This window comes from Eurosta solidaginis, chromosome 3 (assembly GCF_040869045.1).
Source record: "Eurosta solidaginis isolate ZX-2024a chromosome 3, ASM4086904v1, whole genome shotgun sequence".
Classification (NCBI taxonomy): Eukaryota; Metazoa; Arthropoda; class Insecta; order Diptera; family Tephritidae; genus Eurosta; species Eurosta solidaginis.
In genome coordinates, this window is record NC_090321.1 from 161743195 (window position 1) to 161868539 (window position 125345).

A 125345-nucleotide genomic window follows, 5' to 3' on the forward strand; every position below is an offset into this window, starting at 1 on the left:
GAAAATATTTAAATCTGTAGTTTATGTACCTAAATTATCAGAGCGCCTTGCAAAATCTGACTGCTATAATAGTGAGGAAATAAAAATAGCCCACAAGCCAATCAACACATTAAAATCCATTTTCAATCGTACGAAGTCGCTAATACCAGAAACAGAAAAAAGTGACGTTATATACAAAATACCTTGTAGAGGTAATGATAAAGAATTATGTAACGAAATATATGTGGGTACTACGAAATCAAAATTGAAAACACGTCTCCCACAACACAAAACTGATTTTAAAAGTTGTAATCATACAAATAACCACAAAACAGCAATCATGGCGCACTGTGCAAGAGAGGCGCATACTCCGCACTTCAACGACGCTGCAGTTATCCAAAAAGAGAAACAATGGAAAAAGAGATATACATTGGAAATTTTACATATAGTGAATACACCGACGGACATACGTATGAACTACAAAACAGATATTGATAACACAGCGCAAGCATACAGACACTTGTTAACAAAAAAGAAACAGTTTAATACTCCTCGTTATACAGTACGAATGTGAAATAATGGAGGTATCAAGTGTTTTGATTAAAATATAAAATTATTGTTTGTTACATTAAATGTTTTTATGTTTGTTGTTAGTTCGGCCTTGAAGACGATTACCGATGTGTAATCTAAATATATTGGCACAAAATATAAACACCGTGTTTTTATTTGTTGTTGTTGTAGCGATTAGGTTACTCCCCGAAGGCTTTGGGGAGTGTTATCGATGTGATGGTCCTTTGTCGGATACAGATCCGATACGCTCCGGTAACACAGCACCATTAAGGTGCTGCCCCGACCATCTCGGGAACGATTAAATGGCCACATTAAACCTTCAGGCCATCCCTCCCTCCCCACCCCCAAGTTCCATGAGGAGCTTGGGGTCGCCAGAGCCTCGTCTGTTAGTGAAACGGGATTCGCCGCTCGAAGGTGAGGTTGACAATTAGGTTGGAGAAGCTATATATTGCGCTACACAACCCCTTGAATCCCATTTATAAGACCTCGAGCCAGCAAGTAAAAAGGTAAAAAAGGTATAGTATTAAAATTGGCGAATTACAAGTCAACTTACTCAAATTGTGAATTGCCTACTCGCGATTTGATGGCTTAGTTCTTCTCTTTTGTTTTCTATATCATTAATTAATTTATTTAAGTTTCCCTTAACTTTGTATGCAAACAATCGCATACAATAAAATTTGTATTTATGCTCACCAAAAAGACTGAAAAACTATTCCTTCCTTAAGAGTTATAGTTAATAATTTACAACTATTATAAATAATCTAATATATTATAAAAATGTGTCACGTACACGTTGCTTTGGTTCCAGATGGTGGCCCTAGCTAGCTCAGTACGTTTGGCAGGCCGTGGTTCTCAACCCGCCATCTTGGAACCGGACGCACACATATATTTACTTACTTCCGTTCACCTCTTCGGGTTCACTTACCCACCGCACAACAGGAATCCCACCCAACCTTGGACCGCTCGCATCGTGCAACCTACTCTGCGGTCACCCTAATGCCATGCTCCATACTCCTACTTACCTCCTCATCATTCCATCCTTACATCCCGCCCCAAAAGAAATTAGCCAGCCATATTACTTCTCTTTTCACTTCAATAACGCATTTTTAATAAACATAACCTTAAAATCTATACACGAATGAAATAAAATCTTATACAAAAAATCAAGCTTCGTTTATATTCAATAATATTTTTCTTCAAACACCTTATTTTATATATATACATATATGTAAATTTTAATTTAACACATATGGGTTCCTTCGCAAAAAAAAAATGTATATCCTTATGCAAACATATAAAAGTAAAAATAAACGTATTACAAACAGTATTTATGAACGCGTAAACAGGCCTATAAATATTATAAACCTAAAAAGAATCAAAATGCGCACATGAATTCCGTATAAAAAAGCTGTATGACAAATGTTCAAATATATTTCTGGGTCTTTCTGTCGCCAAAATCACCAAACTCTTATCTACTCAAGTGGAGTTATATAAAAAAAAAGAGTTTTAAAACACACCCTAATGCCTGCCTAAAAGAGCTCTTTTATGTGGGGATTGGGGGGCTTATTGGTGCAGGGTTTATACCCTCTGCAAAAAAAAGGTAAGACAAAAAAAACAGCTTAATTAATCGTTCTGGTATATTTTGTGACTCATAGACGCCTTACAATTTTATAAATTTTGGTTTAATCGAATATTACGTTTAAGACTAAAACGGAAAAGATTTATAGTGACTCGGATATATGTCCATGCACATCAATGTAAAATTCATATTTCATACAGTTTAAAATTTGGGATAAAAAAAAAACAATTCTTAGACTACCCTGACTCGTTTGTTAATTTCTATCTACCATAAAAAGCTTTTGTTGTTATGGTGAATTTTTTTGGCTACCAACACAACAGAATTTAACAAAATTCTGGTGCATGGCAGAGGAATTTAACGAATTCTGGTGCGTGGCAGAGGAATTTAACAGATTTGTAATTTTCCAGAGGAATAACAGAATTCTTGTGTTTGGCAGAGGAATTTAACAGAATTCTGGTGCGTGGCAGAAGAATTCAACAGAATTCTGGTGCATGGCAGAGGAATTTAACAGAATTCTGGTGCGTGGCAGGGGAATTTAACAGCATTCTGGTGCGTGGCAGAGGAATTTAACAGCATTCTTGTTTTGGCATTGCATGTTGCTGTGCTCTGTGCGTGGTGATCGATGGTGAACTTTTTTGCTGAATGCTATAATGAGGTAGGTCGCTCCAACGTTAGGGTAAATGGCTAGGTGAATAAACAAATCCAATTGGACGCAGCTTTCCGAGATGCAATAAAAGGATTTATTGGTGATGAAATTGCAATACCAAAAATGTGATGAGATGCAATTACGATTTACTTGATGAAAATGTTGTATGGATCTGATAAATTGGAGATTGAATGTGTAGCCAATGCTATCGAATTTGTAGGAAATTGTTGAATTTGTAAAAAATTGATATCGAATTTGTAGACATTCGTGATTTGTAAAAATTGTGATTCGCAAAAAATGTGATTCCCTGGCGCTTTAAAAAGGCTTCACTGGCCACCTCCGGTTCCCACTACGAGAATGGAATCTCAATTAGCGCCAATTAACTTCTTTCATTAAGGCTCCAAAAACCCTTTTGGCGTTAACGCGCCTATGTCACACATACATTCATATTATATTACCCTCATACCTACTCGCAATATAAAATGAGTATCCACAAAAATTTAGTATTTTAATCAAAAAAAAAAAGCAAAAAGATAGTAATTTTTAGAATTTGGGATTACGCAAAAAAAAAAAACAATGATTGAGTGGGAATCTTCACCCAGGAAAATCCGTGCCTGCGGATTTATTGAAGAGGCTGGTGACCGAAGTCGAAATTGAGGTCGCGTGAACCCCAAACGGCGCGAAAGTCTATATGATAAAAAAAAATCTTTGTACTTTAAAAACTCACCAGGTGAACAAATATTCCACATCCTTATGCAGCAAATAAATCCTGTCCTGGGGGGTTGGATTTTGTGTCGCCCTTCTCCTTACCGATTATCGACCGAAACCGCGCTTAGAATTGAAGGCAATTTGCCTTATATCAAAAATCTCTAGAGTTATTATTTTCGGCACTACACTGACCCTTTCTGGGTCTCCGCGCACAGGGAATTTAAAAAAACTTAAACACACACAAAATTTCACGGGTACCTTCCTTTCAGAAAAGCGGCGCGCGCACTTTAGCTCGATATGCTGCTATATTTTACTTTGCTTTTGTTCACCTTCAGTTACCCCCTTTTATACTATCCGAACCGCTGAAAAGAACCGTTTCCATTTGCCGTTTCCCACGGTCTTTCTTTTGTCTACCGCAACCATGACCACCCTATATCTATCCCTGTCCTTATTCTCACCATATCATGCATGCCCATCCGGCAACCTTACCAACAAAGCTTTTTTCGTCATTGTGAATTTACGTGAGTTCACAATGGTGTTTTTGGACATTTTCATTTGACGTTTCTCGTGTTTACATTTTTGGTAAACACGATTTCTATAATTTTCATTATGTTAAAATGCTGGTGTGCTACCAAAAAAAATATCGAGAGAGGTTTCCACGACGCGTATTAATCTCGAGAACACTGCCACGAAGGCGAAAAAAATGAAAATTGTATCTCTGTCCGGAGATATTTGCAGTGGAAGTTGGTGATTTTCATGTGATTGTTGTTATGTTGTGTACCCAACAAAAAAACTGTGAACATAAGTGTTTTGCGTGGATATAGTTTTGGTCTCCAAACCGATGTTGGACCCACCCAGGGTACTGTTTATAAGCGCGGCCGAAGGCTGCTAACGTAGAAAGGTGTTCTGCGCAACCATTCTGTGGATACCACCCCCGGTTTAGGATGGAGACCCGCTGGTAACTTTTCGGTTTTTTTGTTCATATATTTTGAACGAGCAAAAAAAATTTATTTCAATATTGCTGTTTTAACAGCGTACTCCACCCTAACATATGAGGCTCTATACATCCGAGTGTGAGTGTAGCCCAACGCGGGGACGACCCACGACCTGACAAATGTTGAATAAAAGAAATGTTAATGGATTTGAATTAAGGAAATGTTTTATTTATATAGCAGTATAATCCAAATAAAAAAACGGTAATAATACTAGTGAAAAGGCGGTCATATTAACGTAAAAGTACTTTAATAATACTCGTAAAATTACAGGTATATAACTTAAAAAACGACTGTCATAACATGAATGTAAGAACAGTAAAGCACTATAGTTTGTTTACATTTCGATAACCTAATACCGCATATGTGTGAGCAGTATGGACAATCACATAAATAGGTACGACGGAATGGACTGGTCACAAAAGGGCCCGACGCCCTGTAAAAATGCTACTTAACGATTTACGTGTTCCATCGACACAGATACCCTGCAAAAATTGTTAGATTACGTGTTCCATTTTCTTCATGTTGGAGTACTCTAACAATACTACTTTGCAATGTGTTTGCGGACCACCATCAGCCGATCACTGCTCGTTTTTTAACGACCGTGATCACAACACGATGACGATCGAATAGAGTTGCCAGAAATAAAATATTGCATACAAATAACTGATAATAAAATTTTACCATGGAAACTCTGATAAAATGCAACAGCGCACTGGTTTTATGTATACCTTGCAAAAATTGTTGGATTACGTGTTCTATTTTCTTCATGTTGGAGAACTCTAACAATACTCCTTTGCAATGCGTTTGCGGACCACCATCAGCCGATCATTGCTCGTTTTTTAACGACAGTGTTCACGACACGATGACGATCGAACAGAGTTGCCAAAAGTAAAATATTGCATGCAAATAACTAATAATAAAATTTTACTTTGGCAACTCTGATAAAATGCAACAGCGCACTGGTTTTATGTATACATACTAAAGTATGTATAGAGAAATATTAGTTTCTTTATTCACGCAAATGCTAAATAACATTTTTTATTTATTTATTTATTTATTTATTTATTTAAAGTCGACGCAAACACAAAGCGGTCGACTAATTATTGTAATAGACAGATATACATATATGTAAAATACAGAGCCATTCTTAAAATTAAAAAATTCAAAAAAGGTACATAGAAAATTTGTATGTTATAAACATTTGACATCGCATTGTATAAGAAAAAATAAAATTAAAATATCAGGCTAAACATAAGAGTATAGCAGTATGTAAAGCAGCAAACGAACATTCAAAGCCAATGCAGTTATACAAATCATTGTACCGCGAGCACCAATGGCGCAGGGGACTGTTTCTAGCAAAATTTTGCCGGCATAGAGGTAAATGAAAAGGCACAAAATGCCTGGACGCCCTAGCAGGAACCGCAAAATTTAGTTGACTGATTAGGTCAGGGGGAGTCAATCACACCAATGATGAGCTTGTGAATGAACATAACGCCAAGTAATACTCTACGATTCTCTAGAGATGGCAAATTAATTAGAAGAAGTCTATTCCTGTATGGTGGAAGATGAGTACTTGATTCCCAGTTGAGACCTCGTAATGCAAAAATTAAAAACCGTCTCTGGACCGACTCAATCCGATCAACATGGATTTGATAGATCGGAGACCAGACACATGAACAGTACTCGAGAATAGGACGTACCAGCGACGTATAAAGGATCTTTGTGAAATAAGGGTCATCAAACTCTTTAGCCCAACGTTTGATAAAACCTAATACACCAGTTGCTTTGTTTATAGCGGTTGAAATATGTGTGGTAAAACTTAATTTCGAATCAAAAATAACTCCTAGATCAGTATCAATAGATATCCGCTCCAAGGGGTCGCCGTTAAGTGTATAAGATGATAGGACCGGCTTCACACGGTGAAAAGTCATTTGCTTACATTTAGAGTAATTCAAAAAAAGTAAATTTGCAGTACACCAGCTTTGAAATGAGTCCAGATCGGCCTGAAGCTGATTAAAACAGAACAAGTTCGAAGGCAGATATGTGTAACAAAGTTTTACATCATCTGCATACATAAAAACTCTAGAATGTAATATAACCTTTGGTAAGTCGTTAATGAACAGGTTAAAGAGTAATGGACCCAAATGGCTACCCTGGGGCACGCCAGAAGTTACATCAAACGACTTTGAAAGATTGTTGTTAAAGAAAACTCGCTGAGTCCTATTTTCAAGATAACTTGAAATCCAACTTAATAAAGGCGCTGGAAAACCCAGAAGATCAAGTTTGGTAACTTAGAGCTCGTGATTAACAGAGTCAAATGCTTTACTAAAGTCGGTGTAAATTACATCTGTTTGTTTGCAAACTAAAAAACCATTCATAACAAAAGACGTAAATTCAAGCAAGTTGGTAGTAGTTGATCTCCGATGAACAAAACCATGTTGACAAGGTGATATTAAAGAGCTACACAAGTATTGAAGCTGGTATGTAATTATCTGCTCAAAAGTTTTAGGGATAGCTGAGAGCTTAGCTATGCCTCTGTAGTTCTCAATATTAGACCTACTACCTTTTTTATGCAAAGGTATAATAAACGATTGTTTCCAAATAGATGGGAATGATGCGGATTCCAGAGACAGTTTAAATAATTTAAAGATAGGCTCTGATAAGCTGACAGCACAGTACTTAAGTACACAACTAGGAACACCATCCGGACCCGGCGAAGATATCGGTTTCAATGCAAGAAGTTTATTAAGAACAGTATCTTTATCAATAAATGGGTTTAAAATATTATTAGAACTTTCCAAGCAATATGGGTAAAGATTAGACTGGACACATTGGGATGAATAGGTTGATTTAAAGAATTCAGCAAATAAATCAGCGATTTCGTGATCAGAATTTGCGTTTTTGTACCCATAAATAAAAGTAGATGGGAAACCAGAAATTTTCCTTTTGGAATTAACAAATCTGTAGAAACGTTTCGGATTATTAGTAAATTGGAATTTGCAACATGATAAGTAACCTTTATAACACTGCTGGTTAAGACGATGAAAATTGGAGCGCGCCACTAAATATTTAGATAAATCAATAGCTTTACCAGATCTTTTGAAACGCTTATAGAGTCTAGATTTAATATTATCAAGTCTTAATAGTTGCTTTGAGAACCAAGGTGGTTTACCCGTGGTGGTACTGGAGTAACGAAGGGGGACACAGCTTTCAAACAAAGCATCAAGAGAACTATAAAACAAGGAAGTCGCTGTTTCAACGTCTGTACACGCATAAAGACTCGACCAGTCATGGGCAGAGATCAAATTATTGAGCTCACTAAAATTCGTCTTTGAAAAACATCTCGACCGGGGTCGTGAATTGGGCTTAGAAACATCGAGCATCACAGGTTGAACAACATCCAGTACTATCTCAAGCGTAGGATGAAGAGGGTCTTCAGGAAGGGATAATGGGGGAGTTCGGGTTAGAGTAATACCCGCAGAGTCATCTGTAAAAACTAAGTCTAAGATTTTCCTTTTGGAATTTAAAACATTATTAATTTGGAGAAGAGATGTATCTAGCAGGCTGTTTAAAAACTCGTGCTGAGTAGTGGGAGTCATGAAATTTGAGTCGATGGTATTGATCCAATTTACTGATGATAAATTGAAATCACCAAAAACTACTAGGCGGTCTTTGTCTCGCAATTGCGAGTACAAACTGCAAATAACAGTGCTATGACATGTATAAACGTGTATATCCGATCGTGGCGGTATATACGAGCAGCAGATAAACAAACTAAAATTGTGCAAGGCAAGCTTTACTGCTATAAATTCAATGTCATTTGTGGTGTCCAATAGCAGCAACTCAGATGGAAGCGTCGAGTCAACAGCAATAAGGACACCACCTGCTCTAGATTCACGATCACGCCGATAAACTACATATTTACGTGAAAAGAGTTCAGAGTTAAAATTGTCAGCTTTTAACCAGGTTTCAGTAAAAGCTATAACTTGAGAAGTAAAAATAAAACTATTCAGATAAAAGGTACTTAATTTCGATCTTAGGCCACGAACATTTTGGTACGTGATGGTTATTTTTTCACTGTTTCCGCAGGGATTTTTGAGTTTTTTGAAGCTCCTGCGGCGTTAGGTTTTTTTGTAAACAAATGCACAACTGAATGTTCCGGCCAGAATGTATGTTCAAGAACTCTATCAAAATAAGCGTCTGGCACTGATATTTTAAATGATGAAATATCCCTATCATATCTAAAATTAAATTTATAAACACCTATTTTAATAGGTTGTGAAAGGTCTAGCTTATCTTCTATATACTTAATAATATCATTTTCCATAAGCGAAGAATGAAGACGAGATACAAAAATTGTCCTGCGAGGCGGCACGGCAGTCACCTGCCTCGGTTGCGCATTGTCAACATTTGGCAAACGCACAGCGGCGGAGGTAGAATCACCACCAGTGTAGGTGGAGCTGGAAGCAGCATTGTCATTATTAATGGTTGTTATATCATTAACAGCAGTAATTTGAACTTGAGCCAAGGGTGTAGGTTTAGCATTCGTGTTTACCTTATCAGCGGCTATGTGTTCAGCAGCAGCGTGGGCATGTGCAGTTTTTGCAGTTTTATTGGTAACGTCTTTAGCATTAAGGTTAACAGAAATGTTATTAGCAGTCGAAGGCTTAACATTGGTATTTACAGCATAAGAGGTACTTGAGGTGTCGACGGCATCATTATTAGTCTGTGGGACGACAGTATGTACTTTATCGGCGGCGGTGAAATTGTTTGAATTAGCGGCGCCAGAATTTTCAACAGTAGACAGCCTGGCGTCACTGCAGACAGCGGACGGTGACAAAACAATTGACGAAAACGAAGGTGGGATAGGCACAGAGAGGGGTGTAGGTGTGAGCATAGCCGATGCATTATCAGCTATATGTAGCTGTGAACCTTCTAGAGGAGTGTTTAGAGGGGGACCCGTACACTGCGAATGCGAGCCAGAAGGCACCGGCGAGAAAGTGCATAGATCCATTGCATATGTAAGCATAGCATCGTTGTTGTGTTTTGGGGGCAAAGTACACGAACTCACTGCAGCTTTGAGCGCACCGATTTCGGCACCCAACACACCAATGCTATCACGATTGTTCTTATTGTTTTTATTCTTATTTTTAGCACTGCGCTTATTTGAACTTGCTCTTTCCTTCGCTTTGTCTTTGTTGCTGCTTTTTTCATCCTCCATGTTAACAGCTTGGTTACAACAAATTAAGTTTTTTATGCCATCTATTTGGGTAGACAAATCCCTGAATTTTACTTCAAAAGCAGTCATTATGGCTTCTAGCCCCAGTTTTTGAGAGGCTAGGACGGAGTCAAATGCCTTCGAAACTTTAATAGGCGCATTTACACACTCCGCACACATGTAGCGTATATGATAATTTGATTTTATTAGTCTAACGTCATATTCAGTGATGGCGCCCTCACAGCACGCGCGATGGAAGCGCTTTTTACAAAAGCCATTACACGGCACACATGTATTGTCAGTACGACCAAAACCCTTATCACATTTTCCGCAAAAGTCATCCATAATTAAGTTGAGATCAAAAACTCGAGAACAAAATACCAAAACAAAAACGAAAACAAAGCGAGCAAGTAGATTCAATAATGAACGTCTGGTCACCTTTATATAAACTGATGGTCAGATGTCTTCACACACAGGTGGCGCAGTTGACCGCTTGGCAAGTGTCAGGTTAGTTAGTAATGGCGCAAAGTGTATTTACTTGTTCTATGCACTAATTGTTGTTGCATGCAATTAAATTTATAAGTGCATTAGTTATTGTTGGTGCACTGCAATTTAATTTTAGATTCACAACTATCCACTTTTACAAGAAATACGCCAGAGAGCAAAAAAAACGTCCATTAACTTTCAATCAATAGAAAGGATATAACCATGTATTTAGCAATTCTCACAATTGTTTGACACTTTAAACCAATTAATTAAATTTTCAAAAGGACGAGCAAAGAAACTTTCGACTTGCTTAGCCAGAGTTGCCAGATTTTTGAATATTTTTAGTATAAAATATAAAAGTTGTATTGCCCTCTTCATTAAATTCATTTTAAATTAAATTCACTTCGATAATTCTTTCCGACACAATTCCTCTTTAGTACTTTGGCATATGATCCTCTGTGGGTGCTCCATGGAGTACTACAGTGAAAGTACTTTGGAAAGTACTCTCACGTATGTACTCTATGGAATACTCACAAACAAAGCGAGAGTGGGATCACCTACTCCTCTCCTAGGACATCGCAATGTTAATTGGAGCACATTTTTTGTATGAATACAGATTAGATTTGGAGCAGTCCTATACTCCCAAAGGAGTATTCCTTACATTATTTATAGAGTACTCGCGTTTTTTGAAGGGAATTCTTTCCGACACAATTCCTCTTTACTACTTTGGCATATGATCCTCTGTGGGTGCTCCAGGGAGTACTACAGTGAAAGTACTCTCACGTAAGTACTCTATAGAATACTCACAAACAAAGCGAGGGTGGATCACCTACTCCTCTCCTAGGACATCGCAATGTTAATTGGAGCACATTTTTTCTATGAATACAGATTAGTTTTGGAACAATCCTTTACTCCTAAAGGAGTATTCCTTACACTATTTACGCGGGTAGCGTTTTTTGAAGGGTATTAGTCATTTTACTGGCCAATTTACGGGTAAATTTTTGGTGGGATGTTATTGCATTTGTATGTTAAATTCTTATCGGTATCTGGATCGCTGTTCATTGGATCGCGAGGATTGTAAACTTCTGTTGACAGAGGAAAGGTTTTCCAGCTGACTTGGCAACCATCATGTTTCAATTATGTGCAGGTTGGCTCATCTCATCAGCTGATTTTATTTATGTCATTGCATGGTCGAAGGGATTGTCAAAAGGAGATGGCAAACTCAAAAAAAAACCAACCCATTGGCAACATTTTACTTACACATACAAAAACTGCTAAGTTTAATGTTTCCATTCCATACCATTCGCACCAACACCAATACACAGATTTTGACAATTTGAACAGAGATATTTTGTTGCTTTACAGATGAGCCAACCTGTATATAGTTGAACCATGGCAACCATAGATATGTAATTACGAAAAGAAGCGATAATAGAATGTAAACTGAGGAGACAAAGAAAGTGCAAAAATTGTATGTCGCGAAAGCAACAAAAGTCTTTTGGGAAGAAAGTTATCTTGAAAACAACGCAATAAAATGTGGTAAAATATATAACAATTTTAAATTGCAGAAGTCTGATTGAAGCTCATTAGAATTATGTAAATAACTTTCGAAAAAATATAAAATATCGCAGCTGAATTCCTTTGTACAAAGTGTTGCGTCAAAAAGCAAATATTTATACAATCGAAATCTCAGCTGCACAAAACCAAGTGATTTCATTGATATAGCAAATATCTAAAAAAAAAATACTTGGAAATGTTTACAAGCTACTACGGCGTTCTGAACTAATAATTGCGGAAAAAATCTAAAAGTAATTATAACCACCTCCGCATTTTTATATTTATCGCAAAGGCTACTCAACAACAAGAGCAATTGTAAATTTATTGACATTCTCTTTACAAATTTCCATATATGACCTCTGATTTGTCGATATTTACAGTCATGAAAAGCGTTAGTAAAAGATAAACAGAAATAGTTGAACAACAACAACTTGGGATAATACAAAAATGTAAGTAAATTTAATCTTTTATATTAACTTGCTTCATATTGGTACAAAAAATGTATTCATCTGTACATAAATATTTGCATATGTACGAATGTTTATAGAATTTCAATCTCAAAACAGTAAATACCAAAAATAATATTGGGAACAGCCTATTACCGGCCGCCTTCGATTTAGAGCATTTGCTTACAAATTGTGTACGAAGATGGCCGGTTGCATCATGACCGTTTGTGTGTATCTTTTGGGCTTTTGTAGTAATTACTTTTTCTATTTTTTTTTTTGAAAGTTTGCCAGCATTATTTATGCTTTTATGTAGTCAACACCATATTTTGTGTAGTCACTTGTTGGTCGAGTGGTTATTGTACCAATGCTATTGGACAAGACCTCTGGCATTCATACAAGCCAAGATGGTAGGTATCATGACCATTTATAACAAATATGTACTGTTTAATGGCTACGAATGCCCACATTTACTTGGAAAAGCTACATATATGGATTGGCAAAAAATTTTTACGTCAGCTTCGGCTCGCTTCATACCAACTGGTCGAATATCTACCGAAAATTGGCAAAACAAGACCATCAATGGCAATGTCCTTACACATATTTTAAACCATTCACCTTTCGAGATTGTGATGGCTGTGAAATAGACAAGAGCGATTGCAATATCTCGGAAATAAGCTAATTAAATCGATTTCAGAAGCGAAATATCTAAATGAAGAGGTGCAAGAGAGTGGTTTCCTTTACAAAGTTTTATTTAATATCTACTTATCTAAAAACACCATTGCCACCAGGAGTTACCACAGTTTCCTACTGAGACGACTGCACAATATCCATTTCAAAGGGTTGTCACCGCAATTTATAGCTTCTCCAACCAAACTGTCAACCTCACCAACCCAGCAGATAAGAAGCTTTAAAATATACCCGCGGCAGGTATGTTTGTCGTAAGAGCGACTTAAATACCAGAAGGATTCAAGGGGCTGTGTAGCGCAACCCTATATGACCCCAGAGAGTTAGGGGGTCATAATATTCCCGCGGTAGGTATGCCTGTCGTAAGAGGCGACTAAAATACCAGATTCAAGGGGCTGTGTAGCGCAACCCTTCAGGTTGCCAGCGCAATATATAGCTTCTCCAAACCCAATTGTCAACCTCACCTATCTGCAGCGAATCCCATTTCACTAACAGACGAGGCTCTGGTGACCCCAAGCTCCTCATGGAACTTGGGGTGGGGAGGGAGGGGATGGCGCTTCCCAAGGCAGTCGGTTCTATGTACCGGAGCGACTCGGGATTTTTCCCGACCAAGGACTGTCATTTCAGTGTGACCCCATTTAATTTGTTTCGTCCCTCTCACAAATTGTCATCCTCCCAGCAGCTCCTTGCAGCAGGACTGCTACATATTCTCTTACTCCGGGAAGGTATCGAACCCAATCCGGGTCCGTCTCCTGACCCCGGTCATGAGAAATGGTTTTGCTGCATTTGCCAGAAAAGAATCTTTTTAGGACGGTCATACTCTGTTCAGTGTGTCTCGTGCAAGAGATGGTTGCATCGGACAGGTTGTTCTGGGCTTGATCCCAAACCCCGACGTCCACGTAACTTTTATAAATCTTTTGTGGCTCCTTGCTGCTCACGCCCAAGGGCGTCCCGTAGTCTACGCCTAAGCGTATCCCCACTACCTTCCAGCAGCTTCGCTGCTCAGCAAGCCACAACAAGTACCCGCTGCTGCTCGCGCCCCACGGCGCCAACAACTCAAACAGCTGATACCACTCATAACTACTACCTTCGTAGTAGAGCTGGTTGCAATGCTGAGCATCAGCCCCTGCCCCCGTCTTCTTCTCCCCCCTCTTTTCTGGCAGCAATCGTGCAGGTCAGGGAAACAGACTCTTAGTCACTGCCTCCGTTTGCACCGTCTGCCAGCACAGAATATATAGGTTTGCGACATCCGCTCAATGCAGCTCCTGCCTTGGGTGGTGCCACTTTCCTAGATGTTCTGGTCTCCGCGACGGCAACCCCCCGACGGGTTTCATCGCGCCATGTTGCCAGGTCGCAAACCCAAATCATCCGGGTACCCCAATGCTTGCCCAAGGGCGCCCAGTCCCAAGGCCACAACAGCAACTGCGTCCTGGCCTTCCACAACCTAGGCGTAGTCACCCCTCACTTACCCCTAGAATGGCGGCGTCACCCCTCATGCACTTCAGAATTCTGCAGTTCAACTGTAATGGACTAACTGGGAAGATTACGGAGATAGTCGATTTCATGAAGCGGCACAACATCCGCATTGCTGCGATTCAAGAGACTAAACTCACAGCAAGATCTGCATTGCAGACCTGCTCTGGTTATAATGTCCACAGGAAAGACCGCGAGAGCGGAAACGGAGGCGGCCTCGCGTTTATTATACACCACTCTGTGCAATATCATATATTTGATCCTGGCATCGACCGCAGTGACAATGTCTTAGAACGTCAAGGCCTATCTGTCCGGTCAGGCGATGCAAATCTAGAAATCATCAAAATCTACATCCCTCCTGTCACCTGTTGCCCCAGTGGATACCGCCCTAATATCGAGGCCTTACTCACTGGCAACAATCGCATTATCTTAGGCGATTTCAATGCCCATCACAACCTATGGCATTCAAACTTGCGGGCGGACAGTAGGGGTGAGATGTTGGCGGACCAAATAGACGAAACGACGTTCTGCACAATAAACGGAGACGCCCCCACACGTATGGTAGGAAGCTGTCATAGCTCGCCAGATATCTCAATCGTGAGCGCAGAACTCGTAAACTGCGTCAACTGGCAGCCGATGGTAACATTGGCATCCGACCACCTGCCCATACTTATTTCGTTCGAGCGTACCGCCGACTTCATCGTCACCGAAAAACGCACTTTCATAAACTTTAAAAAAGGAAAGTGGGAAGAATATAAATCTGCAACAGACAGCAGCTTTGCTGCCCTCCCTATCCCGACTGATGCCCGCCAAGGGGAGCGTGCCTTCCGTAAGGTCATTGAATCCGCCTCGGCACATTTCATTCCCGCCGGGAGAATTCCCGAAATCCGGCCCCACTTCCCGGCGGAGGCCGCGAGCTTAGCGAGGGAACGCGACCTTATAAGACAGCTTGATCCAGGCGACCCCCAAATAAGGGATATAAACCAACGCATCAGATTGCTTGTGGACGAACACAAGCGGGCGAAATGGGAAGAGCACCTAAGAGGTTGTAATCTCTCTACCGGTGTAGGTAAACTTTGGTCCACCGTAAAGTCCCTATCGAATCCGACTAAGCACAAAGACAAAGTTTCCATCGCCTTTGGCGATAAGGTGCTGTCGGATGCGAAAAAATGCGCGAGCGCTTTATGCCGACAATATATAATGCATCCTACGGTCGACAAAGATAGACGGAGAGCCAATAGACACGCACATAAACACAAACTCAGCGCGTCACCAATTACCATCACCGCTAGAGAGGTTGAAGACGCCATTGGTCGCGCTAAACCATCCAAAGCAGTGGGCCCAGACGGCATAGCCATGCCGATGCTTAAAAACCTAGGGAAAGAGGGTTTCAAATATTTAGCGCATGTCTTCAACCTGTCTCTTTCCACCTTTGTCATACCCGAGAAATGGAAAATGGCCAAGGTGGTCCCGCTACTAAAACCTGGGAAACCAGCTAACGTAGGTGAGTCATATCGTCCGATATCTCTCCTATCGCCAGTGGCAAAGACGCTTGAAGCCATTTTGCTCCCTTATTTCCAAGCACATTTGCAGCTAGCCCCTCATCAGCATGGCTTCAGAAAACTCCATAGCACTACCTCCGCGCTAAATGTCATTAGCACCCAGATAAATTGCGGTTTGAATCAATATCCCCACCATAGAACAGTACTCGTAGCGTTAGACCTATCAAAAGCTTTTGATACGGTCAACCATGGCTCGTTACTGCAAGACGTGGAAGGGTCCACCCTTCCCCCATGTCTTAAAAGGTGGACCGCAAATTATCTGGGTGGTCGGCAGGCATCGGTGCAATTCAGAAACGAAACATCAAAACAAAGGAGAATTAAACAAGGGGTGCCACAGGGTGGTGTCCTATCCCCGCTTTTGTTTAATTTCTACATATCTAAGCTACCTTCACCACCGGAAGGAGTCACAATCGTTTCCTACGCCGATGACTGCACAATAATGGCCACAGGCCCAGGCCCAAAGATCGATGAGCTATGCAATAAAATAAACGGCTATCTCCCTGATCTCTCCAGTTTTTTCGCCTAGCGAAACCTGGCATTGTCTCCGACTAAATCTTCCGCGACCTTATTTACAACATGGACGCCCCAAATGTCGACCATATTGAACATCCACGTCGATGGCACTACGCTACCGACTGTCCTACACCCCAAAATCTTGGGTGTGACGTTTGATCAGGATCTACATTTTGGTGCGCACGCAACCGCAATTGTTCCAAGAATTCAGAGCCGTAATAAAATCCTCAAATCCCTTGCTGGCAGTACCTGGGGAAAAGTTAAAGAAACGCTCCTGACCACATACAAAGCAATTAGCCAGCCGATTACGTGCTACGCGTCACCCATATGGTCGCCAAGCCTAAAAACCACCCACTGGAAGAAACTACAGGCCTGCCAAAATACTGCTCTCAGAATCGCCACGGGCTGTCTTCTTATGTCCCCAGAACACCATCTGCATAATGAGGCGAGAATACTCCCCATCAGGGAGAGAAATGAGATGCTGACCAAACAGTTTCTGTTGAATACCCAGAAACCTGGGCATCCCAACAGACATCTGATTGACGAACCAGCACCGCCTAGGGGCCTAAGGAGTCATCTCCGTAAGCATTTTGAGGAAATACGGCACCTGAGAACCCAGCCGTATGAAGCGGAAAAACACAAGCAGGTCCTTGGTGAACTCCATAGACAGGCGTCGGACCTTTATGTCGGGAATTGCCCGGTGAATCCAGTACTTGAAGAAAAATATCCAGAACTCGCAGAAGAGGAACGCATACTCCCCAGGGAAACGCGTGTCACTCTTGCTCAACTTCGTTCTGGATACTGTAACAGGTTAAACTCTTACCTATCCAGAATCAACCCCGACATACAAAATGTATGCCCTGCTTGCAATGTGTCCCCACATGACACCAACCATCTCTTTAATTGTAATGTGGAACCAACGCCTCTAACACCCCTTTCCTTATGGTCCACTCCTGTTGAAACGGCAAGTTTCCTTGGACTCCCGTTAGAGGATATTGATGACAATTTGTGATCGGTCGCGGCTATTAGGTGGGGCGAGCATTGCTACAACAACAACAACAGGGAGGGGATGGCCTACCATTACATCGATAACACTCCCCAAAGCATTTGGGGAGCAACCTCTATCGCTACAACAACAACAACAACAACAACAACAACAAAATCAAGGATTGCTCCCGGTCCCGAGAAATGGTTTTGCTGCGTTTGCTGGAAAAGAATCTTTTTTGTCAGTGTGTCACGTGCTAGGGATGGTAGCATCGGACAGGTTGTTCTGGGCTAGATCCCAAAACCCGACGTCCTCGTAACTTTTATAAATTTTTTTTGTGTGGCCGTGCCACCTTTTGCACCGTTTGCAAGCACAGAATATATATATTTGCGCCATCCGCCCAATGCCGCTCCTGCCTTGGACGGTGCCACTTTCCTAGATGGGGGCTCCACGACGGCAAACCACCGACGGGCTTCATTGCGCCATGTTACCTGGCCGCAAACCCAAACACAGCGGGCACCTCAGTGCTTACCCAGGGACTTCCAGTCCCAGGACCACAACAGCAAATACGTCCTAGCCTCTTACAACTAGGGCGTAGTCACCCCTCACTTACTCCTAGAGTGACGACGTCTCCCCCGCTGCACATCAGAGTTCTGCAGTTAAACTGTAATAGATTAACTGAGAGGATAATGTAGATAGTCGATTTCATGGAGCGGCACAACACCCGCATTGCTGCGATTCAAGAGACTAAACTCACAGCAAGATCTGCTCATTGGCATCCGACCACCTACCAATTCTTATTTCGCTCGAGCGTACCGTCGACTTCATAGTCACCGAAAAATGCACTTTCATAAACTTAAAAAAGGGAAAGTGGGATTATTTCCGCCGGAAGAATTCCCGAAATACGGCCTCATTTTCTGGCGGAGGCCGCAAATTTAGCGAGAGAACGTTACCTTATAAGACAGCTCGATCCCAGCATCAGATTGCTTGTGGATGAACACAAGCGGGCGAAATGTGAGGAGCATCAAAGTAGCTGTAACCTCCCTGCCGGTGTGGGTAAGCTTTGGTTCACCGTAAAGTCCCTATCGAATCCGTCTAAGCACAATGACAAATGAAGCCATTTTGCTCACCTATTTCAAAGCAAATTTGCGAGAGCGGAAAAGGAGGCGGCCGCGCGTTTATCATACACTACTCTATGCAATATCATATATTTGATCCCGACATCGGCCGCAGGGACAGTGTCTTAGAACGTCAAGGCTTATCTGTCCTGTCAGGCGTTGCAAACCTAGATATCATCAACATCTACATCCCTCCTGCCACCTGTTGCCCCGGTGGATACCGCCCTAACATCAGCGCCTTACTCACTGGCAATAATCGCATTATCTTAGGCGATTTCAATGCCCATCACGATCTACGGCATTCAAACTTGCGGGCGGACAATATGGGTGAGATGCTGGCGGATCAAAGAGAAGAAACGACGTTCTGTACAATAAACGGAGACACCCCACGCGTATGGTAGGAAGCTGTCACAATTCCCGGATATGTCAATCGTGAGCGCAGAACTCGTAAACTGCGTCAACTGGCAGCCGATGATAACATTGGCATCCGACCACCTGCCTATACTTATTTCTCTCGAGCGTACCGCCTACTTCATCATCACAGAAAAACGCACTTTCATAAACTTTAAAAAAGGAAAGTGGGACGAATACAAATCCTTTACAGACAACCGCTTTGCTGCCCTCCCTATCCCGACTGATGCCCACCAAGGGGAGCGTGCTTTCCGCAAGCGCATTGAATCCGCCTCGGCTCGTTTCATTCCCGCCGGTAGAATTCCTGAAATTCGGCCCCACTTCCGGCCGGAGGCCGCAAATTTAGCGAGAGCACGTGACCTTATAAGACAGCACGATCCCGGCGACCCCCAAATAAGGGACATAAACCAACGCATAAGACTGCTTGTGGATGAACACAAGCGGGCGAAATGGGAGGAGCACCTAAGCTGTTGTAATCTCTCTGCCGGTGTAGGTAAACTTTGGTCCACCGTAAAGTCCCTATCGAATCCGTCTAGGCACAATGACAAAGTTTCCATCGCCTTTGGCGATAAAGTGCTGTCGGATGCGAAAAAATGCGCGAGCGCTTTCTGCCTACAATATATAATGCATTCTACGGTCGACAAAGATAGACGGAGGGCGAACAGACACGCACATAAACATAAATTCAGCGCGTCACCAATTACCATCACCGCCAAAGAGGTTGTGGATGCCATCGGTCAAGCTAAACCATCCAAAGCAGTGGGCCCAGACGGCATAGCCATGCCGATGCTTAAAAGCCTAGGGAAAGAGGGTTTCAAATATTTAGCACATGTCTTCAACCTGTCTCTTTCCACTTTTGTCATACCCGATAAATGGAAAACGGCCTAGGTGGTCCCGCTATTAGAGCCTGGGAAACCAGCTAACATAGGAGAGTCATATCGCCCGATATCTCTCCTATCGCCAGTAGCCAAGACGCTTGAAGCCATTTTGCTCCCCTACTTCAAAGCCAATTTGCAGCTAGCCTGTCATCAGCATGGCTTCAGAAAACTCCATAGCACCAACACCGTGCTAAATGCCATCAGCACCCAGATAAATTGCGGTTTAAATCAAAACCCCCACCATAGAACAGTACTCGTTGCGCTTGATCTATCAAAAGCTTTTGATACCATAGCACGTTACTGCAAGACCTGGAAGGGTCCCCTTCCCCCATGTCTTAAAAGGTGGACCGCAAATTATCTGGGTGGTCGGCAGGCATCGATTTTGATGACCAAATATTGACATCAAATTTGACCCACACAACATTGTAACAGCAAAATAAAGCTGAGCGAAACAGCCACACACACAACATTATAACCACAACATAAGGCCGAGCGAAGCCAGCAACATGCAACATTAGCACCGCAACATGAAGCTGAACGAAGCCAGTAACACGAGCACACAATAAACACGGTATACAACACGCAATCAAACACACGAATACAACACGCAATAGACTAGGTCATACCAACTTCAACCGCAACATCAAACAACAATATACCCAAACCATGCGACGACAACAACTACAGCTTCTACCGACACACGACCGATCGTAACAACACGGTCGCAACACGTTGGCGAGCAAACCCAAATCATCAACACATTTATTACGAGTATGCAATTCTATAATAGCAACGACCACAGCAAGAAAGAGTTAAGCTGCAGACATTGGTGCTTTATCGGTAACCGTATCGGTAACCTTATAACAGCTGATTCGACCAACCGTATGGGAATCAATGCAATCGATTATTGGTGCCGCTAAGGTCGTAACCGTATCGTAGCCAACCAGATGGTGTTTGGTTTACCGTCGTAACGATAAACAGCTGATTACGTTAGGGATACGACTACAGCGATACGACATACGGCACCAATGACTCCCGCGTTAGTCAGCACGGAGCCGTGGTGGTGAACAGTTCTAAGCTAAACAGTGATAGCTTAGGATAGTTAGGGTTTTACCAGTGCGAGACATCACCACCCGACGTAGACGCAGACTGAGCGGTGCGTGAGAGTGTGGTTTTTCCCTCGCTCAATTAACGCTCAAGGCTGCGCTCCGCCGATTCATCACCGTCGACCGTGAGGCGACCCGTAAGGCGCTACAGAACTGCGACGCCAGCGTCAATGCACCGTCAACGAGCGACTTTCATTAATTAAGAGTCCTTCTTTAATAATTAATATATCCTTCTCCAGTATATTAAAGTTCTTTATTTTAATTTCTTTCTTTTACATTCGCCTTTATGTATTCAAATTTCTTAAAAACTAACTAATTTCAATGACATTTTCAAATCATATTTTTTCTATCTTCCCAACGTATGTGTTCAAAATTTAAATTATTGAAACAATTAAAGTTTATAGGAAACCAGTACATAAATAGTAAAAGAACAATACAAAACAGAAGACTTAAACAACGAACTTAATAATATAAACATGTATATATAACTCGCCCTCTTCATATAATTCGAGTCCCTTCGAATTTCAATTCAAGATTCTCAAACAAATTATTTTTAAGTTAACAAAAATAACAAACGGAAATTATTACTCTGCAAATTGCCTCAAAGGTCTTTTAATCTGAGAAAAATCTATTTTATTAAAATTTTTGTGTTTGCCAAATTTTTTTGCTATTTTTTGTCTGATTGCCTTCGGATTTCTAACATAAATATTGCCTGTATCGAAATTTGGTATATTCTCTTTCTTTTTATTAATTTTGTTTATAACATATTTCTTTTTTTGGCTCATTTCATAAGCGATTTTATTGTAATCAATATCTGATCTATTTAAAAAATCGATTGGTTTTATTTTAGTTGTACTATGGATCGTATTGTTACTATTTCTTCAATATCGTCTGAATTTCTCAAAATCCTAATATGCTCTAGCAGAGTTGAATGAAATCTTTCAACATCTGAATTACCTGTATGCGAATTTGGCGTAGTAAAATGCACTTCAATATGCTTTTTTCCTCAAAACATTTTATTTAAGGCGTTATTAAATTGGTTATCCATTATTAAAAGTTTTGGAGCGCCTAGTATTGCTATTCTTTCCTCTAATTTATCGTTAACAGTACACATATTCTTATCAAAAAGTTTATGAACTGAAGCTAATTTCGTAAATCTATCGATTGAAGTAAAAAAATACGTTTTACAAACTTGAAAAATATCTATATGTGCAATTTCGTTTGGGCCATTTGGAGTCAATGTATGATTAATTTTTTTTTTTTGAAAGGTTGACGGTCGTATTTATTTTCAAAACAAATAATACAACTATTAATATATTTATTAATAATTTTTTTTAAATTTGGATAAAAATATTTTAATTTAATTTCCTCAAAATTTTCAGAAATTCCCCTATGATTGCTTTCATTATGGATACGTTCTATTATTTCAAAAATATCTTCCTTATTACAAACATCGATTGCCAATTTATTACACTTTGTGAATTAAATTTTTTTTTATTGGAAAATGATTTAATTAACATTTCCTTTATAACATTGTACTCACAATCATCTAACCCAGAATATATGCCTACTGTTTCTTATTTCAAATAACGCCGAAGCAAATCATTTAAAAAATGTGTTTTATGTATATCCTGCTGAGAAATATAAATAATTTTATATTTCCCAAAGATTGTTTTAAAATCTTTTGTCTTTCTTTTTACAATTCGTATTTGCATTAAATACTTATTAATAATAGAATCCGAAATTAAAAATTGTTCATTTAAATCATCAGCTATTTCTAAAGAGTTTTCAAATAAAGATTCTATTCCGAAATCCTTAGTATCCTCAATGTTATTTTTCTGTGGTATACGACTTAAAAAATCAGCCACCTTATTTTCTCTACCTTTTAAATATTCAATTTCGAATTCATATTCACTCAACAATATTTTCCATCTTATTATACGTGAGTTTGGTTCTTTTAAAGAAAGCAACCATTTCTACCATATAAATAAGGCCTAAAATATTTAACTGACCAAACAATAGCAAGTAATTCCTTTTCTATTTTGCTATAATTTCGCTCATGTCCATTTAATGACCTACTTGCAAAACAAATTGGTCTACCACTTTGACTAAGCACTGCACCAATAGCTGAATTACTGGCATCTGTCGTAAGAACAAATTTTTTAGAAAAATTTGGAAATGATAAAATAGGAGGTGACACTAATATTTTTTTAAATTTATTAAACGCTTGTATATAATCTATATTATTAATATCAATCTTTGACCCTTTTTTCAAACAATTTGTAATAGGAGTTGCTATTAAGGAGTAGTTTTTAATACACTTTCTATAATATCCAGTTAGTCCCAGAAGAGACTTTATCTCTTTAGCAGTTGCTGGTATATCCAACTTATTTAATGCAGAAATTTTATCTGGATTGGGTCTTATACCTTGATCAGTAATTCTATGACCTAGAAAATCCGTTTCTTTTGATAAGAATTTGCATTTGTCAAATTGAATCTTCAAATTATGTTCTTTAAGACACTTACAAATTTTTGCCAAATTTTCAAAATGTTCTTCTATTGAAGTGGAAAAAACCAAAATATCATCCATGTAAAGTACACAAATCTTATTTACAAATTCACTCAAAACCAAATTCATCATTCTTTGAAATGTTGCTGGCGCGCGTTTTTCAAACCAAAGGGCATTCTCAAATATTCAAAATGACCCATTGGACTAGAAAAAGCAGGATTTTCAATATCAGCCTCATTCATAAGAATTTTATGAAATCCCTTTGCAAGATCAATAGTTGAAAAATATTGAGCTCTACCAAGTTTCTCAAACAATGACTCTATATGCGGAATAGGAAATTTATCATTAACTGTAACTTCGTTTAATTTTCTAAAATCTACAACAATTCTCCATTTCTGTTGCTTTGAATTATCAATTTTTTTTAGCAACTATCCAAAGTGGAAAATTGTACGGAGATTTACTATGTCTTATTATTCCATCTTTTAACATATTTTTAATTTGCATATTAATTTCTTTTTCTAATGCATATGGATACCTATAATTTTTACAATATCTTGGCTTATGGGCAATTGAATGATTTCACGATTAACATAATTAGTCGCTGATAATTTTTGACCTTCCTGATAAAATAAATTTTTTTTGTTCTAAAAAAGTCTTTAATTTATTCTTTTCATTCTCATTTAAGTCCTCACCTATTAAGCCATTTATATTTAAATCATTTTTTTCTATAAAATATACATCACTAAATTCTAAACCGTCTAATTCATCATCATAAAGAGGAATTTCTGAATTATTAACAACAAGCTTATTTTCCAAAAATTTTATTTGAGCTCCAATTGGACTAAAACATTTATTCCCAAAACACAGTCAAAATTTTTATTATTAATATTTACTAATTTTATTGACATTGTTTCATTTAATTTGTTAAATTCCAACGGCACTTTCGTAACAACTTCCTCAGTTATTAAACTTGCCCCTAACAATGTATTAAGCATTACAGGCTTTTATAATTTTCTCCTACTCCGGAATTTATTAAACATTCTGAAATCTCCTAAAGTTGTTGATGCACCACTATCAATTAAACATCTTACTTTGATATTATTTATCGTCAAAACAACTATTGGTAATTTGGACGTTGTTGAGGCCGTAAACGAAAATTTGGTACAGTGTCTAGAGAATCAACTTCCATTGGCTCTAAATGATTTTGACCATTAAATTTTATATATCCACTATTATTATTTTCATAACGACCATTCTGTCTAAAATAATTTCTATTAGGATTTTGATTGTTATTAAACTGCTGAAATTTGGGGGAATTTGAATTATTTAAACTATTACCATTAAATTGTTTATTATTTTTTTCTACATAAGAATTTCCTTGAAATTTCCTCATGTTAGATTGTTCAGGATTAAGAGATTTAATATTAATTTTGATTTCTTTAATTAAATTATTCTCTATATAATATCTATATGCCTGATCAATATTCTGTATATTATTTTGTAATAGAAGGGTTTTAATAAATATTGGAAGAAAAGTTATATATACATCAAAAAATATTCTTTCATTATTTATAGGAGTATACAAAACATCAATATTTCCTTATAAATAAAACTTCGAATTCATCAAATGTAAAATTTTCCTTAAACCAACATGCAGCTCTTCAATATTTGTAGCATTCACATTCATCGCTTCATTTCGCAGATGTATAAAAGATTTCTTGACTCCAAATTCCTCACGTAGCCTTTGAAGCGTTTGTTCCCACGTTGGATTAACCATACATTCAACTGCACGTAAAGCTTTACTCTGAAGACGATTTGCAAATACACATTGAATAGTTATTATATGCTCTTCGGGTGTTAACGATAGCACAGTCGCTACATCTCTCAAAAAGTTATTTAGACTATACTCACTCTCTCCATTGAACACAGGAAAACTTCGTGCTTCCCTCAAGCTTCGGCTAATGTTAATGCCATTTTTTTTGGATATATTTTGTTTTAGTATTTGATTTTATAAATTTATTTATGTATATATCTTATCCGTATATTTAATAACACGGATAATGAAATATAATTCCAAAACTGTCTATTTTTTTTAAATATTTAAATTTGTCCAAATTAAAAATGAGCCTCTTTAGAAGATTATGTATTTTACGAGCACGTTTTTCACTTAGTCTTTGTTGTTTTTTTTTAGGCTTTTGGAAATAAGTATATTGTTATATACACAAACTGTAACACCAAATAAACTGCACATATATTTTCTAGTGATTTCCTCTGTCTTAATCTTCCAATAAGGATATACCGTCAATTTTTTATATGTATCATATATTATTATTTTTTATTATTTGTTTTTTTTGTATGTATCATATATTATTATTTTTTATCTCAAATGTATGCTCGTTTATCGAACAAATCCCATCCTCGTCGCCGCTTTCATTAATTAAGAGTCCTTCTTTAATAATTAATATATCCTTCTCCAGTATATTGAAGTTCTTTATTTTAATTTCTTTCTTTTATATCCGCCTTCATGTATTCAAGTTTCTTAAAAACTAACTAATTTCAATGACATTTTCAAATCATATTTTTTCTATCTTCCCAACGTATGTGTTCAAAATTAAAATTATTGAAACAATTAAAGTTTATAGGAAACCAGTACATAAATAGTAAAAGAACAATACAAAACAGAAGACTTAAAAAACGAACGTAATAATATAGACATGTATATATAAATAGCGCCCCAGTAAGCTGACTAAATACCAACCGTGACGCCAGCGTCAACGCGTCACCACCGAGCGTCCTCAGTGACCGCTTACTCTTTCATTTCGAGCGCCCCAGTGGCCGCATGCACATAATCATCGAGCGTCTTCAGCGGCGAAATAATAACCGCGGCGCCAAAGTCAACACATCAGAAATAACAGCCAACGTAGGCGTCCAATAACCACGCGCTAACGGGACCTGGTGGACCGTTAGCCAATACAAACAATTATACAAATAGGAAAATACTTAAAACAGAGATAACAACAACATAAGCCAGCACGCCAGCAGGCATACCAACGGGACTTGGGTGGACCGTTGCCCACCAGGCCACGCCGACACCGAATACCAATAGCATTGAATGAAAATTGAGTTCAAATGAAGTTTTAGAGATATAATTTAGCTGTAAATGAATGAAGTTCAATAAAGTAATAAAGTACGACTTGGAAAAGGGCCCCACAGTATAAATTTATTATGAGGAACCCTGGACACGGCGAGTATACCCCAGCAATTTATTAAGAAGCACCGGTGCACAGGGAAAGCTAAGTTACAATTGGCGCCCGAGCAGAGACCTTTCAAGTCGTATAACTAACTATTCAGAGGGAAAAATCCCCCAAAAAAATTGTTTGTCACAAGATGAGTGAGCCACTCGACACAACGTGGCTGGATAACGTCGCCAAAACTGTCTATTTTTTTTAAATATTTAAATTTGTCCAAATTAAAAATGAGCCTCTTTAGAAGATTATGTATTTTACGAGCACGTTTTTCACTTAGTCTTTGTTGTTTTTTTTTAGGCTTTTGGAAATAAGTATATTGTTATATACACAAACTGTAACACCAAATAAACTGCACATATATTTTCTAGTGATTTCCTCTGTCTTAATCTTCCAATAAGGATATACCGTCAATTTTTTATATGTATCATATATTATTATTTTTTATTATTTGTTTTTTTTTGTATGTATCATATATTATTATTTTTTATCTCAAATGTATGCTCGTTTATCGAACAAATCCCATCCTCGTCGCCGCTTTCATTAATTAAGAGTCCTTCTTTAATAATTAATATATCCTTCTCCAGTATATTGAAGTTCTTTATTTTAATTTCTTTCTTTTATATCCGCCTTCATGTATTCAAGTTTCTTAAAAACTAACTAATTTCAATGACATTTTCAAATCATATTTTTTCTATCTTCCCAACGTATGTGTTCAAAATTAAAATTATTGAAACAATTAAAGTTTATAGGAAACCAGTACATAAATAGTAAAAGAACAATACAAAACAGAAGACTTAAAAAACGAACGTAATAATATAGACATGTATATATAAATAGCGCCCCAGTAAGCTGACTAAATACCAACCGTGACGCCAGCGTCAACGCGTCACCACCGAGCGTCCTCAGTGACCGCTTACTCTTTCATTTCGAGCGCCCCAGTGGCCGCATGCACATAATCATCGAGCGTCTTCAGCGGCGAAATAATAACCGCGGCGCCAACGTCAACGCATCAGAAATAACAGCCAACGTAGGCGTCCAATAACCACGCGCTAACGGGACCTGGTGGACCGTTAGCCAATACAAACAATTATACAAATAGGAAAATACTTAAAACAGAGATAACAACAACATAAGCCAGCACGCCAGCAGGCATACCAACGGGACTTGGGTGGACCGTTGCCCACCAGGCCACGCCGACACCGAATACCAATAGCATTGAATGAAAATTGAGTTCAAATGAAGTTTTAGAGATATAATTTAGCTGTAAATGAATGAAGTTCAATAAAGTAATAAAGTACGACTTGGAAAAGGGCCCCACAGTATAAATTTATTATGAGGAACCCTGGACACGGCGAGTATACCCCAGCAATTTATTAAGAAGCACCGGTGCACAGGGAAAGCTAAGTTACAATTGGCGCCCGAGCAGAGACCTTTCAAGTCGTATAACTAACTATTCAGAGGGAAAAATCCCCCAAAAAAATTGTTTGTCACAAGATGAGTGAGCCACTCGACACAACGTGGCTGGATAACGTCGCCAAAGAGCAGCTGGTGGCCATAGCCAAAGAGCTAGACATTGAATACACAGGCACAACGCGGGAGATCCGAAAACGGATAGTTCTAGCAATTTCCAAGGCACTGACCGACTCCGAGATATACGCAAAATTTATAGCCATGGAGGCTACACACAGGGCCGCGGAAACCAATTTGGAAAACGAGAATGGGCCAAAGGCACCAATCCCACCGAATCCAAGCGGAACAGGAGCTAGAGGTCCCACCAAGACATCGGAGCCGACTCAATTCACATTCCCCATACAGAACCTACAACTAGCACCCCAGTATCAACCAGTGGCAAACGCCGTAAACCCCAAGGATGTGATAACCCAAGCTAATCAGGCATCGGCCCTGGTAATTGCGACCGTCATCGCCCAAGTAAGGAAGTGGTCAGTGAAATACGATGGTGGTCGAGATCCCCTAGCATTCATAGAGCGGCTAGAGGAATTGGCAGAAGTATACATGGTAAGTGCAGACCTCCTCCCGAGAACTATGCCAGAGTTACTTTGCAACCCCGCCCTCCAGTGGTATCGCAACAATAACGAACACTGTACCAACTGGGCGGCCTTGAAGCGGGATTTCCTCAGATTATTCTTACCGGCCAGATATTTCGAGCGTCTAGAAGATGACATACGACAGCGAAAACAACACGCACGGGAGAAATACAAGGATTACGTGCTGGCGATACAAAACTTGATACGGCACGCCGGTTACAGTAAGGAGCAACGGCTAGAAAGGATATTTCGAAACAGCCACCCGGATTACCTCCTGTATATTCGCCGACGAGATTTCACCAGTTAGGGGAACTTCTCACCCTCGCGGAAGACTACGAGGGCATCCACGACGGCCACCGATGGACGTCAGAAGCACCACGACGTGACATGGCGAGACAAGTCGTAAGCGAGAAAGCAAGTATCGTAAGATCACCTCATCAGCAGCCACCACAAGAGATTCCAAACATACAGCATCACTCCCCACCCAGAACGCCGAACAACGTATGCAGAAGGTATGGCCAAGAAGGGCACTACACTGAAAAATGCCGAAATGGGAGAAAGTTATTCTGTTGGGAGTGCGGTCAGCCTGATGTACGAAAAATAGAATGCTGCCGTCGACGAACCGTCAGGAAACGAGAAAGGGATACACCAAGGACAAGGCGCGGTGAATCTACAAGACCCAGCGCCGAAACACCAGTAACCATGCGCCAGTAGCGTGGCCGTCTCTACGCCCTAGTCCAACTTGGCGGACAACGAGCAGAAGCCGTGATCGAAACCAGGGCCTCACGAAGTTTCATATCAACCGTTGCAGCAGAACGCATGATAAGCTCAGGAGGCGGGGAAAGGGTAGCCGCAGCCCTCCAAATAACCATGGCCGACGGTACTAGCAGCCAAATCTTCGATGCCATACGGACGGAAGTACGCCTCGGCGAATCGTCACACCACACCGTGTTACACGTTATGCCTGGTGCCACTGATGACATCATAATCGGCCTAGATACGCTAGGGGGCATGGGAGCTATGTATTATCGCACCACAAGTGGCGAACGGTAGAAGAGAACCTCTTACTACGAACGGTGCCCCGCCCAAGAAGACCAAAGGAAGACGCTCAAGGCGAATAAAAACAAGAGGTGAGAAGAATAACAGGACAAATCATAACAGTTCCATCACACAAGCCTCCGGAAACGTGGCGTACTCGGACTGTCATCACAGCAACAACGTGGGTCGGTTAATAAAATCAACACATTCAGTTTGGAACAACGAAAATAACTGCGTCCCTTTCGAGTGCTCCGAAACATGGCAAAGGTTTCCCGGGAGATCGAAACAAGCAGCACAATCCAGTCAACTGAGTATCGGTAACCCAATCCCAAGTGTACACCAAAGCCACCGCGCGCCGGCCTTTATCACAAGCGCCATATATGGGTATTCGCCGGACGTTAGCAAGGATCGCCAACCGCTATTACTGGCCAGGGATGTTTCGCGACATCAGCCGTCACGTACGCCAATGCGAGTCGTGCCAGAAGTATAAAGAGGGGCAACAGAAACAAGCCGGGAAAATATCCCCGCATCTCCTACCAAATCCGGAGATACATGTCACCAGTTATCGTCCAGCTACGAAAAGTCAACAGAGGAAAGGAGAAAACAGCGAACATCAGCGAATTAAAGTTATATCACGTGGCCGAAACCGCAGGATCATAAGTAAACCTACAAAAAAAAAAAAAAAGAACTATCCAACACAAATAAAACCTGTTTTAACATACACGAAGAGACAACACCCAATACCATTTTTCATTCTATTACAGATCATCGAAGGGACAACACCCAATACCATATTTGATTATGTCACTAATCATCGAAGTGACAACACCAGTTATCAGTAAACCAAAGCCCACGCGCATAAGTACGTCTCCAAAACCAGTACCAACCTGCATCGTAGGAAGGATAATGGTGGAGGGAGCTAGCACCCACGAGAGCATGGAACAACGATAAACGCAAACCTAGGAATGATTTCTAAACAAATAACCAACAAAGATGAGAATCCATAAAAATCTATACAAATTAATAAAACTCGGCCCACATCCAAAAGAAATGAGGGAGTCTTCGACCTCCGAAGTAAGGGGGGGGGGGGGGGGAGTGTGAGGACCAAATATTGACATCAAATTTGACCCACACAACATTGTCACAGCAAAATAAAGCTGAGCGAAACAGCCACACACACAACATTATAACCACAACATAATGCCGAGCGAAGCCAGCAACATACAACATTAGCACCGCAACATGAGGCTGAACGAAGTCAGTAACACGAGCACACAATAAACACGGTATATAACACGCAATAGACTAGGCCATACCAACCATGCTACGACAACAACTACAGCTTCTACCGACACACGACCGATCGTAACAACACGGTCGCAACACCGAGCAAACCCAAATCATCAACACATTTATTACGAGTATGCAATTCTAAAATAGCAACGGCCACAGCAAGAAAGCGTTAGTCAGCACGGAGCCCTGGTGGTGAACAGTTCTAAGCTGAACAGTGATAGCTCGTAGTTAGGGTTTTACCAGTGCGAGACATCACCACCCGACGTAGACGCAGACTGAGCGGTGCGTGAGAGTGTGGTTTTCCCTTCGCTCAAGGCTGCGCTCCGCCGATTCATCACCGTCGACCGTGAGGCGACCCGTAAGGCGCTACAGAACTGCACGCCAGCGTCAACGAGCGCCCCAGTAAGCTGACTAAATACCAACCGTGACGCCAGCGTCAACGCGTCGCCAACAAACGTCCTCAGTGACCGCAGAAACGATATAATATAGAGACATTGCATAGACGAAAAATCGTGTGAGGCAAGCTTCACAAAATTCTAGTAGGTCACATTCACCACTTACCACAGCAGAATTTGTTAAACTACCACTGTCTGTATTTGTTATTTAACAATTATTTGTACACTTTTTATTCAGCCAGTGTGTTCAGAATTTTAACTTTTACTCTCTAAAACTCCAATCAGTGTATTTCTGTGCTTAAATTTCATTAAAAATTGTGTTAAAGTTTTTGGTGTGGTGAAAGTGACCTACTCGAATTTTGTTACGCTCCGCTGCTTTCCACCGAAGTTTGCGCCTGCAACATCATTGTTTTCGAAAATCTTTGGTGACCGCTTACTCTTTCATTTCGAGCGTCCTCAGTGGCCGCATTCACATAATCATCGGGCGTCCTCAACGGCGAAATAATAACCGCGGCGCCAACGTCAACGCATCAGAAATAACAACCGCGGCGCCACCATAAACGCGTCATCAACGAGCATCCGTAGAGACCGCATATACATTATCATCGAATGTCCTCAGCGGCGCAATACTAACCGTGACGCCAGCGTCAATGCGTCACCAACGAGCGTCCTCAGTGACCGCTTACTCTTTCATTTCGAGCGTCTCCAGTGGCCGCATACACATAATCATCGAGCGTCCTCAGCGGCGAAATAATAACCGCGGCGCCAACGTCAAGGCATCAGAAATAAAAACCGCGGCGCCAACATCAACGCGTAGTGACCGCATATACAGTATCATCGAACGTCCTCAGCGGCGAAATACTAACCGCGACGCCAGCGTCAACGCGTAAATCAACGAGCGTCATCAGTGACCGCATACTCAGCACGACAGCCAACGCCAGCGTAGGCGTCCAATAACCACGCGCTAACGGGACCTGGTGGACCGTTAGCCAATACAAACCAGTATACAAATAGGAAAATACTTAAAACAGAGATAACAACAACATAAGCCAGCACGCCAGCAGGCATACCATCGGGACTTGGGTGGACCGTTACCCACCAGGCCACGCCGACACCGAATACCAATAGCATTGAATGAAAATTGAGTTCAAATGAAGTTTTAGAGATATAATTTACCTGTAAATTAATGAAGTTCAATAAAGTAATAAAGTACGACTTGGATAAGGGCCCCACAGTATAGATTTATTGTAAGGAACCCTGGACACGGCGAGTATACCCCAGCAATTTATTAAGAAGCACCGGGACACAGGGAAAAATTCGCTACACGGTGCAAATTAGAAATGAAACATCAAAACCAAGAAGAATTAAACAAGGGGTGCCACAGGGTGGTGTCCTATCCCCACTTTTGTTTAATTTCTACATATCTAAGCTACCTTCGCCACCAGAAGGAGTTAGTATCGTTTCCTACGCCTATGACTGCACAATAATGGCCACTGGCCCAGGCCCACAGATCGATGAGCTTTGCAACAGAATAACGGCTACCTCCCTGATGTCTCCAGTTTTTTCGCCTCGCGAAACCTGGAATTATCACCGACTAAATCCTCCGCGACCTAATTTACAACATGGACGTCCCAAATGTCGACCATTTTGAACATCCACGTCGATGGCACTATGCTACCGACTGTCCTACACCCCAAAATCTTGGGTGTGACGTTTGATCAGGATCTACATTTTGGTGAGCATGCAGCCGCAATTGTACCGAAAATCCAGAGCCGTAATAAAATCCTCAAATCCCTTGCTGGCAGTACTTGGGGAAAAGACAAAGAAACGCTCATTACCACATACAAAGCACCGATTGCATGCTACGCGTCCCCTATATGGTCGCCAAGCCTAAAAATTACCCACTGGAAGAAGCTACAGGCCTGCCAAAATACTGCTCTCAGAACCGCCACGGGCTGTGTTCTTATGTTCGCAGAATACCATCTACATAATGAGGCGAGAATACTCCCCATCAGGGAGAGAAATGAGATGCTAACCAAACAGTTCCTGTTGAATACCCCGAAACCTGGGCATCCCAGCAGACATCTGATTGATGAGCCAAGACCGCCTAGGGGCTTAAGGAGTCATCTCCGTAAGCATTATGAGGAAATACGGCACTTGAGAACTCAGCCGTATGAAGCAAAAAAACATAAGCAGGTCCTTGGTCAACTCCACAAACAGGCGTCGGACCTTTATGCCAGGAATTGCCCGGTGAATCCAGGACTCAAAGAGCAGTACCCAAAACTTGCGGAAGAGAAACGCATACTCCCCAGGGAAACGCGAGTCACTCTAGCCCAACTTCGTTCTGGATGCTGTAACATGTTAAACTCTTACCTATCCAGAATCAACCCCGATATACAAAATGTATGCCCCGCTTGCAATGTGTCCCCACATGACACCAACCATCTCTTTAATTGTAATGTGGAACCAACGCCTCTAACACTCCTTTCATTATGGTCCACCCCTGTTGAAACAGCAAGTTTCCTTGGACTCCCGTTAGAGGATATTGATGACAATTTGTGATCGGCCGCGGCTGTTAGGTGGGGGGAAGCACTGCTACAACAACAACAAAAACATGAGTCAGTACCATTCTTCACTGGTAACATCGATTTTCAAACACACCTTGAATCTTGTGTTAATTTCAGTATATGCTGCCACTTGCGTATGTGATTACGATATTATTGTTCTGGTGGAGACGTGGCTCAATGCTGATTTCTTTAATGAGGAATTTTTTGATACAAGCATACTCACAGTGTTTCGCAAGGATAGAGATAGTTTAGTTTCCGATAATACACGTGGTGTAAGAAATCATCTGAAACCTGCCGTAGTTGCCTTAAAAAACCCCTATTCACTGCTTGACCAGTTATGTGTATCGATTATTGGCCTGCAAGCTATGCTCTACCTTTGCGTGTCTTATATTCCTCCTAATAGCCCTGACAAATTGTATTGTGATCATGTTGATAATATTGTGAACTTGGATGTAGATTCTCTGTTATGCGTTCTTGGAGATTATAACTTAAGCAAAATTGTATGGTCCTCAATAGATGATAAGACGATCACTGCCAGTAATGTTAATATTCCTCATGCGATCTACTTCATTGATGAATTGTTTGGTTTACAAATCCTACAAATTATTTGTTTTGTTAATGATCTCAATAGAATTTTTGATCTAATTTTTTTGATCAAGTTACTTAAGGTATTGGATATCTAAATCTGAAGCTCCCTTATCAATTACTGATAAGCATCATGTACCGATTGTATTGGAACTTGAGTTCTATGAAACAAATTACACTGTTTTAAATTTTAATTTTAGTCAGGGTGACTTTGGGCGGATAAATAGCCACAATTCATCCCTGGACTGGGTTTCGTTATTCAAAGGCTGTAGCCTTTCAGAATGCTTTGCTTTGTTTAAGGATATAATATCAAATACCTTAATATGTTATATCCCTAGATATCGTAAAAGAACATTTAAACTACCGTGACGTAATAGTAGATTAAAAAACTCAAGAACTTGCGAAATAAGTATCATAACCTATTCAATAGAACTGGTATTGCGCACTATAAATCATTACAGGAGAAATATATGCGGGACTTCAATTGTTTAAATACATTTATTTATATAAATTACATTTTGGGATTTGAATCAAACATAAGGTTGAATCCAAAGGATTTTTTTGGAATTTTATCAATTCTAAACTAGCAACTTCGTATATTCCGGCTGCGATGTTTTATAATGGCTTAACCTCCAATTCTTCACTAGAGGCAGCAAACTTGTTTGCTGATTTTTTCAAGTCAAATTTTGATGCTGACTCATCCGATGATAATTTAGGAGGTATGCACTTGTCAAACTCTTTAGATTTTGGCTCTCTGACAATTTCTAAGTATATAATTGGATTAAAAAATTCAAAGCTTGTTGACGTGCGTGTACTTTCCGCATTCGTACTTAAGCAATGCATAGATTCGATTTGCGAGCCCTTAGGCTTATTAATCAATTTCTCACCGAAATTAGGCATATTTTTAGATGATTGGAAGGTAGCATTTGTCACCCCCATATTTAAAGCAGGTGACAAATGTGATATTTCAAACTATCGCCCAATTTCCAAGCTATCTAATTTTACTAAAATATTTGGGAGTATTGTAGGTAGTAAAATCGCCTTTGCGTTTAAACCGTATATTTCTATCTCGCAACATGGTTTTGTACCTGGTAGGCCAACAGTTACTAATCTCTTGGTATTTTCGAATTATTGCATTTCGTCATTTATAAAAGGGGGGTCAGGTGGATGCTATCTACACTGATATATCAAAAGCATTTGATAGAGTTAGTAATAATTTGCTACTGAGTAAGTTATCCTTGCTGAGTGTGCATAATCAGTTCCTCGATTGGATCAAATCTTATCTTGCCAATAGGGTTAATTATGTTGTTGTTGACGATGCGAAATCACCTCCTTACTTTGCTACTTCGGGGTTACCTCAGGGTAGTATACTGGGACCTTTATTATTTTTAATATATATTAATGATGCCAGTTCGTGTTTTAGGTTCTGTCATCATCTTTTCTATGCTGATGACTTGAAGATATTCATGATGGTAAAAAGTTAGTGATATTGAAATTGTTCAACATGAGCTTAACTGTTTCGATGACTGGTGTAGACGAAATAAGTTAGTTCTAAAGACGAATGTTGCTTCGTTACTTACCACAAAACGCGAAGGCCCTTCAATCCTCGTATTTCATTTCGAATTTTGCTCTAAATTCTCTTACCAAAATTAAGGATCTTGGTGTTGTGTTCGATTGCAATTTCTCATTTACAGAGCATCTTAACTGTATTATACCTAAGGCTTACGCCGCTCTTGCCTTTATAAAACGGAATATTCGTGAGTTTAAGGATCCATACACGAAAAAAATACTTTATTATGCTTTTGTTAGGAATCCCTTCTACGCTATCCATTCGAATATACTTGAAAGTGTTGAAAAAAGGTTCCTGCACTTTGCTTTGTTCCAAAGGTTTGACTTGCCTATTCCGTCATATATTTCATGATATAGATTGATTGATATGCAAACTCTTGAGGTTAGGACAATTTCTGGACTCTCGTTCCTCCATGGCCTACTTAATGGGAATATTGATTGCCCTCCTTTGCTAGAACTCATAAAGCTTAATGTACCATGTAGATCTTGACGTCACTCTGATCTCTTTCATATTGAATATTGTAGGCGCAATTATGATCAGTATGAGCCAATAACACGAATGCTAACTGACTTTAACCCACTTTATTATAATAATATTCATGTGGACATTTTTTCCAATTTTTCTATTTTTAAGTCCTTGCTTGTTTAAAGTGTTTTTATAATTGTAAGGTAAGTTTCATTGTACCGTATAAGATATTGTTATCTAGTCTGTAAGGTTTTGTAATACCACAGACTAAATATATTGTAACGAACTTAGGGAAATTCCGCTTATTCCCAACCTTCTGCTAACGTTCGAATCACTAAATTGTTGAATAAATAACTCCAATATTCAATAATGCAAAATGGTCTTTATTATACTACTTTGAGAGTACTTCACAATAACACTTAACTTCACAAGCAATTGCGTGTTTAAATCAAACTGCTTAGTCATGCCTCAGCTTGTGCTGCTTTTATACTCTCTGTTTCCTCGTTCACCCATTTCTCCTAAGGTCTAGTAAATTCGTGAACTTCATGCTTGTTTACCAGCTATATACATGTATATTTGTAGTTTGTATCCATATGCGTGTGTATATGTCAGTACTACTTCGGCTGATGATTACATGTGTTTGTGTATCTCTCCGTTGCCTTGTATGTATGTGAGTAAATTATGATTGATATGTCTACGTACACAGGAGTGGCAGCTTGCTTTATTGTTGTTGTGCCTTTATTTAGTAACCTTAGGGATGCGAGATTCACTTAGTGATGCTAATATTCGTCACAATATGTATATAAATAAATAAATAGGGCGAAAGGTACCTTGGCATTTGTTAAACGACGGTCCAAGGAATTAAACGTTCCATATGTTACGAAAATTCTCTTTACATCATTGGTGAGGCCCATATTGGAGTATGCTTCGATAATCTGGAACCCGCGTTATCAAATTCATTGTAATAAACTGGAATCGGTTCAAAAATAATTTTTGATTTTCGCTTTGAAACATTTACCTTGGGATACGTCACGGAATCTCCCGCCCTACCGCAGCCGATTGAAAGTTTTACAGTTGCCTACGTTACAGAGCCGTAGAGAGATGCTTGGTGTTGTATTTATAGCAAAACTTATAAGAGGGATGATTTCTAGCCCATTCGTGCTCGGCGAAATTCAGTTCCATATTCCAATCAGACCATCTAGACATTTTAAACTACTGCACATAATTATTTGTAGATCAAACTTTGAAATGCATGAACCGCTCCGTAGACTATTACAGGGTTTCAATAAACACTGTAAAAACTTAAGACTCTTTCGACTCGATATTCGGAATTTAAAAAAATCTGCTTACTACCTCAAACACGTAGGTCAAATCGAATGGGTTCCGACTTCCTATAACTCTGTAATAAATATCTTTTTAACTTCTGTATACTTTATGAATTTGAGGCTGTTTAACGTTTAAGTAAGCACTGTGGCCTGACATATAAAAGCTGCAGCTAAATTTTAAACTTATTTTATTTTGACTTCGACTATGCGCCTATATCTTTTTGTTAAGTGTTTGCTTTTTGTATGTATAATTGTTTGATTCGTTGACCGGTAAATAAATAAATGTATGTATATTAGGCTGGGTCGATTTATTAACCGATATCGCACCGATATTTCGATAGCATTTGGGCGCAGGAAAAAAAGTTTCACTACGCATACCCAGAAACAATAATTTTCGAGCCTGCAAAAAAAAATGGCGGAAGGGTAAATTTTTTGCCAACGTTTATACAAGTTTTTTGAAAAAAAAAAAAAATATTTTTTGTGTTTTGGGGAGTGTTTTGGTTCATATCATCGAACTGATTGGAATCCGGTGCATTCCAAGAACACAGGTCATGTTACTTTTTTATGCCTTGTGATGGCGTATCCTCATTACACTACTCTTAGCACTGCCGGATTCCCATGACATGCTGATTGGAATCCACTGCATTCCGAAATCATGCTGAGCGGGATCTGATGCATTCCGCCAGTATAAGATTTAGATCTTATTTCTGAAGTAACTAAAAAATTATTTAAAATGTCCTCATTTGTGGCTTGCGGCTACTTTTTCTTGCATGGTCTCGAAGATATGCTCTAAAATCTTTATTTCTGGATTCAGCGGCCTCTTCGGACAACTCTCCTCGATGAAATAAATGGGTATAATATCCACAGAAAAGATCGCGAGGCGGCCTCGCGTTTATCATACACCACTCTGTGCAATATCATATATTTGATCCCGGCATCGACCGCAGGGACAGTGTCTTAGAACGTTAAGGCTTATCTGTCCGCTCAGGCGACGCAAACCTAGAAATCATCAACATCTACATCCCTCCTGCCACCTGTTGCCCCAGTGGATACCACCCTAATATCAGCGCCTTACTCACTTATGAACACCCTAAATGTTCCATGTCTGAGGTCCTGCTACTTACGCTGCGATTCTCTGGTGTCGGAATATTGAACACCGCTGTCACACTTTTCCAACAAAATGAAAATGAAATGTGTTTCTTTCACACTTACTGTGGATCACACAACTTTTATCAAACTTTTAGTTATATTAATTGCTACATTAATTAGAGTACCAGTACTCTATATTTAATATATACATATATATATATATATATTCGGCAGCGGCAAGATTGACTTTTATGTTCAAGCGCGTATCTATAATGAATTTGCCTTTTGCAAATTTTCACTATCCCGTTATCGCATTCCATTGGGAATGACGGCATTGCCAGCCCACTATCGATATTGCATTCTTTTAATATCCATTGCCATATCGTTAGTGGTGCCATTACACCATCCCCCTAGGGAAAAGATTTTTGTAAGGTGATCAGTCTTACAAAAATCCCTTTACCGTCTAGTGATGTAAATTGATTTGGAGGAACGAGGTGTCTTTACATTAAATTACTTAATTCTTTCCCCCCTTTATATCGTTCATCCATATCAATTTTGTGGCAAGTTTAATTTTCTACTCTAGCTATTTTATTACTAATCTCTCTAGAAATTTATTATATCTTACTGTAATCTTTTAATTAATAGTTATATTACTAATTATATCACTAGTTATATTACTAATTATATTACTAGTTATATTATTAATTATATTACTAGTAGGCGTTAATTTTTCATTATATAGATTAAAAGTACATAACCGTTTTTCATGGTTTGAAAAAGAAAATTTTATATTTATAAAATCTTAAATCTGATTATATATAATTAGAGTTCATATATTAATTTCTTTAAGTAATTTTTTGTCTAAGATTTTTATGAATGGGTTTTTCTTTGTTTTTAGCTTTATCAAAAATCTTTACATTAACGTCGTCTACCTCAGTCACTTTGTATGGACCTTTATATAAATTTTTGTGTTTATCACGAGACTCTTTTTGAACTAGTACCATATCATTTTTATTTACATTTACTGGGCGAGCATCTCTATCGTACATTTTCTTATTTCTTTGTTTATGTTTTTCAATAAGTTCTTTTGCTAAAATATGAGACTTTTGTATTCTGTATTTTACTTCGGTAGCATAATTTTCAATGTTGTAAATTGGATAAAATTTTTGTTTTGTTAATTCATATGGCAAAGTAGCTTTTCTACCGAATACTAACTCAAATGGTGTAAATTTGTTATCAAAAACCGTATATGGGGTTGTATTATGCAGAAATGTAAAGTATGTGGTTCTGTTAATATAGTAGTTAAATGTTTTACATTCTTATTCCCGGTATCTTTAAATTTTGTAATACTAAAGTGATGAAAAATTGTATCATCCTTTTGCCATTCTATTTTCTTAATATTAGTGATGGACGATATGGCGATTTTGAGCCATCAGTGAAAATATATATGGCTATTTTTGAATCGCGGCTATTTTTATAGCTATAGCGATCGCTTTATTTTAACAAGCGATTCTATACAGCAGTTATGATGGGCCGATATAGCGATTTTGAGCTATCAGTGAATATAGATATGGCTATTTCTTACAGCTATGGCGATCGCTTTAATTTATCTTTAATAAGCGAATCTGCAATTATTTGTATACTTGGATATAAAAAAAGAATGTTTAAGTTTGTTTACCGGAGTAGATTGAATGTTATACATTAATTTAATTTAGTATATATGAACCAAAATTGGAATGAAAAGAAAAAAATATGTACCTTTTATTGTAAACTGATGTAATGTGAAATTCTAATTTTCTGAGATGTTATGATATATATTGTAACGAATTTACTTGCAAATCCTCTTATTTGCAATCCTCTGCTAAGTTCGAATCACTAAACTGTTGAATAAATAACTCCAATATTGAATAATGGAAAAATGGCCTTTATTAAAGTACTTCACAATAACACTTATACTTTGCTACTCGCTGGCTTAATAACCAAACTGATTGATAACTCAAATTAAACTCTACTATTGGCCGCCAGATCGCGTGCTTAATCAATAACTGATTGATTGCTCAACTCAAACTGAATTACAGCGCCTCTACATCTGTTGCCTTTTATACCCTTTGGTTTCCTCGTTCGCATTTTTCCAGAATGTACTAGCATTGTCCATGAGCTCTCAAACTTCTCAGCTATAACTAAAATTGCACAATTTTATACATCTTTTAGGCGCATCCAGAATCTACTAGTCCAGTAGCTCTCAAACTTCTCAGATATATGCATGTGTTTGCGCATTGACTCTCCGCTGCTCGTATTCGTACATGGTACATATGTGTAGACGCAATTATTTATTCGTTTATGTAGATACATAAAGATTGAATTATTGATGTGAATGTTTGTAGTTTACAGTCTCTCGCGCGCACATAGGCGTATAAGTAAATGCATCTGTGTGTGACATCTCTCTGGGCTGCCTTATATATGTGTATACTTGATTTGATTATTAACGTAAATACTGCTTGGCATGGCCTTAGCATCGCCTTAGTGATGGGATAACTTAGTGATGCTAATATCCGTGACACTGCCCTCCACCTAAGTCTGATCGTCCCGATCAGACAAATCTCTCGATCTAAACGTTGCCAGCCTTTCCAAATGGACCACTTTCATTTTGGTTCGTGGTTTACCGATGGTTTGTATGCGGTACACTACATCGTTGATCCGTTTTACAACTTTGTATGGGCCTTCCCAATTACACTGCAATTTCGGGGACAAACCTTTTTTACGTTGTGGGTTGTATAACAGCACCAAATCTCCTTCCTGAAAACCTTCTGAATTAATTGCTTTATCATATCTGGCTTTCATCTTGTCACTCATAATCTTTGTTCGTTGCCTTATCAGATCATGTATTTCTCTTAGTTCTTCTTCCAAATCACTAGTGGATTTCCTGACATTTCTCTCCGCATTGGCATCTATCCCAAACTTCAAATCAGCTGGCAGTCTAAGGTCATTGCCAAAAATTACTTTTGCAGGGGTTTGGCCCGTTGTCTCATGCACTGCTGATCGGTAAGCCATCAAGAATAATGGTATGCGGGTATCCCATTCTTTATGGTACTTGTCTACTACTTTCCTTAAGTGCTCCTCCAATGTTCTATTGAATCGTTCTACCATACCATCGGATTGAGGATGCAATGCAGTTGTCCGTGTTTTTCGAATGCCCAATGACTTACACATTTCCTGGAACACAGCTGATTCGAAATTCTGCCTTGGTCAGAATGTAACTCCATTGGTACACCATACCTTGCAACCCATTCGTTTTTAACCACTTCTGCTACTGTTTCTGCTTCTTGGTTTGGGATTGGGTATACCTCTGGCCATTTACTGAAATAATCCATAACCACCAGTACGTACTTGTTTCCGCGGTTGCTAGTAGGAAATGGACCTGCGACATCCATGGCGATCCTTTCAAATGGCGCACCTGAGTTATATTGCTTCATCTGGCCATGACTTCGTGTTCTGGGCCCTTTCGCTCTGCTGCAAACCTCGCAGTTCGCAATCCACTCAGTGACCGACTGACGGCAACCAACCCAATAGAATCTCTGTTTAATCTTCTCGAGCGTCTTCGTGATTCCAAGATGACCTCCGCTTGGACCATTATGCAGCTCGCTGAGCACGTCAGGAATCCTCTTTCTGGGAACAACTATCAGTTTATTCTTGTATTTACCATCCTCACTCTCCCATACTCGATGAAGGCAACCGGATATCAATTCTAAACTGTTCCACTGTGCCCAATATGACTTCGCAATGGGACTCTCTGCTGACATCTCTTCTCTGTTTGGTCTTTCATTTCGTTCGAGCCCTTGCATAACACGTGACAGATCTGCATCTTCTAGCTGGCACTTTCTTAGCTGTTCCTTGTCCCATTCATCTGTACATGTTATATTCATTAGCCGGACATCTATAATGTCTTCTTTAGCCTCGGCTTTTGAACAGTGCTTGCATTCCAGACTACATGGTCTTCGTTACATTGCATCAGCATTTCCACGGGTACTACCTTTTCGATGCTCAATGGAAAAGTCATAGCTTTGTAGTCGCTCGATCCACCGTGCCAATTGTCCTTCCGGATTACGGAACTGCAGAAGCCATTTCAACGCTGCGTGATCTGTCCTGACACGGAATCGCTGGCCGTAGAGGTATTTGTGAAAATGTTTAATGCACTCTAACAATGCCAACAGCTCTCTCCGCGTAACACAGTAGTTCCTCTATGGTTTCCAATCGAACGGCTGTAATATGCAACTACCTTCTCCTGTCCATCGACCAGTTGTGATAAAACGCCTCCTATAGCATATCCACTCGCATCTGTATCTAGAATAAATGTTGCTCCTGGAATCGGATATGCTAACATTGGGGCAGTGCACAAACGCTCCTTCAATGTTTGGAAAGCCACTTCTTGCTCCTTCTTCCATTCAAAAGCTTTGTTTTTTCTTGTAAGCTCATGGAGGCTATGGGCTACGCTGGAAAAATTTGGTACAAATCGGCGGTAATATGTGCACAGCCCAAGAAAACTTCTCAATTCATGTATGTTCTCTGGTCTTGGCCAATCCTTTACAGCCTCTATTTTTTCGTTCGCAGTGCAGATGCCTTCTGTCGTTACCTTGTGACCCAAATAATTGACTTCCTTTTTAAACAGCGCACACTTTTTGGGACTTAACTTCAGACCAGCGCCAGCTATTCTCTGGAAAACTTCCTCCAAGTTCTTAAGATGTTCATCAAAGTTCTTGCCCAATACGATGATGTCGTCCAGGTACACCAAGCATGTTTTCCAATGTAGTCCTTTCAGTACCTGGTCCATGAGTCTCTCAAAAGTAGCTGGTGCATTACAAAGTCCAAAAGGCATCACTGTAAATTGCCAAAGACCATCACCGACACTGAAGGCTGTTTTCTCTTTATCTTCCTCCTTCACCTCCACTTGCCAGTAGCCGCTTTTCAAGTCCAGCGTGGAAAACCATTTCGTACCAGATAGCGATTCCAGAGTGTCGTCAATTCTTGGCAATGGGTAGCTATCCTTTTTCGTTACGTCATTCAACTTCCGGTAGTCCACGCAAAACCTCATTTTTCCATCCTTCTTTTTTACAAGTACTACCGGTGAGCTCCATGGACTAGCTGATGGTTCGATGACGCCGCTGTCGCTCATTTCTTGAATGATTTGACTCACAACTTCCCGCTTCGCCAGTGGAACACTACGTGGAGCTTGACGGATCGGCCTCGCATCTCCAGTGTCAATTTGATGTTTCACAACGTTGGTGCGGCCTGGTTTAGAATCATCCTGGTCAAATATGTTCGCGTACTTTAGGAGCAGTTGTTTTGCCTTACTCTGATATGCTTCCTCTAGCCCCTGCATCCATGCCGTGATGTCATTTGAAAGATCAGTATTACTAGCTGAAACGTGTTCCTGGAGCTGTTCACAGTTAATAACTACTTCAGCCTCTTGGCATCTTCCCAAAATAGCTCCTTTAGTCAGTTTGAGTGGTGACTTGAACTCATTGAGTACTCTTACCGGAATACGTCCATCTTGTTTTGTCATAGCCAGGGTTTTTCCTACAAGTATGTTTGGTGCTGATTTGTTTGCTGCTTCAACAACCCACAATTTGTTTGTCCCACCATCTCCATCAACCTTTGCCCAGATGACTGCTTCGGATTTTGGTGGTATTTGCTGACTCTCTTCCACCAGTACTCGTTTACTGCTGTAGCCTCTCTCGTAGCCGAAATTAAGTGGTACATCCATGTTTTTATACCGCATCGTCTTGCTTTGCATTTCGATCTTGATGCCCTGGTCGATTAAGAAGTCCACTCCAATTATGATTTCATCAACAATTTCTGCCACTATAAAATTGTGTACTACCGTGACGTTCCCAATTGCGACTTCACATTTTACTTCTCCAATTACCTGGGTGTCCTCTCCCGTGGCTGTACGTAATCTTGCTCCAAGCAATGGTCTTATCTTTTTGTTGACTAAATCCGCTCGAATGATGGAATGAGATGCACCCGTATCTACAGTCAGTAACCGTTCCTTTCCGTCCACATGTCCTCCAACAGTAAGATTGCTCGATCTTCTTCCAATCTGCGAGATAGAGATTATGGGGCATTCAATTGCGGGAGCCAGCTGTCGCCCCTTGCGGCTGACTCGATTTAGTTTAACGATTGAGTGGTCTTGGATATTTGCTCATCACCTTCTGCTCTGCGTTTACGACCACCCACATTGTTGGAGCTATTGGGACCGCTGCTGCAATGTCGTGCAATATGACCTGGGTTGCCGTACTTGAAACATTTAATAACTCCGGCATTTTTCTGTTGTGATCCCTTCAGTGCTTCCAAAATAGTGTCTACCCAATCTGGTCTTTCCACTTCTACACGATGAGCTTTGTATGCTGGTTTACTCAATAGTGAGGCCGTTTCCTGAGTCAATGCATGTGATACCGTTTCAGCAAATGTCAGCTTTGGGTTTGCGTATGTAGCTCGCTTCGTTTCCACGTCCCGTATGCCATTTATGAAACTCTGGATTTTTACCCTTTCAGTGTATTCCACGGGTGCGTCCGCATTTGCAGGATGAGCCAATCTTTCAATATCTGAAGCAAACTCCTGCAATGTCTCATTTGCTTTTTGGTAGCGGTTTTGCAACTCAATTTGGAATATCTGTTTTCTATGCTCGCTTCCGTAACGTCTCTCTAAAGCGCTCATCAATGTTTCGTAATGGTTCCGCTCGTACTCTGGGATGGTCTGTAAGATTTCCGCGGCAGGCCCTTTCAGTATTCCATTGGTTCACTGCTGCGGTCTTCTCAAACTGTAGCTTAAAGACCTGAAAAGGAACAGAACCGTCAAAGGATGGTGTCTTTACCTTTGGATTACTCGCTGAAACAGCTGGGCGATTTAGTTGTAACTGCTCCATACGATCTTTTAAATCATCTACTTCTGCCTGAAATTGAGCCATTTTTGCATCCTGTGCTTCCAGTTTTGATGATACCTGTTCCAAAATTTCTGCCGACATTTCAGATATACGTGCCTCTTGCGCTTCCAATTGAGATGCCATATATGTCTTTTGATCTTCCAGTTGAGATGACACTTGCGACGTCATTTCTGAAATACGTGCCTCCTGTGATTCCAGTTGGGATGCCATATATGTCTTCTGTGACTCCAGTTGGGATGTTATATTTGTCTTTTGTTCTTCCAGTTGGGATGTTATATTTGTCTTTTGTTCTTCCAGTTGTGATGACATGTTGGTGGATATTTGTGATGACATTTCGGACATTTGTGCCGATATTGCAGCCAATATCATGTTCAAGTCTGTGTTTGTAACTGTCTGCGATGTTTCGTTTTTCTCTTCAATTTTTGTTGTTGTTTCGTCCCCATCAGGATAAAAGACAAACTCGTCCACATCAATTCCTTGCGACTCCATTACCTCTCGTAGCCGTGCTTGAAGTTCGATCTTATTGCCGGTTGTATTTAATCCACGGTTCTCCAACTCCTTTTTCAGTTGCTGGATCTTCAATTCACTGAACTTTGCCATGTCCAAGTTGTATTCCCAATCTTCGGAATTTATTCAACAATTCCTATTCTGACACCAATTGTAACGAATTTACTTGCAAATCCTCTTATTTGCAATCCTCTGCTAAGTTCGAATCACTAAACTGTTGAATAAATAACTCCAATATTGAATAATGGAAAAATGGCCTTTATTAAAGTACTGCACAATAACACTTATACTTTGCTACTCGCTGGCTTAATAACCAAACTGATTGATAACTCAAATTAAACTCTACTATTGGCCGCCACATCGCGTGCTTAATCAATAACTGATTGATTGCTCAACTCAAACTGAATTACAGCGCCTCTACATCTGTTGCCTTTTATACCCTTTGGTTTCCTCGTTCGCATTTTTCCAGAATGTACTAGCATTGTCCATGAGCTCTCAAACTTCTCAGCTATAACTAAAATTGCACAATTTAGGCGCTTCCAGAATCTACTAGTCCAGTAGCTCTCAAACATCTCAGATATATGCATGTGTTTGCACATTGACTCTCCGCTGCTCGTATTCGTACATGGTACATATGTGTAGACGCAATTATTTATTCGTTTATGTAGATACATAAAGATTGAATTATTGATGTGAATGTTTGTAGTTTACAGTCTCTCGCGCGCACATAGGCGTATAAGTAAATGCATCTGTGTGTGACATCTCTCTGGGCTGCCTTATATATGTGTATACTTGATTTGATTATTAACGTAAATACTGCTTGGCATGGCCTTAGCATCGCCTTAGTGATGGGATAACTTAGTGATGCTAATATCCGTGACAATATTATTAACTGGCTGACGGCAATATGTTCAGACTCGTATTACATTCAATGAGATGAAACTAGCTGAAATAGATGTCCACGCATCTTTGTTTTATAAATTTTGCTAATTGAAAATGCTTTGATTTTTAAATGTAAGATGAATCAACCCGAAATAAATCTGTATATGTAACACCATAAAAACATGATTTATTTACTATATTATACTACACCGATGTATTCAGAAATACTACGTATGAATTTATTCTGAAAGTTGTATTTGGCTGCATAATATTTGTATAGTAAAGTGAATCAATTTTTAATGAAAAATACAGAGGAAAAATATAGCAAATTTTTCAAACTATTATAAAAATATTTTTTTAGCAGAAAATTAGCCACCCACTTCAGTGCCCTAGAAATTAGCCGGAGAATTCAACCATATACAAACCTTATGACAAAGCTTGAATTGCATTCTCCCAAAAAACTTAAATTTTGAGTTAATCTGTTTACAATAAATAATTCTTTTATTTTTCCATCAAAAACACAAATTTTATAAAACTGTTAACGGCTACAGCCTAGAAGTATTAACTTATGAATAACACATGCATTAGTTTCGGTTACGTTTTACAAGACGGAGCCCCACCTAATTTTTATCGAAATTTATCAAAGGTCGTATCAAAAGACGCGGCTCGACCTCTGTTTTAAGAATCCGAAAGCGAAAATTTAATTTTTATTTCTGTCAAAAGATATAAGCAAAAAATCGGTTCAAATATCCATATGGCTGTTGTTTTTTTGCCACATTTGGTGGACACACACACACTATGTGTGTCTATGCAAAAAAATTGTGGATCGGGTCCCATATTTCGAACCCTCCCAGGGTCGTTTTGCGGTTATTTGTAAATAACTTTTGACTGAAATAAAATTTTTGATTTTCGCTTTCGGATTCCTAAAACGGAAATCTAGACGCGTCTTTTGATACCACCTTTGAGAAATTTCGATAAAAATTAGGTGGTGCACCGTCTTGTAAAACGTTACCTTAGTTTCATGTCCGAATCAGTTTTAGCAAGCGTAAAATATGCTATTGTGTTTTTGTTTAAGCCAACGTCCCATCTTATTTCTATACCCTCCTGTGTATGCGATTCTTCTAAATTTTTATCGTATTCTGTTCCTAGGCGCACAAGTGGACCAAAAACTTTCTCGTATTGATAACCATCTTCATAACGCAATATGTTTATGATGGTTCAGTATCTATACCTGGCTGCTCTAAATCCTGAAATGTTGCATCAATATTTTCCTTCCATAATTCCTCCATTTGTTTATTTGTGCTGCTGATATTTGTCGTGCACGCAACTGCTCTTGCTCGGTAGGCACCTTAACCAACCACGACAAATTGATCCCAATTCATATCTTTTCAAAGAGTTTTGCGCTGCACATGGTTGACTAAAATTTAGATTTATTCGTTTAAATAGATACAGTTTTTAATATTTACTCCATTTTCAGCTTACCGGCATAACAACACTACAACAGAATCAGCCTGTGCTGGAATGAATCCTAATACAAATAAATTACGTACGCCACACGAGTAACATTTTAGGACTGTTTCTCCAAGTGGACCTTCAGAATGTAGGGTGACTTCCCTATGTTTAGCCCTCACCGAATGATTAACAATTTGGGACCCAGATGTGCTTCCACGCCCATTGCAAAACCATTTTTTGCAATTATTGCACATCACTTCGTCGTCGAAATTGTTGTTGGCCAAGTTTGCTTTGTTCCATTCGCCGTTTCCACAATTTCTCTGCACAAAAAGCAGCCCTTATTTACCACCCTCTGTTGACGAGAATTTTGTTTCGTTGTGCCGTTCTTAAGACAACTATCCCGATTTTTCGATAATAGCTGGTAAACTTTTGTAAAGGTATATTCTTTCCAATTTTCGAGAAAATTATTCCTTTTTGTATCTAATAAACTTTTTTACTCAGTCGGAAAGTAAAGCACACAGATGAGTAGTGATGAACGATATTTCACTATCGATGATTGCATCGCCGCTATCACTATTAGTATTATAATTTCATGCTGAAGGAAAATCGCCAATCGCTATTGGCGATATTCTGCCAGAGGTGATTGTCATTCAAAAGAATCGAATGAAGGAAAATCGCCAATCACTGATATATTTGGATTGCAATAGCTATAGCTATTAGCGATTTGTCAATAGCGGCGACGCTATCACCAATAGCGAAATATCGTGCTATCACTACTTAATATTGTGCCGGCCTTTCGTTTCAACTTCAAAAGTAGCTCATCTAGATTCGCTATTTTGTTAGCAACCGCAAAATTAAGTAACTCGACCTTTTTATGTTTTAAATGTGCGCATATTTGTATATTTTTCATTTTACCATTTCTATCATAATTTATATTTGATTTTGCCCTCGGGATTCTTTTTGAAAAATTATATTCGTATTTATCGTAAACTTGTAATGTTTCTGTTTGTATTCGTTGGACATCGTTCTGTAACTGTGTTTCCCCTTTTTGTTTTGTCATAGATCTTGGTTGTACTGCCAATATATTTTTTGTCGAGATTTTTAGTTCATCCATTGTAATACGTGATAGGGTGTCAGCGCCTACATTTGATTTATCTTTTATGTATTCGATTGTGAAATTATACTCAGAGAGTTCTAAACGTATTCTCGATAATTTGGATGAAGGATTTTTCATGTTGAATAAATAAACTAACGGCCGATGGTCTGATCTGTGTACCATAGACATATGGTCGAAACTGTTTAACGCAAAGTATATTGCCAAAAGTTCTAGTTCTATAATTGTTTTATTTTGTTCTGATTTGCTAAATGCTTTTGAAACAAATTTCGATTGCTAAACAAATAAATTGGTAAATCGTTACCATTGTGATTTTGACTAAGTATCGCGCCGCAACCATTCTTTGACCATTCTTAGTGAAGTCTTGATATTGCAATAGTTTTGGTGACATTAGGCTGCGCTTAAGTTTTTCGAAAGCTAATTCACATGAAGTATCCCAGTTAAATTCTAAATTTTTTCGGCCCAAACGGTTTAATGGTGCTGCTAAAGTAGCGAAATTGATATAAACCTCCTATAGTAGTTAGCAAATGCAACGAATCTTCTAACTGCATCTTTGTCACGGGGTTTAGAATATTTTTTAATCGCTTCTATTTTCCAATCGTCAGGTAATAGACCCTTAGCTGAGCATTTATGCCTTAAAGATGTTACCTCAGATCGAAGAAAATTGCATTTGATAGGATTAAGCCGTAAATTCAACTTCCTGCATGTCTCGAAAACTTTTTCTAAATTTTTTAAATAGTGCGCTTCACTGCATCCAATGACTATAACGTCGTCTACATACATAAATGCTTGGTTGGGTGAAATACCGTTTCGTTTGCTATTGACATCATTCTTGAAAAGGAATTAGGGGCAAGGTTTAGTCCAAACGGTAACACTTTCCAACGGAAAGCTCCGCGATCTGTACTAAATGATGTTATATCTCTCGAACCTTTGTGAAGTGGAATTTGGTGAAAACCCGAAAAAAGATCTAAAGTAGAAGAGAATTTCGCACAGCCAAGGTTATCCAAAATATCGTCTACACGTGCCAAAGGAAATTTATCGGCAATTAACTTTTTATTTACAGCCCTAAAGTCAACACACATTCTATACGATTTTTGGCCATTTAGGTCTTTTTTCGGTACCAAAATCAAGGGACTGTTATAATTCGAACAACTATTTTCGATAGATCGTTTTCTAACAATTTATTAACCTGTTTATTTATTTCTTCGCGCTGAGAGTACGGTAGGCGGTAATTTTTAATGTATACTGGCGTCGTATCGTTTAGTCTTAGTTTTTGTTCATAAAAATCGTTTATTGTCATTTTATCATTGTCTAGCGCAAAAATATCGGAATATTGTAAACATAAGTTGATTTTAAGAAATCCTTACCAAGTATTCCATCTGATGGAATGTTGAAATCATTGTCTACCACGTGCAACGTATGTTTGATATAAAAATTTGAAAAGTGTAAGTTAGTTGTAAAAGTACCTAATGTAGAAACTGTATCTGTAGTTACTCCAGTAATATGAATTGTATCATTTTTATTAATTGACGAATTTTTATTGAGAGAGGAAATTTTGATTAACGAAATGGCTTGTGTGTCGACTAAAAATGTACAAAATTTGTTAGAGCCAGTAATATTTAATTGTATAAAATCGGAATAATTTAAGTTAAGACAATAAACGTTTTTAGAAGAAAAACTGTGAGATGAATCAGTTGGTAATTTGTCTCGTCCTCCCTCAGTGTTCGCTCCTGAGGGGCTTCCCTGTTTAAAGCCCGGACACTTGCATTTCTACCTCTATTATTGGAAGTGTTAGAAGCGTTATTATTGCTAGGACGACTATTGTTGCTATTATTATTATTATTAGACTGATACCGATTTCCGCCGCCGGAACGGAAATTATGCCTTTGATTGCCGCGATTGGAGTTGTTGCCATAGTTACTGTTACTGAAAGATGGTCTATTTTGTCTATAATTGTTAAAGTTACGACTTTGATTTTGGAAATTTCTACCTCGGTTATTACTTTGAAAATTTCTGAAATTGTTATTGTTCCGAGCCCTAAATATTAAAACTTGGCGTTCTTGTATTTCATTTGACTGCTCTACAATCAATTTAGCTACTACGTCCTTGGAGTCAAAGAAATTGGTTGAAGCGAGGATTGATTTGACTAAACTGGTTTTTGCGTTCAATCGGCAAACGTTAACTGTTTGCCCTTCGATAATGAGTGAACGCTCTAAAGAATCAGACAATTCCTGGACGCGTTTTGCGAAATCGGTGTAATTATTATTATTAACTTGCAAAGCTGCAATTTTTCCGGCCACAACTTTGGAGTTGTCGGGTTTTATACGGTTACGTAGCGCTATTTTTATATCATTAACTGGAAGTATTTGAGTTGGTATTGCTTCTCGAGCTTTACCATCGAGTTTGGGGTAATTGTGCAGTTTAGGAGCCCCACCCTAAAATTGGGCCTTTTTTTTGAGTGAGGTATCTAAAAGACGCGTATTCACGTCTAGATCAAGAATCCGCGGAAGTTAACTTTTTTTACCCGTTTAAAAGTTATGCGCGAAAAACTGGTTCGTCTTGTACATATTGTGCCCGCACATTTGCAATCTTTTAAGCGCACAAATCGCATCCTGTTTTGTTTTTCGATAGATTAATACAATTTCTTATTCACGAATTAGTGAAAAAAAATTTGTCTAATTTCTCTAATTAATATGCAATTAGGTAATAAAAATACAGAAAATACACTATAATCACTTGATTCGTTGTTGATGGTGAAGAGTGCTGCCAGATGAGCAATAATAGAAATTAACTGAACAAGAAATTACTCTTGCTTTTCTCAAGTCATCTGCGTAGAACACCCTTAGCCGATCCAACACCGGCTGCGCCATGCGCAGTAATTCTGCGTAGAACACCTTTCTGCATAGGCGGCCTTCGGCAGAAGTACATCACCGTGGCGGTAGCCACGGTTATACCACACACCCGGACTTGGCATGGCGTAGCCCAGGGCTAGTTTTTATAAGCGCGGCCGAAGTCCGCCAATGCAGAAAGGTGTTCTACGCAGAATTACTGTACATGGCGCAGCCGGTGTTGGATCCGCTAAGGGTGTTCTACGCAGAATTACTGTGCATGTTTAGTTAAGCCTTTTTTGAAAAAAATAAAATTAAAGTATTTTGTCAATAACACATTTTTTCGACGTATTATTCGATTTATGATAAGTTAGCAATCATTTTCCCATAAAAACATAATTTTATTATAGAAATTTCTTCTAAATATAGATGTTTTATATATCAAACAAAACCTTCTTTTATTACCTGCTGAGCTGGCAACACTGTTCACTTTCATATGTTTTCATTTGGACAGAAATTTTATGCAATATTTGTGTTGATATTTTGTAAGTAAATTAGTGAAATTTAACATAATTTTTTCGTTAATTCGTGCAAGTTAGATTATGTTAATATACCAAGTATAAAAAGTAAAGTGATGTGTGCGCTTAAAAGATTGCAAACATGCGGGAACAATATGTATCACACAAACCTGTTTTCGCCGACAACTTTTGAACGCTTTCGGATTCTTAATCTAGACGTCAATGCGCGTCTTTTGATACCTCACTCGAAAATCTTGGCCCAACTTTTGGGGTGGGTCCCTAAATTGAACTTCTACCGAGTTTGGATTTAATAAATGAAATACAAGTGCCAGTTAAATTTTCGTCGACAAATTCTTCGATTAACTCAATTTTATTAATGAAAGATTCAAGACCCAGGGGCTCACCGCTATAATTTTCACGCATAATACCAGCACACATGCTGATAAACGATCTTTTTTCCTCAGGAGTTGCCATAGTTGTATCGGAATTAGGAGGATTTGAAATATGTGTTTCGGGCAATTCCTCAAATCCGTGAAATACTCCGGACAAAGAAAGTCTAACAACAAGGTTTTTGATTGTACTGGGCGAATATTTGGTTGAGCCTTCGGAAACTGGGCTTTTAAAATCAATATTTACGGAATCGGAACTTTCGGAATGAAAATTTTTGGAATTGGAATCTGAATTTTCGGAATCTGAGTTTTGCTCTGAAATTTTGGGAACTACTTTCTTGTTTCTAAGAAAAATATGTAGTAGAAATTAAAGAAGAAATATTTAGACTTATTTAAAGTCGAATTTATAGAATTTGTTACGAAAATTTAACAGAAATTGAGATTGAATTGAATGTTGATATGAAATTGAAAGATTTATTCGGAAATTTAATGAAAGACTGAATATTTAAATTGAATGCATATTAAAGTAATTTAATTTGATTTCAAAGGAAAATATTTTATTTTGATAAAAAAAACTTGGCTGTTGATAACGGACGCACCGCTTTATTAAAAAGACCCCAATGTGTTTGTGTTATTACGGACGCACACTTTATTAAAATTGTATGGTTTTATTTTTATAGATACGGGCGCACCGCATCTTTTCAAACTTGTAATATGAATGTCCTCGGACGCACCGGGATTAAAAAAAATTCATTGGCTTTTCACGGAACCACCGCTTTATGCAAAAAAATTTATGTATGTTTGTTCCAAAAAAACAAATATATGTATTTGTGTTGGCAAAATAAATTGTTACGCTTGAAAACGTACATACGTATATGGGTGAGTTGGGCAAAAGCAAAAAAAAATTTTCCAAACAATGAAAACTAAACAAATTAATGTTTTGTGAAAGTTTACAATTATTAGAAGTTTTTATTTGTAAATTGTATTTAGAATCAACGGAATTGAATTTTTGAAGTTCTGATTAGAACAGTTGAAATTGCCGAATGGTAACAAGTAGAAAAAGGAAATTTATTCGACCGAATGTATTAAATTAAATTTTAAGTTTGGTTTTGTCCCACTGTGACCCATATTATTTTGAAATGAATTCATAGAAAATTTTTATAAATGTATTTGTGTTTTGCTTTTTTTCATCATTTTTGTTTTTTTTGTGTGTTTTGTAATGTTTTAATCATGGTTCAATTATATGGTTGGCTCATCTCATCAGCTGAATTTATTTATTTTTGTTTTTTTTGTGTGTTTTGTAATGTTTTAATCATGGTTCAATTATATGGTTGGCTCATCTCATCAGCTGATTTTATTTATTTCATTGCATGGCCGATGGGATTGTCAAAAGGAGATGGCAAACTCAAAATGAAACCAACACATTGACAATATTTTCTTACTACACACAAAAACTGCTATGTTTTATGCTTTCATTTCATTCGCCTAATACCAATAAACAAATTTTGACAATTTGAACAGACATAAATTTTTGCTTTACAGATGAGCCAACCATATAGTTGAACCATGGTTTTAATAATAATAAATTTTGTTTGAAAAATAGTAATAGTAGCTACATATTGTACAGTGTCATATTATGATAGAGTAAAGATATACAAAGCTACAAATTTATATTATGATAGAGTAAAAGATTTCAAAAACTACAATGTATTTCAGAGAAAGTACATATGTTTAATGATTTTAAATTTTTAAAATTTACTGTATGAAAAGTTTTGAGGTTGTCTACATATACGTATGATGTGTTGTGTGCATACTGTGCGCCATACCCTCTGCTGCTATTCGCTGCCAGACGCAGTAATTTCCTCCGATGGCGTTCTGCTGCTGCGCCACTCTATGGCATCGGTATAGTTGTATAAGTAACTGTAGTTATTGATGGCGCGGTTTGTCTGAGACCGTTATGTCTATAGCTGTTTACACTTATTGGTGGCGTGTTTTAGCTAGCACCGTTATGTCGAATATTCGCTGTACAGTACTCTTTATTATATTTAGTTTTTTGTATTATTTCCGCTTTTATTAATTTGTAGAATTTTCTGTTATTATAAATTATCTCCGTTTTTTAAATTATCTCCGTTTTGTATTAAATTTGTAGCTTTTTCATTTTTAGTAGTGTTGTTGATTATAATATACATTTTTTGCCGCATTTAGTAATTTGTATCTTATCTCTGCATTTTTTGAAAATTCTTTAGCTATTAAATTTTATTATTATTTCCGTATAAATTCTTAAAAAAAAATTGTTTTGTTCGACTCTTTTTATTTTACGTAATATTATATCTGCATAAGTTTATTTAAAATTTCCATATTAGTTTGTATTTATTATGTTCGTAGTTTGCTTAGCTGCACTGTAACTCCATTGCCAATGATTACCTGGTGAACGTACGTATGTAGAAAATTGGATTTTAATTCAATTGCTTTTTCAACATTTTTTGTAAATTTTTTGAATTTTTATAATTTTTTTGTAAGGTTTTTCACATTTTTAAGTTTTTTTGTAGGGTTTTTTGAATGTTTTTAAAATCTGTTTTTGTATATTTTTGAATTTTTATAATTTTTTCGTATTTTTTTTTTGATATAACTTTAGATAGAATTTAGAATTTTATATTTTTCTGAAGCGGCTTTTTTGCGGTGCGTATAGAAATAAAATTAGGAAGTAATTCATTTATTGAATTTTTTTATTTGGGTTTGGTTACCCTTATTTCAGATTTTATTGAAGGTTTTCTTCCACTTTGCACTTTTCATGCGGGTGGCCGCCATTTTGGGGCATTCCATTGGGAATGACGGCATTGCCAGCCCACTATCGATATTGCATTCTTTTAATATGCGTTGCCGTATCGTTATTCGTGCCATTACACATTGGCAACAATCGCATTATCTTGGGCGATTTCAATGCCCATCACGATGTATGGCATTCAAACTTGCGGGCGGACAGTAGGGGTGAGATATTGGCGGATCAAATAGAAGAAACGACGTTCTGCACAATAAACGGAGACGCCCCCACACGTATGGTAGGAAGCTGTCACAGTTCGCCGGACATTTCAATCGTGAGCGCAGAACTCGTAAACTGCGTCAATTGGCAGCAGATGGTAACATTGGCATCCGACCACCTGCCTATACTTATTTCGCTCGAGCGTACCGCCGACTTCATCATCACAGAAAAACGCACTTTCATAAACTTTAAAAAAGGAAAGTGGGACGAATACAAATCCTTTACAGACAACCGTTTTGCTGCCCTCCCTATCCCGACTGATGCCCGCTAAGGGGAGCCTGCTTTCCGCAAGGTCATTGAATCCGCCTCGGCACGTTTCATTCCCGCCGGTAGAATTCCTGAAATTCGGCCCCACTTCCCGGCGGAGGCCGCAAATTTAGCGAGAGAACGTGACCTTATAAGACAGCTCGATCCCAGCGACCCCCAAATAAGGGATATAAACCAACGCAACAGATTGCTTGTGGATGAACACAAGCAGGCAAAATGGGAGGAGCACCTAAGCGGTTGTAACCTCTCTGCCGGTGTAGGTCAACTTTGGTCCACCGTAAAGTCCCTATCGAATCCGTCTAGGCACAATGACAAAGTTTCCATCGCCTTTGGCGATAAAGTGCTGTCGGATGCGAAAAAATGCGCGAGCGCTTTCTGCCGACAATATATAATGCATTCTACGGTCGACAAAGATAGACGGCGGGCCAACAGACACACACATAAACATAAATTCAGCGCGTCACCAATTACCATCACCGCCAAAGAGGTTGAGGATGCCATCGGCCATGCTAAACCATCCAAAGCAGTGGGCCCAGACGGCATAGCCATCCCGATGCTTAAAAGCCTAGGGAAAGAGGGTTTCAAATATTTAGCGCAGGTCTTCTTCAACCTTTCTCTTTCCACCTTTGTCATACCCGAAAAATGGAAGATGGCCAAGGTGGTCCCGCTACTAAAGCCTGGGAAACCAGCTAACATAGGAGAGTCGTATCACCCGCAATCTATCCTATCGCCAGTAGCAAAGACGCCTGAAGCCATTTTGCTCCCCTACTTCAAAGCAAATTGCAGCTAGCCTGTCATCAGCATGGCTTCAGATAACTCCATAGCACCACCACCACGCTAAATGCCATCAGCACCCAGATAAATTGCGGTTTAAATCAAAACCCCCACCAAAGAACAGTACTCGTTGCGCTAGACTTATCAAAAGCTTTTGATACGGTCAACCATGGCACGTTACTGCAAGACCTGGAAGGGTCCACCCTTCCCCCATGTCTTAAAAGGTGGACCGCAAATTATCTGGGTGGTCGGCAGGCATCGGTGCAATTTAGAAATGAAACATCAAAACCAAGAAGAATTAAACAAGGGGTGCCACAGGGTGGTGTCCTCTCCCCACTTTTATTTAATTTCTACATATCTAAGTACCTTCGACACCAGAAGGAGTTACTATCGTTTCCTACGCCGATGACTGCACAATAATACCCACAGGCCCAGGCCCACAGATCGATGAGCTTTGCAACAGAATAAACGGCTACCTCCCTGAACTCTCCAGTTTTTTCGCCTCGCGAAACCTGGCATTATCACCGACTAAATCCTCCGCGACCTTATTTACAACATGGACGTCCCAAATGTCGACCATTTTGAACATCCACGTCGATGGCACAACGCTACCGACTGTCCTGCACCCCAAAATCTTGGGTGTGATGTTTGATCAGGATCTACATTTTGGTGAGCACGCAGCCGCAATTGTTCCAAAAATCCAGAGCCGGAATAAAATCCTCAAATCCCTTGCTGGCAGTACTTGGGGAAAGGACAAAGAAACGCTCATTACCACATACAAAGCAATTGGCCAGCCGATTGCATGCTACGCGTCCCCTATATGGTCGCCAAGCCTAAAAATTACCCACTGGAAGAAGCTACAGGCCTTCCAAAATACTGCTCTCAGAATCGCCACGGGCTGTCTTCTTATGTCCCCAGAACATCACCTACATAATGAGGCGAGAATACTCCCCATCAGGGAGAAAAATGAGATGCTAACCAAACAGTTTCTGTTGAATACCCAGAAACCTGAGCATCCCAACAGACATCTTATTGATGAGCCAACACCGCCTAGGGGCTTAACGAGTCATCTCCGTAAGCATTTTGAGGAAATACGGCACCTGAGAACTCAGCCGTATGAAGCAAAAAAACACAAGCAGGTCCTTGGCGAACTCCACAAACAGGCGTCGGACCTTTATGCCGGGAATTGCCCGGTGAATCCAGTACTCAAAGAACAGTATCCGAAACTTGCGGAAGAGGAACGCATACTCCCCAGGGAAACGCGAATCACTCTAGCTCAACTTCGTTCTGGATACTGTAACAGGTTAAACTCTTAGCTATCCAGAATCAACCCCGGCATACAAAAAGTATTCCCCGCTTGCAATGTGTCCCCACATGACACCAACCATCTCTTTAATTGTAATGTGGAACCAACGCCTCTAAAACTCCTTTCATTATGGTCCACCCCTGTTGAAACAGCAAGCTTCATTGGACTCCCGTTAGAGGATATTGATGGCAATTTGTGATCGGTCGCACCTATTACGTGGGGCGAAGCACTGCTACAACAACAACATCGACAACAATCCCCAAGGCTTTCGTGGAGTGTTCTTATCGCTACAACAACAAGAACAACATAAAGTATCAATTTCTTTCGGCGATAAAACTTTATCGGATTCGAAGAAATGGGCGAGCGCTTTTTGCCGACAATTTGTAATGCATCCTTCAGTAGACAAGGCCAGACGTCGTGCAAGCAGATGTGCACATAAACCTAAACATAAACACGACGTGTCACCCATTACCACCACCCCCATAGAGGTGAACATTGACGCTGAGGGAATAAACTACCTAAAGCACATTTTCAACTTGTCGTTGAAGCCAACTGTCATTCGCGAACAATGGAATATGGAAGGATAATCCCACTACTAAAGTCTGGGAAACCAGGTAACGAAGGCGAGTCATATCGATATGGCTTTCCAAGACAGCCGGTTCTATATACCGGAGCGACTCGGAATTTTCCCCGACCAAGGGCTGTCATTTCAGTGTAACCCCATTTAATTTGTTGCGTCCCTCCCACAAATTGTCACCCTCCCAGCAGTTCTTTGAAGCGGGACTGCGCCATACTCTCCTGCTCCGGGAAGGTGTCGAACCCAATCCGGTCCTTCTCCCGACCCCGGTTCTCAGAAATGGGTTTGCTGCGTTTGCCGGAAAATAACCCGACGTCTTCGTAACTTTTATACACTTACAATACTCGCGTACTTCACTGATATCAGGTAAAAATCAATGCGATGCGCTGCTTTTATACTTCCGGTTTTCCTCGTTCACCTATTTCTGTATTATTTTCGCGAGCAGCCGTCTCGAATAGTTCTTATTTATTTCTCTATGTATCTGGTATTTACATTTTTATTTTGTGTGTGCATGTGTGAGTAATAATCCTGCAAAAAATGCGATTGATCTAGGATGAGTCTGGGATTAGTCGCAAAGGAGTATCGACTAATGCCAGTTTTGATCGTTACGCGCATGAAATTTCTAAACGTGAGGCGTAGCATAACCTGATTAAGGTTCAGTTGGCCTTACTTATACATATGTACATATATGAAAATATCATTTGAAAAGATATGAGCGGTTGACTATCAATAGAAGTACGACGCGGCGCACCCTTTTATTTATTTATCTGATCAACGCCCTAGATTGATGAGGAGTGTGATGACTAGTACCTAGGACCTACCTAATTATTTTCTGGCTTTTAGTATTATTATTTGTTAATGTAAGTATTGTTTTCAGTAAACCGTTTAACTAAACATTTTTTTTATTATTTTATTTTCAAGTTTTTGTTTTTATAATTAATAATTTTTTTCATAGGTCTTTTTCTATTCCTGTATGTAATATGTGTTCCAATTATGAGCCAAATCGGACAAAAAATACGATATTTTAAAATATATCGAACCATGCGCTACCTAGCGGAGTTTTTTCTTTTTATTGCATTGTCTACTTAAATCCGTTTAATAATCTCTTCGATCTTAGCTTCGCTGTTTGCATGTATGTCTGGTTGCTTACTTTGCTGTTGTTGTGCATTTATTTACTAACAGCATAGTGATGTATTACTTACCTACTTAATTGGCGCTTAACCGTCTAAACGGTTATGGGCGTCCAACAAGGCGCGCCAGTCGCTTCTTCGCTCCGCCAACCGGCGCCAATTGCTCACACCAATGGAGTTTAAATCGTTTTCCACCTGGTCCTTCCAACGGAGTGGGGGCCACCCTCTACCTCTGCTTCCATAGGCGGCTTCCGATGCAAATACTTTCGTCCAAATATGAAATAACTTGTAAAATATACATTTTACAAACAAAACAAACTCGGTCTTGAAGACAACAAATTAATATTATAATTAATTATTTACAGACCAGTAAAACCAATCATAACAAAAAACAAAAAGTTTTATTTGACTTGAAAAAAGTTTGATTTGATTTTAGAATAGTCTCATGTGATCCGGATATGACTTGAGTATTGGAACATGCCATCATTAAAATAGCACTTTTTGTTATTATTTGGCGGCGCGAACATAACCAAATTTCAATAATCTTTTTTTATTCGAAACTGACAACCTTTAATAAAAACGAAATTGCCTAAAACAAGGTCAATACTTTTTATAATAATTACTTTTTCCTTTTTCAGACAATTTTTGTGTCCCATAAAATAAATTAACAAAAATGTCCGATTTGATGCCGCGCGATATGCTTCCCGATTTATGGGAGGAGATTCTTAAACGTCATTGGACATTTTTGGAAACGGATGGAAGTATGCAAAAAATTGAAGAAGGAAAAAAATTGGAGAGTAAGTAAATAGATCGGTAACTGAATACGTTTATTTCATAATGTTTCTGAATATTATTTCGCCCATAGATTGCCTTAAGGAGTTTCTGTGCATTGTACCTCATGATAGAAAGTTTTTTCTTCCCGAAACATCTCACGTGCTCAGAAAATCGGTACGAGAAATGGATGAATTTAATGCTTATAAGGCAATCATTGGATTTCGGTCGATCAGTCACTATGCAAATAATTTATTTACAAAACCCTGGCGTAAAGAGTTCAGAGTGTTGAAGGTTTGTTTATATAATTGCGAAATGTTAGTAGTACTTAGATTTGAAAATTCTATTATATTTTATATCTTCAGATGTATTCTGGTTTTTATCAACATGAAATTAAATCTAATTTACTCGACGCTGAGAAACTATTCGAAGCAATGGGTTACAGACAGATTTCGGATGAGATTCTTGTATTGGATGGCCCTATTTGCCCTGATCAAGTTACAAATGTATCACGCGATGCGATGGCTGCCTATGTCGAGTGCCAAATTATGGAACACATTTATGCAGGTCTTATCGCACAAGGACTAACATGTTCTTGGCAGGAAGTCTTTCATTACCGGGAGAAAGTCGTTGGTAAATACAAAATTATAATAATGCATTTTATTTGATTTTAATAGTTTGCCAGTGGTGATTTGTTAAGCCAACTTTTACATGCATGGGTGTTTCCCGCCAATTTTTAGGGAGAAAGAAAAAAACCACAACCCAAATTCGAAGAGAAGCTCGGCCTAAATCTCCTCGAAGGTAAATCGCGCCAATTATTTTTTATTTACCAAGCGGAATCTGATAAAGGGTGATATTCCACCCTACACTCTACTTAAACATTCCCTTTAACATTTTTATACCACTTTCATACACTTTTTAATGGAATCACAAGTTCTTATGTCAAATAATAAATGTTTTCCTTTTTTCATTTTTGCTAATGAACTGCTGGCAGTGGCCCTAAAAAATACGTACGTACATATTCGTTTTTTTTTTCAATTATTATTTCAATTTGAAAACGTTGCCCAAATTTAAAAATGTTGCTTTTCCACCATGAACGTTGACGAATAATTATCTATACTATAATAAATCTCTAGAAAATCGTGTCTGTACATTCAAGATTTCTAAAAAAAAATGAGTGTACTTGACGTTTGGAATGTCGTAGAATCCATCGGCACCACTTTTTTCTGTTTGTCTGTTTGTCGGTTTGTCTGTTTGTCTGTATGATATCGATAATCTCGGAAACTAACAAATGGATTTTTATGAGACTTTCACAGATGGATAGCCTGTAATCCAGAAGGGAATCTAGAACTTATTTCATTAAAATCGCGTGAGAAACAAAAAAGATATAGTTGTTTAAGCTATAATTAAGCTACTTTTAAGGATTTTTTTTTTTGAAAAACGAAGGAAATCTATCTTCTATACTATAATAAATCTCTAGAAAATCTTGTCTGTACATCCAAGATTTCTAAAAAAAAAATGAGTGTACTTGACGTTTGGAATGTCGTAGAATCCATCGGCACCACTTTTTTCTGTTTGTCTGTTTGTCGGTTTGTCTGTTTGTCTGTATGATATCGATAATCTCCGAAACTAACGAATGGATTTTTATGAGACTTTCACAGATGGATAGCCTGTAATCCAGAAGGGAATCTAGAACTTATTTCATTAAAATCGCGTGAGAAACAAAAAAGATATGGTTGTTTAAGTTATAATTAAGCTACTTTTTAGGATTTTTTTTTTGAAAAACGAAAGAAATCTATCTTCTTCTATCTATACTATAATAATAATAATAATAATAATACTATAATAAATCTCTAGAAAATCGTGTCTGTACATCCAAGATTTCTAAAAAAAAAATGAGTGTACTTGAATGTCATAGAATCCATCGGCACCACTTTTTTCTGTTTGTCTGTTTGTCTGTTTGTCGGTTTGTCGGTTTGTCTGTTTGTCTGTATGATATCGATAATCTCGGAAACTAACAAATGGATTTATATGACACTTTCACAGATGGATAGCCTGTAACCCAGAAGGGAATCTAGAACTTATTTCAGTAAAATCGCGTGAGAAACAAAAAAGATATAGTTGTTTAAGCTATAATTAAGCTACTTTTAAGGATTTTTTTTTTTTTTGAAAAACGAAGGAAAATACACTTAGTTTCCAAACAAATATCAAAGAATGCCTTTGCAAAGTTTTTTTTCAGCTTCATATAAATTAAAAATCAAATTCATGAATAGATACAGTGGCGTACCAAAAAAAATTATTTCACGCTGTCATGTTACGATAATCGGTTAAAATGAGGTTACCTAAAACCTCTAAATATGCGTACAATATGGGCATCAAACAATAGAGGAAGGTCACAGGTTTCATTTGAATTTTGTGATATTTCGATAAATTAATCGATAACTGAGTTATCGGTCAAAATGTATTTGCTCCAAAATCTTTAAATTTACCTACAATATGAAATAATTTTAGCTAAGATTTTAAACCTTTTACAGGCGTTAATCAGGGACTCAAACCTTTTGGTGCAATTCGGTTTATCTATTCGCTGACAGGTGGCGCAAAGTTTTCGTGTGTACTGCGATGCTTTGGTAGGTGTGCGTCGTACACATACACTAAATAAAATTAAAAAAAAAAAAAATAAGGGCCACTTTAATATAAATACGCATCCCGAACAACGTCGGGTACCCTGCTAGTTATTGAATAAACATTTTTAAATTTTCATTCAAAAATTATTATGAAGCAATAAAACTTATAGCTATTTATTCCTGTTTTTTTTTTCATAAAAACGGATTGTTGTTGTATTAACGATAAATACATTCTCCGAAGGTTTTGGGTAGTGTTATCTGTATAGATGGTCCTTTGCGGGCATAGATCCTGTATGTTACGGTAACAAAGCACCATTAAGGTACTAGCCCGACCATCTCGGGAACGATAGTTAAAATGGAAAGCAGCCGTTTCCTTTGAAGATAATCAAAATGAAATCCATGTGGGACTATTCATACACACGTGGAAAATAGTAATATTACCTCTACCTAGGGGTTTTCTGGCATATTTGAACATTTTATGGTTATTCTATACAACAGTTTGACACTGTTAATAGACGTCCAAAAATATCGGGATGTCAAAAAAGCGTTCTGGTCCCAGGATCGCGAATCCGAAAATGGTAACCAAAAGTTTTGAGTCAATCAAAAGATATTGTTACGAATATTAGCAAAACTATGGAGTGCTGCCATCTCTAAGCCGATGCTAAGCAGTGACGTGAATTCACATCCATAGATCAATCATGTATCTACATAAACGAAGCAATAATTGCGTCTACACATATGTACCATGTACGTTTACGAGCAGCGGAGAGTCAATGCACAAACACATGCATATATCTGAGATACTCCTATAAGTATGCAATGGGAAAAACTATAAAATTGTGCAATTGTAGTTACAGCTGAGAAGTTTGAGAGCTGCCGGACTAGTAGATTCTGGAAGCGCCTAGAAGATGTATAAAATTGTGCAATTGTAGTTACAGCTGAGAAGTTTGAGAGCTGCTGGACTAGTAGATTCTGGAAGCGCCTAGAAGATGCGAAGGTTGAAATCAAAGAGTATAAAAGGCGACAATTGTAGAGGTGCTGGAATTCAGTTTGATTTGAGTTGTCAAGCAGATTCGATTAAGACGATATCTAGCGAGCAATAGCAGTATTATTTTGAAAGTCAGTTTCATTTAAGCTATCAGTTTGGTTATTAAGCCAGCTAATTGCAAAGTATAAGTGTTATTGTGAAGTACTTTAATAAAGGCCATTTTTCCATTATTCAATATTGGGGTTATTTATTCAACAGTTTAGTGATACGAACTTAGCAAAAAGGCAAATAAGAGGATTTGCAAGTAAATTCGTTACAATTGGTGTCAGAAGTGGGATTGTTGAATAAATTCCAGAGGACAACAAGGACATGGCAAAGTTCAGTGAATTGAAGATCCAGCAACTAAAGAAGGAGTTGGAGAGCCGTGGATTGAATACAAGCGGCGTTAAACTCGAACTTCAGGCACGGCTACGAGAAGCAATGGAAGCAGAAGGAATTGATGTGGACGCGTATGTCTTTTATCCTGATGGGGACGAGACAACAACAAAAATTGAAGAGAAAAACGAAACATAGCAGACAGTTACGAGCACAGACTTGAACATGATTTTGGCTGCAATATCTGCTCAAACATCGACAGTGTCATCTCAACTAGAAGAACAGAAAACGTATATGTCATCACAGATGGAATCCCAAGAGACACGAATAACATCGAAGATTGAAGCACAAGAAACGTGTCGACACAGATAACATCCAAAATGGAAACACAGCTCGAAGAACAGAAGACATATATGGCATCCCAACTGGAAGAGCAGACGACATATATGGCATCCCAACTGGAATCACAGGAGGCACGTATTTCAGAAATGACGTCGCAAGTGTCATCTCAACTGGAAGACCAAAAGACATATATGGCATCTCAATTGGAAGCGCAAGAGGCACGTATATCTGAAATGTCGGCAGAAATTTTGGAACAGGTATCAAAACTGGAAGCACAGGATGCAAAAATGGCTCAATTTCAGGCAGAAGTAGATGATTTAAAAGGTCGTATGGAGCAGTTACAACTAAATCGCCCAGCTGTTTCAGCAAGCAATCCAAAGGTAAAAACACCATCCTTTGACGGTTCTGTTCCTTTCCAGGTGTTTAAGATTCAGTTTGAGAAGACCGCAGCAGTGAACAACTGGAGTGCTGAAGATAAAGTTGCTGCACTATTCGTGGCATTGAAAGGATCTGCTGCTGAAATCCTACAGACTATTCCCGAGTGAGAGCGGAACAACTACGAAACATTGATGAGCGCTATAGAGAGGCGATACGGAAGCGAACACAGGAAGCAGATACACCAAATAGAGTTGCAAAACCACTACCAAAAGGCTAATGAGACTTTGCAGGAGTTTGCGTCAGATGTCGAAAGGCTTGAACATTTGGCGAATGCCGATGCACGCGTGGAATACACCGAAAGGGTAAAAATTCAGAGCTTTATAAATGGCATACGGGACGTCGAAATGAAGCGAGCCCCATACGCAAACCCAAAGCCAACATTTGCTGAAACGGTATCACATGCATTGACTCAGGAAACTGCCTCACTATTGAGTAAACCAGCATACAAAGCTCATCGGGTGGAAGTGGAAAGACCAGATTGGGTTGACACAATTTTGGAAGCACTGAAGGGATCACAACAGAAGAATGCCGGAGTTATTAAATGTTTCAAGTGCGGCAACCCAGGTCATATTGCACGACATTGCAGCACCGGTCCCAATAGCTCCAACAATGTGGGTGGGCGTAAACGCAGAGCTGAAGGAGATGAGCAAATCTCCAAGTCCACTCAATCGTTAAACTAAAGCGAGTCAGCCGCAAGGGGCGACAGCTGGCTCCCTCAATTGAATGCCCCATAATCTCTATCTCACAAATTGGAAGAAGGTCAAGCAATCTTACTGTTGGAGGACATGTGGATGGAAAGGAACGTTTACTGACTGTAGATACGGGTGCATCCCATTCCATTATTCGAGCGGATTTAGTCAACAAGAAGATAAGACCATTGCATGGAGCAAGATTGCGTACAGCCACTGGAGAAGACAGCACGGTTCTAGGAGAAGTATCATGTGAAGTCGCAATTGGGAACGTCACTGTAGTACACAATTTTATAGTGGCAGAAATTGTTGATGAAATCATAATTGGAGCGGACTTCTTAATCGACCAGGGCATCAAGATCGACATGCAAAGCAAGACGATGCGATATAAAAACATGGATGTACCACTTAACTTCGGCTACGAGAGAGGCTACAGCAGTAAACAAGTGCTGGTGGAAGAGAGTCAGCAAATACCACCAAAATCCGAAGCAGTCATCTGGGCAAAGGTTGATGGAGATTGTGGGACAAACAAATTGTGGGTTGTCGAAGCAACAAACAAATCAGCACTGAACATACTTGTAGGAAAAACCCTGGCTGTGACACAACAAGATGGACGTATTCCGGTAAGAGTACTCAATGAGTTCAAGTCACCACTCAAACTGACTAAAGGAGCTATTTTGGGAAGATGCCAAGAGGCTGAAGTAGTTATTAACTGTGAAAGGAACACGTTTCATCTAGTAATACTGATCTTTCAAATGACATCACGGCATGGACGCTGGGGCTAGAGGAAGCCTATCAGAGTAAGGCAAAACAACTGCTCCTAAAGTACGCGAACATATTTGACCAGGATGGTTCCAAACCAGGCCGCACCAATGTTGTGAAACATCAAATTGTCACTGGAGATGCGAGGCCGATCCGTCAAGCTCCACGTAGTGTTCCACTGGCGAAGCGGAAAGTTGTGAGTCAAATCATACAAGAAATGAGCGACAGCGGCGTCATCGAACCATCAGCTAGTCCATGGAGCTCACCGGTAGTACTTGTAAAGAAGAAGGATGGAAAAATGAGGTTTTGCGTGGACTACCGGAAGTTGAATGACGTAACGAAAAAGGATAGCTACCCATTGCCAAGAATTGACGACACTCTGGACTCGCTATCTTGTACGAAATGGTTTTCCACGCTGGACTTGAAAAGCGGCTACTGGCAAGTGGAAGTGAAGGAGGAAGATAAAGAGAAAACAGCCTTCAGTGTCGGTGATGGTCTTTGGCAATTTACAGTGATGCCTTTTGGACTTTGTAATGCACCAGCTACTTTTGAGAGACTCATGGACCAGGTACTGAAAGGACTACATTGGAAAACATGCTTGGTGTACCTGGACGACATCATCGTATTGGGCAAGAATTTTGATGAACATCTTAAGAACTTGAAGGAAGTTTTCCAAAGAATAGCTGGCGCTGGTCTGAAGTTAAGTCCCAAAAAGTGTGCGCTGTTTAAAAAGGAAGTAAATTATTTGGGTCACAAGGTAACGACAGAGGGCATCTGCACTGCGAACGAAAAGATAGAGGCTGTAAAGGATTGGCCAAGACCACAGAACCTACATGAATTAAGAAGTTTCCTTGGGCTGTGCACATATTACCGCCGATTTGTACCAAATTTTTCCAGCGTAGCCCATAGCCTCCATGAGCTTACAAGAAAAAATAATGCTTTTGAATGGAAGAAGGAGCAAGAAGTGGCTTTCCAAACATTGAAGGAGCGTTTGTGCACTGCCCCAATGTTAGCATATCCGATTCCAGGAGCAACATTTATTCTAGATACAGATGCGAGTGGATATGCTATAGGAGGCGTTTTATCACAACTGGTAGATGGACAGGAGAAGGTAGTTGCATATTACAGCCGTTCGATTGGAAAACCAGAGAGGAACTACTGCGTTACGCGGAGAGAGCTATTGGCATTGGTAGAGTGCATTAAACATTTTCGCAAATACCTCTACGGCCAGCGATTCCGTGTTAGGACAGATCACGCAGCTTTAAAATGGCTTCTGCAATTCCGTAATCCGGAAGGACAATTGGCCCGGTGGATTGACGACTACAAAGCTATGACTTTTCCATTTAGCATCGAAAAGGTAGTACCCATGGAAATGCCGATGCAATGTCACGAAGACCATGTAGTTTGGAATGCAAGCACTGTTCAAAAGCCGAGGCTAAAGAAAACATTATAGATGTCCGGCTAATGATTATAACATGTACAGATGAATGGGACAAGGAACAGCTAAGAAAGTGTCAGCTAGAAGATACAGATCTGTCACGTGTTATGCAAGGGCTCGAACGAAACGAAAGACCAAACAGAGAAGAGATGTCAGCAGAGAGTCCCATTGCGAAGTCATATTGGGCACAGTGGAACAGTTTAGAATTGATATCCGGTTGCCTTCATCGAGTATGGGAGAGTGAGGATGGTAAATGCAAGAAGAAACTGATAGTTGTTCCCAGAAAGAGGATTCCTGACGAGCTCAGCGAGCTGCATAATGGTCCAAGCGGAGGTCATCTTGGAATCACGAAGACGCTCGAGAAGATTAAACAGAGATTCTATTGGGTTGGTTGCCGTCAGTCGGTCACTGAGTGGATTGAGAACTGCGAGGTTTGAAGCAGAGCGAAAGGGCCCAGAACCCGAAGTCATGGCCAGATGAAGCAATATAACTCAGGTGCGCCATTTGAAAGGATCGCTGTGGATGTCGCCGGTCCATTTCCTACTAGCAACGGCGGAAACAAATATGTACTGGTAGTTATGGATTATTTCAGCAAATGGCCAGAGGTATACCCAATCCCAAATCAAGAGCGGAAACGGTAGCAGAAGTGTTTGTAAACAATTGGGTTGCAAGGTATGGTGTACCAATGGAGTTACATTCTGATCAAGGCAGGAATTTCGAATCAGCTGTGTTCCAGGAAATGTGTAAATCATTGGGCATTCGAAAAACACGAACAACTGCATTGCATCCTCAATCCGATGGTATGGTTGAACGATTCAATAGAACATTGGAGGAGCACTTAAGGAAAGTAGTAGACAAGTACCATAAAGAGTGGGATACCCGCATACCATTATTTTTGATGGCAGCAGTGCATGAGACATCGGGCCATACCCATGCAAAAGTAATTTTTGGCAATGACCTTAGACTGCCAGCTGATTTGAAGTTTGGGATAGATGCCAATGCGGAGAGAAATGTCAAGAAATCCATTAGTGATTTGGAAGAAGAGCTAAGAGAAATACATGATCCGATAAGGCAACGAACAAAGATTATGAGTGACAAAATGAAAGCCAGATACGATAAAGCAATTAATTCAGAAAGTTTTCAGGAAGGAGATTTGGTGCTGTTATACAACCCACAACGTAAAAAAGGTTTGTCCCCGAAATTGCAGTGTAATTGGGAAGGCCCATACAAAGTTGTAAACGGATCAACGATGTAGTGTACCGCATACAAACCATCGGTAAACCACGAACCAAAATGAAAGTGGTCCATTTGGAAAGGCTGGAAACGTTTAGATCGGGAGATTTGTCTAATCGGGATGATCAGACTTAGGTGGAGGGCTGTGTTACGAATATTAGCAAAACTAAGGAGTGCTGCCATCTCTAAGCCGATGCTAAGCAGTGACGTGAATTCACATCTATAGATCAATCATTATGTATCTACATAAACGAAACAATAATTGCGTCTACACATATGTACCATGTACGTACACGAGCAGCGGAGAGTCAATGCACAAACACATGCATATATCTGAGATACTCCTATAAGTATGCAATGAGAAAAACTATAAAATTGTGCAATTGTAGTTACAGCTGAGAAGTTTGAGAGGCTGGACTAGTAGATTCTGGAAGCGCCTAGAAGATGCGAAGGTTGAAATCAAAGAGTATAAAAGGCGACAATTGTAGAGGCGCTGGAACTCAGTTTGATTTGAGTTGTCAAGCAGTTTCGATTAAGACGATATCTAGCGAGCAATAGCAGTAATATTTTGAAAGTCAGTTTCATTTAAGCTATCAGTTGGTTATTAAGCCAGTTAATTGCAAAGTATAAGTGTTATTGTGAAGTACTTTAATAAAGGCCATTTTTCCATCATTCAATATTGGAGTTATTTATTCAACAGTTTAGTGAACGAACTTAGCAAAAAGGCAAATAAGAGGATTTGCAAGTAAAGTTACAATATTAACGTACAATCCAAAAATGATACCGGGTCCCTCCGAAACCGGAGGAGTGATTCATAGTACTTTTGGGCAGAACACCTTTTTCCTGTTTACATCAACATTAGAAGAATCACATGAAAAGTTTCAACTTCTTACAACAAAGAGGTTATGGACGAAATATCGGAAGTACTTCATATTTTTAGTGTCAAAAGAAAGTGTACAAATAACAGGTTGGATATTTTCAGTATTTTTATTATTACGCATTGTTAACTAAGTGGCATGGAACTAACAAGCATTGCCGTGACCTCCTGTACAATTTCTTCGGCCTTTTTCGAATTTTTCTGTCTATGTTTTCCATAGATGCTCGATGGGTTGACTTCCAGCGACTACGGGGGTGATCTAACTGCTTGGGGTCTGATGGAGCAACCGTTCTTTGACAAATTTCGCAGTGTGTTTAGGGTCATTGTCCTGCTAAAACACCTATGATTTATCCAAACTCAAGTGTTCGGCACTGGGACTCAACTCATTCTTTAAAATGTTCAGATAGTCTAATTTATCCATGGAATTTTCTATGTAAACCATGTAACCGACAGCGCCCAAAGGACAAACGCACTCCCACATCATCACCTAACCGCTCCATGTTTCCTGTGGATATAACATTGCGTTTCGACAAGTGTCCTATTTATTATTCTTCATATTTTTGTTGCTTTTTTCTTCCCTGATATCACAGATTTGCTTTTGTTGCTAGAAGTATATTGCTAGAACTACATTCCAAAATAATACATAAGTGCTAATACTATTTTTTTGGCAAAGTTTACGCGTTTTATTTGGTTGGGTTTAGATATAGGGAGTGTTTTCAGTGTAACTTGCCCATGTAGACCGTTTGCATATAATGCGCGACGCATTGGCTTGCACTTACCGCCACACCTGATGGATTTTGCACAACACTTCGCACAGCTGATCTTATTTTAGCACCAATTAGTCGGTGTGGTCTGCCTAATTTTCCTTGTTCTTTTCTTTTTCAATATTACTTTTTACAGGGTTGTATTTTCCTTAAGATTGATATGTTCAATTCGGTGCATGGGTTTTCCTTCCTAATGATATTTTATCACGAACTCACGAATGCCGATGGACGTGTTTTTTTTTTTTCTTGCGAGAAATGTTCTTAAAATAGTTCATTTAAGCCGCCTACCAATCCAAAAGCCGACGTCTGTGTAACGTGTTTAACCCCAATTTGTACACTTTCCTTTGACACCGAAAATATGAAGTATTTCCGGTTTTTAGTCCATAGCCGTGACGTAATATGTATAGGAGATTGAATTCAATAATTATTTTACTAACTCTTTGTGTAAAACTAGTATTACATTTGTAATTTAATTTGGAAATGTTCAATATTTTTATTTTAAGGTGGATCCTCCCAAGCTATCAAGGGTTTAGCATATGCTATTCAAGAGAAGCGTTTACGAAATGAAAAACTTTTAAATGCTGGTAAGTATTGTATGGCTATAATTTAAACCAGTAAGCCCTACAGAATTAACTATTTTTAATTACAGATAATTGTTATGCTAGTATTCAACACTTACCAAAAACAATGAATATAACACCAACGGCTTCAGAATGCCAAAATTGTGCATTGTATAATCGTATGCCATTGCTAACACAATATCCCATGCACAGTGATAATCATGGAACATGTGCTTTTGATTCGAATTCATCAACAATATTATCAACACACTTATACAATGAAAAGATAGATTCGGGTCATCAACCCACCCCACACTCTATTTATGGAATGTCTACAGCGGGAATGCAACACTCACGAAGTTTGGAACATTATAGTGAACCAGTAACACAATTGCCACACAGACATTCATTTGATCATCAGCAAAAGGGTTGCACGTCTCATCATTATAAACCACCACATCAGTTACCCCCTCAGCATGTATATGAATCACCTTATGATTGTTTGGACGGCGCCAGTATGGGTGGTAGTAGTGTTTCATATGCAGCAGTTGTTGCATCTGGGGGCTCAAATAATGGTGTCAACAATTGTGGTATAAATGCTGCATATTCTCACCCTTATAATGTGTCGGGCAATCGATATCCTTTACCATATAATATTTCAAATCAGTTAAATTCGCTTTATGCCACGCCAAATGTTACATGTAATGGCATTAGCAGTGACCAATACAATAATTTGGACAACGGTGGTTATGCTACTGTTTCAAAACCACATAATTGCAACTACCATCGACCTCCAATGTCGTCAATACATCAATCGTCTGTAGTGTCTGGCAGTAAAGACTTTCAGGCGTATCGTCAACGTTCCTTCCCACCAGATCAGCATCTAATTGAATTTGATGATCGTGCTCCGTTAGCATCCCACGACTTCCATGCACAACTTCATGGAATTTCACATTGTAACTCTTTTGATTATGATCGGGAACAAGATAGAGAGCATGAACGTAATCGCATAGTTGAACAGCAACGGCGTTCGTGTCGGACAACAAACATGTCGACTGCACATGCACAACCCAAGGATAAAGTAATGACTAATCAATGTGCGACACATACAGTAATAGGTTCTGGTTCGCAGCAACCATCATCTGACGATATGTATGATAGCTACGTGTACGCGCGTCCATTACCAAAAGCTGATCGTTCGAAGTTTAACGTGGCTTCGAAATATGAAAGAAACTCGAATATAAATGTAAGTAAAAAATAACAATTGAAACGATCATATTGTTTTAATCTGACTGTGAACGGCATCTACCAATGAAGATGCAGTTTAGAGTCTCAATATGGTAGTACAAGGTCTCCAAGTATTTATCGAGACTTTGGCATCCTTCAGGTGTCTTAATTTTTTTTATTCCTTCTCTTTTAATTCGAATGACGATATATATTGCGATTTGTCGTGGCATTACTGTTAGTTGTGTTTGGCACGCTATGTCCTGGTTCCCTATATCCAAACCAGACCGGCTTTGTTAAATATAGGTCTGTCAAATGCATTAAATCATGGAAGAACAACCACAAACTCTTAGTGACTGGACATGCTGGCCCTAAAGACTTGATCATCAGAAAATATTGTTTTGCTTTTAGTATTTATAAGATTTTCACAGCCAAGACAAAAGCATGCCCAGTGCTGCCGCGAGCTTAGACAAAAAAAAATGTTACAAAATGTGTATCAAATGCAAGTTAATGAATTAACTTTCTTTCGCTATCAATGAATAATACAAAATAGTTTTGTGAAATTCTAAATTAAATATAGTACAACTCATTAATATTTCGTCACCTTCTTGTGAGATGCTTGAATGTGCCGTTTTCGATTTTTAGTTATTGGGTTCACTGCGATGACTATTTAATGTTCTATCATAATATAAAATTCTCGTGACAGTGTTTGTGGTTGAACGCCTTCGAAACGGCTCGAGCGATTCTCATGAAATTTTGTGAGCATATTGAGTAGGTCTGAGAATAGGATGTTATCTATTTTTCATACCCCAAAATGGTAAGGGTGGTCCACCCCTTAACCACAACCCTCTGGGACTAGGTATAAGTGATAGAGAAGAATAAAAGGATCTGGAGAGAAGAAAAACGTGGGAAGGAGAAATGGACTGAGAAAGAGATAGAGTTAGAGGAAGATAGAGAGATAGGGATAAATGAAGCAGGGAGGGAGGAGGTGAGGAGCTGAAAAGAAAAGAAGGGATGGAAAAGACGAAGAGGGAGAGGGATACTTTTTAAAAGGTATGCAGCTAAACCGTAGGGCCGGGTCTGCTAGTATTATATGTATTAAAATCTCAAGTACCAATCCTGAAAAGAAACCACACTTATTCACAATCTAAAAACCAAGAATGTGTTAAAATGGATTGATTTTAAAAAACAATACACCTCGAAAGTTTTGCACTAAAGCTCCAAATTTTTTTCTGCTCTCTTAGAAAAAAATTTTAATTGGAAAGCATAAACAAATTAATTTAGAACCCGATGACAAAGCAATAATAAGAAAAAAACTCCGACAGGTGACACATGGATCGAAATATTTAAAAAAATCGTATTTGTGGTCCAATTTGGCTCATATTTGGAACACATATTACATACAGAACTAGAAATCGCTTTATGAAAAAAAATCCCGCTAGGTGCGGCAAGGGCCGAGATATTAAAAATACTCGTTTTTGTGGTCCGATTTGGCTCATATTTGGAACACATATTATATACAGTCCGGTAGAAGTGACATCAAAATACTTTTCAGTTCGAGGAGGGACAAGCATACGTGGCGCCGGGTCGAGTAAAGTCTTTGGAAGGATTATGTATTGAGGACTTAGATTGCAACAAATTGTCAGGAAAGAGTCCTTGTAATAATGATTCACTAAATGAACTAAATAGAATGAGAAATAATAGGCAATTAAGACTAAAAACTTGAAACAAAAAAATTGAAAACAAAATTTTAAGTTCAACGGTTTTATTGAAAACAATACTTACATTAAGTAATAATAACACAAAAGCTAGAAAATAATTAGGTAGGTCCTAGGTACTAGTCCTCAGAAAACCATTTTCACTCAGGTGATAACTCTGCAACTGTCAGGATATTTCAACAACTTTTAATAAGTTATGGATCTAACGAGTACTTTTTGCCCCTACTTCGCATATGCCATTAATCCGACCCACGATTTCAGAGCTATTGTGATTTAAAAAATGAGTTTCGATCACGGATCGTAACACGTCATAAGGGCCCTGATTAAGGTTCAGTTGGTCTTACTTATGACAATCAATAGAAACGCTTTTATTTAATTGTCTGATCAACGCCCTAGAATGATGAGGAGTGTGATGACTAGTACCTAGGACCTACCTAATTATTTTCTAGATTTTAGTATTATTATTACTTAATGTAAGAATTGTTTTCAATAAAACCTTTTAACTTAAATTTTTTTTTTTAATTATTTTATTCTGATTCAATTTCAGAGGTATGATGTGTAATAAGTATTCCTTCTTAACGAAGTACATGTATATGTATATATGGGCATTGATCTATCATCCGAAACTGTTGTATATCATCTTTGTAGAACTGGATTTTAATTTGAATGTTTGCAAACATTTGTATCAAATACTAGCAGACCAGGCAGACGTTGTTCTGCCCTAAATTTGGCCTATCTGCATACATTTTAATAAGCTTTTTCCGTCTAACTCTGTCCTACCCCTCTACACTTTTCCTAATCTTTTTATTCACTCCTCCCTCCGTCTTTTTCGCTTCATCTCCATCTTCGTCTCATTCTATCTCTTTCTCAGTCTCCTTCTCTCTTTTCTCTTCTCTCAAGTTTTTCTCCTTCTTCTTCATCTCTTATTGCCAGTCCCAGAGGGTGGTATGTATTTTGTTCCACTCCCACTCCGAGTCGCAGTCTCAGTCCCAGTCCTAGTCCTAATCCCAGTCCCAGTCCGTCTCTGCTATACTTCCCGGAAAAAAGCATCGTAAATATTAATATAGGCAAATTTATATACGAAATTTCAGGCAAATCGAATAGGACGTATGTAAATAGGTATGTGGGTATTATTAATTCTTGCCTTTATTTCGGCTTCGCATGCATATTTATCAGTTTTGCCAGGTTGATGCGACTAAATCGAATATCACAATGAACTTTAGAGCTCTCAGCAACAGCTTTCATTTGATATCCATAATACACACACATTCTAGGGGTATTCGGGTCCATGTTTTGGCCTATATCTCGAGACCCTAGTCACTCAGCGGTGTAAAACTTACTCTGTATTATAGCGCACATCAACAGCATCAATTTGATACCATAATATAAAACCATATTCTAGGTGTATCCGGGTCCATGTTTTGGCCTATATCTCGAGACCGTAATCACCCAGCGGTGTAAAACTTACTCTGTACTAAAGCATACATCAACAGCTTCAATTTGATACCCATAATGTAAAAACACATTCTTGGTGTATCCGGGTCCACGTTTTATGCTATATCTCGAAACCCTAGCCTCCCAGTTGTATGAAAATTGTCCTGTACAATAGCACTCATCAACAGCTTTCATTTGATATCCATATTGTATAAACACATTCTAGGGGTACCCGGGTCCACGTTTTGGCCTATATCTCGAGACCCTAGCCTCCCAGTTGTATGAAAATTATCCTGTACTATAGCACTCATCAACAGCTTCCATTTGATATCCATATTGTATAAACACATTCTAGGGTACCCGGGTCCACGTTTTGGGCCATATCTCGAGACCCTAGCCTCCCAGTTGTATGAAAATTATCCTGTACTATAGCACTCATCAACAGCTTTCATTTGATATCCATATTGTATAAACACATTCTAGGGGTACCCGGGTCCACGTTTTGGCCTATATCTCGAGACCCTAGGCACCCAGGTGTATGAAAATTATTCTGTACTATAGCACTCATTAACAGCTTTCATTTGATATCCATATTGTATAAACACATTCTAGGGGTACCCGGGTCCACTTTTTGATCTCGAGACCCTATGCTCGTAGCGAAAAAAAAGGTAGACGGTGGCCGATTCTCAGACCTACCCAATATGCTCACAAAATTTGATGAGAATCGGTTCAGCCGTTTCGGAGGAGTTAAGCCTCTAACACCGTGACAGAAGAATTTTATATACCTATTGAATTTTTTCTAAAAAAAAATCATAACTCAAGAATGGCTAAACCGATTTGGGATTTCAAACTCAACTAACCATCATCTCTCCTTCCTGTATCTTTCCTAAAAATTTCATGGCAATCTTTCTATCCTTTCTCGAGTTATGGAGTTACAATCAAAATGTACACTTCTTTTTATATATATAGATTTTATAAACATTTTTAATTTTTTGATTAGGATGTACTTGACAATAACGACAAGCTCTTACTTATGCAGACAATGGAATTGAAAGATAATACCATACCTTTAAATGGCATAACTGGAAGTCGGCCAAACGAAGCATCAGACATGAGTTATGACGCGAATTTCGACGATTTCGTAATGGTTGGTCGTAGCGAGCATCCTATGCAACGTTCACCAACGCAGGCATCTAAAAACCAAGACGGCGTGGGTTCCTTTGAATCGTGGAATTATGTTTTCAAAAATCTAGAGAGATCTGGCTATTCAAAAGATTTAGGTGAAAGGGGGGATCTTCTCGTTCAGGGCTTGAACTTAGATTCAATGAATTTATCAAACGGTGGCGGAGGAAGTACTAGCGCCACTAAAGCGACTTTGGAAAGACGTCGATCAAATAATGTCGACCTAACAGATGTAAGCAGACAAACTAACACCGATCTCAGTACAACACATACTTTAGACAAATCAAATAAAAAAACTGCGCTGCTACAAATTGATAAACGTGACGAGAAAAAAGTTAACACTAACGGCGTAAGACAGCAAGAAAAATCTATTCTAAAACAACCAGGCAAGAAAACAAAGTCAGCACTAAAGCAAACTTCAAATACAGCAGCATCTTCAGCGCAAGACAATAATAATGGCAATAATGAAATGCAAACTTATAGAAATCAACGAACAAAAAATAGAAAACAAGCCGTTGCAAATACACAGACATCCATGAAGGGCCAGGGTGAATGGGGTTGCCGTTTCTGTACATTTCTTAATCCAGAAACGAAAAGCATTTGCGAGATGTGCCACCACAGCAAGGATTTAAATCTTAAAGTGACCGCATCACACACGCCCACTTGTGTTTAATCATTTTTAACTACGCTGTCAGCCTTCCCTGAATATTGAAAAGTAAATTTGAAAAAGATTTTCTTGCTTGTTGATTGTGATGAGCTTTTTGAATTCCTTAGCTCAATATGTTGAAATTGTTGCTAAACTATACATAATTAACCCTGATTATTTGACAAATTTAAAGTCAAATCTATACGGAATTCTAAAACTTATCATTCAGTTTGTTCCTACTATATCTCCCCTTAGAGCTTTAACTGTTAAGATTTATTAAATCTCTAATTTGAACCTAGACTAGCTCCAATGTGGTTTGATTTGACGTTTTATTTATACATATTGAAAACAATATAAATTAGAACTAAGTGCTTAGCTAAAGTTTTTTTTTTAAGTATTGAAGCTACAAAAAATTACATTTTCGAATAAAACACATACATTTTAACACGTTCTACCAAGGCGAATCTATACAAGGTGATGGCAAAGCGAATTCAACTAATTCGCCGTGCAGAAGAATGTTAAATCAAAAGAAAATTTTCATTGTTTTCGATTAACTGACGTATTGTTGTACAAGGCGTTGTATGGAAAATAATCAAGAGGAAGCAATCAGCTGTTGGGATAAGAACACCTGGTGGTGAATTCGCCTTGCGTTCTACAAAGCCATATCTGAATATTCTATTTTGAAACTTTTTTATATCACTCACGTTCGGTAATAAAAATCTCAGCTTGAAAATCTTCAAAAACATGTGTCATGACTTTAAAAATTGCTTTTACCATAAAATTATAAGGTGCCATAAAAGAGCTAGGTGGAAACACGCTATAAATCTCGAAAAAAGCTGTAAGTGGAGATATGGTGTTATTATTATAACAAATCCATCTGAAGGCATTTGAGGGTTTTGTTTGTTTTGTAGCTTCTTTCATAATATTTGTTATGAACTACATAGTGAATTGTTGAAACATAAGTATTTCTGTTTTTTTTTTCTTACCAGCTAGATATATGGATATTTATACTAAATATACATGTGTATTTGAATATGTATGTGTATGATTAAATATTTTTAACAGAAAGTAAAAACAATCAGAGTTTCGACCATTTGGTTCCATTACGTGCCTCCTGTTTTATTGTTTAACAAACAGATAATCACAAATTTTCAAATACGAATGTTAGTGTGAAATAAAACCTTAATATGGATTCAGAAAATCTGTATATTTTTAAAATTAATGTTAAATATACACCTACATAAAATATAAATGGGTATAAAATATTTATTAAACGAAAAGAATTACATATATTTTATAATAATTTAGAAAATCTTAAAATGTCAGATGAAAATTGATGACAAAAGAGAGTATAAAGATAAACCAGAAAAGTTATTTAGAATTATATCGCGGTGTTTTTGGTCGTCTGTTAAACGATTAAATATCCGGTTTGCAACAGCCCGGCAAACACATTTTCTAACATGCGAGAAAAATGCTACAAAACTACGCTAGGAATTAAGGAAAATTCAACTCCAACTCGAATTCTATTAGAGAATGAGGCCCACTTACAGAACTTCCAGTTAGCTTTTTAATTCAGATTTAGCTGTCCATGAGGTGATAAACTGGTACAGTTTTGGCGAATTTTGAACTTATGTCGGAGCTAAAAAGTTATGCAGGTGGGCCTTACAATTTAATTCGGTTGGAGAGTTATAATTTTCTTAATTTCCCCTTTTTGTTTGAGAACTATAATTATCTCTTGTGTTTACTGAGTCGTCCTCCATCGTTAGGCACTAAATGCTTGTCGAATCTTTTTCTAACTTATTTAAATTTTTAACTACAGCTGGGAAAGTAACTTTAGTATATTTCTGAAAGTAGGAATTGCAAAATTTAATAATTTAAGTTGAAAAAACTTACGGTTAAAAGTTTAAAGGAGCACAGTTGGTCTTTGGACAAAAGTTGAAGTTTCATCTTAAGTGCTGATGGTTATATTGGTCCTTATGAATATATATTAGGATTTCATACTAAAACTTGGCAACGCCATGATTTCTCAACACAACAAGCTGCAACTTGCTGATGCAGAGTTTTGCTAATGAAATACCTAAGAATCGTAATTCTGTCTAGTTGGCCAAAGTATAAAAAGGGGAAGGTATTCACTGTTGTCGTTGTGTTAGCAGTGCTTCGCCATATTCAATGGCCGCGACCGCTCACAAATTGTCATCAAAGTAATCTGACGGAAGTCCAAGGAAACTGTCTGTTTAAACAGAGGCGGACCAAAGGGATCTTGGTGTTAGAGGCGTATGTTCCACAATTGAAAAGATGGTTGTTGTCACGTGGGGACACATCGCATACAGGGCATACAATACGTATGTGGGGTTGATTCTGGACAAGCAAGAGTTTAACCTGTTACAGTATCCAGAACGAAGTTGGGCCAGGGTGACTCGTGTCTCCCTTGGTAATGTGATTACTTCTTCCGCAAGAGTAGGATATTCTATATTGATAATAGGGTTCACCGGACGCGTCCTAGCAAAGGTGTTTACCGATTCTGAGTGGATTTTGCCTAGAACCTTCTTATGCTTGTCTACTGAAGGATGCATTATAAATTGTCGACAAAAGACGTTCGCGCATTTCTTCGATTCCGATAAAGTTTTATCGCCGAAAGCGATGGATACATTATTATTGTGTTTTGTTGGATTGGACAAGGATTTGACCGCTGACCACAGTTTACCAACACCCGAGAGTACTTAAGTTGCTCCTCCCATTGCTTAAGTTGCTCCTCCCATTCGGCACGTTTGTGTTCATTTAACAGCTGCATAATATACAAGTTGAGGTTCCTAATGCGGGGATCTCTAGGGTCGAGTTGTCTCCACCAGGTCACGTTCTCTTGCTAAGAGTGCAGCTACCGGCCGGAATAAAGCGTGTCGAAACGGAAGCGCTGACCTTGCGGAACGCACGCTCTCCTTGCCGGACATCAGTCGGAATGGGCAGACCAGCAAAATATTGATTTTTAACCCCATTTAATTGGTTGTAACTCAAGGTTTTCACTTAAGGCGCACTTTGTCCAAGGAAGTAATTAACCTATCTGGTCGCGATGAGCTTTAATGAGCGATTTTGGAGTTTCTACTATTGGATAGTTAAATGCAATTAATTTGACTACTTCTTTGGCAACAAGCCATAGGGCTCGTTCATTAGGAAGTAGTTCATTGGCTAATGCATATATTAATGGTAATGGTGTTGATGGTGTGAGACCTAAACATCTCAAAATTTTGTTTTGTAAGGCTTGTATACTATGAAAGGATGAATTGGCACTATTTGCAAGTGTAGTGCTGCAATATTCGATTTTTGATCTGACCATTGCTTTGTAGATGTTTAAAGCCTTTTGCGGGTATAAACCTGATTTGATATTGGTAATGTATTTAAAAAGTTGTAAGTTGTTTGAACATGATTCTATTACTTTTTGATAGTGTATTTTTGCAGTTAATGAACTGTTTATGACTCTATCTAAAATTGTTGCTGATTTTGTTTGTTCAAGTGTTGAACCATTTATAGTTACATTGACCTCCTTCGTTGGACCTTTGGTTAAATGCAAGACTTTAGTTTTGCTAGCATTAACATTCAGATTGCGAGTGTTGCAAATTGATGCAAACATGTTAAGAAAGTTCTAAAGATTGGATTTTGCAGTTTCTAGTGTAAATCCTGAGGATATGAAAAAGAAATCATCAGCAAATTGGTATACTTGAGTATTTTGATCTTGAAGATCATGGAGTTTGGCAGTATATATATTAAGTAAAAGTGGTGACAGGCAGCTGCCTTGAGGAAGACCATTGAAAATTTCAGCAGTCTTGTCGCCAATTTTAAGAATTCGATAGCTAAGGAAGATAATTATCCATTCAGTGTATAACTTTTCTAAACCAATATCAAACAGTTGAATTCTTAAGATATTTATATTCACACAGTTATGTATATGCATTTGAAATGTCTGTTGTGCAGAAAACTACATGTTTATTAATACTTTTAAGTAGAGTGATTTGATGTATTATGTGATTTAAACATGTTGATGTGGAACGGTTTTCCTATAGGCAAAGGTTGTGGGTGGAAGTATTTTGTTGTTTTCAATATATAAGTTAATTCTATCTTTGAGACAGGAATTGATTATTTTAAGAAAAACTTTTATTAAGACTATTGGACTAAAATTTTCAAAATTGTTGAGATCTTTACCTTTTTCGGGTATAGGAACTACTTTAGTTAGTCTCCAGTGTTCTGGGATGCTGTTAGAAATAAACATGTCATTCAAACATGTCTTGATGTTGTTTAAAGTCATATCAGGAAGAAATCTTGACATCCTGTATGATATTTTGTCAGCACCGGTTGCTGAGTTTATGTTCTTTTTAAAAAGTGTTTCTTGTATTTCCTCAAATGAAAACGTGAGATTGGGATTTGCTTCTACTTCGTTGTTAAGAGGGAGTCTTTGACTCAAAACTGGTACTTGTTGATTAAGCATATTTAAAAAATTTTCGTTGTTTACCTCATTCCACATGCCTACTTCTGTTTGATTAAAATCTCCCCTTAAGGACTTGACCAAACGCCAAGATTTTCTTCCCATATTGGTGTTTATTTCTTCTATTTTTTTCCTAAAATTTTCTTTTTTGACCTTTTTAACTGATTTTTTTCCATTTTTTTCTCTCTGCTATAATATTGCCCATAATTTCAGGTATAGGTAAATCTTTTACTTTTTGATTTGCTATTCTAAGGAAGCGATAGCTTTTGTCTAAACTTTCGTTCCACCAAGGTGTTATCAATCGTGTAAGTTGCTTTTCTAATTTCCTCTTGAACTTTGTTTTCTAAATCAGTGATTGTAGTGTAGTTTTCAAGGACTTATAGTGACTGTAAAAGTTTATTTCTTGCTACAAATACAGATTTTTTGATTACACAATCGTTAGTTTGAATTACAATAGGTAGATGGTGACTGCCTCCTATACGTGCTGTGTCAACTTTCCAGGAGCAGTGAACGAGAGATCAAGCACTGATGAGTTCTCGGTGCGTGGATCTATTAGGAAAGTGTAATTGCCATTGTTTAAATGTTGAATATTGGATTCTTAAATCTAACCAAGTTTTTACCTTTATAATTGTCAACTCTATCACCAAACAAGGTAGCTCTTGCGTTGAAATCTACAAGAATGAAGGTGTTTGCCAAAGGTTCTAGAAATTCTAAAAGTCTGTGAATTTCTGATTTAAAGTTTCCTATAGTGATGTTGGGAGGAAAGTAGCTTGAACGTATTGTTATATTTGGTTGGAGATTAGATGTTGTTATTATTAAAATATCATAGTCGGTATTGTAATTGTATTGGGCAACGCCACCATACCCATCGTTTCTATGTTTTTTAATATTATTAAAATTTACAAGTTTTCTATGTTTTGATTTTGTTCAAAAGAAAATTTCTCTAAAAGCTGCAATTTCTATATTATATGTGTTTATATAATAATCTATTGTATCCATATTTGCTTTAAGGCTTTGACTATTATATTGCATCATCTTCATGATTAAAATAAGGAGAGTTGAAGATTGTGTCAGAATTTTCGCGACTCATTACTAGAGCCTCGAAAGTGTTTTTGATTTTTTGATTTATTTGTGTCTAAAATGTCATTATCCTGCACTAAAAAAAGGAAACTCTTCCTCATCTTCACTTAATATATCAAAACGATTTGTATTTTTTGGGAAGTATTTATATAAAACTTCCTTCCTGGACAATTTTTTAACCGTTTTGATGCGGCTCGCCTCCATCTCCTTTTGCCAATGTGGGCAATTATGTTTATTTTTGGCTGTATGTCCCTCCCTGCCACAGAGAATGCAGGTGTTATTGTTACATTCGCCATTCTTACGCTCACTTTTACCGCATTGAAGGCATCTTTCTTTGGATTTGCATCCAGATTTGGCGTGTCCTAATCTGCCACATTTGCTACATTGTCTCAATGTAGGTACATAAAACTCGACTGTTAGGCGATTATATTCAAAAATAATTTCTTTGGAAATTTCATTTCCCATAAAACCTATCTCTAAAGTGGATGTTGGTATGTAGAAATCGCTATTGGGGTCTTTGCGCGTGAAGCGCTGTACTGATACTATAGGTACCGATGAAATTGAAGTTTTGAGTATATCATATTCTGTGTAGCTTTGTGGAACCCCTCGTACTACTCCATATATTTCCAATGCAGTCCTAGGAATGAAAGGTTTTAGTCCACGTTTTTTCACTCTATCATCGATTATGAAGCTATTTGCTGCATATGTGGTTGTGAATACTTTATAAAGGGATTTTCCTATTGAGTATATTAAGTAAAGATTTTTAATACGCAAATTCTTTATTTCGCTGTATAAAGTTCAGCCACTCGTTACTTTTCATTTGTCATGTCCTGACACTCTGCGGTGTCTACAAGTACAAAAATTTCTCCATGAAAATTTGGCGAGTATGTTATTGTTGGTTTTACCGTTTCTTTTTTTGCATCTTCTTTTGACTGAATTTTCACAGCCAAACTGGAATTCACCGTTACGTTTGCTGTATCATTTGATGTCTCCATGTCGCTGCCTACTGCAGTTACATTGGTTGCGAAATGGTCATTTTCCATTTTTTTCATTTCCACTAAACCATTTGGGGATAATTCATAAAACCCCGTCACATCGGTTTTTATAATATTTTAGGCTTTTTTGCCGTAGTGGCTATGTCTTTATCTTCACGAAATGTGACGCCACCGACTTTTGTGCCGGTGACGCCATTTTCAGTCTTGTACTTTTCGGCAGTGCTAAACGCAATGTATGCCTCTTTTTTGAAGGCAATATGCAGCCTTTTATACAAAACACTTCAGAAATGGTTTGTCGGCAGTGCTTAAGGCACTTAATGCCGTTTTATTAAGAAAATAATATAAAGGTTCTTAAAGGGACGCCAAAATCACTCACCTGATTGCAGCTTTTGTTATTTCAGTAAAATTTGCATTAATTAATGCGTATGTATTTAATATCAAGATTGCCGATAATTAACGCAATAACCTTTGCACAGAACACTAAAATTTTAAATTACAAAAACTAATGCGCGCTCGAAACCACACAGACTCGTGTCCAAAATCAGAATGGTTCGAGATATTAAGAATTTTCGTACCATATGGCAGAATATTGAGACCAACTTTTAAGAAACTCGCCTTCGAGCTACAAACTTCAAAACTTACACATAGTTCATAAGACCGGAACAATGCAACTTAAGGAAACAAATCCGCTAGGTGGCGTAGGGTTCGAAATAATTAGAAATTTCATACAAGATTTGAAGTTTTGGGATATGTTTTTAAGGAACAGCGCGACATGCTAGAGACCTAAAATTTAAAATGTGGCTCAGAATTCAAAGACCGTTTTACATGTGTGAAAAAAGTTAATATAGGCGTTGCAAGGGTCTAGATATTTCTGCAAAACTGTACCCACAATGAATCCTGCGATCAACTTTTGAGGGCATTCCGATTGAGCTACAATCTTAGGACCTGGACTATATGATGAGAAAATTCGCACCGTGCTTCATATTTAGAAAACGGAGAATGTTGCAACTTCGCACATATGCATGTAGTTCTGGGGACCAAGGCAATGCAACAAAAGGAGGAAAGAAACCAGAAGAAAAAAGATATAATCATATTTATGAAAAAACAAAAATATAAATGTGGAGCGCAATAAATCGACTTTCGATATCATCTTTACTGTGGAATTTCCAAATTACCTGGTCTTCAAGCAAATGTTTACCTAAGTTCGGTAATGTGAGCTCCACCTTTATAGTTTTGTTCCCGATAATTTTTATTTAAGTCTGAATACTTACTCAGCACACCCTCAAGTTGAATATAGATTAGAGGAAATCTAGAAAACTTTCCCCTTCCTCTAATCTCGAAAGATGACTCGAGAAAAACTTAAGCATAATATCGTTCTCGAACAACATATTAGATGATTTCCAAATCGAAAAAAATTCTAATTCACCAATCGAACTCTAATAAAATGTAATATTGTGTAGCAAAAGTTTTAACGTAAAAGTATTCAAAATGTGTCGAAAAAAATTCTGGGCAGGTGCTGGACCCATCCAACTATCCCGGTAAGGATTTAATGTAGTTATTGATACCTCTAAGAAAAATAGAGAATGGGCACTAGAGCGGTTTTAAAATTTTGTTTTCCGCAAAAAAGACTGCACCGCCCCACAATTTATTCATTTGTATGTAAGTAATACATATCACAACTCTTTGGACACCAGCTTAAGGCGTGGCACATTTCCATTGAAAATGCCCAAAACCATTTTTTTTTAAATTTTCGAGAATAATGGTGGACAAAATCTTATAAAAAGTTGCAAATATGCTGTTTTCCTTATAGTGTATTTATAATAAGAAAATGAAAAAGGAAAATAAAATTTGGAAATGGGCGTGGCACTTCCCATTTTTCAATTAAGCATTTTCCAACGTTTCCGGAGATCAATTGACGTCTCAATTCAAAATCCGGTACACATATTTCTCCCACATTGGTTGAGGATTACACCTATTTTATAAACATTTTTTTAAATAAAGGATCATAGACCAATGAAAAAGGTTATCTTTGCGAAAAATATCTTCATATCAATCGTATTTTACTTTCAAAATACCATTATAACAAAAAATTTAAGAAACTAAAATATTTGAAATTGGTGTTTCACCCCTCCTTTTTCGACCATTCATTATTCTGCGTTTCGATAGCCATTACTGGAAGAAGAATTGAACTGTTGTGAAGAAAGTCTATATCCTTATTTTTTATAAATATGAATATTTCTATTAAAATCGGCCAAAATCATTTAATAAATACCCCCCTTTTGACGACACTGTGTGTCAGAAAACTGAAACTAAATAAACTGTACGATGACCCTCTACTTCTACTTAATTGGCGCTTAACCATTTAAACGGTTATGACCGTCCAACAAGGCGCGCCAATCGCTCCGCCAACTGGCGCCAATTGGTCACACCAAGGGAGTTTAAATCTTTTTTTCCTCCTGCTCGTTCCAGCGGAGTGGGAGCCGCCCTCTTACTCTGCTTTCATAGGCGAGTTCCGCTAAAAATATTTTCAGCGTAGCCGCTCCGTTTTAATTCGCTGGACTATGCTGATGTCTGCGTAAAGCTCGTACAGCTCATAATTAAATCTTCCTCGGTACTCGCCAACGCGTAGAGGTCCGTAAATCTTCCGATGAACTTTTCTCTCGAACATTCCCAGATCCTCTTCATCTGATGTTGTCATGGCCCATGCTTCTGCACCACATAACAGGACGGGTACGATAAGTGACTTGTAGAGCATGATTTTCGTTTGCCGAGAGAGGACTTTCTTTTCACTGGATTTGAGAGCTGATGTTGTTGCTTGTGTTAATGATGGTTCCCAAATAAACGAAGTCTTTTACTATTTCGAGTGATTTAAAATTTATTATTTGAATAAATTTAAGATATAAATATGGAAATAACGAACAAGTTTTCTAGGTATTTGTGGGACCTGGCACCAGAAACAGCTCTTTTATTTGTAGATACGGATATAGATCTTGAAGAGAAGAAAAATACGGTAAAAAAAATTATTTCATATATCTAAAACCAAAAACAGAAAGAAAACACTTCCAGAAAGATTTTCAATTCCCACTTATTTTTCGAAAGTTGGATCAAAAAGAGAAGTAAATGCTGTTAAAAATTATTTTTTTTTTTATTTATTACAAAGAGAAGCAATTATAAATAATTACTACACTTATGAGCTAAAGCACTGGCTGACAGGGCCGTCGGCTTGCTAAATCTTAACTTAGGCGATGGTATGATAAGATACAGAGGCAGGCGCATGGGTCCATAAACGCAGATGCTCATGCAGGCGTTTACCACACATGTACACCTTAACATCCATGAACCCATATGCGTGCTCCAGAGTTATGAATTACTGTGAATGTGTGAATTTTGATAGATAGTAAGATACAAAACACAATTATACTTTTAATTTGGACAGGGAAATGAAGTTATAAATGACATTTATATTGCTGTGGTTAATACATCTTAGATGCTCTGAAGGTGTTTTGCTGCCGAAAATGGAAGAACGGATTTGTTGTAGTCCTGGACATTCATCGATCAGGTGGGAAACTGTGCAAATGTTGCTTCCACAGTAAGGGCACGATGGAGGAGGTTCCCCATTGAGGAGATGTGCGTGTGTTACAAGCGTGTGGCCAATTCTTAGTCTTATAAAGTGTTGCATGGATTTGCAGGAGGCGTTTATTGGGAATGATGGTCGTGACCCCGTTGGATTGCAGATTTTGTAGCGGTGTTGATATTGTCTCCAATCCTCTAATCGTCTTTCATATGAGATCTTTCTTACGAGTTTGCGTATATCTCTGTTTATTAGATATTCGTAGAAATGAAGAGGTTCTTTGGACGCTTCTTTTGCTCGTTTATCTGCCATTTCATTTCCACGTATGCCTATGTGCCCAGGTATCCACATAATTTTAATGTAACTATGCTGAAGCAGAGTTTCACGAATTCGGGAAACCAGGTAACAATCGTTTAATGGATTTAAAATGGCTTCAAGAGAAGATTTGCTGTCGGTGCAGACCACATATTTATTACCACTTCGAGAGGCATATTCCAACGCTTCGAGCAAGGCAGCTGCTTCAGCTGTGAATACTGAGCAATAGTTAGGTAATGCCCCCACCGAGATGGTTTCACCTAGTGTATTTGTGATAGCAAAGGTGGTATTGTTGTCAGATTTTGAACCGTCGGTAAATAGAAGCTCCCAATCATCGTTGTATGGTTGCAGTGCTTCGATATATCTCTGTAAATATTCATTACTACTGGTGTTTTGTTTACGATAATTTTGGAGATTTGAGATCACTGAGGATCTAGGTACAGCCAAGGGCGGGTGAGTAGTTGGCTTCATTAGTATTGGTTTTGAGGAAATGTTTGCGTCTTGTATTAGCGACAAACAACGTGATATTGTGGATTCTGTTTTGGGCTTTTTTCTTTCAGGTAGAGCAGCTTGTAATTGTTCGAACAATAGGTTATTCCTGCAATATAGAATCCTTGGTATAAGCATCATGGTGTCGTACTGGATTCTGCTCGAAATATTTGGGAGTCCAGTTTCAGCAAGGACAACTTTGACTGGTGATGTCGCAAATGCACGTAGGCTTCTTCTAGCAGCTGCATGGTATGGCGCGTTTAAAACCTTAATGTGTGATTTTGCACAGTTTCCATATCGATTTTTGATAATATTAACGACCTTGTTATGTTTATAAGAGTATTAGTGTGGGCAAAGCAATGTTTAGAGGAAAGATATTTTATTATATTTAACCTATTTGCTAATCTTGCTCTAATATACTTATAATGGTCTTTAAAAGTAAGTTTCTTATCAAATAGTATGCCTAGTATTTTAAGGGTGTCGGAGTGGGGAATACTGGTGTTAAGGGAGTGTAAGGAAGGATAGGAGCATTTATACTTTCTGCATATGTGGAATGTTGAGCATTTCGATGTTGCGAGATTTGCCCCTAATGTTTGAGACCAATTTGCAATTTCATCTAAAACGCGACCGAATGTTTCATTAACTTTAAGTAGGTTTGAAGTCTTTGTAAATATAATAACATCATCTGCGTAGATGAAGTGCTCCAAATGGTTGAATGATGCAATGATAGAGCTTAACTCATTGAAAGCGATTGTGAAAAGAGATACGGAAAGGGGTGAGCCCTGTGGTAATCCGTTGAAAAGTTTGAAAATATCAGAATTATGGTTATTTACTCTGACCAGGAATTTACGATTGCTTAAGAAAGACTTTACAACATTATACAACTTGCTGCCTACCTTCCATCGTTTAAGTGCTCTCAGCACCACGTGGGCACCAATTCTGTGAAAGGCTTTTTCAAAATCAAGGTTGAGAACAGAGACATGGTTTTTGGATGCTAGGGCCATTTTAGCAAAATTTTCAAAATACATCAAGGAATCGATAACCCCAAGACCTTTTTGGAAAGCGAATTGATGTGGAGTTATTAGCCCATTTGCTTTCGCAAAGAACATGATGCGAGTAGAGATAATTTTTTCCAAAATTTTGGAAATGCATGGGAGAAGGGATATGGGTCTGTAGCTTGATATTGAGGATGTTGGTTTATCAGGTTTAAGAATGGGGAGGATTGAAGAAGTTTTCCATTGCTGGGGAAATGCACCTGTTTCGTAGATATCGTTATCGATTCTAGATTTCAGTGGTTTAGGTAGGTTCCTCAAGATAGGATAAGAAATTTTGTCTTCGCCAGGTGTTTTCCCTTTCATTGAGGATATCGTATATTCAAATTCATCAATTGTTATTGGACCTTCTACGGATAGAGCTGTGTGGGAGGGGGAGGGGTTGTGATAGAATTCTAAGGCGTATTGTTCACTGAGTGCGTTAAAACGCGGATGAAAATTGAAACTATTTGAGTATGCTGACCATGCAGTAGCAAACACAGAAGCGACTTCCTTGGGGGAGTAAATAGGACCTTGTGATGAGTGGATAAATGAAATATTTGACGCTGGACGGGATCCTGATAAGGTCTTTATGTCAGCCCACACTTGTTTAGGGTTTGAGGAGGGGGATATTTTGGCTGTGATGTTTTCTAAGTATTTTCGTTTGGCTTCTTTCAGCTGATTTCTAAACAATGCATTTGCTTTCTTATAGGTGATAAGGTTTTAGTCAGATCTATTTTTCTTATATTTAGCCCAGAGATATTGCTTGCCTTTTATAAGGGATGATAGTATATTGGACCAGTAGGGTAGTTTGGCTGAGAATTGTCTCGAACTACTTTGGGGTATAGACGCATGTGCAGCTGATCGAATGATTGTTTTTATTGCACTGGCTTCAGCATTGATATTAACTTTATACGGGTTGTTATTAGAAAGGTAGATAGAGCCAAAGCGGGTCCAGTCTGCTTTATCTGTTAGGAATTTAGATTTGCGCTTGACGTGATAAGAAGTAGGTGTGAGAAATGATGTGAGGACGGGGAAATGGTCACTATTGTGAAGGTCTTCTAAAGTCCGAGAGGATAGTTTGGGAGCTATTGAGGATGATGTAAGTGTTATGTCAGGGTGGGAAAAGGTTTTGTGTGTGGAAAAATGGGTAGGAGTGCCGTCGCTAAGCACTATAAGGTTATGGGCCATAATAACATCCTCAATTAGCTGTCCTCTTTTATTGACTGATGGGGAACCCCATAGAGGACTCCAAGCGTTGAAGTCACCTAGCAAGATAATAGGGCTGTTAAAAGGCTTGATTATGTTTGAGATATCTGTACTAGTAAAATTTTGATGTGGGGGTATGTAGCAGTTTATTAGGACAAATTTGAACCCGATGTCTACTGCAATAGCAAGGCAGGAGATATTGGAGATTGTTGGTATTAATTGGTGATTTATAACCTTTTTGACAAAAATAGCAATTCCTTGTTTTGATGTGGTGTTTTGTGGCATATTGTGAAAATAACTAATGTACTTGTTGGGAGGATAGGCAGTTTTGTTGTAGGGGATATGAGTCTCTTGTAAAGCTATGATTTCAGGTGAGAAGTCATTTATTAGAATATTGAGGTCTGCATAATTATTATACAGACCATTTAAGTTCCATTGCAGGATACGCATCCAGATTTAGTCCATAGGATGGTCTTGCATATGCAAGCTTGGAGAAGGGGGGATATTAGGGGAGATAAGTTGGGAAAGGAAAGATGAAATTATTGGGTTTGATAAGTCATCGACTGATATCGATGTTGGATTTATAATATCTATTTGGTTTGCACTATTTTCTTGTTTTTCGTTGTTTTCTATGTTATTGTTTTTTTTTGTACTCTTTTGTGTTTCCTTTGTTTCATTTATGTTTAGATTGGTCGCGTTATTGAAAGTATTTTGTTGTCGTGTGTATGGAATGTGGTTTATATCGTTAGGGGTATTTGAGTTTATTTGTTGTAAATTCTTATGCTGATTTGTGTTTTCTTTTTCATTTGATTTGGTTTGTGGATTTGAAATGCTTTTTGTAATTGAAGAAAAGGAAAGGGAGGGGTCCAAAGTAGGGGAATACTGGGTTCTATATGTTTTTATTGCTTCGCGCATAGTACATTTTTTGTCTGTTTTTATTTTAATAATTTCCCTCATTTGCAGAAACTTAGGGCATGATCTGTTAGAAGCGGGGTGAGGACCTGTACAATTTACGCAGTGTGATCGCGTACATTCTTCGGGGGAATGGGGGGAAGTGCACAAGAGTCGCAGGCAGGAGGATTGACACAACGTTTAGTTGTATGGCCAAGAAGGTGACAGTTTTTGCATTTCATAGGGTTTGGGTAATAGGGTCTCACTTTTGTGGTGTACCAGGATATTTCAACTTTTTCGGGTAGGTGATACATGTCGAAGGTTAGGAGATGTACCCCGCTCAGTATTTGCTTACCTTCCACGTATTTGGGGAACTTGAAAACAGATATAACACCCTGCTCTTTAAGATTTTCAATAATTTCTGACTCTGGGATATCGTTTAGACATGGTGCATATATTGTTCCCTTTGAGCTATTTAAATTATTATGTAACTCGAATTTAACTTTACAAACTCCTATTAATTGTGTGGCGTTTAAGAATTTGTTCGCTATGATTTCGTTTTTGACCAGGAGAAGTAAATTTCCGTCCCTTAGTTCGGAAATACTTATTATATCGGAGCTAATGTTTTTTTGAGCTTTGTCAATAGCAAAGCATGAATATTTATTGAGAGGTTTAGGTGAGTTTACAGCACTTGCTACTAAATATTTTGGGTGTTCCTTTTTTATTGTTGGTAAGGATGGAAATATTTCAATTGGTGAGTTAGTGGTTTTTTTCTTTTTCCGGCTTGGGCTTGAGGATGGCAGACTAAACCTGTTATCCCCAAGCGGGCGTACCCCGGGGGGCATAGTAACTACGCACTTATTAGTGCGAAACAATAGCACACGCGTTTAAAGACACTATTGCAGAGAAAAACTGCGAAAAGACTTGCAGAGTGTGTAAGAAAAGCACAAATAAGTATAAAGAAGATCACTGAGATAACTGAACGCACTACCTTTCGCGACGAGTATCAGTCGATGACTGCTGTTAAAAATTAACCTAATGCAAATGAGTGGTTTTTTAAAATTAATGGAGAACCACAATACAGCTTCAACAAACTTGGAAGAAGAACAAAAAAGGTTGTCTAAGCTCAGAGATCTATGGTACGGTTCATTTAGTTCAGTTTTTGGCCCTAAATATTATCGAAAGAGGGATGTTTCTGTAATTAATGTGGGCGTCTTTTATAAGAAGTATTACTTTTTGTACAGGCAATAAGTGTAAAGAGTTTCTTCACAGTAGGTCAATTCTTCTTCATTGGTCAAAATTGCCACACCCATTTAAAAATGCTTAAGTTACGTCAAACGGTCTTCGAGTTATGGCTTCAGAAACGGTACCCACCCAATGTATGATCAAATAAGAGGCGCTGCCACACCCGTTTCCAAAAATTGTTGCCATTATTTTAATTGTTATAGATACACTTTAAAAGAGAAATAGCATATTAAGAACTTTTTATAAGGTTTCCGCGGGCATGGCTCTCGAAAATTAAAAAAAATCGATTCTGGGCATTTTCAATGGAAATGTGCCACGCCTTAGCCTGAAGGTATCTGCCCAAGAGTTTGGAATTTTATTACCTACATACATACAAAGGAATAATTTGAGGGACGGTACAGCTTTTTCATAAACTTTTATTTTTTCATACAAGTCCAGTCTTATGCGCACAGTCAGTCAAAATTTATTATAAAAGCCATTTCAGTATGGTACAATTGCTTTCTAAAAAATTGTGACTTTGCTGTTATGGCGAGCTGTTTCAAAGAGTGCTGTCGCAGAAAAAGTCCTAGCCCTTATAAGCATCCATGTCGTTTCGTTGCTTGAGTAGAGCAAACTGAAGAGAACGATTGTACTTCTAAGTGGATTCGATACGCTATTATGAGTGAATTTAGCAATATGTTGTAGATTTTTTCATGAAAAATATGATGTATCCATTATGATCAATTTTTATCCGGGTTAAAAATAGAATGTTAAAGAGTCAGTTCTACACCTCTGGCCAAGTTTTTGTATATAAATAACACCTTAAAGGCCTCTACCCGGAAGAAACTAATTCTTCAAGCAAAAAACGAGTAATATGCGTTTTTTAAGTCAAAAATCGAACCGGATTCCTTGGCCATGGTTCTATATATTTATTGAAATCGAGATATTGCGTGCATTGAGAATGTACTTGGAAATGAAAAAAAGAACAAGACAAAAAAAAAAATTGTGTGCCACTATATAAAAATTCAATCCTTTATATGTCATTATGAAAAGAAGAAAAACTATCAATTTTACCATTGAAGAATTTCTTATACCTTATTACAAGTACATACTAAATACTTATGATATCACATAAAATTTATACAAGCAAGTATAACTAATGGCATACAATTGAAAAAAGGTAATTGAAGATCGCAAGATTTCGAACGGTTGTTAAAATAAAGTTTGATAAGATATGAAAGAATTACTTCACTGAAGAACAATTAGGATAAGAAAATTTTTCACGTATAAATAACGAATGTGAAGAAACGAATTCTTTAATAACGGAATACATATGTAAATATGTATTTATTGTTTGTTTGAGTGGGCGTTGACCGCTGCAAAAGTCATACAAGTTTTGAATAAGGATTTTAAATGCAAATGAACTGAGAAGAATATTTATGAATAATTTCAACATATACATATTTTACTTGTTTCTTAATTGAGAGACATATACTTTTTTTTTTTAATTTAGTTTAGATTTTTATGTTTTTGTAAACGTTATTTACAAAGTTAATTTCTGATTTTGTATCAATGCAATATATGTATGTATGTAATGTTTAAGCGAAAATATGTTATAGCAAATCTATAAAAGTAAATAAATAAAATAATATGTCCCATTTACCTGACACAAACTAAACCTAAATCATTTTTATTTTAAGAGTTTTCTTTACTTTACTTTCTTACTTTTTGCACTGAGTTTAGCTTCTTACGGATTCAGCCATTAAACGAAATCATTTGAAGTTTGAATTGTCACAAAAAATACATAGTGATTGTACACTGTTGGAAACATGACTATATATTTGAAGCCGGTCATCAGCTTAAGCAATTTTTAAAACTTTTTTTTACAAAGTTGGAAAAAATTTTTTGTTGGTATATCGGACTGCTTCACATATAGCGTGTTGAAATCACACAGATTGCCGATCACTTGGACTGCGTTGCTTTCAAACTCTACGCTCACAGCCGTCCCGAATAATTGCTTTCTTTTCTGTATCTCATAAATACATACATCTAGTAGATATTGCGCGCTATGGGCTTTCTGACTTCGAGCACTCTAGCCTTCTGACCAGGTTCGTCTTTATCCCTGACAGGACGGACTATTGTGTGCCGATAGCTGCTTCCTGTGCAACCTTCACCCCAGTTAAGTCCCCGAGAGAGGAATGGGGAAGTTGCTGCGATTAAGGATGCGGTGAATAAAATGCTATCCAGTGATACTACGGTTAGGGAATTTAACATCTACTCAGATAACCAAGTGGCTATCGGACTTCAGTTCAGCTATAGTGCGATCGAGGGTAGTCTGGGGGTGCCTGACCTCGCTTGCGCTTGCATGGAACTATGGGTCCCGGGCCATAGTGATATCCCGAGCAGCTTTCAAGTGGATCTCTTAGCACGCATCGGTACAGTTGAACCGGTTGAAGATGGCAGTAGGGACGCTTCCCAAGGCCGTCAGTTCTATGTACCGGAGCGACTCGGGATTTTTCCCGACCAAGTACTGCCATTTCAGTGTAACCCCATTTAATTTGCTGCGTCCCTCCCACAAATTGTCGTCCTCCCAGCAGCTCCTTGCAGCGGGACTGCTCCATATTCTCTTGCTCCGGGAAGGTATCGAACCCAAACCGGGTCCGTCTCCTGACCCCGGTCCTGAGAAATGGTTTTGGTACATCTGCCGGAAAAGAATCTTTTTAGGACGGTCATACTCTTGTCAGTGTGTCTCGTGGTTGCATCGGATAGGTTGTTCTGGGCTAGACCCCAAACCAAACGTCCACGTAACTTCTATAAATCTTTTGTGGCTCCTTGCTGTCCACGCCCTTGGACGTCTCGTAGTCTGCGCCGGGTACCCCAATGCTTACCCAAGGACGTCTAGTCCCAGGGCCACAACAGCAATCGCGTTCTGGCTTTCCACAACCCAGGCGTAGTCACCCGTCACTTACTCCCAGAGTGACGACGCACAGTGGCGCCTTTTGAGTTTTTTCTTTGCAAAAATCATAACTTTTGAACCAATGAAGATATTTTAAAAATTTAAAATGCAAATGAAAGCTAATTATTTGAAGTTTTATTGCGTTTAAGCTCAGAATGTCACAGATACAGAGTGCTTCAAAAAAATTCGTCAAAATAGAAAATTTTTAGAAAAATTCAAAAACAAAATGTTTCTAGTAAAAATTAAAAAAAAATAAATAAAATGAGATTTGTCTTATAATGACGTATTTAAGCATTAAATAAGATAAACTAATGATTTTGATAAGATAGCTGCCCACTTATGATAAAAAGTTGTAGTCACGTAATCAATAACTACCAAAATCGATAGACGTATTGTTTCTTTTAAATGGCCACAATAACAAGGTGCTTCAAAATTCATCGAAAGTGATTCAGTGAAATTTTATTTGAGCTAAAGATTAAACAGCCAACGAATTTTGGAAAAAGGGAGTGGCACTGCCCATTTATGCTAAAAAGTTTGATCTTAGTAACCGCTTTACCAATTTGTACCAAACTCGATAGACGTATTGATTTCTATAAAAATTTAATACTCGTTTGAAGGCGAAATCCCTAAGCTTTAAAATAAATTTGATAAACTTTAGAGAAATGCAATAACGAAAAATATATATTTATAAATTACTAAATTAATTCTTTTTTTTTTAAATAAAAAATTAACTTGTACATAGATATCTTATTTTTCAGTAAAGTAACAAAATTGATTAGTAAATCTCTTTATCATTTTTGTGATAAGAAGTGAGAAACTTATTTTATCTTAACATAGTCATCGTCACTGGAACCATTTCTTAGCTATACGCATCTGTAAGATCTTCTTGTGTTCTTACATACCTCATAAATGACTGGATCAGAAGAGATAGCTAACATGTTGAAAAGGTCTTCGTTTTATCTAACACGTGACACTTTGCAGGTGTTTATACATCTATATCTTCTGTAGTCCTTGTTCTTAGATTCTTGAGCTTCTTCAGGCAATTCTCCTAATGGTAAGCACTGGTACTCTATTAAATCTTTTCCATGTGCTACCGTTGGTGTAAGTTTCTTCTCAGGTTACTTTTGATGCAGCAACTCTGTATTTTTAGATGCATATTCTCCAAATTTGGGTCCATTAACTGGTTCATGGCAGTTTAAAATATTTAAAATTACTCCCAATATTCTCACAATATCTCTATCAACTCCTGTTATGCGAGCAGTGACTTCATCGTTTTCAAAAAATCTGCTTGAGGAGTTACCATCATTTGTATTTCCGTATCCATACTTTGGACAGTTAACTCTAACGCCAATCTTTTTATAGAATGCATCCTGAATTATTTTTTTTTCTGTTTTGTTTCTCCTTACATGTTGTATTGTCGTCGAAAACTTCTTGTTGTGGTAGTGTATAAGCCAGCTTCAAAACAAATTCCATACATATTATCCTAGCATGCAAAGGAGATATTCCATACTCATAATTTAGTTCGTCAGTTATTGAATCATCAAGATTTTCAAGACTCCTTCTCGTATTTAAATAATATCGGACGGCACAATATAGCTGATGACGGACGTGGATTTTTCCAATATTTTGAAGCGTCATCTTTTAGTCGTAATGGAACAATAGAAGCCATAAACATATTACTATCTGTAATTGTTTCATCGTCTACATTCATTCTTTGTTTATATGCGCTTTGTCCTGATGATCCATCACAGCCCCACTTAGTTATCAATGCTAGCTCCTTTGGCAGTGATTTCAACTTTTCTTCAGTAAAACTTTGAAGGTGTCGTGTAGACCGTTTGTAACTCAATTTCAGCTGATACTTCGGTTATTTTGGGACTTAGAGGAACTGCTTCTTTCTTGGCTTGAGTAATTTTTTTGTATCCAGGTAAAATATCGGCACTACGTTGCAATAATGACTTACGCAATATAATATATTTTTTCTTCGTTAAACCGAGATCTTTAAACAGCGCCAAAGCTTCTTCGGGAGTGTATTTCCTAGGTAGCGCATTTGGTGGTGTGGGAATGCTGTTTTTGATCCTCATCAGTCGCACTGGACTTGCTACCGCAACTGCTTCTGTTATATGAGACTTCACGTTTTCTTCGCCTTTTTTATATTTAATAGCCAGTGCTTCTGAAAGATGAGTCGTGGCCATAGCTTTTGTGGTATCAGACAGCTTCATTTTCCTCGTGTAGGTAGAACACTCTTCTATGGGTTTTTTGGTCTCCCTTTAGTTGGATTGGTTTACGTGCTAGGCGTTTCTTCGTCCAAAAAAGTTTTGTCAGCTAGCCACTTTTCATGCTTACTTAGAAATTTTGAATTGTTACGATAGACGTCCTTCCATTTTCTTTCTATCATAATGTATTGTAAACCAATTTTTTCTTCCAGGCCTTCCTTTTCTTTAATGCTTGTTTCACTCGCTAATTCTCTCATAATAGCCTTAACGAAGTCCCGTCTTGACTTTGTAGATTTAAACACCGCAAATAGTTTTGAGTTTTCTAGATACATATTAGAATTGGCTTCGAGTGTATCTGACTAAATGTTAATCTGTGAACTATATTTAAAAATACTATTCACTTTATTTAAGTAAACAGAATACTTAGTTCCTTAATCTCCAAAAGACGAATGATAATGTGCATTGTATGATGGATAGCTTTATATACCTACTCAAATTATTAAAATGAATTTGAGGTATACAATTCGTAACTATAAAATGTATGTTGTTAACAAGCTCCAATAACAAAAACGAACTTATGGCCGTACTGATTTATATATACCTGCTCAGGCGCGTATTTATGCCCAAGGTTGTTTAACTTTATTTGATGTAAAAAGTGAAGTTGCAGCTGGACGTAGGTAGACTTTATGAATTTAGATAACTGAATATTTTACAAATAACTACCGTTAATATGACGAAGCACATATTTTAACATTTTTTTTTCCATCAAAGTTTTAAAAAGGGCCTAAAAATAGGCAATTTTTTTTTTGTTTCAATCCTAAATTAAACAAGAAAACGACAACCGGCCGCCTTATTTATTTCTTTATTTATTTATTTCACTTAGTCAATGGACTTAAATCCTTACAAACTATGATACAAACTAAAATTAAGAGATAGTTATTTGAAAAATAATACATGGTACTTAGAAAGCAGATTTTAACATATTTAGCAGTTTCGCTTTTGGAGCAGAAAAGTCTAGATTTACAACAGTACTGATAGAGTTAAACTCACGGAGAGCACGAGCAATTGGAGCATTACTGGAATAGTAGGTTTTAAAATTGTCACAATAAAATGTATAAAAACTGCGAAGTCACCTCCGAGAAATATTAAATCGAATCCTATCCAATAAATATGGACAGTCAACGGACCCATTAAAAAATTATACGTAAATGACAAGCAGAGTATTGATCTACGATTTTCTAAAGACTTAAGGCTTAAAAGCATAAGTCGCGCAGAGTAGGCGGGTATAGGATCAGAGAAGTTTAATGGACGAAGGGCATATTTGAGAAAAATTTTTTGTATTCTTTCAATTCTGGTAATAGCAGTTTGACTACTTGGTCTCCAAATAAATACGCCATATTCCAGGTTAGATCTAACAAAAGACGTGTAAAGTAGCTTAAACGTGTAGGGATCAGAGAATTTGGTAGCACTGCGCCTCACAAAGCCAAGCATAGAATATGATTTAGAGGTTATGAAATTTATGTGCTTACTAAAAGAAAACTTATTGTCAAAGATAACACCAAGGTCCTTAATCTCATTAACACATTGAAGCTCACAATTAGAGATACTATAATTTGTAGTTAGAAGATTAATTGACTTCGAGTAGGTCATTTGAAAGCATTTGGACGGATTCAAAGAGATACCGGAGTTCAGGCACCATTGGTGCAATTTATTAATATCATTCTGCAACATTAAGGCATCATCTGGCGTCTTAATGGCAGAAAATAGCTTTAAGTCATCGGCGTATAGCAAACACTTCGCGAATGAAAAACAACTACTTACGTCATTAATAAATAAGATAAATAAAAGCGGACCTAATATACTCCCTTGGGGAACCCCAGAAGTGGCTACAAACGGACTAGACGATTGTCCATCAATGAAAACAACACACTGTCTGTTACTTAAATAAGACTTTATCCATAAAAGAAACGAAGAGTGGAAACCAAGGCAACCTATTTTTTTAATTAAAACACTATGATGGATTTTGTCAAAAGCTTTTGAAAATTCAGTATAAATGCAATCAACCTGATAACCTGCAGAAAAAGATTCAACACAATATTCACTAAAAACAGCAAGATTTGAAACTGTTGATCTACCAGCGACAAAACCATGCGCACATCATTTTTGTTACCACTTTTAAAGACGGGGGTAATGGAGGTGAGCTTCCACTCGTCAGTGAACGTACGATAGAGATTTATTAAAGATTATTCTTAAAGGAAGAACTAGAGTCGGACAGTTTTTTAACAGGAGTGAAGAGAACCCATCAACGTCTGTTTGAGACGAAGATTTAAGTTTGAGAATAGCATTACTAATATCATCCGAAGAGAGACAGATGGCGCCAAAGTTTAGAGCAGTGTCAAGATTCGAGGAGGCATCAAACGATTGATAACTATCGTCGGCAGAAAAATTTGATTTAAAAAACTCCGCAAATAAGTTGGCTGTATCACCCGGTATCACCTGGTAAACTATAATTTTCTGTGAAAAAACAGTTGTATATTCTTGATCACTGGAAAACATGTATTAGATTTAGCGAACGCTTTCATGATTTTTTTGATTTTTGCCATGCTTTAACGGCAGAGGCGCCACTGTGCGACGTCTCCCCCTATGCACTTCAGAATTCTGCAGTTAAACTGCAATGGATTAACTGGGAAGATCACGGAGATAGTCGACTTCATGAAGCGGCACAACATCTGCATTGCTGCGATTCAAGAAACTAAACTCACAGCAAGATCTGCATTGCAGACCTGTTCAGGGTATAATGTCCACAGAAAAGATCGCGAGAGCGGAAATGGAGGCGGCCTCGCGTTTATCATACACCACACTGTGCAATATCGTATATTTGATCCCGACATCGACCGCAGGGACAGCGTCTTAGAACGTCAAGGATTATCTGTCCGGTCGGGCGATGCAAACCTAGATATCATCAACATCTACATCCCTCCTGCCACCTGTTGCTCCAGTGGATACCGCCCTGATATCAGCGGCGTACTCACTGGAAACAATCGCATTATCTTAGGCGATTTCAATGCCCATCACGATCTATGGCATTCAAACTTGCGGGTGGAAAGTAGGGGTGAGATGTTAGCAGATCAATTAGAAGAAACGACGTTCTGCAGAATAAACGGAGACGCCCCCACACGTATGGTAGGAAGCTGTCACAGTTCGCCGGATATTTCAATCGTGAGCGCAGAACCCGTAAACTGCGTCAAATGGCAGCCGATGGTAACATTGCCTATACTTATTTCGCTCGAGCGTTCCGCCGACTTCATTGTCGCAGAAAAACGCACTTTCATTAACTTTAAAAAGGGAAAGTGGGACGAATACAAATCCTTTACAGACAACCGCTTTGCTGCCCTCCCTATCCCAACTGATGCCCGCCAAGGGGAGCGTGCTTTTCGCAAGGTCATTGAATCCGCCTCGGCTCGTTTCATTCCCGCTGGTAGAATTCCCGAAATTCGGCCCACTTCTCGGCAGAGGCCGCAAGTTTGGCGAGAGAACGTGACCTTATAAGACAGCTCGATCCCGGCGACCCCCAAATAAGGGATATAAACCAACGCATCAGATTGCTTGTGGATGAACACAAGCGGACGAAATGGGAGGAGCACCTAAACGGTTGTGACCTCTCTACCGGTGTAGGTAAACTTTGGCCCACTGTAAAGTCCCTATCGAATCCGTCTAGGCACAATGACAAAGCTTCCATCGCCTTTGGCGACAAAGTGCTGTCGGATGCGAAAAAATGCGCAACCGCTTTCTGCCGACAATATATAATTCTACGGTCGACAAAAATAGACGGAGGGTCAACAGTCACGCACATAAACATAAGTTCAGCGCGTCACCAATTACCATCACCGCCAAAGAGGTTAAGGATGCCATCGGTCTGCTAAATCATCCAAAGCAGTGGGCCTAGACGGCATAGCTATGCCGATGCTTAAAAGCCTAGGGAAAGAGGGATTTAAATATTTAGCACATGTCTTCAACCTGTCTCTTTCCACTTTTGTCATACCCGAAAAATGGAAAATGGCCAAGGTGGTCCCGCTACTAAATCCTGGGAAACCAGCTAACATAGGAGAGTCATATCGCCCGATATATCTCCTATCGCCAGTAGCCAAGACGCTTGAAGCCATTTTGCTCCCCTACTTCAAAGCAAATTTGCAGCTAGCCTGTCATCAGCATGGCTTTAGAAAACTCCACAGCACCACCACCACTGGAAGAATGCCATTAGCACCCAGATAAATTGCGGTTTAAATCAGAAGCCCCACCATAGAACAGTACTCGTAGCGCTAGACCTAACAAAAGATTTTGATACGGTCAACCATGGCACGCTACTGCAAGACTTGGAAGGGTCTACCCTTCCCCCATGTCTTAAAAGGTGGACCGCAAATTATCTGGGTGGTCGGTAGGCATCGGTGCAATTCAGAAACGAAACATCAAAGCCAAGAAGAATTAAACAGGGTGGTGTCGTATCCCCACTTTTGTTTAATTTTTACATATCAAAACTACCTTCGCCACCGGAAGGAGTTACTATCGTTTTTTATGCCGATGACTGCACAATAATGGCCACAGGCCCGGGCCCACAGATCGATGAGCTTTGCAACAGAATAAACGGCTACTTCCCTGATCTCCAGTTTTTTCGCCTTGCGAAATCTGCCATTATCACCGACTAAATCATCCGCGACCTTATTTACAACTTGGACGTCCCAAATGTCGACCATTTTGAACATCCACGTCGATGGCACTACGCTACCGACTGTCCTACACCCCAAAATCTTGGGTGTGACGTTTGATCAGGATCTACATTTTGGTGAGCACGCAGTTGCAATTGTTCCGAAAATCCAAAGCCGTAATAAAATCCTCAAATCCCTAGCTGGCAGTACTTGGGCAAAAGACAAAGAAACGCTCATTACTACATACAAAGCAATTGGCCAGCCGTTTGCGTGCTACGCGTCCCCTATATGGTCGCCAAGACTAAAAGCTACCCACTGGAAGAAGCTACAGGCCTGCCAAAATACTGCGCTCAGAACCGCCACGGGGTGTCGTCTTATGTCCCCAGAACACCATCTACATAATGAGGCGAGAATACTCCCCATCAGGGAGAGAAATGAGATGCTAACCAAACAGTTCCTGTTGAATACCCAGAAACCTGATTGATGAGCCAACACCGCCTAGGGACTTAAGGAGTCATCTCTGTAAGCATTTTGAGGAAATACGGCACCTGAGAACTCAGCCGTATGAAGCAAAAAAAACACAAGCAGGTTCTTGGTGAACTCTACAAACAGGCGTCGGACCTTTATGCCGGGAATTTCCCGGTGAATCCAGTACTCAGGAAACAGTATCCAAAACTTGCGGAAGAGGAACGCATACTCCCCAGGGAAACGCAAGTCACTCTGGCTTAACTTCGTTCTGGATACTGTAACAGGTTAAACTCTTACATATCCAGAATCAACCCCGACATACAAAATGTATGCCCCGCTTGCAATGTGTCCCAACATGACACCAACCATCTCTTTAATTGTGGAACCAACGCCTCTAACACCCCTTTCATTATGGTCCACCCCTGTCGAAACAGCAAGTTTCCTTGGACTCCCGTTAGAGGATATTGATGACAACTTGTGATCGGTCGCAGCTATTAGGTGGGGCGAACATTGCTGCAACAACAACAACATGGCAGTAGGGATTTTGAGATTCCGCTGGCTACCTGTGGTCTGCTCTTGCATAGATGGGCCTCGAGTCAGCTCAGCAAGCGCTAGGAGGACACCACCTCTTGCAAGTTAGCAAGATCCTTCTGGCCGGAAATGGATGGCAGGTGGTCTGCCGAAATGATTGGGTTCTCTAAGGCTCATCTATCAATGGTCATTGGGGTTTTGACAGGGCACTGTCCAAAGGTTTTGATGCAGGAGGTGGAACCATCGAATCACTTTATGCTTGATTGTCCAGCTTTTGCCAGAACTAGGAGAAAGTTTTTCGATCGCGACTCACTTGTATCTCCGGATGATTTATCCAAGGTTGAGATCGGTCTCATTAGAAACTATATCGTTGCTACGCAACGATTCTCTATGAAGCTGTACGTCACCATTATTTATGTGGTATCACAACGAACCTTCATGCTGTCCAAGTGAGCTTCCACTACCAGGGCTGCTACCATCTAACCTAACCTATCTCATAGCTGCTTATCTCCCAGCAAACATTCGGAGTCATAAAAGTTTGAGAAAGGCATCCTAAAGCGGAGGTTTTACGCTCTTTATGAGCTCATTTAGGAGTCTGAAATGAACGCATTTCCCTTCTTGCAATGGTCGTCTGATATGAGTCGTATGAGCCTGAATAGGAGTCATATATGAGACTTATTGATCTCATAATGATAACGATAGGACTGTCATCAAAGTCCTCCTGCAGGAGTCCAATTAAACTAGTAGTTTCCACAGTGTTGGATCAGAGAAATCGCAGTTAGAGGCGTTGGTTCCACATTACAGTTCAAAAGTTGGTTTGTGTAATGTGTGGACACTTCGCACGCATATTTGTATTTTATTCTCACCTTATCCCTTGAGGTAAAAAAAAATAAATAAATACCGAGGTGATTCAGAACTTCTCTCCAATTTACGTGGGCCTCTTTTTAATTTTCCCTACAAATTGGCAGGACGGGACCTACAGACCCCGAACGGCATCTGCAAGGCAGATGAATTTTTATGCAGAAATACGCTCGAAGCGTTTGCCGAGGGACAGGTACTGAGGTACTTACTTATCTTCTGTGGCCCGATATCTTTCCTTAAATAAAAACTTTCGATTTGGCACTTGCAACCAGGTATATTTATTCATGCTTATTTTTAAAATAATATACACTTTTACATAATTAGCTTTCATTAAATAAATGCACGGAACATATAGTTTAATAACACTGGTTTACAGCCAAAATTCACCAGGGACGCCATTATGAAATTCCTAGTAAAGTCATCACCTGATTTCGAAAATCAAGGTTATTTTTAATTCTATGCTAACGTTTTTGAGATATTTACGAATAACGGTTTTTTCCGAAAAAAAAAATTGGGTCCACTTAATCATATATATCTCAAGTCCGCATTGAGCAATTCGAAAACGGTTTGAAGTTTTTAAAATGTAATAAAATTTTCTATAAACTGTGCATACTACACTTTTTGCTAGGCCCTGCATATTCAAAGATAACGAACAATCATTACGGATTTTTTCCATTTTTTTGTAAAAATATAAAAAAATTTTTACTTTGCGAGGAAGGATCTCGAAAACTTTTTATTTTTTTTGCAGATTTATTTTTTTCTCTATAAGCTCTGTTTTATTACAAAAAAAAAAATAAGCTTTCATTCAACAAAATCGATGGACTAATACAAAAGTTATAAGCATTCATGTAAATATCCCCATTTAATACTTAAGTACCCTACTGGTACATAAATATGTGTTAGTATTCGTATATCAGTTAGTTAGCGAATATTAACTCATATGTACCAGTAGGGTACTTAAGTATTAAATGGATATATTTACTTGAATGCTTATAACTTTTGTATGAGTTCATCGATTTTGTTGAATGAATGCTTATTTTTTTTGTAATAAAACAGAGCTTAGACAGAAAAAAAACAAATCTGCAAAAAAATAAAAAGTTTTCGAGATCCTTCCTCGCAAAATACAAATTTTTTTATATTTTTACAAAAAAAAAAATGGAAAAAATCCGTAATGATTGTTCGTTATCTTTGAATCTGCAGGGCCTAGAAAAAAGTGTTGTATGCACAGTTTATAGACATTTTTATTACCTTTCAAAAGCCTCAAACTGTTTTGGAATTGCTCAATTCATTCTTGAGATATATATGATTAAGTGGACCCAATTTTTTTTTTTTTTTTGGAAAACCCGTTATTCGTAAATATCTCAAAAATATTAATATAGAATTAAAAAAACCTTGATTTTCGAAATCAGGGGGTGATTTTACATAGGAATTTCATAATAATGTCTCTAGTGCAGAATAAAAATTGGAATTTGTGATCCAGTGTAATTAAAGAAAAAATGTCTTTTAATATTATACCTTCTGTTAACATTCGAATCACTGAACTGCCGAATAAGTAACTCTTATATCCAGTATGACTAAATGGTCTTTATTTACAACTTTACTGTGGCAGTAGTACTTCACAATTACAATTATCGCGTACTTCATTAATAGCGTGTTCAAATCAAACTGATTCATTATTCCTCAGCTTGCTCTGTCTTTATACTCCCTGTTGCCTCGTTCGCATATTTCTCCTCAGGTCTAGGACCTTTCGCGAACAGCTGCTTCTTTATTTCTCCCGTATGTATCTGATATTCACGTTTTGTCTTTTAAAATATGCGTGTGTGAATAATAAATTCTGCTCTTAGCTGCTACCTAAATGTGTGTATGTGAAATATTCTCTTTGCTGTGAGCTTCGTTTTTTCATGTATATGTGGCTGCTTGCTTTGATGTTGTTGTGCATTTGTTTAGTAGCAGCATAGTGATGAACGGAAATGCTAATATTCGCCACAATATTTTCAATTGGGTACATACTCGGCCTGCATATGTAAGTATTTTTGTATTTACGTTATATGTATTGTAAATATTGGTATGAATATAATATATGTGGATATATGTAAATCAGTACAACGAGAACATTGTGAATGAACTATATACATATGTATAAATTTGTCTACTTATATTTATGGGCCTTCTGTTTTTATTTTTTTCCTAATGCAAATATAGGACGTGTTCGAAAATGCGCGGTCCGGCAGAGGAGCCAATTCTTTAATTACTAAAATAAAGGGGATTTAAATTTCGAGTCATATAACTAAATCTAATTTAGATAATTATTTCTATTTGCACCAACTGCACTTTCAAACACAGCCTTTCAAGATTCAAGGGGTGGGTAGCGCAACCCTTTCAAGGAAATATCAGCCCAATTTATAGTTTTTCCAACCCAATCGTCGACCTCACTTACCTCTGGGAAATTCTGTTCCTGTAGCACGAGTGGCGATTGCGACCCAATGTTCCTTATGGAACTACGGGAGTGGGCCGTTATGGCCTAGAAGGTTCACTGTGGTCATATTAAATCGTTCCTGAGATGTTCAGGCTTGTATCTTAATGGTGCTTTAAACGGAACGTACCGGATCTGTTTCCGGCAGATGACCGCCAACGTAGGTAATACACCCTAAAACTTCGGGGTGCCTTTACCGGAACAAAACAGTTACATCAAAAATCTCGGAAAAGTTCCACTTTTAGTTAATACAAAAACTAAGAACCCAAGGTTCATTTGGTATTGCAGAGTTTCTTAAGCATATAAATGATTCATACCTGACTGTGATTTCTCACTGTTATTCGGGTGATGATTCATCTGCAAATTTTTGAATTGCATCGATAAATTTTAGAAAAAGCCCAACTTCGACTTTCAAAAGGATTATTGGAAAATTAGTGATACTCTAGTACCCATTAACTTTAATGTAAGTAGCACGTAAAGCAATATCATATCTCTTTTTTATACCCAGCTGTACTTGTGCACAGGGTATTATAACTTTGATTGGATAACGGTTGGTTGTACAGGTATAAAGGCATCGAGATAGATATAGACTTCCATATATCAAAATCATCAGTATCGAAAAAAAATTTGATTGAGCCATGTCCGTCCGTCTGTCCGCTAACACGATAACTTGAATAAATATTGAGATATCTTTACCAACGAGCTTATCTGGACCCAGAATAGATTGGTATTGAATAAAATATTTTTTAAAATGGGCGTGGCACCGCCCACTTGTGATAAAATCAATTTTACAAATATTCTTAATCATAAATCAAAAATCGTTAAACCTATTGTAACAAAATTCGGCAGAGAAGTTGCATTTACTATAAGGAATGCTTTGAAGAAAAATTAACGAAATCGGTTAAGGACCACGCCCACTTTTATATAAAAGATTTTTAAAAGGGTAGTGGACGAATAAAATAACCTTAATCTTTGCAAAAAAGAGCTTTGTATCAATGGTATTTCATTTCCCAAGTGGATTTATAACAATAAATTGGAAAATCTTCAAATTTAAAAAAATGGGCGTGGCACCGCCCTTTTTATGACTAGGCAATTTTCTGTTTCGGGAGCCATAACTCGAAGAAAAATTTACATATCGTAACAAAATTGGGTACACATATTTTCCTTATAGCAGGAAATATTTCTAGTAACAATGGATAAGATTGGTTAAGAACCATGCCCACTTTTATATAAATTACTTTAAAAAGGGTCGTAGGCAAAAATAATAAGTTAAATCTTAGCGAAAAATAGTTTTGTACCAATCGTATTTTGTGCCATTTTAACAAGAAATGGGAAAAAATGCAAATCTTGGAAGATGGGCGTGGCACAGCCCCTTTCTTACAATGCATTTCCCAACGTGTCTGGAGCCATATCTCGACGAAAAATTTGGTGCACATGTATGCCTTTTAACAGGAAATATTTTCAGTAAAAATGGACTAAATCGGTTAAATCGCCTTCTTTTATATAAAAGATTTTGTAAAAGTGCGTAGATGCAGGTAATAAGCTATTTCCATTAAAAGTTGGAAAATTTCGTTAATAACCCTGCCTTTTTTTTGTAATAGCTTATTGTTTATTGTTCTGTTATATCTTTATTTTAAAATAAACCGTAGGGAAATCCCCATATCTGAAGGAAAACTGCATTATTACCCGGTCAAGGTCATTGGCGTTAGCCTCTGTATTCTTTTGGCTTCTTTTAAACGAAAATGAGTTCAGAATAGAACCATATGTATTGTATTGTGGCGAATTAGCAGGCTCGTGAGATCACTATACCGACAGTAATAAATGCTGCTCAACAACAACAATAAAGCTGGATTCATTGGTGCCGTATGTCGTATCGCTGTATCCGTATCCCTAACGTAATCAGCTGTTTATCGTTACGACGGTAAACCAAAACCCAATTGGTTGGCTACGATACGGTTACGACCTTAGCGGCACCAATAATCGATTGCATTCATTCTCATAAGATTGGTCGAATCAGCTGTTATAAGGTTACCGATACGGTTACCGATAAAGCACCAATGTCTCCAGCTTAATGTAAGCAACAAGCGCTGCACATACATCCACACTTCATGTACGTAACGTCATACATGCATACGACAACAACAAGCACAACCAGCTTAAGACAAGATATACAAACACATGTACCCACAGCAATAAGAGAGGGAGAAGTAAATAATCATCTGTTCGCGAAAAATCTAGATACTGAGAGAAATAATGATGAGGCAACCGAGTAGTATAAAAGAGGAGCAGTGCAAGTGATAATGAATCAGTTTGATTCATAGTACAGGTCTGCAAGTAGGATATGTACCACCACGCACATACACAGCCACGCTCACCTTATAAAATGCTTGTTCTTGTTCGTTTTTTTTGTGGATGCTATTTGGCACTGCTGTACTTCTTAGGTCCAAGAAAAGTGTACTAGCTGCTAACGAAAACTGCGTAAAATTTTTATTTTTATATTACAAAGAAATATCCTTATTTACTTTCAAACGAGCACTTAATTACATCTCTCTTTAAAATCCATATGTTTTGGACAATTTTAATTAACAAATTGTTATACTTCATTACCGGGGACGATTGCTAAAACGCGACCAAAACCGCGTTTTTGCCTCGCTTCCAATAATTCGAATACCTTTTCGCCTTTGGACTATTGATAACAGGACAAAACGCGTCTTTTCATTTCTCTTTCCACATTTTTGTACGGTTTATTGCAGTCGACCTCGGTTTCAAACTGTTGAGCGGGTAGAACTTTTGAGCGGGTAGAAAAACTTCGCACCCGTGTTTGTATTCTTAATACTGGAATAACTACGCGTCCTCAGATACCCCAATCGAAGAATTTTGTATAATTTTCTGTATGACCCATATAGGTGCACTACATTTTCAAACTAAATTCGTTCAAAAAAATTTACCATCACAGCAACCCATATCTGATACTCCACTCCGCCTTTTGTTTCCCTGTGTCGCTTTCCACGACAGCAACCCCGGTAATTTTGACACTTCGTTCAGTGTCAAACGCATGTTCCACGCATGTTCCACGCAGGTTCCACTGAGTTCCACAATAGTTTGACACTGACCGAAGTGTCAAACTGCAGCGTGTTAGAAAGAGAAAGGTATTGTTTCCTTCTCATACATATCATACTTGTAAACCTGTACTATGGTTTGATTTAAACAAGCTATTGGTTGTGAAGTATCAGTGTCATAGTGTACCTATACCAAGTGTGTTCACTAAGCGATAAACGTCAAAACTACAAACAGCCTCGCTCACCTGATGGAAATCTCAGGTCTAGAGTCGCATTTTTAGTCTCAACGACAACATTTTTGACTACCAATCGTATGGACTTTTTCAATTTTTCAATCATTCGGAGCATTCGGTAATGGTATCCATTTTGAATTCGCTGTCATTCCGAATCCAGCGAGTGCCTGTCAGAATGCTTGACAGATAAGTCAACACACTTGTACTTGTACACTATGATCAGTGTTATTGTGAAGTACTTTAATAAAGGTCATTTTGCATTACTGAATATTATAGTTATTTATTCCACAGGTTAGCGATACGAACGTTAGTAAAAGTTTCAGGAGTTTCAGTAAATTCGTTACAATTGGTGTCAGAAGAGGAATTGTAGAATAAATTCCAGGATTAAAGGGATAAGACGGAGATGTCAAAGTTGAATGAGTTGGCGATCAAGCAACTAACGAAGGAGCTGCGACAGCGAGGACTACCAACGATAGGCAGTAAATTGGATTTACAATCACGGTTGCGAGAGGCTATGGAAGAGCAAGACATTGATGCGATGAGTATGAATTTCATGTAGAAGGCAGTGAACTATTACAACTTGAGGAATATGTGGAATGTCAGTACGCAGCATTACGGCGAGAGATAGATAACTTGGTAAATTTTTTTGCAGAGATGACAAAACAGGTGGGGTTGCACTTAGCAAGACAAGATGCAAGAATTGCCCAGTTTCAGAACGAAATGAAAACAGATGTGAATGTATTTAAGGAGCATACAGAACTACAGTCGAATTCTTGTGTCAGCTCTACGAATGCTCCCAAGTTAAAGGAACCATACTTCGATAGGTCAGGCTCGTTCCAGATATTTAAGCTTCAGTTTGAAATGGCAGCAAAGACAAACAACTGGAGCGTCGAGGATAAAGTAGCTGCCCTATATTTAGCGCTGAAAGGTTCTGCAGCGGAATTTTTACTGGCCCTACCTACATGTAAAAGGGATAGTTATGAGGCTTTAATGGATGCATTGGAAATGCGCTATAGATGCAGGCACAAACAGCTCATATACCAGATGGAGTTAAGGAATCGTATCCAAAAGGACAGCGAAACTCTGCAGGAATATGCGTCTGACATTCAAAGATTGGCTCATCTAGCAAACACGAACGAGCCCATGGAGTTCATTGAAAAGATAAAAATTCAAAGCTTCATAAATGGCATACGAGATTTGGAAACAAAGCGAGCTGCCTACGTAAATCCAAAAGGAACATTTGTTGAAACAGTGTCGCATGCTTTGTTACATGAAGTAGCTTCGATCTTATGCAAGCTAGATAATACAGCCCATCGCTTGAAAGCAGAACAAGCAAAATGGAAGACAAAGTCACGAGTGACAGGGGATCGGATGAGTAGTAAACGGGGAAAGGCAGTTAAATGCTTCTCATGCAGAAAATTGGGTCACATGGCGCGTGATTGCGATACTTCCTCAGATGCATTGGAGCTGGGAACTGGGCGAGATGAGGCAAGAAACAAACTGCAAGACGATGGAGGAAGTAGCGTGATCATTTGTGGCCTCGTCGATGGGAATGAGCGGGCTATCGTTATAGATACGGGTGCATCACATTCCATTATTCGAAGTGACTTGGTCAGGAAGAGGGTAAGACCATTGAAGGTAGCTAAATTATGGACAGTAACTGGTGAAAGCAACCAAGTTTTGGGAGAGGTATCATGCGAGATTATAATTGGCAATGTTACCACATATCACAAATTCTTGGTAGCGGATATTGTGGACGAAGTCATCATTGGAGTAGATTTCTTGGCTGAGCGAGACGTTGACATCAATATGAAATACCTCTATTAAGCTTCGGACACATCACGGGCTATAGCAGCAATAGATTAATTCTCGGGGTGGAGCAGGGGAATCCCCATAAGACAAAAGCATCTCGGCCATTGGCTTCCACGGAGAAACACCCTATAAGGGAGTTTAGAATGAGTCAGTGGGAAGACACAGACTTGGCACAATTATTGCAATGGTTGCAAGTGAACCAACGGCCAACTAGGAAGGAAGTAAGCAAGAAGAGTCGCGTCGCGAATGCATACTGGGCACAATGGAGCGGCTTGAGATTAATATCAGGTTGCATGCATCGAATAATGGACAGCAAAAATGGCCAACGGCATCGAGCACAGGTAGTGCTTCCCATGGCAAAGATTCTAGACGTAATCGAGGAATCGCATAGTTGCTCAGATGGAAGCCACATGGGAGTAAAGAAATCGTTGCAAGAGGTCAAGCGGCGATTCTACTGAATTGGGTGCAAGAAATCTGTAAGGGAATGGATTGTTCAATGCACGAAGTGTGATGAAAGCAGAAAACGCCCGTCGGGAGACCATGCTCGGACAAAGCAACCACACTTAAAAGAAATATTCGAAGATTCCACTGTGCAGGAGAAGATGGAACAAAAGCCTGTAGGAATGTTGTGCAAATTGAAATGTGAACAGTCTTCATCCGTTGGCCATGCGAAGAAAAGCACACACAGACATAAAATGTCAAGACAGGTAAAAATGGACGCAAGTAATGATGAAGCAATGCACTATATGAGTTTCTGCAGCAGAGGTTTGGTGTCGAAATTCCATTCCCCGAACAGAAGAGTTTCAAGAGGGCAATGCCTTACTTTCCAACCATTGAGTATTTAGTAGCAGTTCGAATGGGAAATTTGTCTGATCGGGACGGTCAGATTTAGATGGAGGGCAGTGTGGCGAATTAGCAGGCTTGTGAGATCACTAGGGGGACTCTTGTTTACAAATTAAAACATGCCAAGATTAAGTGAAAAATCAAAACTAAAACGCCTTTACTGCTGATGTTGGAGATTTCTGATGAAAATGCCTGCTGTAATGTCTGCAAGGTTGCATTCCTTTGAGTTTACCGCGTTTACACAATGAAATGTGCGCGTAAATTTATACAAATTGTGTAAATGATATTTCATACAACATTTGACAGCTCTTTTACGCACTAGATAAATTTATACGTTTACACACTTTATAAGGCATTTATACGGTTACATGAGTCCCCCTACTATATCTATAGTACTAAATCTGCTCAACAACAACAATAATGTAAGCAACAAGCGCTGCACATACATCCACACTTCATGTACGTAACGTCATACATGCATACGACAACACCAAGCACAACCAGCTTAAGACAAGATATACAACACATGTACCCACAGTAATAAGAGACGGAGAAGTAAATAATCATCTGTTCGCGAAAAATCTAGACACTGAGAGAAATAATGATGAGGCAACCGAGTAGTATAACAGAGGAGCATTGCAAGTGATAACGAATCAGTTTGATTTAAGCAAGCTATTGGTTGTGAAGTACCAGTGTTATTTTGAAGTACTTTAATAAAGGCCATTTTGCATTACTGAATATTAGAGTTATTTATTCAACTGTTTAGCGATACGAACGTTAGTAAAAGGTTGCAAATAGGTGGAGTTTCAGTAAATTCATTACAGTATTATTGCGCAGCCTTGTAACGCTATTAAGCACACAAAACAAACAACAACAGTATTTCAAGTGTACAGCTGGGTATGTAATATTCAGTTTCACCCGAACTTAGACTTCCTTACTTGTTACTTCATATTTACTACGCTTCCACCGAACCCAAACTCCGTGTTTTCCAACTCGTTTATGCAAATTATCTCTTGACGGAAATTAGTTTTGATTTTCGCTTTCGATTTATTGATACCGATGTTAAAACGCGTATTTTGATACCTATCCCGATACTTTTAGACATGTTTAAGCAGTCGTACGAAACAGGCAAACACGGGTTTGGGTTGATGGAAAGGTAGTATTAGGGCATTATGTTTGAGTTTTCACTGTTGAATTAACTTTTTGAAAATTTTATTTTGCAAAGCAAAAATGTATTACGTTGGGTCAGAAAAAAAGATGCAGAGGTCTGCCCCTGAGTTTGAAGCTTATGTTGAATGGGTCTCGGAAAGTTTTTTAAATTTTTTTATCCTTGCAAAAAGATCCGAAACTGTTTTGTTGTAGCTCGGTTATTTTAAATGTGGTTTTTCAAATTGATATGCTTTTGAGTTCCGAAGTCCTTTCTTATATTTTTGTTTTTGCTAAACCCCTTACAAGCATAATTTTTTTCATCAACTTATGAAAAAACGAGTATGTGAAAACGACGCAAAGAGCTCAAAACCATTAAAAAGAATATGAAAGCTACTGAAGGCAAAGATAATGACGTATCAATTTTTAAAATTGAATGTCAGATAACCAAGTCACAACAAAAAAGCAATTTCGGCTGTATGTGTAAGGATCAAAAAAATTAAAAAAATTCTTCCGAGACCATCTCAATAGAAGCTTCCAATTTGGGGGCGGACTTTTCCACTTTTTTTTTTAATGTTTCTTTGAACACGCTACGGCTTAAATTTAAGTGCAGTTGGGTTTTTATTGTAAAATTGTTTGGCTTAAAATTAAGATATCACTTTTCTTTTAATTTTAAATCAATAAGTCTTATAGGATATTTCACCAAATCAGACCCCTCTGATATAATAAATAAATCGCATCTTTCATGGTCCAAAAACTGTTACATACGTTCACGTAAGGCTACTCTATCATAATTTAACAATTCCTTGTATTTGGATGTTGTGAGGAGGTCGTAAAGTCATTTAATTTAATAATATCATAGTTAACAAGTAAAGGAGTCTAAGTTCGGCTGTAACCGAACATTATATACTCAGCGTGAGCTTCAATTGTACATTTCATTTAAGATAAATTACTTTTCTACATAACACGTGGCACCGCCCGTTTAAATAAAATGTTTCCCCATTTCCTCTTAGAATAGAACTTGATAAGTGAGATATCATTTATTCAAAACAAGTTTTTGCTAAGTTATAGCTTATTATTCTAGCCTACGGCCCTTTTAAACTTATTTTATATCTAAGTTGCCGTGGTCTTTAATTGATCCCGTCCATTTTTACTAGAAATATTTTCTGCTATAAGGAAAATATGTATACACAATTTCATTACGATATGTTAATTTTTCTTGGAGTTATGGCTCCCGAAACAGAAAATTGCTTAGTCATAAAGGGGGCGGTGCCACGCTCATTTTTTAAGATTTGAAGTTTTTTCTATTTATTGTTATAAATACACTTGAGAATTGAAATAACATTGATATAAAGCTATTGGAATTATCCATTGTCGAAACAAAGATGGCACCCCTTGTTTCTGTATCCTTTTTTCTATTTTTACGTTCGTTAACTACAGTTGAAATGTGACGTTTAAAGAAGAAGCACTTCAATAAAATTTTCTTTCCATAAAAGCGAATTGTTCAACTGTTAATTAAACGTGTTTTCTTTTGTGCGTTTATCTTATTTATTCACTTAATTGGTTCGGTCAAAAGGACTTCTAAAACATTTAAAAGGTTATGTGCCCAGAGAGCTTCAGTGAATAAATTAAAAGAGATTAATGCCCCTATTACCGTTTACAACTCAACTCTGATTGGGTTGAAATTTCGCAATTTGGTATTACGGATTACAACTCAACCTGTCAAAAAAAATGTCGGTTGAGTTGTCTAGTCTAACAACTTTTTGTGGCATTACCGTTTACAACCTTGTGTTGGTGTAGTTGTCAAAGACTTCAAAATCTTACAACTGATTACTAGCAGTTGTCTCATACAATTTTGCAGTTGTTTTGAAAAAATGTTAAGTTTTAGAAGACGGTTCACCATCTAATTTTTAACAAAAATTTTCAAAGTTGGTATCAAAAGACACGTTTCGACCGCCGATTTAAGAATCCGAAAACAAAAATTAAAAATTTTATTTCTGTCATCATTTCGGTTCAAATTTTCATGTGGTTGTTGTATTTTGCCAGATTTTTTGTACACACTAATGCAGAAAGGCGTTGGATCCACCCAGGGTTATTTTTAAAAATCGCGGGCAAAGGCCGCGAACGCAGAAAGATGTTCTGTGCAAAAAAACTGTGCATCGGACCTCATATTTCGGAGCCTCTGGGGCCATTTTGTGAGTTTTTGTAAATATCTTTCGACAGTAATACAATTTTTAATTTCCGCTTTCGAATCCTAAAAACGGAGATCGAAACACGTCTTTTGGTACCACCTTTGATAAGAGTTAAATGGTGCACGGTCTCATAAAACGTTACCTAATAAAAACAAAAAATTGAAAGCTGGTAGTTAAACCTTTTTTAATCAAACAATAAACAACAATTTTAAAACGAAGGATTACATTGAATAATTTTTTGACTCTATGGAACGACATTCCGAAGTTGGACGAGGCTGGCCGCAGTTCGGATGCAGCCAAAATAGGTGAAATAATGCGAACATGAGTCCCATTGATACTAATTACTACTCCTGGGAATCCTATTTTAGAGTAAAATACAATTGTTGCTGTTTGGGTTTTAATCTACTTCGCACAAATACGCTCCTCAATAATATCTAAAACCAGTCCAACACCAAAATCATTTCTACAGCATATTTGATAGCTGCCGTCAGCAAGGAATCGGAGTGTGGCGCATAATTTTAAAATACGAAGGCGTATGCAGAAATGGTCCTTAATTTTGTTTAGTAATGAGCAAAATGCTTCCGTTCAAATCTGCAAAATAACTTCATGAGAAGCTGATCATTTGTCACTTAAACATTTTCTTACTTGGTGCTTGGTAGTTCCAAGGGATTGGAATGATCACGCGAATGTTTTCCGCATTCGCGACATGTCAATCTCCAACATTTTCGCCATTATAAAATAGATTTTCATATAATGTCCGTTTTGCTTTTATTTCGTATATGCTTAAATTTCCTCCACAAATTGATCAGCTGTTCATTTATCTGTCAAATCAACACTTTCTGACGTTGGCAACTCAATTCAACTTCAACTGAAATAAGTTGTAATTCGTAATACCAAACAGGAGTTGAGTTGTCTAAAAGTTGAGTTGTTTTAATTACAACCCAACTAAGTTGAGTTGTTCACCGTAATAGGGCCATAATACAACTGAGCCAAGTCGTCGTACTTATAAAGTTGCGCACACATTTAGAAAAAAGGCGTCTCGTCGTAGCGTAAATAAAATAGAGCATGTGGAAATTGCTGTGTTACAGAGCAAAGAAAGCATCGTCGCATGAGGTAAAATCTAATTTCACTACCTTAAAAAAAATTGCATCAACATTATAGGATTCCCGTTATCACGTTTGTGCATACAATATTGTACATATATTCGTTCGCAGACTAGTAGGCACAACAACAACAAGTTTTATTTAAAGTTGCTTTGTCGTCGCACAACAACTAAAGTTCGGTTAAAATTGATGGAAATAAAAATGAAAACAATTTTAGTGGCCTAACTATCAAACTATCGCTTATGGAAATTCCAGATAATGGCTTTCTTAAAAGCACGTAATTTGACCAAGAGTATAGAAGGGATAGTACCGACAGAAAATGCACCAGAGGATGAAAGGAATATTTTTGAAAGAAATGAAGGTAAAGCCATGAATGCTATATTTCAATCGCTGGATATAGAACGCGCAAATCCTGTTCTAACATGCAAAACTGCTAAAGAAATGATGGACAAATTGGAACGTGTGTACGAAAAAACTTCGGAAATTAGTGCCATGAATTTGTTACGGTCTGCTGTTATGGTCTACGGTTACGGTCCACTTGGGAGCGTTTTCGTGCGAACACACCTAGTGACTAGTGATGGGATCAAAAATTTGCGATGCAAAAGTGTCGAAACAAGTAAAAAAAGACCGGCGATCACTAGCGGGAGATAACCACGAGTTTCCGGCTGAGGTAGAGAATAAATAAAATTAAGTTGAGTGAAAAAGAGGAAAAAACCACGACTGCACGAGTTTCCGGCTGGAAAAGAAAAAGCCAAGAACTGAAATTAAAACAAGAGGGTTAAAAAGGAAATTATTACAGCCCTTGCGGCAGCCATTCCATCCGATACCACAAACAGCAGCAGCAAAAAGCCCCGCAAATTTAGCGGCAAATATATGTAAGAACTGGAAATAGGGTACATCGAATGATGTGCGGCATCACCAGAGCAATGGATGCAACCACCTTAGTAGCAACCGCAATAGTAATAGTCGCGGCCAAACACAATTGCCACTAAGGCGTCGTACACAGCAACGAGTAGGTGGCGTAGGAGCAACGAATCGAGAACTCAGCAAATAAATGTTAAACAACCGCAGAAGCAACAAGGACAAAGGAATAACCAGCAACAACAAGAACAACAACGTCACCAGTAACCACGCCGGCAGAGGCCCACGGTACGTACTCTGGTAAACTAAAACCGAAAACTTCTAACATGTCCTCACTAAAGCCAAAGCAGGAAAAGTTTCTGTCTTAAACAAATCAAAAGACAGCGCGGGTATAACTCGGGTGGAGGTGATAGCTTTCACATTACAACTTCCCAAGGACGTGCCAAAATGTATTTAGAGATATACGCGCCCATACTTGCTATTATATGTATTCAATCCAAATACGACACCAGTAATTATTATTTGTAATGTGTCACATTCATAATACGGCAGCATTAACGATTATGATATTGAAATAAACTTTCTACAAATATTCACTTACGTGTTCACCCAACAAAAAAATGGGTTGCGATTTTAAGTAAAATTTCGGCAACATGATTCAATGCAATTTCTATTTATGTATATTTTTCTCTGCATTGGAATTATCTGCCAGAAAATAGATTGTCATATCAAGGCGGTAGACTTCGCTAAATCGTAAATATATTTTCAACATATAAATCCAACTAAATTATATATTAATGCAATCAACTTTATCCTTAAAACGTAGATTATGATTGAAAAGAGTACTTAAATGTTTTGAGAAGCGTAAATAGTTACGGTATACCTAATTCGAAAGTCTCGGATTATTAAATTTTAAGCCAAAGTTTAATAATAATAATGATCAGCTAAATGAGATACTATTACGTACTTTTAGTTTATAGAACGATTATCTACTTTAGTATTTACATTTAAAAAAAATTTACCATTAATAAATACATAACTACTCGTATAAGATATCTTCTGAATCACTGTCCATTATTAAAGAGTTTGGAAATTTGCGTTAAAATTTTTCTGGGCGTTAAGTAGACTAGAAACACAAACCTGCAAAACAAATTAAGCATACAAACAAATTTTAATTAAAGGAAAGAAAACGTAGCCATTTTATGACTATATATTCTGTGAGAAATGAAATCAAATACATCAATAAAATAAACAAAAATAAAATAAAGTAAACTAAAATAAAATAATCTATTATAAAATAAAATAAACTAAAAAATTAAACAATTTTTTTTTGTTTATATACTCTTCAGCCCCCTTTATTAATTATTAATAATTGTACTTACCAATAAGCTTACAACTAAAATCTACAGCTAAGAGCGTACAATAAGAATTTAGTCTCTGTTTCGCTAGTATAGTAGATTGAAATGAATTTTGTAACCATGATTATTTTTTAATGTATCTTAAATAAATTGTAATTAGAATGGGAATGCTGACGTCGCCCTTTATTTAGAAGGCATAGGGTAAAACAGGTAAGGGGCCACCGAAATTTAGGTGCGTCTGTGGCCATGGATTTGAGGGTGGGATATGCACCGGGCGTCGCTACAACACCCGCGGCGCCCCCAAGATATATTCGGCCCTTTTAATTGTATTTTTTATTTTTCAGGGTTTTTTTTTTTTTATTGTGATTTTGAACTTGTGGTAACCGGTTATTTCCGGTTCGGTAATTTTTTTTCGTTGCGTTAGATTTTTTTTTGAATTTTAAATTTTGAATGTTGTAACGGTCTGTCCGTGACATCCGGTTCGGCCGGATGTTGTTTCATTTTGAATTTATAAGCGTTTTGAGTCGGTCTCTGCGCTTCTGTCGGTTTTTTTTTTTGAATTTGACAGCTGAGTTTTCTTAAGGCATGATATGACCATTTTTTCTGTTTATGGCGCAGTAACAGTAAGGTTGGCAAGGACCCGCCCCAGCCGACAATGACTAGCCACTATGCACCACCACATCATACCGACCGCGTTCCTTACTGATTCCAACAAAAATGGGTTCCATAACAACTTTTTATGAAGCATATTTTTCACTCAAGATGAAGGATGATGAAACTGTCGCTTCGTACGTAGCCAAAGCAAATCAATTAGCATGAAAGATTGAGCAATAGAGCGAAGAAATATCTGACAAATTGAAAATGGTGCGTATTATTAGTAGTTTGCCTGTAAAGTTCAACAACTATAAAACAGGGTGCGCAAAAATTCGATCGCGATTGCTCAAAAACATGATTTTCTCGTATTATCTCATTTTACGTTCGCGATAAATACTTATCAGGACGAACGATTGAAAACAACCCTGCAAAAATCGTTGGATCATGTGGTCCACTGGATTACTTAACATTGTACTCCACTGTAATGCAGCAATGGACCAACTCATGTTTCTACACGAACATATTGTAAGCCGATCATTGCTCGTTTTTAACGATTGTAATCACTACACGATGTTTATTGGACTGTGGGTACTCCATGGATTACTCTGATGTAATGCGGAGCTGGAGTATATGGTCCAGTCCTAGGACATCGCAATGTTAATTGGACCATATTTTTTGTATGAATTGTGGTTAATTTTGGAGCACTCGGTTGGTCCATAGCGAGTACTCCATACATGCAAGTTAAAGGACTATAGTCCTTGTTTTATAAAAAAATTAATTTGTTGGACCAACTCGCCCAACCAACAACACTAAACAACACAAGTTCAAATAGTCTTTTACAAGTATATTTTGACTCAGTTTATTCACAATTATAATTAAGATTAAATTACTCTTAACTCCAATCCGTCCCGAACTCGACTGCCGGCTCTGCCGCAACTGCTCCCATATATAGCCAATCAACAAGCCGCGACGCGCCTCTTGCGTAACTTGCTGACAGGCCGCTGTGTGAGAATGTTGAAGTCGGTTTCTTCCCACAGGTGCTGTATGTGTGCATTTCACAATCATGTGTAATAGAATTTAGCTGACTGTGCGTCTGGAGTAGTTCCGTAGCATGAGTGTTAATTGCCGTCACTAACCATGGCCTTGAATTAAGGTGTTAGGTTGCCATGCGCGGCCGTATGTAGTGAGAACCATAATTTGCAGGTGTTAGTTGCCGTCACTAGCCATGGCCTTGAATTAAGGTGTTGGGTTGCCATACGCAGCCGTATGTTGTGGGAAAGATAATTTGCTGACTCGGCGCGCGTGTACTGGCCATACGTGGGAATGTTGCGATAAGGGCAACTGGCGTGTGTTAACTTGCATGCATGGAGTACTCGCGATTTTTGCAGGGAATATATACCTTTTTCGTTTTTGAGAGACTACCCTTCAAAAAACGCGAGTACTCTTTAATTAATGTAAGGAATACTCCTTTGGGAGTATAGGAGTATTCCAAAACTAATCTGTACGTGAGAGTACTTTCCAAAGTACTTTCACTGTAGTACTCCATGGAGCACCCACAGAGGATCATATGCCAAAGTACTAAAGAGGAATTGTGTCGGAAAGAATTATCGAAGTGAATTTAATTTAAAATGAAAGTAAATGAAGAGGGGCAATACAACTTTTATATTTTATACTACGAATATTCTTATGTTATTTAGCATTTGCGTGAATAAAGAAACTAATATTTCTCTATACATACTATAGTATGTATACATAAAACCAGTGCGCTGTTGCATTTTATCAGAGTTGCCAAAATAAAATTTTATTATTAGTTATTTGCATGCAATATTTTAATTTTGGCAACTCTGTTCGATCGTCATCGTGTCGTGATCACTGTCGTTAAAAAGCGCGCAATGATCGGCTGATGGTGGTCCGCAAACGCATTGCAAAGGAGTATTGTTAGAGTACTCCAACAGGAAGAAAATGGAAGAAGTAATCCAACAATTTTTGCAGGGTAGATAAACAACAAACAGCAGCCTTTCCGCCGCGATCGATCGCTTTGTACGCTCGCTCGTTTTCGATGTGTATACACAAAATTATTGCCTGCGGTCTCTCAACTACGAAAAATATTTTAATGAACGTTCGTTGAACTTATAGATGAGTTTAACACATGCTTATGCATTATAAGTAGATTGCACGTATTTTTATGGAGAACGGTAGAATAAGCGACACTGGCGCCATCTGATATTGAAAAGTAGCCAACTCCCCAATTTTTTTCCGAGCAAATCATAAGAAGAAGAATTTGACATTTGCTTTGGCTAAGGGTGTTGGCACACTTTGCAAGTGAAATTATTTTTCCCACTAGTTGGTAAAATTTCTAACATTTTTCGCAATTGAAAATTGCAATATAACAATCGAATACGACACAAAATATGTTACCAAGTATTTTTGTTGTATAGGGAGAATGTTTAAAACAGTGCTTCGCGAAATTTTGTATGTTAATGCGCAAGGCGTAATAAACTACAATTGCCAAGTCTGAAGTTCCTTCATATTTACAAACGCAACATCTTTGTTGATTGTGGCGATGTTATTGGAATGCATAAGCTTGTGTTAAACGCATCTATATGAAAAATGTCTTTGTGTGTGTCACCGCCTTTAGCATTTATCGTGAGAGATTGAATTTTTGAGCAATCGCGATTGTTCTTCCTACGGTGCGGATGCAAAAAGTTGAGTTTAATCAGTCGAAAAAAAGTTATATATGTATATGTGGTAGATTTTTTTAAATCTTATTAGTATTATATTAATAAAAAAATGGGGAAAACGTTGAGTATTGACATGGCAAAACTTGTGGAAGAACCCAAATCGTGTAAAATTGAATAAAACCGAGTTTATAAAATGTTGTGTTGGACTGGTAACTGTAAAAAACATACATACAATTTCGAATTTTCGACGACGAACTATATCTTAAGCAAATGATTGCACCCTACGAAAAAAAGTTTAACTTGAATTTGAATTCTAAAAATTTCGTTGAGCACGTGAACCTTATCGCAGATAACATAAAAAATATTTTGAAACAAAACTTTTCCAAGAAAATGTTATGTCTAAAGATTGATATTGCTGCAAGAATGGGAAAAAGTATATTGGGTATAAATATTCAATACATCAAAGATTTTAAAATTGTGATAAAGACTATTGATATGATACAACTGAAAAAGAGGCATATTAAAATGCCTGCGGGAATATCAAATTGAACTGACACAAATTTATTCAACTACATCAGACAACGGGAGAAACATAATAAAAGCCTCCCAACTACTCCAGCAGGAAATGTCAGACTTGCAAAATGATGAGTTGGAGGTTCCTTCAGAAAACGAGGATGACGACTGCGAATCAGTACACGATCGCTTAAATTCAGTGCTGGCCATAGTTAGATGTGCTGCGCATACAAGTCAACTTGCAGCTCATGATTCCTTCAAGCATATGCAAGGAAAATAAGAAGATTGCAGAAAAATTGTGAAACTCCTAAGGGCGAGCATTAGGCGGGGTCGTAACACTGTGGACATACGTATGCCACCTCTGGACAACATCACCCGCTGGAACTCAACATTTGAAATGATGGAGTCCCTGTTGAGTTTAAAAGATCACATAAATAGGAACGAGATCGAATTTCCTGTTGACACTGAAATTGATTGGAGCTTTGTTGAAATCTTTGTCGATGCATTCAAACCAATGGCGCAATGTACAAAGCAACTTCAAACTGAGCAATACAGCATTGGTGATTTCTACAGAGATTGGCTAATATGTGAAGTCAAATTAAAAAGAATGACTGGAAATCCTTTTGCTGCCAAT

The 125345-nt window shown here is 38.3% G+C and overlaps 1 protein-coding gene across 6 annotated transcripts; it reads left to right on the forward strand.

Moving 5' to 3' along the window:
- The first annotated feature begins 11626 nt into the window (after positions 1 to 11626).
- Positions 11627 to 95789, forward strand: tamo (PUB and ZnF_RBZ domain-containing protein tamozhennic). Of its 6 annotated transcripts, none has more exons than XM_067773577.1 (8): positions 11627 to 12053; positions 12119 to 12187; positions 61406 to 61564; positions 61633 to 61832; positions 61904 to 62171; positions 72572 to 72652; positions 72718 to 73874; positions 78005 to 95789. In XM_067773577.1, the coding sequence occupies exons 3-8, from the start codon at positions 61441 to 61443 to the stop codon at positions 78857 to 78859; spliced, it is 2685 nt and encodes an 894-aa protein (XP_067629678.1). In that variant the 5' UTR covers positions 11627 to 12053; positions 12119 to 12187; positions 61406 to 61440; the 3' UTR covers positions 78860 to 95789. The 6 variants fall into 6 exon arrangements, with proteins under 6 accessions (XP_067629678.1, XP_067629679.1, XP_067629681.1 ...); XM_067773578.1 differs by having other exon boundaries at positions 11627 to 11989; XM_067773580.1 differs by having other exon boundaries at positions 11646 to 11720; positions 12031 to 12187.
- Positions 95790 to 125345: the final 29556 nt, after the last annotated feature.

Bases quoted from the DNA above. Each gene is read 5' to 3' on its own strand.
- tamo (XM_067773577.1), top strand. From the start codon at position 61,441: ATGTCCGATTTGATGCCGCGCGATATGCTTCCCGATTTATGGGAGGAG. The intron at 62,172-72,571 runs GTAAATACAAAA...TTTTATTTTAAG, and splicing joins TTACCGGGAGAAAGTCGTTG to GTGGATCCTCCCAAGCTATC. The intron at 73,875-78,004 runs GTAAGTAAAAAA...TTTTTTGATTAG, and splicing joins AAAGAAACTCGAATATAAAT to GATGTACTTGACAATAACGA.